Here is a 140936-nt window from a genome sequence, read left to right as displayed (position 1 = left end):
GGCACGGCGCAGCATGGTTCGGCTCGCTTCGCTTTTCCACTGCGTGGTACGACTCAGCTCGGCGCAGCACGGCTCGGTTCACTTTAGCTCGGTTGCTTTTCCACTGCAGTTAGTACCGCTTCAAAGTGGGTGGGATTATGACTGATCGTTATAGTTTATCCGCTCCTCGGCAACCAACAAGAGGAACGTCTGCACTTCTCGTCCACTGACCACGATTCAGCCATTTCTTTTTTGGAAGTTTTTCTTCAAGCAAGTCAAGCAAGTAGTTTTAAAACAGGTGCTACAGCGGTGGCTGTAAGTGAGCCGTACCGAGCCGAGCCGTACTGTACCATTCAGTGGAAAAGTGCCACAAGTGAGCCGTACTGAGCCGAGCCGTACTGTACCATGCAGTGGAAAAGCGTCACGAGTGAGCCGCACCGAGCCGAGCCGTACTGTACCATGCAGTGGAAAAGCGTCACAAGTGAGCCGCACCGAGCCGAGCCGTACTGTACCATGCAGTGGAAAAGCGTCACAAGTGAGCCGCACCGAGCCGAGCCGTACTGTACCATGCAGTGGAAAAGCGCCACCAGTGAACCGCACCGAGCCGAGCCGTACTGTACCATGCAGTGGAAAAGCGCCACCAGTGAGCTGCACCGAGCCGAGCCGTACTGTACCATGCAGTGGAAAAGCGTCACAAGTGAGCCGTTGCGAGCCGAGCCGTACTGTACCATGCAGTGGAAAAGCGCCACCAGTGAGCCGCACCGAGCCGAGCCGTACTGTACCATGCAGTGGAAAAGCGTCACAAGTGAGCCGCACCGAGCCGAGCCGAACTGTACCATGCAGTGGAAAAGCGTCACAAGTGAGCCGCACCGAGCCGAGCCGTACTGTACCATGCAGTGGAAAAGCGCCACCAGTGAGCCGCACCGAGCCGAGCCGAACTGTACCATGCAGTGGAAAAGCGTCACAAGTGAGCCGCACCGAGCCGAGCCGTACTGTACCATGCAGTGGAAAAGCGTCACAAGTGAGCTGCACCGAGCCGAGCCGTACTGTACCATGCAGTGGAAAAGCGTCACAAGTGAGCCGTACCGAGCCGAGCCGTACTGTACCATGCAGTGGAAAAGCGCCTATATAGTGGAAACATGCACCTATGACAATATAAAAAACATGCACTTGCATGATTAGACATTTGAATCAAAACGACCTATGAATCCTAAAATATAGCCCTTCCCAATGTGATAACAGCCCCAGTCTCTGGTGGTGCATAGCGCTAGCAACGGCAAGGTCATTGGTTTATCATATGATTAATCACAATTATTTCACCCTGTGCAACTAATTGAAGCCCAACTTGCTCGGCTGTCTAACTAATACTCAGACATCATATTCGGTTTTGAAGACACATTAGCTTAAATGGACCTTTTTTTATGGGTAATTGCTTTCAGGCTAGCTCTGCGGGCCGATCCACTAAACACCCGCACACTTTCATCTATCACACATCACAGTCAAGATCCCAGTTTATTATTCCCCCTTTTTTCATTTTCCTTACACCTGAGGGGTTAATCTTCTTCTGTAGTACTAATGGAATCCTAACAATTACACAGTCTGCCCCCTACCAACAGCCACCTCTGTGTTTAACACTTCATGGCTTCAAGGTGACTGTTGATTATTTTCTGTATTTTCCCCCCCTTCCAGGCTTTTCTTTTATGTGTGCGTCAGGGCGAGGAGAGAAAAGTGTCTATCATATGAAATCAGTTTTCCTCCTCCCAGTTTGCGGGTCAGCAGTCCCACAGGAGTGGGCATATTACATAAATTAAGTTTAGGCTCAATTTTCTTTGCCCTACAAAGAATAGGTCACCTTGAACAAATTCAGCTCAAACTAGCATGCAAGCTAATAATCGGCGTGTCTAACCAAGACAAATGGAACGCCAGTAAACTCGACTTTATCCATTTCACCGCCAGTCATAATTCCTCTGCCAGGATTTACCACCCGAGGTCCTGTCTGACATTATCTTCCTTTTATGATGACTGAGTGTTCAGGTTGTGAGCTACACCGACGGAGGAAGGATGAGATTTCCAGATGTGTCATATATTTGTGCTGTTTTCTCATGGGTCTTGGAAACCTGAGACCTTCTCATTAATTTTGAAAATACCAAATAAATCAGCTGGGTAGTCCGGAAGTTGCAGTATAGTGGACAGAGAGATCCGACTGACCTTTATAGTCACTGTGCTTCACTGCAGTGAATGACTTGTGACATTAATCTGCCGAAAGTCTGCAAGAGAAAAATTGGATGAGGTAAATCATTAAAAGCTTACGGTGATGGATTTCTGAAGGGGCTTAACTCTGATTCGTCACACTAGTAGAGCATCCTTGCCTTGGTAAACACGTTAAAAAGAGAGTGAGAGAGAAAGAGAGATGGACAACAGGAAGAGATGACAGCTTGTGTATGCATCTCTCTCTCTTTTACTCAAACAGTCATCATAGTTCTAGAACTCAATATTACATTATATATATATATATATATATATATATATATATATATATATATATATATTATATTTATATTATATAAAACATATATTATATATACTGTATACTACCATTATTGTATTGTACTGTATTTTTTCAGCAAGATGTATTAAATTGATCCAAAGGGATTGTAAAGATATATATATATATATGTTACAAATAATTTATATTTAAAATAAATGCAACATAATTTCTTTTGAAATGTCTATTTGTATGGGAAAAATAGAAAGCCCCTTGGCCTCTGTCCATCATGGCCTCCTAATCATCCCCATATATACTGATTGGCTTCATCACTGTCTCCTCTCCACCAGTAAGCTGGTGTGTGGTGGGCGTTCTGGCGCAATATGGCTGCCGTCGCATCATCCAGGTGGATGCTGCACATTGGTGGTGGTTGAGGAGATACATATACAGATATACTTATACATATATACATACAGTATATATATGGCAAAGTTGTATATATGATGGCAAAGCTGAATTTTCAGCATCATATATGTAAAGTGTGTACACTTTTGCAGGTCAAATACTTCATGCTGCACAGGACGTAAGATTACTCTCTTACTCGTTCAATAAAGTGAACATCCCTACTTTATTACATCCACGTTATGTAATTGTTTTTAAAGATAACTTTAACTGCAGAACAGGTACAATAAAACTGATATGGGCACAAACAAATCCAAGACAATAATATCACAAAGTAGATTAAATTCCCTCTGCTGTTCAGAAGGCTCAGACAATGACATTTCAGAAGTACGGTCAGTGGATTTAGAAGAACAGATATTGCATTTCACAGCGGTTACAAGAGGACAGGTCTGTTTATGATTTCCATAAATATATCTCAAAGGGGTTACTGTCATATTGAATGAGGCAAAATATTCCTCTCGTGCCTTAGAATGCAAGACTGCCTCTGGCCAGCACATGTAACTTCACTACAAGTTTCGATCAACAAGTACAGTCACAGCCAATCAGAACTTATTTGATTAATTAATTTGGGCCACTGAGATTTCACTGTGGGCAGGGAAAACCTAGCAAAAGGTAACAAACAGAACTTTGTTGTGTTCTTGTGTGACCTCCATACTCAAGGGGGTGATAGAGTAACCTTAAAATGTTTGAGCAATTACACTGAATGAGTTCCTATATGTTGAGCTCAAATGATATCCTAGCCAGCTATAAATAAATTGTTAACCAACTTTAATTTAACAGGAGTTTTCACTTCAAACATTTGCTGTAGCATAACAGTTGTTGACGTGCAAGAAAAAACTGACTGTAGAAAAAAGCAATTAGAGCTAATTCTCGCTGATGCGACCCATTCGAACAAAAAAGCTAGCCTTTCTCTCTCCCTTTATTAATAGGGTTTTTGTTTGCAAACAAATCAGTATATTTTAATGAATCTGAAGTTAATTAATTATTTTAGTTCACGCACTGAGACATATTATTCTTTCACTGAACCAAACCTTTCATTTATCAAAAACCTGGGAAATATTGTGTCTCATTCATAATTCATAATTGCATGGATTATTCCGTATTTGAACACTGTGGTAGATTTTTCCCTAAACCTGACTTATGTTGCCTATCGAACACTATCACTAGGTAGTAAGGTCTCTAGTGTTTCGCTAAATAGTTGCCTCTGAACGCGCAGGTTGACAACAATCTAACCCCGCCTAAGAGTCGAACGACGTCTCGTCCCCAATCGATCACTATCACTTGGTGGTAAGGTCTCTAGTGTTTCACTAAATAACTTGCTCCCTATCTAACTTGGTTCCTTATCTAACTTGCTTCCTGCGCAGGAATAATCGAAAAACAGACTTCAGCAAATGTCCTTTAAATGCTTTAATCAGGGCCGGGAGAGTACTCGCAGTTCTCAGAGCATCTCTCCAAAGAAGGATCTCAGACAAATTCCATTGAGAATCCCACCCTAAAACATGAATACAACAGTTTTTATAGAAGGTTATGGCAAAATTACATGATACATTACATAATTTCCCCACAATTTTATTGGTTCTTCATATGCAAACTCTCCTGTTACTAGGTAGGAGCAAAATCTGTTTTTGTTGATTACTAATAACAAGGTTTCAAGTTTAGACATCTGTCTAGGTTCATTTCCCATATTTGTTATTTATACACAAACACACACACACACACACACACACACACACACACACACACACACACACACACACACACACACACACACACACACACACACACACACACACACACACACACACACACACACACACACACACTCTCTCTAAGTCACAAGTTTTCTCTTGGTTTCGAACAGTACATTCTGTTCAAATGTTAGATGTTAAATAAGGTTAGATGTTAGAATCATTGGTTAGTTTAATATATAGTTTAAAATTTCACCCCGCAACACGCAGGAGATTTTCCTACATTTTTTATAAAATTTAGTAGGACTGTACACAGTATGCATGCTTAGTAAAAACAGCCATTGAGTGTGAATGAAAGGGATGAACTGCTTTATCTCGTTTATAAATGAATCAAATGAATCAGGCATCTAGTTTATGGATGAACATCTACATAAAACTTATTTCCTCAGCCTCAGTGCATTCACACAGAAAAAAAACAGCAGTTCTAGTGCACTGAAAAGCCATGTACCATCTGTATCGACCTGTGAGAACTGCAATTTGACAGACAGGTAAAGATGTACACAGGCTTGATATTTGCTCATGATTCATTCTTCAATGCCAATACGAACAGCTTGTGATTTTTAGCAAGCCACCAGTCGCCTTGGACACGATCGTTGCCTTGCACATATACGGCCCCAGATCATGAAAGCGTCAAGCCATGTCATATAGGAAGCAAAGGCAGCCACACAGAAGCAGCCGCATGCCTCAGTGGCGTATGAGAAGGGTGTTTAAAATGCAAACTTTTAAAAGGGCAGCACAGTAAATATCCTCTGCGGAGCGCTGATAAGGTCAACTGTCAGTCTTCAGGCACCATGAGGCAGAGAATGTGAAAATGGGACAATTCATATCCCCTCTTTAAACTGTCATAGCAGGGCTTGTCATGCATGCCATTACATGGGGCCGGACTGTAACAAGCTCCCTGGGATGTAAAAAGATATGCACATAATAAAAGCGCCCTCGCCAGTCTGCCAGTGATTGACTGTGAGTGCAGCCGTGGGCGACACAGGGCTGTGCCCACCTATGGCTTGTGAATAGTTTTCTATTTATAAAGATATGGAACCTGCTGTTTTATAGCTGTGTAGAGATGAGATTTGGGGCAGGATAGCACACAAACACTCTCAAGAACGTCTTGCAGGAGCCGTGAGAGAGATTTTGATTCACAATGGAAGAAGGGGCAAGCTCTCACTTGAAAACTTTCACTTCGTTTGCCCTTTTAAACACACACTCTAACTGCGTGCTGTAGACGTGCATGGTTAGAGCGTGTTCGAGCTTTGAAAAGTGAAGATGATGAAGATGATTCAGGCCATGCCTGCTGAAACTAATTTTTTTCTTAACTAAACTTAATTTCATTATTTTTGAAACTTACTGGCAAAATCTGAGTGAAAATTCAAATGTGTCAGAAATCATACTGGTTAAAAATGTGTTTAGGAAGATATGAAGCCAGCCAATAACAGAGTTTGAGAAAGTGCTTGGCTACATCCGAATATGCATACTTCTCCACTATATAGTAGGAAAACAGAATGTGAAAAAAGTAGTATGTCCGAATTCATAAAACTAGAGGCGAAAATATGATCTGCAATTTGACGAGGTTCTGAGGTTTGTGTATAGAACATACTATTTAATGGTCGTGAAGTAAGTACTTTTTCAAAAGAATCATGCAATTTCGGATGGAGCTCTTGATAGTTTTCAATGCAGGAACCATCAGCGAATGGACTTTGGGGTCAAAGGGATCAAATTTAGCTGGTTAGATATGGCCTTGTTAGCGCACCACGGTAAAAGTTGGAACTATATAATTTGGTTCTAACAAAGCATTTTTGTCCATTGAAAACCATTTAAAATTAGCCATTCAAATTTACATTTGGCAGACTTTTTAATCCAGTGACTTCCAAGTATATTTTCTTCAAACCATGTGAAAAACTGTTTGTATTCTCACTAAATAATTGCATTGCTATTGCTAACAATTCATTATATTATAATAGATGTTTTACCAGTACCTGATTCTATTTTACGGCTTTTAAACACGAGAAATTAAGCCATCCAGCATTTTCATGACATTGTAGCTAGTTTTTACATCTTGATGGTTATGAAAATAGCATATGTTGAATATGCTTTATTGTTAAGAATAGCATGCACCAAGGAACTGTGCACAACAAGATAAAGGACATATGTTAAAGTAAATAGGGTCAATGATTTCTATAACTCAGTGGTTATGCAGAGGCACAATCTGTTAATTCCTCTGTAATGTGAAAACCGCTCCTGTTGTGGCATCAGACCCCATATATTTCATTAAACTGTCATCAGGCTGAAACACAAGCCTGAATCACAAGGCGCCAGTCTAATTCTGCCCCCCCTCCTGTCTCCACTGTCTACACTCACTGTCACTGATATTAAACAAATATTTTCGCTCTGGTGGAGGGAGATCTAGCAGCAGGCCGAATTCAATGTGGCTTTGTGTTGAAAGAATGAAAGCCAAAAGAAGGGAAATTAGTTTGTAGGTGTAAAAACAAGACGGAGTGAATTGGCTTCCAAGGATCACCATTTTAGTTTGTGCAACGGTATTTATATTGCATTTTTATCATTGCATATGTTTCCCAACAGACCTTGGATTGGTAGTAACAAAAATGAGCTTGCTCTCATTTTATTAGAGCTGCCAATCAATATAAATTTAATTTAATGACAATATATACCAAATTAAATACATATATTAATTGCCACTCAATAAAGATTATTCAAATTACTGTGGCAGACAAAAGCATTGAATGGACATTTTTGAATGAATATATATATATATATATATATATATATATATATATATATATATATATATATATATATATATATATCTGCATCTTTATTGACGCGTAACTTAATCCATCTTGAGGAGCCCTCCAGCAGTCTTCCTGCACGCTGTGCATTACAAGCAGACGATTGTGGCCCTATCTTTATTTATTTAAGCCTCATAATGAATTCTCGGATGGAAGAGACACAAATGATGATAAATTCCTGCCTCTGACTTTGTGGTAATGCCGTATTTACCAGAAGTCAATCAATTTGCCATAGCAGTGCGTCGGGCAGGGAATGCATTGTGGGAGAAGGAGCAAAAATGGAGATTGATTCTTAAAGGGTGATGCTCTCTCAATCACCCAGCTGTTGCAGATACCGACTAAAGGATGATGGATGACACTGCGTCGTTGGCTGGCCGGTGTGTCCAGTTATGGCTAAAGAAGCACACCTGTTCTAGTTTCAATCCTCCCTGTCCAAGGAAATAGAGTGTGAGGTTTTCTGTTTATCCACGAGCACAAATGAGACAGACCTTAAAATGGTGGTGAGCCTCCATTCTCAGTATGTCAAACTAGGATTTGTGACCTTTATTGTCATTTAAAGAAACTAAATGTTCACATTTATATGGCAGGTTTACAGTTAATAGGGAATATCATTTTTAAATAAAAAAATTCAATCCTTTACTGTTTCTGAAAAAAACGTTTGATAAGCAGAATTGTTTTATATCATGCAATGTACATTAGTGGCCAAAAGTGATGTCCGGAGGGGATATTTGTTTTCAATTACCCTACAAGTTTGTTAAAACCACCAAAAAACATAGGAGGAAAAACATATTTAAAAATGATCTGAAAAAAATTATTTGGCAAAACAGGCAAACTACTGCTACAGGGTTTATTTTGTTATGCAAAAACAAAACAAAAAGCCCACATGAAAAGGCATACATTGAATACAACATAGTTAGCCATTAATTAATAGTCATTAATTCATTGGTTCGCTCTTGTTTTTGCATGCGTTCATAATTTCTTTGTATGACAGCCTGGCCAAAAATTATATCCACAGAATTTGGCATGTGTCATTGGTTTTTCACAAATAAAACAATTGACTCCAAGTGCAACTATACACAATATGCTTACAAAATTGTTGACACATTTTTAATTATATTTGAATGAAGGGTGAGGATGTCAAATTTCTAAGGCTGGATATCACTTTTGGCCTCTAACTTTGGCTTATTGGTTTTATTTGCTAAATAAAATGCAATGGTTAAAATAAAATTTATAAATAAAACAAACAAAAAATAAAATAAACAAAATTCACTGAGGCCACCATGATGACATAAATCAAAGTTGTAGATTTCTGATTCTGAGTCGAATGGAACATAATATTTGGAGCCTTATTTTAGCATGACCATTAATCGGTTATTAAAGTTTGTTCCACAGAAGAACGTTGGTAACACTTGGTCCTTCAACTAACTACAGTATAAATAACTTTGCAACTACTTGTCAACTTATTCTACTAACTCGAACCCTAACCTAAAGTCTACTATGCAGTTGCAATGTTACTGTTGGGGGAGCATCAAAATAAAGTGTTAGCAGACATTAAAGGGTTAGTTCACCCAAAAATGAAAATGATGTCATTAATGACTCACCCTCATGTCGCTCCAAGCACGTAAGACCTCCGTTCATCTTCGGAACACAGTTTAAGATATTTTAGATTTAGTCCGAGAGCTTTTTGTCCCTCCATTGAAAATCTATGTATGGTATACTGTCCTTGTCCAGAAAGGCAATAAAGACATCATCAAAGTAGTCCACGTGTCCGCAGGGGGTTAGTTAGAATTTTTTGAAGCATCGAAAATACATTTTGTGCCAAAAATAACAAAAACAACGACTTTATTCAGCATTGTATTCTCTTCCGGTTCTGTTGTCAATCCGCGTTCACGAGTCCGCTGACGTAAGACGAGCTGACGTGTATCTGGTGCGCCCGAGCTTCGTTTACAGTCTGAGGGAGACGCACGCTGGAAACAAAACAATCTTTACAAACCTGTCTAAGGATTTCGACACAGGGGAAAACTTGCATTTTTTTTTAACCAGACATATTTATTTGAACCCGAATACACGGACGCACCAGATAACACGTCAGCAGCGTGACTGGCCTCGTGAACGCGGATAGTATACCGTACATAGATTTTCAATGGAGGGACAGAAAACTCTCGGACTAAATCTAAAATATCTTAAACTGTGTTCCGAAGATGAACGGAGGTCTTACGGGCTTGGAACGACATGAGGGTGAGTCATTAATGACATAATTTTCATTTTTGGGTGAACTAACCCTTTAAGCAGATAAACTACTAATACTCTATTGAGAGTTAGTTGCAAAGTTACTTATTTAGTAGAATGTCTAAAGTGGACCATCGAAATAAAGTGTTTCCAGAAATTCCTACGGTTTTGGAAGGACATGAGGGTGAGTGAAATATATAAGAACTATCCCTTTATGCCAAAATGAGCAGAAAATATCCCATGGCAGAGCAAGGCAGACTCTAATGAGGGAAAACATGATCAATATTTCCGACCTCTTGGACTCGCGCCAATTCTGAAAGGTCAGAGATCAAGTAGGCTTGAGTTCTCCCGTTAAGACGTCATTAGCACTTTAAGTGGAGCATCATTGTCTTCTGTCTCTCCATTTCTTTAAGGTTAATTGAGTGAGGGCATGTCCTGTCACTGAGCTCAACATTAATATATTCTTTTCTTAACACCGCAAATCTCTTGAGGAAGAGAGCAGGCCCTCCAGCACACATTTTAATTATATTAGAATAAATATGATTGATGCTTTTTTTTCAATTGAGACCCACGCCGAGACTTAATGTCAACATTCATTAAGCAGCCTTGCATTTCAATAAGCAAATATTTAACCTGGGATACGTTTTCATTATTAAATAATTCTAATGAAACATAACTTATTCCTCCTTTTCTTTTTCCTTTCTCCTCTGTAAATTTTTTTATGTTTTCAGGACACTGAAGCATCTACCGCTCCAAGTTCTTCAGTTGTACAGTCTGGATTTGTGGTCTAGTCTTGCCTTTAATGGCAGCACAACAGAGGCAGCCTAAGGCATCACAGATGTGTTATAAGCGGCTCCAGAGAGTCAGACCACTGTCAGAGCCCACCCAGCCCGCAGGTGCACATCCACATCCACAGACACACAGCTGCCAGAGAGAGCTGTCATTATCAGAAACAAGAGAAAGCAAGAGAGAGACAGATGGAGAGAGAGAGGAAAAAGGCCTATGTTCATAATGAAATAGAATACTGTTCACAACGTTATGGTTAAAAAACACACTAATAAAACTATTCTAACTTATTTACATACACGTACCTTGAAAAGAGACATGAACATTTAGAAATAAATGAAAAAAGTGAAATAGTTTCATACTAAAATGTTCAGTTATTCTAATATATTTAAAAGGCGTTAATATATTACATCTCATACACGTACTGTATGTACCGTGCAAAGACACATGAAAAGTTAAATATTACTGAGATTTTCAGTTATTCTAATATAATTAAAATGTATCAATAATAACTTAATAGAACTATAATATATTTGTGTGTTTGTACAATATACACACACATTACATATATACTGTATATATACTTCTATATTTGTGCATAACGTATGCTTATTTTTATATGCATATATGTAAGCATCACTGTATAACCCCCTTTGTACATTATATAGCAGAAAAAAAGACGTGCACTACTGAATACAATACACCCATAGAATGTAATAAACATAATACCGATGGTGTGAGGACCCTTTCTGAATGGATCCATTTATTCACATTTTAAATTGACATTTGTGTAAAAAATGCCTAAACCTTTGGCATTTTAATCAAATCAAAACTTTTGGCAATTGAATCCAATGCAATCACATTGCAGTATTAGGAGCAGTGTGTTCTGTTGTATACAGTATATAGTATTGTATGCATACAAAAAATGCATAGGCTACTCTGCACACTATACTATATAGGCCTACTGGAGATATGTTTCTAGTTTGCTATTTCGAGCATAGCCAACTTAGAAGGTTTAGTATTGTATGAACAGACTTTGTTCAGTCTAGTTCTAAATTAGACATAGGAAATTGTGTTGTCTTACAGACTAGACAAATGAAATGCACATCGTTACCAGATATGTCAGTCTGATGCAATTTTATGCAATGTGTGTATGTGTGCACTCAGCAGTCAAGAAGAGCTTTTTGTGTCACCTGTGAGGACAAAGAGTGGACTGCTTAGCACACGCTTCGAAGAAAAATGATATTGGTTTTAATCCCGATGACTTGACGGACACTGCGAGATGAAAGCAACTCTCACATATACAAGAACACCACTGGATACAAAACACACTACCATAAATCACAAAGTCGTTTTGCTTTTTTCAACTAATCCTAGCCTATTCTCATATTTGTATTCCCTTGCAGTCACACAAACTGAATTTATTCGATTGGTTCTTTCCATACATGGAGTTGCTACGGATTGAAAAATGAGAGCTTGGGTGTCTATGTTGTAACCATGGCAACATGTCCATGTCCATGCTGTTAACATGTAGACACTCTTCTTGTGCTTGTTATAGTTCAGACAACCATGTCTTCTTTTCAAAGCAACTCTCTCTTAAATTTGCGGATTTTACCCTGTACAAAAGGTTATAATATTCGTATCATGACTGCGACTTCAATTGAAATGCCTGAATACAAAAACGTTTAACCCAAAATCACACGTTTTCAGTCTCAATTTACATTTATTGGCCTCAAAGTATGCATCAAGTACATATCCACACAACTGTATAAAATACATATTAAGTATTTGTATAGGCCACAACATGATAAATAGTACTCACCGTTCTAAACTAGGCTGACTAGGCATACTTTTAAGGCATCATAGGTACACTTCTAATGCAAAGGCTGCTCGAAGAACCTATTTTGAATTGGATGTCAACACCACATGTATCCTTTGTGGGTAAAGCAATCCCAGAATGCACTGCAACATGCACAGTAAAAAAAAAAGCATTCAAAGTTAATTCAGTAAAGCAAAGTATGAGTAACATATCTGTATCTAATCACAAAGTGGTCCATTTCATTCATTATGTGTACTTTGTATTTTTTGTGCTAGAGTGTATTGTTGTTATTAGCTTAGCAACATGCTAACATTAGCCACTTGTCACAGTCTTCGTCTGCACCCCTCTAACTTCGTCTGCACTACACTTCCCAGAATCCCTTGTGTATTCACACCTGAACTCACTCCCTCATTTACCCACCTGTTCATCGTCATCCGTGTCACCTCTGCTCACCTCGTTATTGTTGATTTGTATGTATTTAGTTTCCTTCTGTTCAGTTAGTCCTTGTGATTTAACGTTACTTTGTGTGTGTACCCTCTGCCCGTTTGCCTGCCTGTACCTGTTTGTTTATTTTGTTAATAGTAAAAGTTTTAATTGGAGCCTTTCGACTCGGCGTCTTCTTCAGCCTGTACCACCACTGCAACTGTTCTGTTTTTATTCCTACAACCAGGAATACAATTAGCATTTCCAAGCCTGGATTCTCTGGGTTTTCAGTTTTTTTCCAATTTATAGCGGCTAATGCTAGCATGCTACACACCTCAACCATGAATTCTGAAGCTGCTGTATTAAAAAAAAGCTAACAAGTTGCTATATAAAGGACTACAATTACCACAACATATGTTCACATGCTGGGTGAATGAATCAGACCAGGGACCTGTTTCAATAAGGAGGTTCAACTAACTCTGAGTTAAAACTTGAACCTTTACCCTGAGATGGGAAACTTCGGTTTCAGAACAGCTGAAATGAGTAAGTTCATTCAACTCTAAGCTGATTGACTCGGAGTTAAGCGCGTGCACCACAACTATAAAAAGCCATTATCAATGGAGCGCAGATATTATGAGTCACCATGGTACAGCGCCAGACAAAAAGAGGTCTGCATATTTCTCACCAGCAGTACGCAAACATTTTTTTTTAAGCAACAGGGCAGCAGCGGCGATCGAGAGAGTTAGTTTGGGAGAAAATAATTGCTCGAGTCAATGTGTATGTTTACATTTTAATTACTGTTATACAGTGTTGGGTGTAAATTACCAAGTAATCTAAAAACTGTAATTTAATTAAAGGGATTACTCTTAATTCTTCTGTAATATAAAGTAAAATATGATGTCATTGCATTAAATACTGCATAGACTATAGAACAATTCTGTATAAAACAATAGTGGATTTAACATAACATTTTTAAAAGGTATATTTTTAATGTAACCTCTTTCTACACACTTTGGTCAATTCAAGTATAATTCATGCAATTGTATATTGTTAATTTGAAAGCATTAAAAGTGCAGTTTATTGTCTCTTTTTGTATTGTTCAAGTGGTTGAGATTGATATGGGATTTAGGAAGTAATTAGTAATAAGTAGACCAATACTTTCTAGAGATAGTAATTATTACATTAATCTAATTACACTGTTGAAGATGTCATTTGTAGTTAGTACTTAATAACTATTTTAGAGCAACTTACCCAACTGTTATAATATCAGAGGAGAAACTGGAAGAACAGTATGTTATTCAACAGAATTTAAATGTTCATGTAGGTGCAATCCTGCAGGCATTAAAAGAACATGGCAGCAGCTGAAAATGAAATATAAAAACATAATTCAATCAGGTAAGGCTTGAGCATATTATGTAATGGATGTAGGCTACATGACTTTACAAACATTTGACATATTAAATAACTAAATAGCATCCAGTGTCTTGCAGTGCAGCAGCATTTTTGACAGGTCTAATTAACACAATTAAATGTTCATTCTCATTTGACTTCTATTCAGCCAACAGAAAGAAGGAAGAGGCTCGCAAAGATGGAGATGGAGATGAAGATGGAGAAGCAGAGGAGATGAAGATGGAGATGCAGAGGAGATGGAGATGCAGAGGAGATGGAGATGCAGAGGAGATGGAGATGAAGATGGAGAGGAGATGGAGATGAAGATGCAGAGGAGATGGAGATGCAGAGGAGATGAAGATGGAGAGGAGATGAAGATGGAGAGGAGATGGAGATGAAGATGCAGAGGAGATGGAGATGAAGATGCAGAGGAGATGGAGATGGAGAGGAGATGAAGATGGAGAGGAGATGGAGATGAAGATGCAGAGGAGATGGAGATGCAGAGGAGATGGAGATGGAGAGGAGATGGAGATGAAGAGGAGATGGAGATGAAGATGCAGATGAGATGGAAATGCAGAGGAGATGGAAATGGAGATGGAGAGGAGATGGAGATGGAGATGAAGAGGAGATGGAGATGAAGATGCAGATGCAGATGAGATGGAGATGGAGATGGAGATGGAGATGGAGATGCAGATGCAGATGAGATGGAGATGGAGAGGAGATGGAGATGAAGAGGAGATGGAGATTAAGATGCAGATTAGATGGAGATGGAGATGCAGAGCAGATGAGATGGAGATGGAGAGGAGATGGAGATGCAGAGCAGATGGAGATGGAGATGGAGAGGAGATGCAGATGAAGATGCAGAGGAGATGAAGATGCAGAGGAGATGGAGATGAAGAGGAGATGGAGATGAAGATGCAGAGGAGATGAAGATGCAGAGGAGATGGAGATGAAGATGCAGAGGAGATGGAGATGAAGATGCAGAGGAGATGGAGATGAAGATGCAGGGGAGATGCAGAGGAGATGGAGATGAAGATGCAGAGGAGATGAAGATGCAGAGGAGATTGAGATGAAGACGCAGAGGAGATGGAGATGAAGATGCAGAGGAGATGGAGGTGAAGAGGAGATGGAGATGAAGATGCAGAGGAGATGGAGATGAAGATGCAGAGGAGATGGCGATGAAGAGGAGATGGAGATGAAGATGCAGAGGAGATGGAGATGCAGAGGAGATGGAGATGAAGAGGAGATGGAGATGAAGATGCAGAGGAGATGAAGATGCAGAGGAGATGGAGATGGAGATGCAGAAGAGATGGAGATGAGGATGCAGAGGAGATGGAGATGAAGATGCAGAGGAGATGGAGATGAAGATGCAGAGGAGATGGAGATGAAGATGCAGAAGAGATGGAGATGCAGAGGAGATGGAGATGGAGAGGAGATTGAGATGAAGATGCAGAGGAGATGGAGATGAAGATGCAGAGGAGATGGAGATGAAGATGCAGAGGAGATGGAGATGAAGATGCAGAGGAGATGGAGATGAAGATGCAGAGGAGATGGAGATGAAGATGCAGAGGAGATTGAGATGAAGATGCAGATGAGATGGAGATGAAGATGCAGAGGAGATGGAGATGAAGATGCAGAGGAGATTGAGATGAAGATGCAGATGAGATGGAGATGAAGATGCAGAGGAGATGGAGATGAAGATGCAGAGGAGATGGAGATGAAGATGCAGAGGAGATGGAGATGAAGATGCAGAGGAGATGGAGATGAAGATGCAGAGGAGATGGAGATGAAGATGCAGAGGAGATTGAGATGAAGATGCAGAGGAGATGGAGATGAAGATGCAGAGGATATGGAGATGAAGATGCAGAGGAGATGGAGATGAAGATGCAGAGGAGATGGAGATGAAGAGGAGATGGAGATGAAGATGCAGAGGAGATGGAGATGAAGATGCAGAGGAGATGGAGATGCAGAGGAGATGGAGGTGAAGATGCAGAGGAGATGGAGATGGAGATGCAGAGGAGATGGAGATGAAGATGCAGATGAGATGGAGATGGAGATGGAGATGAAGATGCAGAGGAGATGAAGAGGCAAAGGAGATGGAGATGAAGATGCAGATGAGATGGAGATGCAGAGGAGATGGAGATGCAGATGCAGAGGAGATGGAGATGAAGATGCAATGGAGATGAAGATGCAGAGGAGATGGAGATGCAGAGGAGATGGAGATGAAGATGCAGAGGAGATGGAGATGGAGAGGAGATGGAGATGAAGATGCAGAGGAGATGGAGACGCAGAGGAGATGGAAACGAAGATGCAGAGGAGATGGAGATGAAGATGAAGATGCAGAGGAGATGGAGATGAAGATGCAGAGGAGATGGAGATGAAGATGCAGAGGAGATGCAGAGGAGATGGATATGAAGATGCAGAGGAGATGGAGATGAAGATGCAGGGGAGATGGAGATGAAGATGCGGAGGAGATGGAGATGAAGATGCAGATGAGATGGAGATGAAGATGCAGATGAGATGAAGATGCAGAGGAGATGGAGATGCAGAGGAGTTGAAGATGGAGATGCAGAGGAGTTGAAGATGGAGATGGAGATGCAGAGGAGATGGAGATGCAGAGGAGATGAAGATGAAGATGCAGAGGAGATGGAGATGAAGATGCAGAGGAGATGGAGATGAAGATGCAGAGGAGATGGAGATGAAGATGCAGAGGAGATGGAGATGCAGAGGAGATGGAGATGAAGATGCAGAGGAGATGGAGATGAAGATGCAGAGGAGATGGAGATGAAGATGCAGAGGAGATGGAGATGAAGATGCAGAGGAGATGAAGTTGAAGAGGAGATGGAGATGGAGAGGAGATGGAGATGCAGAGGAGATGGAGATGCAGAGGAGATGGAGATGCAGAGGAGATGAAGATGAAGATGCAGAGGAGATGAAGATGCAGAGGAGATGGAGATCGAAGATGCAGAGGAGATGGAGATGAAGATGCAGAGGAGATGGAGATGAAGATGCAGAGGAGATGGAGATGAAGATGCAGAGGAGATGGAGATGAAGATGCAGAGGAGATGAAGATGAAGAGGAGATGGAGAGGAGATGGAGATGGCCCTGAGCCTGAATGCTGGAAGGCCAATGGCTGAGGGAATTCCTGGAGGGACTTTATCAGAGCCAGTCACTCCAGAAGATTTAAATGCCTTCATAAAATGTAAGAGGTGTAATATACGTGTTATTTTTATATAGGCTGTTTTTGATAATTCCATATATTTTACTTTGGGTTGGATTTTTTGTTGCTCCCAACAGATTCTGATGGTAATATCTGTCTTTTGGAGCCTCCTGTCCCAACAGAACCCCAGACAGTTGGAAGTAGCCTACTCAATACACCAGAAATTATGACAAATAGTATTATAAAATGTGCTCAACCAAAAGTTCATCTTCACAGGACGATGGGGATGAAGAAACAGTTTCTGCTGCCACAGAGAGGCCTACAGAGGAAATGTTAATATTATGTGTCAACACATCAAACAATCTACACATACACATTTCTTTACATTATTTATGTGGAGTAGCCTATAGAATCTAAGTTTATATCTAAGTATAAACGGATATTCCTATCTCTCCCCCGTCCCCAGAGTGTGGAAGAACAGCAGGGGGAAGGTCCATCAACTTCTGGTGCACAGATGAACACAGTTCAGTGATTTTCAGTGAACGCCACAGTTTAATTCTGTAGAATTTGTTTAGAACTACATGATGTAACTCTAATCTGCTGTATTTTCAGTTGCCAGTTAAGAATAGACTTATCTTATTAAAAAACTTGGGGGAAAAAAACAGCAATGAATAAATGTACCGAAAGAATGAATGAGGTGTTTAAACACCGCTTCCTCTTTAAAAAAGGGGAGGAGATCGAAATAAACTCTGGGTTTACGGAAGTAAACCTGCTCCCGACCAGGTTAGGTTCACAGAGTAAGTTACCATGGTAACTGACTCTGAGTATAATTTACCTCTCTTTCAGAAACGGGCTTGACTTACCCTGCTTTCTCAGGTTTGACTTACCTCACATTCTGAAACAGAAAACCCAGAGTTTCCCTCATTTCAGGGTTAACATACTCAGAGTTTTCACTTAACCTCCTTTCTGAAACAGGCCCAAGCATTGTAGTCAGTGTTTATAGCAGCAACCTACGCATCCAATTCATAAGTGATTAGGTTTCTGAATGTGTACTAGGTTTTGGAACAGAGATATTGACTCTAGCTGCTGGTTTTATTCTGCAGCATTAATTAAACTATGTGCTGTAATCAAATAAAAGGTGGTAATCATTGGCTGCAGTACAGTATGACACTGTTGGCTTGCCTCCATGACTGTCTGCCCTTGAAACATTCATATATGAATCCATTCATACATAAAACAAAACCTGAATCAATCTTTGCTTGAGTTTAATTATCAAGAACCAAGCCAGGAATGAATAGCTGAATATAGAGAACAAGCTCTAACGAAACAGCTGTGGAGGAGCTTAAACCGGGAGAAGTATTTAAGGAGGCGAAACCCTCACTGCCATTCATCGAAGCCCCTCCAGATGGTGGCCCACTGTTTGAGCAGAGCATGGTGGGAATAGCAAAGACCTCTGCTGTGTTTGCTTTCCGTTAGCATGGATCTCACGAGCATGTACTGGAAGAGGTAGAAGGGAAGGCAGAGAGACAAGCGTCTGACAGTCTGTTTACCTGTGTGTTGATTCACTATCGCTCTGGGGAGTCTAGGTTCAGGAACCATTTTCTGGTGACAGATGTTCAATGTTTTCTTTGGATATGACCTTTCATTCCTGATTTTTCTGCATTGGTGATGCTTTAAATGAAACAAAGTATTATAATTGCATAGAATATACACTGTAAAAAGTGATCAGTTGACTTAACTTAAAAAAGTGAGGAAACCTGTTGACTTGAAATTATTAAGTAAATAAATTTACTGTGTAATTGACAAAAAAACGTTATGTGGAATTGTCAAATTTACTTCATAATTTCAAGTCAACAGGTTTCCTCACTTTTTTTAAGGTAAGTCAACTGATCACTTTTTACAGCGTGTATATATATATATATATATATATATATATATATATATATATATATATATATATAAAAAAATTTCTTTGTGAAGATACTAACGTGCCCAAGACTTTTGCACAGTACTGTGTATGTATGTATGTATATATATATATATATATATATATATATATATATATATACATACATACATACACAGTACTGTGCAAAAGTCTTGGGCACGTTAGTATCTTCACAAAGAAATTTTTTTTATTTATACACACACACACACACACACACACACACACACACACACACACACACACACACACACACACACACACACACACACACACAAAGAAACACACAAACACGCATACTAGTACATATGTAAATTCACATTAATTACATTATAGACACAAACGAGAACAAAAGGCTAAAAATATTAACATATTTATTGGACAATGCAAAATGCATACAATTCAACAAGAGCTTTATGAAATAATAACCAAACCGGTACACAAATCATCACAAATGTTGAAAATTCTAAACAAAAGATACACAGAAAATTAGAAGTAACATCTTCAGGTATTGACTGAGGAGCTGGTTTGCTAAAGTCGATGACTCAGTGACCCTTCATCGAGTTATCTGATCGTGTATCCATTACTGACCTTGTACAAGCCAGAGAAGCTTTTTACACTCAGGGCTGAAGTACTCCAGTTTAGAAGTGGGTGGCAAAGTGCATCACATGTGTACACCTCAGTGTAAGTATACCAGATATGATTCAATTATGTAATGCACGGTGCGGTTACTCGTACAACAAAGCAACAGTCCTGACTGGCTGAGTTATAGAGGTCGACTGAAAAACCATCCAACGATTTCGTAATACTGATACTTTCGGACAAAAGAGAGTGGCCTCTTACGGTTTAATTGACGACTTCCAGACACATCATTCATATCTTTCAAAGAGCGCTGCACGTCTCGACCGCTGAGTGACATATATTTATTATTCTCTGTGCTAATCCTGCCTGATATTCAAACCTGGCAATCAAAGTTTAAGAAGTTGGGTGTTCACTATCAGTGATCTGTCTTGGCTAAAAATGTCTAACCAAGGTCCTGATGCAATGTGCAGGTATAACTCGGTAACAGGTAGTGTGGACTTTGTAAACTGCCAGACCAAAGTTTGCATGATAATAACAGTACTTCAAAAAATGGAACGCAAACAACTGCATTTATTATTTCGAAAAAATCAAAAGGAATGTCAAAAATGCTTCAAGACAATGTTTACTGCATCGAACTGCAAAAGTTTGTGTGCATGTTTGTGTTGTGTAAATAGTATATAAACTAAAACTATAGTATATAAACTAAAAACATGAAAAATGAGAACTCTGAAATCATTCCAAGAAACCCAGGATTCAAAGTGTATCGTTTTGGGTTGGAAGAGGCTTTTTTCAATGCTTCATTAAATTATTCGCTGTTATTGTTGCCGCATGGGAAATTACAAATCTGAATAGGCACATATGTTTCAGTAATCTGACAATAAGGAATAGCTCCTAATTAAGAATTACTAAAAGCATACAGCAGATGTGCCCATTATTACAATTATAACCTTGACTTGCATCAATAAATATTCGGAAGAAATAAACATTCTTCGTTATCCTTTAAATTAAATTGAACTCAATGAGTTGAAGGAACATTTTCCCAGAGAGGTCACAGAATAAGAGAATAACACTGTTTTTGTTGCCTCTGCATCGTTTAGAACGTGTCTGCCAACATTATAATTACTGTATATGAAATAAATATTATTTAGCATTTTACTTACCAGAATGCTCAAGATTGGCTTATTAAATCATTACCGTTTTATCTAAATACTGTGCAATTGCACTGCAAAAAAAAAAAAAAAAAAAAAAAAAATTTCAGTATTGTCTTGTTTTCCAATAAATTGGTTGATTTTATAAACATCCTAAAACCAGATATATTAATACATATAAAATACGGTACACTACCATTGAAAAGTTTGGGGTCGGTAACATATTTTTATCTTTTTTAAAGAATTCTCTTATACTCAACCAGGGCTGCATTTATTTGATCAACATTACAGTAAAAACAGTAACATTGGAAAATGAATACAATTTAAAAATCTGTTTTCTGTTTTAACACGTTAAAATGCAGTTTTGATCAATTAAACACAACCTCGCTGAATGATAAGTATTCATTTCTTTAAAAAAATCTTACTGACCAGTAGCGAGGTGTACAGTAGTGGAGATTGTAGAAAATAATGTGTTCCAGGCGATATACCATGAACGAAACATTTTTTACCCACTGACAAACTTTAAGCATAGACTCCACTAATGTTTCTTAGAATCATGCAAGAAAAAAAAAATGGAGAATGAGTCTTATGTTTAGATATTTAAATACGTTTAGTTTTTTTTTTTTACTGGAAAACCAGACAAAATGTAAAAATACCAAAAGTAAATGAAGGACTTATGATGACAAAACATACATATGAATACTGAAACTGAAAGGCAAACAGGAAGTAAATCAGTAGATGACAGAACCGAGTAGGCAGTTATGTCTAATCTGCTGCCATTTTGAATTGTGTATCAGTGACAAAAAAAAAAAAAAATCCTGAGAATGCTTAGCTTTACCCAACACCATAAAGCTAAATTATCCATTACATTCTACAGCCTCACAATCCTTGTCTGTTCAAAGCTAGAGTTGAAGGTTAAAATAAGAGTAACCACCTTGCCTTAATTTACAACTGACAAAAACCTTCAAAACACTAAGTCATTACTGTACAAATACAATAACCAACACTGTACAATGTCTCGATTTCTACTGCAATACAATCTTTTCTTCTTCAATCACACCATTTCCAAATGCAAAACAAAGCACTGCCAAGAAACATGGGGCGAGAAACCAGAAGATGGAGGATGAACCTATTTTTAAAGCACCAGCATCTGTTGCGGACAACTTTTTACACGGGATTGTGAACATGGTGCACGAAATAACGTGGAAATTGTATGCTAAAATGTTTAAGCTCCACCATTTTATTATCAAATCAAATGGAAATGTAATCTGAAGGTACCAAGCATTCGGTAACCATCAGAGCGCTACGCTAAAAGGGGTCCAACACAAATACAGGTTCAATAGTCCACCGAGTGCAGCTCCATCAACACCAGGAAGATTTAGGGATAAAGTCTCCCTCGTTAAATGCTCAACACATCCTGTCTCCTTCCAACAAAGATGTCCATGACGGCTCACGTTCATGATGAAATGCATTTAATGAGGCGAAATACTTTAAATATGAAAAGATATTTGAAGAAAAGCCACATCAAATGGAATGGCTCCACAAAAACGTGTTGAAAACGTCCGAAAGCTGCTGCCAGTGTGAAGGAAGGACGATATCTGCCCTCTCCATGACATCGTCACACTGTCCTGTCTCTGGAGCCACAATTACTTTGCATTCCTTAAACGTCTCTCGTTTCTCTGTTGCTATGCATCGGATGTCAGAACTTGTCAAAAGTGACAAGCGCGGGCTCTCGAAACTCTGGGTTCTCCGCGGTGGAATTGATATATTCCAAAGACGCTGCCGAGGGCTTGACGGGAGCAGGCCGGGGTGGCATTCGGGGTCAAGGAGCGGCCCTTCTAAGTACCGTTTAAATGTGTATGTACGCGTGAAAGAGAGATCAGTGCTTAATTGCTTTCTAAAGGCCAGCTGTCTTTGCTGAATGTTTCTAAACTATATCCACATACACAAGTCTTCAAGGACATCACGCTGAAGGTTTCCTCATCCTCGCGGTTCACATTAAGTGTCTTATTGAAGAAAATCGTATTGGTATCACTTGCAAAAAAAGATTTACAAGACACAATCTGTATTTCTTCTCAAGGTCTTTCTTCTGTACAATGAGGAGTGGGGTGTGATGTTCACAGTGCTGTGATGTCACATGTAGTTGATTCTTGTCCTTACTTCACTTGGATCAATTAGTATCCACTTTTAAAGTCCACAGTCTTTGAACACCCAGAGCGATCTACAGCCTTGGACGATTTCTAGATGCTGATCACAAAAGGGAAGTTACCCGCCCATTCTCCTGTAGGGCTGAGGATCTTCAGTGCTGGTATAGAGATAAGACAGAGTCATTTTGCAGCGAGACGCTTCCATGTGACAAGAACGCTCCCAATCTCCTCTTCGGTGGAAGCGAATCAAGTCGAGGGCGTTGAGGTGAAGTGCTATACCTGAACTTGAGTCCCATGCTGTGCCTGAAGACACTGGATACTAGATAGGATCTTTTTCTGATGGCCTGCCAGTGCTATGCCCATCTTATCCAGTTCACTGTGAGAGACACAACGAGACAGAAGAAAATGTTTTAGCTAAGTGTGGCTATGTTTGTAATAGCATGCTAGCATACTACTCAAACTATTTGTATAGTATGCGGTTTGTTAAATGTGTACAGATGACATGATTACGTCATTGCAAATGATGTAGAATACACAATGACATTACTCAAATTGATTTCTTGCACTCTTCAAAATAAAGGTTCTTTATTGGCATCTATGGTTCCATGAAGAACCTTTATCATCTAAGGAAACTTTCCATTACACAAAAGGTTATTTACAGTGGAAAAAGGTTCTTTAGATTTTTAAAAATGTGCTTTACACTAAGAAAAAATGGTTCTTTTAAGAACTGTTCTCTGAAAGGTTCTTTGGGGAACCAAACATGTTTCTTCTATGGTGTTGCTACCAAAACGCAATTTTGGAACTTCTATTTTTGAGAGTGTACACGGAAGCAGAGCATGCATATTGTACTGAACAATATCAATGCATACCACTCAACCTTCCATTTCAGTGTGATTAAACAGAACTACATCAATTTTAAACATTTATTGTTGGATTCAATATTTGAATAAAATGCAAAACATTTTTTTTTTACATACAATTGAATTAAAATGTATAACAACTTCCAAGTTCCTAGTCAATAACTCATAATGAGGTCATGTGACAATGTGGTATACTACTGCTGCATACTTATTTTTGATCATACTGCCAAAATGTAAACAATTATACTTATTTCTGAGATAACTGGTTGCCTCTTTAAGATTTAATATTTAATGAATTAAACATGCAACGCCAGGGCCATGCAACTTATAAGGCCATATCACAACATTATAGCAAATTATTGTTTGGATCATTTAACATTAAATATAGCATACTCTTTTGCATAATTCTTAGAAAACAGTAGGCAGTATATGGTGTATAATAATTAGCAGTAAGTAGTTATCTAGTACACAATTTCAAATATAGCTGGTATTTTCGTAATGCCATACTACTGAACTATTTTTGCATTATGTATACTGTGCACAGTTTGATTCTCAGTATGCAGTAAGCTGATATACCATTGTGAACAGTCTCTTGAAATGCAAGCAAACATCTCATACTAACGTAAATGTGAGGTCTATGTGTAGCTGTTGTTTACCTGGAACTGACATACAGAACCGAGTCCAGGGTGACGTAGCCAGCACTACAGAATTGTTCCTTATATTGACCCATTTTAATCAAGTCCAGCCAGTCTTCCACTGTGTTGACCACTGTGTCAGGAGTCACTGGGTCCTCCCTGTGGATGGAGGAGGAAGTGCAGTTAGAATAACAGTCTCTCTTTAAAATGACCAGTCACCAAGGCTGCATTCATTTGATCAAAAATACAGTAAAAACAGTAATATTGTGAAACATTTTTACAAAAACATTTTTCCATTTAAATATACTTTAAAATATAATTTATTCCTGTGATTGCAAAGCTGAATTTTCAGCATCATTACTCCAGTCTTCAGTGTCACATGATCCTTCAGAAATCATTCTAATATGCTGATTGGTGAGCATTTCAAAAACGTTGACCAAACTTTTGACCAGTGGTGCATGTATCCATTTTTTGCAGTGCTTTTTGGTAAAATTTCATTTAGATTTCTTCAAAATCCATGCTGTTTTATCAGCTAATATTTTTAACATAATTGTTGCCATGATGTGAGCATTTGTAAAATCGCTCACAAACACAAATGACAGTTTCAAGAGTAAGAAACCATCTTATTTAATATGTTCGACAGTTCGAGTGTGTGTACTTATCAAGCTTATCAGAAGCTTATCATTGCCTGGACATGTAATGTTTTCCAGATCCAGAAGGGAGGCAGATTGCACCAAACCATGTCACTCTCTCCCTCTCTCCTGCATAGCGTCCAATATAGCACACACAATCTTGAGTAATTTAGATCTAAACCCATTTTATTTAATGGCAGGGACATGGGGCAAGGGCTTCCCAGTGGTTGTGGGAAAATTCAGTTTGCACATTCGGCTTTAATTGTGGCAAGCACAGTCGAAACAATCCAGCACCCATCTGCCCCCTATTTGGCAGCCATCAAAAGGCAGCAGAAGGACAGACAAGCAATCAGACATCAGCCAATATCACCTCAAACCTTCCTCTTGACTCAGAGAAACATGCACTGGAAGTAAGTTTGTACAGATGTACATCTGGCTTCAATCTAGATTAGCCGGATATCGGTTTCATTTATTTTGAGTTTATTGGATTACTGCAAAAAACACCTCTGATTTTATCACACACCTGAGAAAGATCATAACACTCTTCATCATGAGCTATACCGTTTGTGACGAACAAACTGCTGCACACATCCCAACGGATCACCTCTATTGAATTTAGATTCAATTCGCGGAGGGCAATTGGCTCACCAGACTGCAGAGTTGGCCAGCTGTTTCAGGCTGCTTGGGTTCCGGATCAGCCTATCCAGGGTGTTGACAATCTGCCCGAATTTGGGCCGATCGCTGCGGTTCTTTTCCCAGCAGTCTAGCATGAGCTGATGAAGCACCACCGGACAATCCATAGGAGCCGGTAGCCTGTAGCCTTCATCTATTGCTTTTATAACCTGGAGGGAAGAAGATTCCACATTAAAACTCATACATTTATTAGCAGCGTATACGCTTCATGAATACTGAGCTGATTTATTCATTCGTTTAATGCATTTAGCTTTTGTGTGGGGTTAGATTAATTCATTTTTTTACCCATCTGTGACTTGAAGTGAGAATGAGATTTTGAGTGAGACAGTCTTTGTTTGCGCAAAGGAGAGCTGTTTAATTTAGTCTCTTTTATGAAATGATACCGCCGTAAGGGAAAGAATAAACTAGCCTGATGCAAACATTCGTATTTATCTTAACTCTTGCATGGAAGACTGTAACCGTTGAAACGCACCATTGCCTGTTACCATGGCAAAGGAAGGAAGACAGATGGATTTTGTGGTTTACGCCATGAATGGAACTTTCGAAATGCCCTTCCCTCGACACAATAGCAGTGCATCCACTAATAAGCAAGCAAATGTTTTCACTCTCCAGTTTAACATGACGAGTATACTGTCTCGAATCATTCCCAAACGTCTCAATCTCTCTCCCATGCAGCTTCTTTCCAAATCACAATCAAATCTCTTCCCAAGGTGAAGATAAATAAATGAAAATGGTTTCTGGTGTGGAATATCTGCCAAGAACCCACTGACACGGATTCAAATTCCCTCTTTTAAAGCGGCCTGTGAATTGAAATCTGGAAATGTTCACCCTCCAGATGCATTTAATCTTTTTACCTTTGTAAGTCTGGGAGTTTTTTTTTTTTTATTCTAGTCCCACTGAAGTTCTCTGGCAAAGGTCTTTTATTACAAATCGATGAGGATTGTCACATTTAAAAAAAAAAATAAAGCTGCCCAATGGCAATGTTTACCAGTGTTGTTATTGTTAACTAAAGTAAAGACTCTTTTTCTTAATTGAAAGAGAACTTAAATAAAACATGAATATGAAAACTTAAGCTTAAATAAAAAAATACCTAATAAAAATGCAACAAAATAAAAAGAACGTGGCAAGATTCCTAAAATTAAAATTGAAAACAAATATACAAATAAAATCTTATTCAAAAAATAATAAATATTATAAAGGTATATAAATAAAACAACACTGAGTGTTTAGTGTTACTAAAATAACACTGTTGGCTATTGCTGACTATTTACTCTAAGACCAACTGTGGTAACATTTAAATTCAGAATTTACTCACGTCCTGATTGGACATTTCCCAGTACGGTCGTTCCCCATAGGATAACACCTCCCACATGACAATGCCGTAACTCCACACGTCGCTGGCTGATGTGAATTTCCTGTAGGTGATGGCCTCACTGGCTGTCCATCGAATGGGAATCTTGCCTCCCTTAAAAAACACACACACAAAATCAGAGGTTAGCAGTTGTAGGAATTAGCATTTCTACAAATTGCAAAACTATTAAGGGATCACCAGTGATCAACTAGCATTGCTAGCATTAAAATCATGCAGCTTTACAGTCGTGAAGCTATTTTATTTATTAAGTTGTAGAACAGCTTAAATATAAGCAGTTTTTCTTTTATGTAAATATGCAATATGGCTGCTGTGGTAAAGGAAGTCCTGTCTTTCAATTAAGGGGTCTTTTTCATGCTCAAACAGCAACATTACACACTAAAGAAGTTACAAATTTTAAAAAACACATTGAGGCTTTTACATTTTTAATTTTCTTCAGTGTGTAATGTTGCTGTTTGAACATGAAAAAGTTCTGTAAAGTTACAAAGCACAAAGCCACTCCAAAGGTCACTGTAAGCACTATTTCTGAACTCCCTGAAACGCATAGACTGTAATCTTGAGTTTCCTTCCCAAAGGTACATGTCACAATATTCCTTATTTAAATAATAGGTATACGCAAAAAAGGGGGATGAGACCTGGTTGAGTTGCGATAGTAGGGTGATGAAACTATTGGTTATGGTAATGGGAGAGATATTTCTGAAACACGCTCAAAACGGTTGACCAATCACAACACACTGGTCCTGCCGACCAATATGAAAACATTGTGCTTTTCGAAAGGAGGGGCTTCATGGAGACCAGAACTAGACAGGGGTGTGTTTCCCGTACAACGACTTAACTCGCTGCTTATCTACCATAGTACGATGAAGCGTTGAAGAAATCAACTAGCTAGTCACGACTGTTTCCCGAAACAATATTGTCGCAAATTGGTCGTACAACCACGTTGGTTAATGATGTCACGCACCTGTTGGAGTAATAACTTTAATTAATCGGTTTGAGATCGAATAAATACTAGACCATTTGCTGTAAGTTAAGGATATGGCATCTGCGGACTATTTCTCATTTTTCTCAGTTATTTTGCTTTATTTCCAGATTCAATCATAGGCTCGTTCTTACGTAGTAGAGCACATTTGCACATGCGCATATGCGCAAAAACGACCCTTTCAATATCTTGACAAACTGAAAGACGTAAATGACATTTGTATGTATTCTAAATAAAAGATACAGATTGTACTGAATGTCAGCTTGCTTATTTGTCTCGAGATAAGGATTTATTAAGTCCACATGTCATGCAAACAAAAAAACTATGCTTCTAACCACAGGTCGAGAGCTGTCGTTTGCGATTCTGTTTGCAAATGTTCGTTAGAACTATGTTTTCGGGAAACACAGACTCATTGAACTATTCTGATAAAAACGGAACTTGCGACCATAGTCGGGGAACGATGCTTTTGGGAAACGCACCCCAAAGTGTTAAATGTGTGAAAAATAAAATGTTTTTTGAACATTCAAGCATGAATACCTATTCTAGTAGACTCAAAAACAAATCAAAACTTTGAAAAAAGGGCATAATAAGTTCCCTTTAAAAGATACATTTATTGGTAATTTTGATCTAGAACGCTGGTCAAACTTTATTTTCATTTTATACTTATCTTCCAGCAAAACAAGTACAAATGCATTCATAAGCAGTGAGTCACACACACACACACACACACACACACACACACACACACACACACACACACACACACACACACACACACACACACACACACACACACAACACACACACACACACACACACACACACACACACACACACACACACACACACACACACACACAATGTTTAGCCATCCATCAGTCTGGATAGCTGCTTTGACAGTCCTGCGTGACCTCAATTCCAGACTTCAGGTCAGCAAGAATATATCTCGCCGAGTCTGTTTTTTTGTTTACACAATCAAATTATATTTCTTTAAAATAATAATAATAATAATAATAATAATAATAAACCAGTTAACATATCACAACAAAAACATTGCAAAGTAATTCCAGTTAAAATGAGACCAGGACCCAGAAGAGCAAACATCCAGAGGAGAAGCATGATCTCTCACCCGTGTAGTATACGCCGCCTCTGGATCGTCCTCCAGCACACGTGACAGCCCGAAGTCAGACACTTTACACACCAGGTTTCCGTTCACCAGAATGTTCCGTGCCGCCAAATCCCGGTGCACATAGTTCATCTCTGAGAGGTACTGCATCCCTGCGGCTATCCCACGCATCATTCCCACCAGCTGGATCACCGCGAACTGCCCGTCATGTTTCTGAACAAAATTAAGAGTTCTCATGTCAAAAACTCATCCCTGTGGCCTTATTTTCTGCCGTGTTCAACCTCTGTGGATCCTGGCACAGTCGGTCAGGTTTGAATTTGTCTCGTGAGTAATTCATAATTCATTGGCTCCCTAATTAAAAGTGTTCCTCACATGTAGCAGGGCATGAGCGATTAACTGCAATGACTGTATAATCAGTCAGGCTTTTTATGCGAGCAATGGCAAGTAAGTAACCAACAAACCAAATTATGTTTCATTAAACCCTCTGGCAAGAAAACAAAATGTTTTTAATGTTAACTACTGTTGTATGTTAATATTGGGGCAATAACAGGATGCTGGTGGGTTTTCAAACAGAAATTGAGAAAAAAAAAGGTAAAAGAGAGAGAGAGAATATTTTTAAAGTAATACTTTTTTGTAAATTTGTCAATTGACAGAACATTGTGTATCCAATTTGACATTATGGCTTCATTCTGCTTTTTAAAGATGGGTATTTAATTTAAACCTAACATTAGTAGTGGGTGGAAGAAAATATACACTTTCAACCTAATACAAAGTAAATACTTTCAAAATAATATTTCACTAAATTGCTTTGACTTTAGTATAATGATAAAATAAAGCCAATTATTTAATTTCAGAAATAATGTTGACTTTAAAATATCATTGTTAACATTTTTCTCACATAGTTTAAAAGACTTCATATACATCGAAAATATATATGTGCCTTAATATTATAGGACGGGATATTTTCATAAACTATTTGGCATCAAAAAGTTTAAAAACCCCTCTGGCTATAGTGCCTCCATCAAGCTTCTAAGCTAGCTTGACCAGCTTTATCAGAAAAGCCATGTGGGTCGACTATCTCCACCAGATAAGATTTGCTCATGAACATCATGGTGCACCAGCAACACAAACACCAAATCAGCATAAATCATGGTGGTTTAAGCTGGGAAAGAGAAGACAAGCTGAGGGACACAAAGAAAAAAACAGGCATCGAGAGGTGTGAACACTCGAGTTGTCAAGCCTGATCTGGAAGAGCCAGACGATTGCTTTGTGTTCCTGTGATATTTCACAGCATTTCCTTTGGTGCAAATTGGCCTTCATCATTCGCAGCAAAATAGACCATGCTCACCTTCAAAAAAGTGTCCAGAGATCCATTTTCCATGTACTCTGTCACTATCATCACAGGCTTACCTAAGGGACAGAAAACAAGGAGACAAAACGGGAAGTGTGAAATATTGCTGAAAATAGAGAGATAGTCGAAGCGAGAGAAAGAAGTTTAATTTTTTTCACAGGCATAAAAGAAAAGAGACAACGGAGAGGCAGGAAGAGGCTGGCGCTTTGTGTCCTATATTGAATTCATTTCCAAGTTGACAGAGAAAAACATGCAGATAAAGAGAGCGGACACCTCCCCCACTTCCCGAGACTTCACAGACCCTTGTCCCAGCTTTCCTATGCCTCTACCTGCTGCCTGTTACTCATAGTGACAGCCCCTAATCAAAGCTCTCAATAACAGTCAGGCAGATAATTAGAGCGAGCTGTCCACTGAGAATATCTTTGTCCAGAAATACCTAAAATGGTAATGAGTTCCTTTCGGAGGAAGGATGATGAAGGGGGTGTGGTGGGGGTTCTTGGGAGTGCTGTGATTAATTGCCCTGGGGGTGGTGGTGAAGGGGGGGGGGGGGGGGGTGAAAAATAAGAAGGGGTGTAAAGATCTGCTAATGGGAAAAGTGTTCACCTCTCCGCTATGTTGCAGACACAGCTGCAAGAGGCACATATGGGGATCTCGCACCTGCGATGCTCAAAGTGATTCCAAATTCTCCCCTGATTCCACCCAAATAACAGACTGTCAATCAGAGAGACCCCCTGCTCGCCTCGCATGCTAAAGAGTGCATGCTAATCCATCCAGAGATGCTTGATGGATGTTACATACGGCAGAAACGTTCACCTCGGGGCACCAGACACATATCAACGTGCAAGGACGTTTAACCCTAGAGATGCTCACCATTTATTTGAGGAGCCCTTTATGTTGTGCCTAGCCTAGCGGCTAACAATCTGGACTGGTAACCAAAAGGTTATACAGTAGGTGATCCTTGAGGTATAATCATTATGATATTGATGGAACAATGTAGCCGTAATTTGCTCCATGGGGATTGTTTCTGTAAATTAGTGTACATTTTTATTTAATTATATTTATTTTGGATTTTTTTAATATATTAATCATAAAATAAAATAAAATAAATGTAGGTTAACAAATTAATAGCAATGCATGCATTTTCTAAATAAAACCAACTTAAAAACAAACAAATAAGTAAGTAGATAATTTAAATATAAAATAAACAATTTTTCCATTTTACTATTTTTTTTTATTGTGGTCAAAAAGTGTCGTTTCTTCTTATTTATGGCATATATGTAATATATTATTATATGTTATATTGTTTCTGTAAATTTACAGGGTATTTTTTATTTAAATTTTTTTAAGCTTAAAATAATATAAATTAAATGGAATGATTAAATAACAGAAAATAAAATCATGATGGTCCAGTTAATATGCATGCATTTTCTTATTAAATAAATACATTCTTTATCAAAATATTATAATAAAAATATATTAGCAGCAGTGCTTTAATTATTACGTTATGCTTTAACTATTAGACAGAATATGTTTAATGGAAATGACTTGGAAACGTTGCATCAGCTGTTACTGCCATTGCGCTGTGACGTTTGCCCATTTCTAGCTGCAATACACAAATAAAAAGAAAATGTGAGTAGAAGACCTTGAGGACAAAGTTAATAAGACATCCACCCTGTCAATTTCAAAACACAATTTAAACCTGCAGACTATAGATTTGCGGGTGAGGCTACAAGCAAAGAGCCAATGGCTACATTATGGCTTTGTAATCTCTACTTCAGTAAAGCACAAAGCAATTGAATCCAATAAAACCCCATTCAGCCCAACAAGATATTTATAGCACATAAGATGTTACTGTTTGTGGTTTCAAGCGAATGGGGCTTGCACTGTATGTCCTCGCTGCCACTGTAAGTTAATCACAAATGTATTGGTCACACCCTTTAGAAATGATGTCACAGGATAAGCGTGGTGAAGGATATCCGAACAGATCGCACATTAGCTTATCAACGTGGGGCAAATTACATTGACAGTGAGCTAGTTGGATAACGTGTCTTCCTTGCCTCAACCTACAAACCTTTGGCCAGAAATGAAATGCAGACCGCATTCAAACATAAACCACAACATCTCTCTGACATTGCCGATGTTCGCACTATCAGATCAAACTGACGTGTATTTCCGTACTCTAGCCGTTCTTAAGAAATGGCTGACGGTTCTACTGATACGCTTGTCATTAAATTACCTAGCTACTTATCCATGTGCTCACATTTAAGGGTGATTGATGTTGCAGCAGTTTTAGGAGCGCTCCAATTAGACAACATTCACACACACACACACACACACGCACACGCACACGCACACGCACACGCACACGCACATGCACACAGACACACACACACACACACACACACACACACACACACACACACACACACACACACAAACACACACAAACACAAACACACACACACACACACACACGGCAATGATTAAAACAAGGCAATGAGCATATTACATCCTGCGGTGGGCCGATCTACTCTAAGCGCCTAACTGCTGTTGAAAGGTTGTAATTATGGTCATTATCACAGGAGCAAGGAATGCATTCATGTATTTAAAGCAATCTGGAAAAGGTGATTTAAATTTAAAACCTCCAACTTCAGTATGTAGTCTGTACTTTATCTGCAATCACATGCTGTGGGGGCTTTTGATGAGATGACAGCAATTTGTCATAAAATATCTGAGGATAAAGGAATGTTCTGGTTCAAAACAAGTTAAGCTTAAAAGCACACATTACTCCGAACAAAGCAATACATTCAATGATTTTGAAATGACATTCTCTGGTCTATTGTTACCCCTGTTGACGGCACAAAAACTTTTCTTGAGAACTCAGCTGGAATGAACCTGAAAATACAGCCGTGGATAGCGAACGTTATCAGATAGTAGACTGGAGTCCGCTAATCGGATGGTTAGATCTACAATGGGTTTATAATAGAGACGATGACAGCTCTGTGTTTTTGTAAAGATGGGGGATAAAGAACTGAATGGGGCATTAAGGTCTATTCTGATTCCATTCTCTGAGCCGCTGACACATTTGCATCACAAAAAACTCAATCACGGTCTAATTTTTTCCGTCTGAGGTGGTAATGATAGAGCGCCTCTCCGAAAGCAGTGTTACATGACAGATGCTTTTCATATTACAGCGCAAACTCTTTGTCTATCTCGCCGTCGCTCCATCAGGCAGCATAAACACTCTTCAGCCTCTTTAATGCATCTCCGCTCGGCTCCATCAGCACCGTGATTAGACTGAGCGTACGATGAGGGGGCTGGATTGACAGCTGCTTCTGTAATGCGGTGCGAGGGGTCGCTGACCTCTCCTATCCCCATCCCCTACTCCATCAGGCTGATCTGTGACCTGTGAAATTACTCCGGCTATCAAATCTCACCTAATCAGTGGTGGAAGAAGACACGTTCGCAAACTGACACAAGCACACACGTGTGTTATATTACTTCAGTGGCAGAAAGAGCAAGATGGAAGATATGTAATCTGATAGTTTCATTGAGCCTCATTCGCTAATAATTAAATACTTAAGTGTGTTTTTACATGCGCAGGAAAGGTTCTCATGTAACTCTCCATGGGTAGACTCATAATTATGTTTTAATTGTTATTTGATTGTTTTTGAACCAGGATTGTTCTAAATGAGGGAGTGCATGGCTTACAGTATGTGCATTCCTTACATATATTAGCATAATACATGCCGTTTCAAACATCTTTACCTGTTCAGCCATTTGTACCCAACTAGATATAATAATAATATAAATTTATTATATAATAATAAATAGTAATGTATTTGGTCTTGGTGGAACAGATCTGCTATGCTGCTGCTGCTGCTAATTGCTTCTGCTGTTGATTATTGCTGCTGCTGCTACAGAGCAAGTACAGGAACTCATACAGTACAGGAAGTACATGCATACATACGCTGATACGCTGCTGTGAGTATGTAAGATATACTGCTACTGCACAAATATCATATATAATAAATAACCACTAGCAGATTTATGCAGGTGGAGCTGGGGAAGGTGGAGGATTTCGGAGGAACTCGGCAGAGCTTGCTGCAAAGTGCAAACTGCTATAGTAATAATCAGCCATTTAAATGTTGAGCAGCAAGCTTATTGGCTGCAGATGAGACATAAACCAATCAGCTTGTGCCAAGTAGTTAACACTGTGAATATCATTAGTTTGCGTTAAGGACCCATCAGCCTGTGCCATTTAGAGTTTCATGACAGAACGTTGCACATACATTTTTTTGTTTGTTTCTAATTGCCTACTCCAGCTTCAACCACCCCCCCCCCCCCCCACCACATACAGAAGTAAAACATTATGATAATAAACACTTTTTATGAATTAAAAACTCACTGTGCACATTCCAAGCCTACAGTAATAAAAAGTCTTATACTGACATATTTGTTGAATGAAGACTTTGATACCCTCATAATTTTGCTCTAACAGCACATAATTAAAAATGACTGTATTTTTACTTAATAAGATGGGAAAAACTGCTTTCTACTGCCAACATTAATATTAACTATTTGAACTGAATCAAACTAAAGGCCACCATTAGCATTTTGCGCAAGTAAGAGGAACCGGGAGGAAATGTCGAGAGAATTAATGTTAATATTTGTGACATTGAATATTCATGATCCCTCCCAAAACTCACGTCCAATTACATGTTTGTATTATCGATATTCATGCAGCTGGCATGAATATGGATGGTCCTTTTGTTACAGCGCCTGCCAGTCTAATCCACAGAGGCTTTAAAGAGGAAAGAGATCTGTAGAGGAAATTACCACTCAATAGTGACCCAAACACCTGTTGCAAGACACTGCTTTTTTAAACACAGACAACAGGAGTCCTGAAACACACAATAGCGACAGCATTCTCAATAAGTTGGCAAATTATAATTAGCATCCTCCTTATTATCCGGGAGCAGCGAGCATCAATGTTAGATTCTCAGTAGTGGCGATAAAAGCATTCAGAGGTAATACAGACCTAAAATCTTCATGAAACAGACACAAGAGTGAGAATGAATGGTTTCTTCCATTTATTTTTCTCGCCATGACGATGTCTTATCTATGACTTTTTTGAAGCTTTTTTGACGACATTATCTCACCAGCTAGTGTGATAATTCATTGCGATGAAAGCAAATTCAAAAGAATATTGTCATAGCACATTTGTATTCTGAAGAAGTAGGGCAGGAAAGCACAGATATGAACATTGTCATACATATTTATTCAAATGAATATTCATGATCCATGTTATTTTGTTTTTGTTGAAGATAAGATTATAAGGTCAACTATCTCTGTGTGGAAAACACAGGGGGTACAAACTATTTCCAGCAATAGATGTTGCATGTGTCAGTGTGTTTCGCATGTAAATGCTTACATCTGGTGACGACTCCCTCCAGTCGAATGATGTTGGGATGGTCGAACTGGCCCATGATGCTGGCCTCACTCAGAAAGTCACGTCTCTGCTGCTCCGAGTATCCGGCTTTCAGACTCTTGATGGCCACATGGATCTCCCTTTTACTCGGCAGCCTCAGACGCCCACTGCAAACCTCTCCAAACTCACCTAGGAGTCAAACAAAAGCCTGTCAACTAATTGAATTTACACTAAATCCCTTATATCATTTCAATACATTTCCATGGTGAGCTGTCCAGGTGGTTTACACAAGTCAGTCATGTTCTTGTCTCATTCATTTGACTTACCAGCCCCAATAACTCTCTCAATCCGGATGTTGGAAACTTCGATTTCTTTGGCGAAGTCTCGCACCGCCTGGTTTGGGTCCTCGTACGTGTGTGGGTGAATGTACGTGCGGGTTTCGGGAAGTTTGACTGCAATGCAAAATGGTATGAGTGAGGATAACGGTTGGGTTGTTTTACAGTCACTTTAGTTACCTAGACTGAACCATCCATTTTCCTAAAAGGAGAGGAGTGCCACATTTTCAACCTCATTAAACATTGTCTTTGGCAGGAAGGGAAAGTGTCATTAGAGAAAACACACATTAGGCAACTAAGCGATCAGAGACATCATTTATCAGCAGATGCATTAGAGACTCTGTTCACTAACCAACAATTTCCAGGAAAAACATGCACTTTCTTTATCCATCCATCCAACCAGAATGAATTATTTTCGCGTCTGACTGGCCAAAAAGACATACAACACCTATTTCAAGGGTTCTCATCTCTGGCCCTCCAGGTCCAATTTCCTGCAGTTTAACTGGTGTGTTTGATTAGGGTTGGAGCAAAACTCTGCAGGAACGTAGACCTTGATGGCCAGAGTTTAGAACCCCTGCCCTATTTGATGAGATTTCTTGAACTATTTTTTTTCTAATGAAATACATTAGACATCTTAAAAAAAGTTCAGGTTTTCAAATTTTGCCAGATATTTTGCTGATTACTGTTTAAAAAATTGGAGCTCTTTTCCAAGACCAAAAAACCTGCATGCATTACCTCGTCCATGCTGAAACTGCATTTTCTCTTCCTCAGGGTCTTGCTTTGCTTTAATATATCCACAGCGCCTGGAACAATAGGATAGCAGTAGGATAAGCACAATTAAAACAGGCGACACAATAGAATACATGCTTTCTCTCACATTTATTCAACCAACCAATTCCCCAAGATAAAGAAAATGTTCAGCGGCCTGATACAGTCACATATATCATATTTTAACACTGTAGTTCAACAATAATGTGTCTTTAGAGTCCGGCTTTCCCACCTAGTAAAGATTTCACTGCAGTAATCCACTCTTTAGCACTGGGAAAATGCAATCCTGTCACCTCTGACTTTATCATTAACTACATCATTCCTCTCACAGTGGGATCATGAATAAGGAAATGCCCCAGATAATGAATATTCCAATACACTGGGGAGGAAAGGTGGCCAACGTAGGACTGATAATTATGTTCATTATTCATTTGATCCTCTTAGTGACACACGCTCACACATTCTCTTTTCCCGTCATGTCTTTAACAAGAACGTATTGCCAAAAAAGTAATGTCAAAGGCTGTCTAGCCATAGTAATTATACGTTATGTTGAAATCTGGAGAATGGCTGCAGAATGTCTAAAGACTGGAACATCTGATGGGGACCAGGTGGAAAAAGCTTTCCTAATGGGTTTCTAGGGGACACTGGCTCAATAATATAGGTGAATATCCACTTATGAATAGAAATATGTGACCCTGGACCACAAAACCACACGTAAGTCGCACAGGTATATTTTTAGCAATAGCCAACAATACATTGTATGGGTCAAAATTATCGATTTTTCTTTTATGCCAAAATCATTTGTATATTCAAAAGATCATGTTCCATTAAGATATTTTGTAAATTTCCTACCGTAAATATATATAAAAAATATTTTTGTGAATGGATGCAGCAAAATCGTGCAAAAAAAAGGTCAGAAAACACGCATACAAACTTCGCTCGCTGCTGCCCGCTCTTTGGGAATTACCCACTCAAGTTTGGTATCTATGTCAAGCTTAGATTTCCCCCTTTCGGGTTCATAACTCTCCACAAAGTCATTAGACCAGTATGCCAATAGAGAGCGTTAAAACAAACCCTTCTTGTGTAAAAAAAAACTATTTTCTTCTTAGCAACGGTCTGCTACAGCGCCTCTCATTGCCTGGTGACTTCTTCGCGTGCACAGTGTACACAATCCGCAATGGTAACGGTGCAAGACATGGATTCTGAGATAGCGCGTTTGCTCAATTTAAACTTTAATTACAGCAATAATTTAACGAACATAGTAAATTATTTTTTCGCAAATGATTGAGAAGATTATACAGAATGTCCAGAGACTGGCTTGGCAAAGGAGGATGACCTGAAAGACGACGAATATGATCAATGTGTGGAACAGTTTTGTAACCACACACACACACAGACAAACACATACGGGCATGTACGCATATTCATACACACTAACAGACATGCACATGCACGCACGCACACACACACACTTGAATTTAGTGGTGGGGAACTCACAATGGTGTAAATATCATTTATTTCCTTTCATTAGTAATGCGTAGCTAAGGACTTAATTTGGAGAACTTTAAAGGCGATTTTCTCAATATTTAGATTTTTTGCCCCATCAGATTCCAGATTTTCAAAAGGTTGTATCTCGGCCAAATATTGTCATATCCTAACAAACCATAGATCAATGGAAAGCTTATCTATTCAGCTTTCATGTGATGTATAAATCTCAATTTAAAGAAAATGACCCATAAGACTGGTTTTGTGGTCCAGGGTCACATATATGCTGGAGTCTCTATTGTACTATAGCTGATAAAAAAATGCAAGGCATTTCTTCTAACTGCAGAAAAAGAAAGCTAAGATGCCAGCATGAATTATCACATCAACACTATAATCCAGCTAGAGTTGAAAGCCTTTAAGTGAATACACAGAGGATTCTTTCTTGCATCCAAAACCAACTAGAGTGCAACAGAACTGAACAGATTGCAGGGGTCTTGAGGTGCATTTTTAAAAGTTAATGTTTTAAAAGTTAGACACAGTTTAACATGACACAGCTTTTTAAACAACACAATAATCAAAGAGGTATGACACAGTGCTCGTCTGATGTTTGTGTACATAACCAGAAGAAAATCTGTGTGATTGCCCCTTTATAAAGCCTATCATTCAGGGTTGAACACCATTCAGAACTGAATTGAGGATGCTTTCTAAATTCCAATTCAATAGCTGAATTTGCATTAAACCACCAAACAGAAAGCAGAATGATAATTTAATTTTTGATTTAAAGAAATAGACTCAAAAGCTAGACAGACCAACAAATAAATCGGACGGACGGACGGATGGATGGATGGACGGAAGGATGGAATCTTAGAATGATAGATAGACAGATAGAATGATTGATAAACAGAATGATAAACAGGTAAACAGACAGACAGACAGATAGATAGAACAATAAATAGATCGAACCATAGAATGATAGAAAGACAGATAGAATGATTGATAAACCGAATGATAGAACTATAACATGACAGACAGACAGACAGATAGATTTCTCTTCCTATCATTACAGATTAACTTCCTATGGGATGTGGCCAGTTCAATTCAAACTCACACTCAAAAATGTTCCACTGCAATCAGACCCCAATGACAAATCATCATAACTCTGCAATCAAACCGCTAAGCTAGTAATACTCCCGTAGCAGCTGTTGGGAAACGATCATGCGATCAGTATTTTGGTTCTGGAATTGATTTTATCCTGAGTTAACAATTCTAATCAATACAGGAGTCCCCTCTTCCAAGAGACAGAGCGTGCTCAGCTGCCCAAGAGCGGTCAAAGCATCGGGGCCTGAGGCCAGGTTTGGGGCAAAAGCAGACCTGGGGGTCTATTACATAATGAGAAGACCGCTGGGTTCATTCATGCCTCCTCTAATCCGGAATGTTGCATCTCCCTGTGGAGCTGCAGGGGGTAAATCTTTCCCTTTCAGCTGTTGTACATCCCCGTCTGGTGGGGGGTTCAGAGGTACATGTGTGTTGTTTCCTCTCTGCTGCTTTTAATGAGAATGGGGGTCTCAAGAGAGACCCCACCTGTTCATCAGTCACACATACACACCCCCCAAAATAAATGCTCGGGGCCTAGTGTGCATCTGTACACAGGTACAACCCCCTCAACCCCTTCGATCTTTATCCGTCCCATGTGCAAAACACAGTCTATTAAACGAAACATGTTTGCAGGGCTGGAGGGGTTCGCGGAGGTGGGCCGCCCGACCGAAGCATGTGGTAATCAGGGAGTAAATCGACTCTCCCGAAACCGACCCTACTTGCTCTCTAACCTGCCCCGCCATCCCTCGAGGTCCCGCAGACAGATGCCTCCCCCTTGCACCTGCTGCAGCGCATGCTGATGAAACACTTCCAGTGCCGCAGCGGGACATCCAGGAGCTTCTAAAGTGTGATCCCACCCTTCAACCTTCTTGTCGCTCATTTAAATGTAATATGCACTATTTACATATTCTGTTATAACGGTGTATAAAAAGGGGGAAAAGTGACAGACTGGTGTCTAGGACTCTGCAATTAACGCATTTTTCAAGTCTGAAGCATTCCTCAAATCCCTTTTGTGCGGTGATAAAGACGTTTCGCAGCCCTACACCGCTGGAAGCCCTTTTGTCTATGACCCAGTTTCTTTTTCCTTTCTTTTCCTCTTTTTTGTCTTTCTCCCGCTCTCACAGTGTGAAGCTTGTATCTGCAGGTGACAGTGCAGCGGTGCAGCTTTGTATATGCTGACAGGGCTCCATCCTTCTCTGTGCCTTAAAGAGAGGGGACATTGAGACCATGTGGAGAATGGTGCAAAATTAGAGGTATTCTTAAACTATCTGGCCTGCTTGAGGGAACTAGCAGTGAGACCTGACTCAGATAGTCTGTCATAAGCATTAAGAGAAAGATGTAATGGAGAGAAAGAGGAAATAGACAAATTTGGTGCTTGTCAAAACAATATTATTGCTCATAGTAATTCAAACCCTAAAGGGGTTATCGGATGCAGAATTCATTTTTATATGGTGTTTACATATAAATGTGTCTTTGCAGTGTGGACACAACCACTATACAATGAAAATCTGTTCACTCTTTTTTTTTAATCATCAAAAAGTCTAAACACTCTCAATTATGATGTCATATTGCTCATGCTCTGCCCACGACCATTCACGGACTGTCCCGTATTAGCATATTTCAGCCCTCAGCCATTCGACACCCCCATGGAAGAGAGGGCTGAGGTGAACAGTTGCTCACTATAATTTAAAGAGACATGCACCAAAACAGGTCACTGTGAACAAAGCTGTTTTTGAGGAGGTAAAAATTGTGTTGTTTTACACAACCATTGAGGAATTTTAAACAAAGTAGGGAACAAGCTTTACATGAACACGCTAAAAAAATCAGACCAACTTGTGGAAAATGGGCATCCGATGACCCCTTTATGTATTAAACGTTGGCATGCAACTCGCGTTTATGCTACATAAATGAATGATACCTCAAATCTACCTCCTTGAGAATATAAGGAAATAAAAAGAAAAAACAGCATAACATTTCACTATAAAGATAAGGTTATACTACTTAATAAATATATTTTAGAATATTTTGTTTTCTGTCGATTAAAAAAATATCTTAATTTGTGTACTGAAGATGAACAAAAGTCATGAGGGAGAGCAATTAATGACAAATTTCATTTTGGGGTGAACTAACCCTTCATGGGCATGATAACACTGTGACAACTGACCATGTCTATCCACATTTCCCTGTTGTAATATTGTTCTAGTTTGATTTTATACAGGCATCTGATGTTGATGAGGTCTGGGCACAAGTATCTGTTGGGATGCTGACTGTCATAGATGAAGATGTATTCTCTCACCAAATCTTCTCTAACTTGACCCAGTATCTCCTGCCATCGTTGTTGAAGGAAGAATTGTAATGGACAATCTTCGGAACCTACCTCAAGCAATTTACCTTTTGTTTGGGCTGTCATATGCTATATTTGGATTGCCAAACATTTGGATTACCCTAAAGCCATGAAAAACATTCAAAGAGTGATGCTTGACTTAAAACAGAACAAAAAACTAGAATGCTTGAGTAAGGTTAACTAATCGGAATTTACAGTGTACAAGCATAAAACAAGGTTGTTTTAATGTGGTAACACTCTACTCTGACCCTCAAACTAGTTCATTACATAATGATACTCCAGTTAATTGAGCTAATGAGGTAAAGCAGCTTCCAGCTGGGTCGAGAGGTCTGTTCAGCATGCAGTGGAAGGCAGGCAAGCTCCAGCTTTCAACTGCCACAAGGACATGCCAATCCACTGGCATGGTCAATATATCCCAGCAGGGTGGCATGCAAAACAGAACAAAATTCAACTGATGTCCTTGCATGTTGCCATGTGCCTGTTCTCCCAAAGGAAAGTTCTAATTTGGCATGGTTCACTGAAGCATGCATTTTATCTAGAAACACTATAGACAAAGTTAAAGCATACGTGAGCCCTGACGTTTGCCGTCAAAATCATAGAATATCAATGATTTCTCTCCAGAAGTACAAATTTTCCCAAGCCTTTTCAGAGAAGCACAAGGACACGTTGACACATATGATGAATACAAACTGAACAGACTAATACAAATGTGACACTACAAATAAACAGTTTAATTAAATCTGCTATTAATAAATAAAACCATCCCGATAGGGGATGAAAGACATTGTATAATCTTATTATTTAACCTATAAAAAAATACTATAGAATTTAGAACTAATGACAAACCAAGTGGATATACTACTGGAATTCCTCCTAAATATGCTGCAAACAGAAGTGATAAAGCTGGCGATTTAACATGGAGGGGCATGGCGGTCTCCATTCAAACTACTTGAGGAAAATTGTCATGAAAAAAATTATAATCCTGACGTAAATCTTAAGGTAATAAAAAAGTAATTGTTCACTGTTAAATGTTACATTAAATGTTAAATGCTAAATGTGATAATTTATGATGCAATGTGTATCAGAAAATAAAGAAAGCAATTTAAAATAATCTTTAATATTTTCCTTTGTCCCACTTCATCAGAGGCATATTGGCAAAATGAGACTGGGTGATACTGGTAAAGAGGTCCAGCATATAAAGTGATCTAAAGAGGAATCATGAGTTTATTATTAACTTATACAGCAACAAGAATGATTACGAACGGAATTTGTTTACAAATGTTGTAAACTAATGTTTAAAATAATGTCACAAAAAATGACAATGTGGTCCATAGAGACATCTCTGTAAACCTTTATCCTACCTGAGAAAAAAAAAAAAAGATTTACAATCAAGCTAATGATAAAAAGAGGAAATGATTGTGTGTTTGGAGGAAATGGACAGTCATAAATTCTTAGCTCCTCCGACAAGCGTTTTAAAAACACTGACTCCATCAGTTGATAAGGGTTCATTACGCTAATTGAAATCCAGAAGAAAATCGAGCTGATTGATGGTACATCCTGGTCTCATCTCCATCCATTGCACATGCATCCAACATATCATCCACCTCTATATTCCGGAATGTTCCGCTAATGCGTCCAGGCACATCTACAGCTGGCCTACCATCAAACGAATGGAAATGAAATACTAAGTGAAGCTGCATGCTGAGAGTGAGCGAGTCACGATGTGCTCAGGGGCTACAGGGACAGCGATTTCTGCTCGGAAAGGCATTGGAATAGCCAGATGGAACTGTTTGAGAAAAAAAAAAAGCTCTAACACGCTCATGCAACCATTTCGGAATGGCACAGTAATTCCATTTTGTGTTTGTACTTGGATGTGTTGCTATATTTCTCTTAACCCACATGCAAATGGACTGACTAAACAGTCACGGTACGGTATCAAACCCAAGGGCGAGGTACAGGTAATGTCTGCACTAAATCAACCGAACAAGACCCATTAAGCCCTCGGCTGTGCTTTGAAAGCACGATCTACACTACTCAAACAGCCTACAGTACATTCACTCACGTTGGTACATTGATGACATTCACGGGAAGTAAATTTCATTCACAATTACACCACACTGTGGGTTTCACTACACAGAGAGAAATGTGGCCCTGAAACCTCTCAGTGTGAAACCTCTTTCTGAGTGTTTTTCTGTTTTCAGCTGCTTTAATGGATGCAAAAGGATTTCATACACCAAAATATTTTTTCTCATTGATGGTTTGAGACCCTTTCAAAACTAGCCAAATCCAGCTCAGTGAAACGGCCCACCTGTGCGCCATTTTTTTACTTGTAATGATGTTTTCAGCCTGAATTGGATTATTTTGTGGATGTAATTTGATAGAATTGAATAATTTACTCTGCCACTACATTTTATAAGAGTCCCATAGAATATTCAACCACCAAATAGCAGGTGTTAAATGGTGTGGTGTGTATTTATTTTGTTATGAAATATATAATTTGCTTAATGTTATGTAATAAATAATAAGCAATTGCATGATTTAGCACACTACAAATCTGCCTAATCTTAATGTGATTTGAGTAAGAGAGACAAAGAGAAAACACATAACCACTTTAAATGAAATAAAGCCAATAATAACCAATGAATTCATAATTCCAGCAGAAAACAGGTGTGTGGCTTTTGATTTCATCATTAAGCTGCAATAATTTCATGCAACATAAGCATTAGCGAATTGCTTGGTGGCAGTCCAACAGGAAGTCAAGGGAACTGCTTTAATATCAGAAGCCTGAAGTTTTCAGCTTATTCTCATGGCTGGCATTCAATGCTCCCCAGGCTTGCAAATGTGCACGCATTTGGCTAGTAGGCACCTGCTAGATATACGGCATCTGTCATTGTGCTGAAATGTTCCACAGACACAATCATGAGGATCTTTAAAGTCTTTAAAGTGTGTCCACCATTTTTAATTGTAGAAGCAGAAAATAGAGGGGGAATGAAAGACAAAGGAAGACCATCTGCCAGCATCATCACCAGCCAATCAGAGCTGTTTTTTCCTTCAAGAACTAGAACACCGTCCAACTTCAAATCACTGCCAGCCAAATTCGGTGCAAAAACAAAGTTGAACACACTAAACATGCCTGAACTCTTCATATTTCTCTGACCAACCTAAACTTTTGTGTGCAAACACAAGGGCCAGAGTTCCCATAGCTTCTAAAAAAAAGCATTTCTACGAGTTTAAGTTTTTTTTATAATTACAAGATACAGATGATTCATTTTAAATCATTAACACAAAAAGTTAAAAAAGCTGCATGAACAAATAACAAATTCTAGAGAATGTTTAAAAAAAGGCTTGACTAGAACTAGACATGCTGAATAGAAATTTCTTTCACTTTTCTTCAATAATTTCCACATTTCTAAGCCTGGAAATCACAAATGTAAATTGTGATTCTGCTAAATCTAGGCATTTGAAACCATAACATCTTGCTTACGATTCCCACTAGAGGCAAATATGTTTTGTTTTCAGCTCAGCAAAAGAATCAGAAATCAATGTATAATAGTAAGATCTGTCAATAATAGAAAGGCCTCCCTCTCTCAAAGCTCAGCTGAGGTTCTGAAAGCAGTTAAAAGAACCGATGACACTGTGAAACGAATACCTTGTTAAGTCCAATATATATAGAACAGTATAATCCAATGCCAAGGGACTGAATGCAATTAGAGTTTAGCTTCACTCACAATTACGATTCATTGGCCACCACACCACACTAGAAGCACGTCATTCAAGATCAGCATCAAAACTGTTTTTATTGCTTCCATGAGGGTCTTCCCACAAGCAGTCACACATGCATTGAGATGGGGTTTTGGAAATCATGAATAAGAGGTGGCAGCACCAAGGTTTTGGCTTGCAGGCATAAACTTGGCCGACATAACACATCCTACGGGACCGTTCTGTCACAGTGCATTATGGGTTACAAATTGCAAAGCAGACGGAAATCTCATTCTGTGTTACAACATACTGGATCATATATCATCCATCAAATAATCCCTACTAAATCAGCCTTTGAAATAGGAATGTGAGTACCGGTCAATAATAATAATAATAATAATAATAATAATAATAAAAAGCTGAAATGATGCAAGTCTTCCTGTAGTATTGGTAGTACAAAATAAATTTGGTACAGTGTATCATTACATGTTTTACAAACAGACAGGAAAACTAATTTATGTTGGTAAACAATATTCCTCTTTTTGATTTTTAAATGACTAATATTCCTATATATAAAATAAAAGTGTATATATAAACAATACAAATTGTAACACTTTACTTAAAGCCTTTACATATATCATGCATTATAAACGTATCCTAAATGCATTAATTATCCCATGTAATGCACCTTGCAATGCATTTTATGGTCTCATGAATAATAGTAAGATCAGTCATAATACATATAATACTTAATGAACACACCTTTAGGAAATATAATGCATTAAAACACATGACAAACAACCAATGTCAGATGTAACAAGGACTCACAAATATTACTCAAGGATACAAATATTATAAGATTTTAACTTTGGTTACAATTCTTTATGAAAAGATATAATGCATTACAACAACGTACATTATGAATACCTTTATAATGCATTATACATAAAGGTTTTAAGTAAAGTGTTACCATAAAAATTAAAAATTAAAAAAAATTATAAAAAAAACTAATTATAATCTTCTTAAATAATTATAAATATTTATATTATATATAATTAATATAATAGCATTTTCGTTTTGCTGTTGTATGGAAACAACCTACAGGAAAACCAAAAGGGCAAACATCTACACAAAGATCAGCTCATGACTCATTCTGACCATTTCAAGTCATAAAGAGCGGTTTATTTTCTGCTTTCTGTTCCTCGTCTCCTCTGATCCACCCATTCCTTTCATTTCCATTTCATTAGCTCCCTCACTCTCAGCCGTGCAGCGCTTCTACTCTTGCTTTTCTCCCTCATGTCTGTCTCTTCAATTGTTCTCTCAAGTGTTTGCTTTCATCTCTACAGATCACACTACGCAATCAGAGGGCTAAACAATTTTGTGTCCTTTTGATTTTGTGTAAATGCACACATGCACAGATACAAAGGCATACACACAGAGACAGACACACAACAACATCTCATTTGTTCGATTCTGTCTTTCTATATTTACAGTTCCTCTCTGATTAAATGAAATATGGTTTCTTCATCCTTCGTATGGATTTGTTGACAGTTAAAGAACCCAGATAAGCACTGATTTATGCAAGTCTACCAATGTAGAAGTCACCAATTAACTGCTTTTTCGTCATACAGAAGATTCTGGATATTTATAAAGAATATGGTGCAGTCTAAATCTATAAGATGAGAACGATTGTAGAAAAATAGTAAATTGCTCTTACCGTCCGCTCACAACAAAACAGGCCACCAGCAAGACCAGAAGCACTGCACCTCCAGCAGCCACCGAGATGGCCAGTATGGTTTGCTGGTTGGGATCTCCAACTGCCAGCATATCTAAGAGGAAGAGAGAGAAGCCCACATTAAAGCAGATATTATCTTCAGTTGTTCAATTTAGCACAGTTCTGGCATAATATCTATAGTTATTTTCACAGTTGTTCAATCAATGTATCTGTGTTTAACAAGATTTTAGGTTAAAATGAATATAAATATATAAAGGAAAGTGTATATTTTAGGTGCTGGTGGTCACCATTTCTTTTAACAATTTACACAATTTTTTAAATTCTTTTAATTAATTTTTTGCTTTACTTTTTTTTTTAGAACTATTGCAAATATAGTACAAATAGAACAGATATGCCATGCAGTTTTAAAATGAATTAATAAATCATATTTCCATCTACCAGTCTGTGTCCAATTGTAGTACATGGTGAACACATTTAGAAATGGTTAAAGCTTCTTTATTGACACCATGGCAAATTTCATAAAAATTTTCAACTATTCTGACATCATTAACATTTTTCCCGCCATTGACGGAATTTTCCGGCTTTCGCTGTTTTCACTGTTATCCGTTAGGGGGGCGCTATAACGCATCTTCTGAAAAAGTAGACAATCCCTGGGTCAAAACAAAGGCAAAAAAAGAGCAGAAACAAAAGATAAAAGCATTGCTTATGCAAAATTATTCTTTGAAAAAAAGAAAAAAATTGTTTAAAATTTTGATTTTTTTATTAAACTTACCCACAGTGTTGATAAAAAAGAATGCATTAAGCTAGAATAAAACTTTTTTTTAGAGGCTTATGATTTTTTTGTGAAAATGATCAAAAATGCTGGTGGTGGTTGGCAACTTTTCTTTTTTTCTTTTTTGGCTGGTGGGAAAAGAGTTAACGTGTGTTATCACAAAGAAGAATATATTGAAACATATTTTAGTGGAGAAACAAAAGGAACTGATGTTAAATAAGCTCAATTTCAGCAGAAAATGTTAAAATAAAAAGATTTAAGAAAGCGTCACCCTCTAATTATGTGCACTGAATGGTGGCGGGTACCATATGGTACACAAACTATGAGACAAACACAGCGGGGCATCTGCCTACTTTGAGCTAAAGCTGCTCACACTTCAGAGGAACACTGACAGAAAATCTACATGCTCAGACTTCAAACACCGCATCGAGAGAGCAAACTGCAGCACGTGAGGAGCCTCGTCGAACCTCAGGGGACTAATTGAACGTGTTCACATGTATGAATATTTCACAGCCTCTTTCTACGCGTGCGGCGGATCAGAAATTCAATCAGCGGCATGTGATGGAGAGATACACGAGTGTGACACAGGTAACGGTTTGGCCAAAGCAAAGTCCTTTTCCAGAATGTCCTTGAAAAATTGAAAATATTCTGCTTTGAATGAGAAATAAAGGATTTGATGGCACTTGCACAGTCAGAAACAGAATAGAGGGATCTAAAATCAAGGACATTGTGAATGGGACTTAATAAAGCAATAAGCCACAAAAGAAATCATAAAACTAATCCATACGAATTATGAACTTTTTGAAGCATCAAAGTGTCAGTTGCATAGCTGAATGAAGGGACAGAAATATATTAATTTGTTGTTGTTTAGAACGACATGAGGGTAAATAATTTTTGAGTGAATTAACCATTTCAGCAATATCCTTTCGCTACTGGATATTTTCTGCGACATGTAAATAATTTCAGCTATACAGTGATATGGAGAACAACCGCTTTGTTGAATAAAATTATATTGTTCAATTTGGCATGGATGGTATCGACCAATCAGCATACAGGATCAGAAATGTCCATTTCATAATGAGAATTTTAGGGTCAGATTTTACAGTTAGTTCTATGAGACTAGAGGAGAATATTGTGGCTAATGACCAGCATCTTCCAAAGGGATTCAAATCACTTTTGGATAAAAGAGATCTTAAAAAAGTTAAACATTTCTGGTTGGTTTATGAAATGTTTTCCTCACCTTCATGGCTTGTCTCCAACTCAATCTCTCCCCTGTAGTTCCCATAGCCACCATCCGTACGGGCTCGAACCCGGAAGATGTATGTGGTTCCCGGCTTGAGTCCGTCCACCGTCATGCTGTTGGATTTGGTCTTCAGGACAGTGTAGTTCTGATCCTGCTGGTTCTATAGTGGGAAAGAATGGAATGATAAATGAACAACGCAGCATTCTATGAAGACGGATGTCTCGATCCATCACACTGATACCTGAATCCCTTACTGTCCTGCAAACCCAAGGAGGCTGCGTGAACTTTGTCGACTCACATTCACAGAAACAAACGAAAAACAAGAGAACAAAGCATGCAGATTGGATTCAAATCAGTCAATTGCCAATTAGCGATTAGCTCAGATGGAATTTAGTGCTCATTCAAGCACCTCCTGCCAACAGCTAACACAATGCTTTTCACATAGACGGATTGAACCGAAAAGAAACTGCAGATTTCTGCGTTTTTTTTAAAGGCCTAACAGCTTTTCGGTTTCCAGTAACTGGAACTTATCCAGACAAATGATATCAATCCTACTGACGCCTCATTGTCCAATTCTCATTGTCCAATCCTAAGGAGAATTCCATGCAGTGTGCTCATGTTAATATTTCACAGCTTATCGATATCCATTCATCTTCCTTCATGTAAGCCTTTCACTAAAGTGGCACATGGCGTCTCGCTTAGGGAAATCTAACGTTCCAGACAGGAACGCCACACCCTGCGAGAGAGGGACTGCCATATTTCCTGTGGTGCTATTAAATCTAAGATGGGCCAAACAGGCGGCATCAAACGGATCGCGGACACAGCGGCAGGCAAGCCTGTCCATCTGTGTGCTCCATCTAAAAGCCGCATAGCCCATAATCACCTGAATAAATCATAATAATTACCCATCACCCTGTCTTCATGCCACACGGCCAAATACGGTACAGGAGGGTGTCACCGAGGGATCTAAACAACTAACTGTGCCAAATCACTTACCCTGTGTATAGAAATGTTACTGTAGTTCACACGGGAGATACACGACAATCTGTAACATACCAGCTATTGGCCGATAATAGAGATATTTTGTGTATGCTCATTTCTGCTATATTTAAAAAGAGTAAAAAATGTAATCTTTAGCAAATCTCAAAATGAATATGTAATTTTGATATGGTACATTATAATATTGTGGTTCCTAAATGTACCTTTTGGCATTCAAAATAATTGATTCATGATTTTAGATTGATTTCTGAATTTAATTATACACAATAATATAAAATAGTGTTTTAATAAAAATTTATATTTAAATTAAATATAGATAGATTTTATTTGTCCTCGAGAGGAAATTTGTTTCCATCATAGATGCGTACATAACACTAACACGCATAAAATGTTAAATTATCATCAAATAATACAATCAAAAATAATCACTGACATTATAAAAAAACAAAAAACAAAGAAAGCATAGGTGACGTATCAATGGCCGATTTCCTCTGTATTTAGAGCTCATATAGATATAGGAATAAAACTCTTACTATACCTGCCCTTGGCCTTTCTACACATCGGTAACCTACGGCCAGAAGGCAGGGGGATAAAATATTTATAGAGTGGGTGGCCTGGATCGCTTAAGATTTTTGTGCATTTCGTAACGTGAATGTAGAGACACTATCCAATAAATTAGGGGTAGGGATACCAATAATTTTACTTGCTAAATAAGGTATATTTAAGAATTTGATCTTGTTAGTACAGTAACTGTTAGCATATGAAAGAAAAATCAAATGGCACCATAAATGGCTCAATAATACTGCGATACAAAAGAAGAAGAGGCTGAACAGACAAGTGTCTAAGTTTACGAATAGCTGTCAGTCTTTGTTGACAGCACTTGTAAACCCCTAGAGTTGGTTGATCAAAAGTAATGCCGAGATATTTGAAATACTCCAACCTTTCAACTATCTCTCCGTTAATGGTAATGCTAGAAGCATGGATCTGTGTTTTGGGGGAGCTAAAGACCAGTTCCTTAGTCTTTGAAATACTGAGGTGCAGAAAGTTATCCTCACACCATGTATTAAAATGTGCTATAGAACGTTGATAGTCCAAAAAAAGAGTCATCGTCCTTATTAAGCAGAGCAAGAATGGCTGTATCATCTGCATATTTAAAGTAATGACCTATTAAAAATATTTAATTTATATAAATAGATTATTATATATAAAAATGATCTATATACAGTATATATTCTTAGATATATATTTGCTTATGATCTAATGTCTGCTTATATTTAAATATATAAATTATTTGTTTATTTGTTATAGACCATTAAATTATTAGCTGCCAGAGGAGAAAAAAAAGCCACATACGATATTATACACTTTATGAAATTACATAATACTCACAAATCAAATGACAAAAATAAATTGAAATCAGATTTCACCATTCAGAATGAGACTTTAAAAGGATTTCAACCCACATATGGATGTTTTAATTCGCTTTCAAACGTGATCACATGGATTTGTAAATAAATGAGATTTCATCTGCTTCTTTGCTGCATAGACTACAAAATATAATCAGATTTGAATTGGATGCTGTAAAGAAAATAAAAAACGGATTTTGGCTGCCTGTCTGAACAAAGCCTGGGTGATTTGTTAAGGACAATAATGTCGTCAACTCTAAAATGTGACAACCTTGAAGGTTTTTGGCAGGCGGGACATCTATGAATGTTAATTGGGACCGAATGAAGCATGTCTGTGTTAACATTACAGCTTCTCCCCAGGGTACGATAAAAGTGAGCAGCCATATGTCCAATCACTGTAAGGAGAACTCACATAGGGTCAAAAGGTCATGGAGATTTGAGTGTGTTGAAGAAAGACCAAAGCCTCTAACCTTTTCATAATAGGTGACTTCATATTCCACCACGGCCCCGTCGGCAGGCTCTGGACCCTGCCATGCCAGCGTTACACTGTCAGTGCCCTTCCTTTCCTTTAAGATGACGCTCACTGAAAAAGAAAGAGAGAGAGATGAATTGAGATTGATTTCATGTAAAAGAGGAGGATTAACTACACTTCTAATTAAAGAGTATGAGAGGGCTGGCGGAGCGCTTCTTGTCTTTTTCGGGAGTGATAAATTATTCTGCTTGTGTAGTGAGTCATTTTCACCCGTACTACATGGCTGGCACGCAGCCAGAGCACCTCAGCCCGTCTATTCACACAACAGCAGCGTTCCAGAGCCGCCCTGAGCGGAGAGAGACAGAGGTGCTAATGATGGTGTCAGATCGGGAGTACAAACGAGGGCCTCCCGTTTCGGGCCCCGGCAGCCAGTGATGAATGAAGGAGCTGACGTTTCGATCTTTAATGAGCTGTGTGAGTCTTAACTCTGCGTACACTATTCTGATCTGCCACGCAACGCTGACACAGTGACACCGCTAACTGGCGTACACACACAAACACTATTAAGCTGATAAACAAACAGCTACGCTCATATCTCAGCATGTGTTTGGTTCACAGATAAAGAACAGACGCGCTTCAGTTCAGAGTAAGTGAAAAGAAAGGTGTCTCAAAGTATCACAGGAGAATATGTCGCGGGCGAGTTAAAAACAGGACCAAAAAAACATTTGTATATAATAGATAATATGATCTGACCATCATGTAAACACATCAATCTGAAAGAAATGAACTGATTTATATTAATTTGAATGAAAGAGGTGGCACAGATCTTAAATAGTCTTTTAAAAAACATAGCACTCATACATGGTATGAAAATCTAGAAGGTGATCAAGAAATATTTCTTATTATTATCAATGTGGCAAAGAGTTGTGCTGCTTAATATTCTTTATGAAACATTTTCAGGGTTATTTGATGAATACAAAGTTAAAAAGAACAGCATTTATTTAAAATAGATTTTTTTGGTAACATTATAAATGTCTTTATTGTTGACCAATTTAATGCATCGTTGCTGAATAAAAGTATTCATTAAAAAACGTACTGACTCCAAACTTTTGAATGGTAGAGTAAACAGTGCAAATTTCACATTTTATTAAGAAAATAATAGGGTCAATTGCAGAGGTGTCAAGTAACGAAGTACAAATACTTCATTGCCTTACTTAAGTAGAAATTTTGGATATCTATACTTTACTGGAGTAATTATTTTTCAGCCGAGCTTTTTACTTCTACTCCTTACATTTTCACGCAATAACATTTTAAAAATAGCCTCGTCACTCCTATTTCATTTCAGCTTGTTTTCATTCTGGCTTGTCATCGTTCAAAAAAACAAACAAAACAAAACCTATCCAGATAAATCGCGTCATCCGGATATAATGAATTTGATTGTGGTTGGATGAGAAGTATAAATATATACCATTCGACACCCTATTGGTTTGTACGGGATCCATCGCACCTGCAATGTGACATTGTTGCCATTAGCTATAGAATTGAGCATAGTAAATATCAGGAAGGTATTAATCAGGATTATGAGTTATTTTTTATTTTTATTTTTTGATGAATCACTTGGAATTATCATTCATTTTGACAACACTAATGTTTATTGTATATAGACAACCATACAAGGCTAATTGTTTCTAAGCCTGCCCTGGGTACACCAATTTTTTGTCCGTTGCCCTCACAGATTCCTGCAGCTAAGCTTGGATGTACATTTACATTCCAATAAAGGTTATTGATAACATGCCTCTGAAGTTTGACTTTTTGCACCATTACAATACATATAGGCAACTAGTCATCATATCTTCCGCTCCATGAAACACATTAATGCTCAGTAGTACACATATACGGTTCTTTAATGTATTTGTATTGTACTAAATGTGTTCATTTTCAATAGGCATATATGTGCCTGAAACAGGTAGCCTAGTGCATCCTAAATTTTTCAACATTGGCATTTTAATATAACATTATAGTCATTATGGCCTTTAGAAAAAAAATTTTTTTGAGGAGGTGGGGGTAGTGCACTAACTTTTGTCCTTAATGCCATTTTTTTCCATACATTACTTTTATACTTTAAGTAGTTCTGAAACCAGTACTTTTACTTGAGTAAAAAGCTTGAGTTTGAAGCTTCAACTTCTACAAAAGTCTTTTTAAACCCTAGTATCTATACTTTTACCCGAGTAATGAATGTGAATACTTATGACACCTCTGGTCAATTGTCAATAGAGGAGATTAACATAACTACTTATTGCATCAACTAACTTGCATTATACATTCATATGTGTAGCTTAACAACACTTTGCATTCAGTTCGTATGAAGTCATGAATGTCACCTTTGTTTGATGTTATCGTCATTTTATGTTTCCTTACAATTTACATTTATAAATATTCTGTATGCCATCACTCGCACACCTGCCGATGAAAGATGTGCCCTGAAACATCAGTCGATATCCGCATCATGCAAAACATGCAAATACAGGCACTACATCATCCCAGAAGCCTCCTCTCGACGCACGGCGGATTGTCTCTTGAATATTTCAAGAGGTGTGGACCAGAGGGCAAGTACTCGAAATATAAACCAATCACAGTTACTATACCTCAATCACTCCCCTCCCACAGTGGCGTCTCCACGGTTACAGGCATGTCAGCTTTCATAAGAGCGAAGGGCTGTTGATCTGGGCATCCAGGGTGACTCTCCTCTCAGGCTTCTCATTACGCTGCCTCTCGCTCCTGTCTATCTCTCTCTCGCTCTTGTTCTCTACGGGGCTGAATCATACTTAACCACAGGATCAGGAGAGCTCGTCCCTCCTCTCGACCAATGACAGGCTTCGAGCAGCACACAGAGTGCAGGTTTAAAGGTCAGGTGAGATATAAGAGGACCCATTGAAACACAGCATACCAGTGTGAAATTCTAAGCCAGGAAGCAAGAGACAAATTTTGTCTAAAGCTGCAGAGATTTAAGAGCGCAGGCAGAAAGTGTAACTGTGGACGTTTAAAGCTGTTGTAGGACCACATATCCATGACTCTTCTGACAGACAGTTATTAAATAAATCTACATCAAAAATTAAAAGGCCAAAAAAACAAAACCAAAAAAAAAACTGTATGTTCATTACATTTACAACAACGATTTCCAATTTTGCACAAAAACAAAATAACCATTTCCTTGCAAGGAATCCCTTCATTAAACACAAAGATAGCTTTATACTTTCATGTATTAAGGACTCTGTATTGTATTAAGAAATTGTATACCAACCATTATATTATATTATATTATATTATATTATATTCAATCAATGTTTTATATTGCATTATATTATTTATATTATATCAATAATATATATATATATATATATATATATATATATATATATATATGTGTGTGTGTGTGTGTGTGTGTGTGTGTGTGTGTGTGTTATATATATATATATATGTGTGTGTGTGTGTGTGTGTGTGTGTGTGTGTGTGTTATATATATATATATATATATACAAAAACTTTTAAAAAGATTAATTGATTTGACAGCACTAAATCTAATATAAAATAAGATATACAAAACTGTATAAAAATGTGTTTTCTTCCTATGTCGTAATGTTAAAACACAATAGTCAACAGAATAAAGTAATTGGAATTAATCTTATTTCTAAAAAAATAAATTAAAAAAAGGACACCAGTTTTGAAAACCCCTCATTCAGAGGCTTCTAAGGAGTCTTATCCTATATCCTATAACTAACAAAAACACATCAAAAACCCTTTCTAAACAAAAAAACTGAATGTGACATCTCACCTGTCTGACTGGTGGTGACGTTGACGGACACTAGTTGACGTGGACTGGGACTGAGATCTGAGACTCCGTTCAGGGCTTCTATGCTGAAGGTGAAATTGGTGTGAGGCTGCAGTTCTGTGACCAGAACCCTGGGGTGCATCAAGCCAAACTGCCTGGGGTTGAAATGTGGACCATTTCCGCAGGGAACACACTTCTCAATGTCCCCTGCAGCCCCTGTTTCTCCCGAACACTTCCTGCAGTGGACACTATAGGTAACATCTCCACGGCCACCACTGTCACGAGGAGGACTCCATTCTAGCGTGACTGCAGTCTCGTTCACCATTGAAATAGGGTTGCCGGGTGCCGAGGGGGGTCCTGATAAACATTCATACAAGTAAAAAACATTAACTGTACGCTACAGTTATCTAAATAACAACAAACTGGATGTTTGATTGATTCAATTTAGTTAACACTTAGAAAGACCCTCAGCTTACTTGAGCACGCCATGGAGCGAGGGTCAGATTCCGCCCTGTAGAAGCCTCTCTCACACACACACTCGGAGGCTTTGTCCTGGTGGGAGTAGCTGTGTGGAGGACACTTCACGCAGTACGCATCCATGGCAGAGGCCTTGTAAAAGCCTGACCGACATGCTATCGAAGAAGAAAAAAGATTTTAAAAATTATTTTATTTATTTTCAGAAAGATTAATAATATTAAATAATAAATTACTTGAACTATAAGATAAATGATGATATAAGTTCTCATTATACAGTATATAGTTAAACCAAAACAAGGAAACAAATCAGTTCAACGTGGCCACAATTTAGTAAGACTAGAGAGAATCAGTCTATCTATCTATCTATCTATCTATCTATCTATCTATCTATCTATCTATCTATCTATCTATCTATTCTGAAGTTTATCAATTAAAACATATCTATATTTACATAAAAAATTCTTAAAGGTACAGTAGCAAAAACAGACAAGGGTGAAAAATTTTAAATTACATGATGACATTTTAGAGCATGACACCCTTTAATTGAGTGCATTTGAAGAAGCAATGTGAAGAGAGGAGTTTTGTGAGGTTATGAGGGAGATTTCCCCTCAGCTGTCGTCGCCTTCTTCAGTGAGGCATAATTAACATCCCACTGCAGCATTAGCCTGACTGGAGGCACGTGGCGGCCGTGTGTGTGCGTGTGTGTGGGGGGTGGAGGATGGGTTAAGTTGGAGCTGAGTGAGTGAGTGAATCAGTGGCGTGTGTGTGTGTGTGTGTGTGTGTGTGTGTGTGTGTGTGTGTGTGTGTGTGTGTGTGTGTGTGTGTGTGTGTGTGTGTGTGTGTGTGTGTGTGTGTGTGTGTGTGTGTGTGTGTGTGTGTGTGTGTGTGTGTGTGTGTGTCAGAGCACCTCCCCTCAGGGGCGCTGTGCCAGACTCCCATGTTGCCCCTAGAACTAAAAGCAAACCCTATATTTCTGTAAACACATCCCAAACATGTCAGTTCTTATCAGCCACAGCACAATGCCTCCAACATATTTCTCTTTTCAGAGTGACTAATACTGAACTTTGGACTGTGCTAATGGAGTGTAGAGTGATGGCTGCTTTGAAAAGCAGTTAAAGGTGGATGTAGTTTTGAGAGTGTTGCTTGTAAATTTAACCACGCTAAGTGACTCAACCTGTGCTGTAATTAATAACTCAAACACTGAGAATGTCTTGGGCTCCAAGGAAATGTCATTACAGAAGTCATGCTGAAATTCCTATATGCACCATCCCAGAAAAAGAAAAAAATATAATTTCTTTTTCTCTATTTTTTAATAAAATATTCAAATAGGATTTACACCTGTATCAGAGCCGGTAAATGTGGTAAATGTGGTAAATGTGGTAAATGTTTGATTCTAACATGCAACATTTCCTGCTTCCAAGATATCCATAATATCAATAAAAGTGGCATAAAAGTATTATATTGTGTTCTATTTTATATCTATTGCGATGAAGCAGTATTATATTGTCAATTACAGATAATATTTTCCCAGTCATCTTATTTCTAAAAAGTGTTCCACTTTACCTGAATTCACCCTAATAATATTTAATTACAAAATAATGTGTGTAGGGCTAAGTATTACAATGCACAGGCCAAAAGAATCACATTAATAATCATTATGAGTAGAATATGCATTACATTGCACACTATATAATTTACACTCAAGCACATCAACCTCCTCAATCCATTAACAGACGCTCTGATTTACCACCACATTAAAATATAGTTAATAGCCGGAGATGTATCATGATCAATAAGACAGCTGTCCCTCTTAATTAATGAATCAACATCTTTCAGTTCCCCACCAACCAATCAACTGTGGTTTATTGCACTGTTATGAAGCTTAAAAGGTCAAATGGCTCAAAACAGTAGCAGAATAGTCATTTGATGTGATATAAAACCATGCAAAATGCTGTTTTCTTTCTGTATGGTTTCTTCTTGCTATTTAATATTGTGTGACCAATATTTATGTGTTTGGTCTAAAATGAAAACTACAAAACATTATGTACCACAGGTAGGCTTTCTACAATGACAAAGAAGACAAAGACAAACATTTCTCCATTGCTCGATCTAACACCATTGACAGCACCACACACACATACGGCTACACACACACACACACACACACACACACTGTGTAATGCTTCAGTACAGATAAAACCCTCTCAGCGTGAGATTTTTCAGAGAGATTAAAGGAACAAGAATTTGCTCTAAATGCGTTTACTTCAATCTGCCGAGAGACAGTCGAGACCAGCAGAATTAATACTGCTCTTAACAGGTAAACGGCGCTTTTTTTTTCATTCTTCCATAGTGTGAAATTACTAAATCCTTCCTTAATCAGTATCACACTGACTGTTTTTTGTTATCTAACCGTTCTCCTTTTATTTACAGAGATGTCATAATCCACGTGACCACAGATACATTAAAAGCCATCATTGTTTTTTAATGCCAGAGCTCAGAGCGTTGCATAGTTCCTGTTGTTCTGCTGTACATAATACAAAAGGAGAAGACACACACAAAAATCCATTTTCCCAAATGGTTACACTGCTGTACTAACTAAAGCTTTATGCTAACAGGCTTACTGAATTCTGGCACAAATCCGGGAGTTTTCACTGACCTAAATAATTCTGAGCTAAAATGTATACAGTTTTCTGGGTTATTAGGTGAAGTTCTGCTGCATGGGGTGTAAAAACACCCCATGATTCCAGTGTATTTAGCTAAGACCTACAGAAGGAGCAATTGTTGAACGTGTAACCTCTGGTGGTCAGTGTGAGGTAAGAGGTGTAACGTCCCTGTGGAGGTTTGGAACGAGGCCTGAAATTAAACCGCATGTGGTTTTGCAACCTCTCGGTGCCCAATGCCAAACCAGAAAGCCGTTGGAAAGCCCGACCTTTTGTGGAACCCAACTGGTCTAGTGTCTCATTGCCAGCGCATTGGCAACAAGGCAGATTTCAACTACGCCTGCTAACCACAAAAAAAGAAAAGTACGATAGATTATATGGAAATGCTGTGAAGGAGAGATCGAGGAGATGCAATTTGCCCCTGAGTGGAGAGCTAAAACTTTCCAGGTTTAATTGGTCTATCTGAGATCATGAAAGCCTGAAAAAAATCCTCCAGCAAGGTGTCTACCATAATGAAATCTTAACATAAGTGAACTCATGATGGTTAATGCTGGTTTGGTGCTGGTATAGCCATGCTATTCATTTTTTTAAATTCACAAATACATTAAAGATGAAATGCTCACATATAATGATTAATGTACATGCTTTTAATTTCTGAATTAAAAATTAATATATATATATATATATATATATATATAGTATATTAGTGCTGTCAAATCGATTAATCGCAGATAATCGCATCTAACATAAAAGTTTGTGTTATATACACAGTGTATTTATTAGTATTTGATAGTGTTTTGTCCACGAAATCAAAGTCGTGAAAGCAAACTTACAGAAAACAACATAAAAAACAGGAAATGACATAAGACAAAAAAATGTTAACACAAAATATTGATGGGCGAAGAAAATAATCAATGTAAAGCAAAACATATTAAGAATACCTTTGCTCATGAGCAGAAGACAGAGAAAAGTGGAACATCTCAGAGATCTAAAATGGCTCCCTAATCAAATATTTACATTGGTGTGATTGGTGTCCCCTTGGCTCTAGATAATCAATAGCTTTTATATATGATACCTTCAAACAGAAAGACAGAAAGAGCAGCACCATCATGGGAATAAAGAGAGAGAGAAAGCAAGCGAGAGAAAAATGAACAGCGGAGAGCTTGGATTTTTTTTCCTTCCTGCGAGGCGGAGGATGAGAGACATGTTTGGAGAGTGTGTTTAATGCCCTGGTCCATGGGGATGAATGGTTGCTATTAGTGTATTTCTCATTCTGTCTGCAGTCTCTGGTTCATATTGAATGAGGCAGATCAATAGACATCAACCCACCACCTCAACAGAGACCATCACATCAGGGATCAGGGACAGCACCTAACTATATTGAGAAAGTTAAAATGAAAACTAAATTATATATTTTTTTTAAACTGAAGAAAAAAAACTGGATAAACTGTCTGAAACTAAACTATAGTTCAAGGCTATCTAAAATAAAATAAAATTGGCAAGCCCTAGAATACAAAAAATGTAAACCAGATATCAAACTAGAAAACTCTTTTACAAAACTAAAACTAACAATAAAAGTGGAAAGTTTGAAACTTTTGAAACCTAAACCAAACTATTATATATTATATATTTGAAAAGAGAGTATATTCGTGAGTGACATCCCTTCTTCCAGTGCTTCAGGTGCCCTTTTCAATTTAACAGCATTGCGGACCCACTCAGAAAAGAAGAAAGGTAGGGTAAGGTCAGTCATACAGTCCCTAAACCCACAGAAACCGGGCCTTCTATTACCTAGGGAGAGAGGCTTATGTAGTAGTTTCCATGGCAATGTAATTCCAAAATGCTCCCTTCATTGATTGTGAATCAAGACTTAAATAGTAGAACTCCTAGGAGAATATAAGAGTGAAGTTTGATCCACACACAGCAAAAGGTTCATACTAACTAAAGCAAAGAGAAGTGCTTGAAAATACAAGAACACATCTCAATCTCTTTCAACAAACTTTTAACTATAGCCAACCTTCAGAGGCATGTTTCATGTGCTTGGCCTTCAAATGGACAAATATGGGCTAGCTATGGGCCAAAATATGGACTTGCTTACATTTGAGGTATAATCATAGACATTCTCTTAAAGCATTTACAACATGAAAATTGATGACAAAAATGGCGCTAAAAAAACGTTGGCGTTAGTGATCATTGAAGCTCAGTTTCTTACAGTTAGACTTTGATCTTTGCTCACCTTAAAGTGGATGCTCGACTTACTGATGCTAAACAGCCAAAATACATCAATGTCAAACCATCATTTTCCCTATGACATGCTATCCTAGGCTAACAGTTAACCTCTAAGGTATTTCAACACATTTGTCTTTGGATATCCACATTCGCATTTCTGTTTGTAAGCAAATGACCTGGCTGAGCCCTTCGACATACAAGAATAAACAAGGTTCTTCACATTAGCAGAACTCAATCTCACCTACAGGAATGGAAGTGTTCTAGAGATTATAGCGCTCTATTGATTTAGCATCCAATTGCACAGCAGAGACTTTTTAAAGTCTTTTCAGGCATTTTTACCCTGGCCATTAGGCATTGTAGCATTGATTTTTTTGGAGAAGGAAAAAAAAATCCAACCAATCCCGGCTGATGACGGAGCTGACTGGAGAACAGTAGAGCCAGACTTTCCTGCCAGAGTTCTAAAAGGTTGTTTGCAATATTCACACAGAATCAGCCTGTTTTGGGCCTAAAGCACTTCTTTAACTCCTTCAAAAGGAGTGAGTTGATCCCAGAAACAATTGAGGAAATCAGACTGCTTTTCAGAGGTCGAACCCTTTACCTTTTCCAATAACCATGGAAAAATGGTTGCACAAATGGCACTCATGTAACACACTCACATAAAACAGTCTCTACCTGGCCTTCAACATCCGAAATACCTGTCCAATTACCTCAGAGGTGTCAGGAGAGGGTTTAAACATCTCTACTGCTTTATTTCTCCTTTGTCTCAATCTTCTCTCAATCTCCCTGGAGTGCCCTTTCTTTCCAAAGGCTATTTCCTGCTTTCCATCCATCATGCATAGCGTGACAGAGCCAATCTCCCAGGCTTTGCTGGTAGGCCTAGTTGGAACATCCTATCAACCTAGTGGCATATAATGTCCACTTGAGCCAGAGACTACTTAATGCCATGAAACAACTGAAAGAAACAAGGTGGACAACCTTAGCACGACCCAAAAGCGGAGCTCTACAATTTTCCTCAACCATCAATTTTATCTACAGCAGATTTTCCAACTTTCGAGAAGAATCACATAAAACAGAAGCACTTGTGAATGATATGACTGCACAGCCTATGAAAAAAAAACACTTACAGAATAACTGGTAAGGAATAACTGAGTACTACTTGTCCATACAAAATTTCCCAGGTGGCTGCTTACTGGCATTTGGTCCTTAGATATGGTTGCTTCATGTAAGTCTATTCGAATTTTCACTTGCTTTATAGTCCAACAGTAAAAATTAATAAATAAAAAATAAATAAATAATAAAAATAAAAATAAATGTACTAAATAAAATACAGTACAAAATAAAAGAAAATATAACGGAAAAGAAAAGAAAATATAACATAATACAACAGTAATTGTAGTGCTTCTAAGGATCTAACACACAACATTTTTTAACGACATATTTGGATGTGGTTTGCATCCAGACTGTTCTACTCAAACTTACAGTACACTCAATACTTCAGTTTTCCTGCAGACTTTGTAATCAGTGGAGCTGAAATGAAAAGCAGGTGTGTTTGGAGACCGGCGGTCTTGCTGTTATTTCAGTGGGGTGAGATACAGAGGGAACAGGGGGAGTCTCTGACCGCAGCTCTTGGGTGGAGAGCTATAAAAAAGAGATTATCCATACACGCGAGAAAAGTAGCAATAAAAACGAATTCTTCTCCGCTTACTCGTGCCTTTTTTTCTTGCTGTCTGTTCTAGCATACAAACGTCTCTCACTACATCAATTTAAAATCATAAGAAACCTAAAACTTCAAACTGAGTCTCCAAAGCAATATACATTATTTCTGAACATAGAGTGGCCATTAAAATAGCTGCTGAAGTCTCCCTCTTACTACTGTTTTCCTGAATAAAACAGATTTATTCATTTTCATCTATGTAAAGATCCTCCAAATGCCTTGTGGATTTTTGAGAGAAGCTGTTGATCTCTCTAATCATTCAGGTTGATACCAAAAATCCAGATTTGCAGGGGAAATGTGAGGTTGTGCAGGTCTGCAATCATGAACTGTAGATCAGGTCTGTAAACCAGCCAGCGCCAGACTTAGAGACAGCACTGGAAACTGGCTCCTCTTAAAAGACAGTCTCTCATTTTATTGGCTCCATTTCATTACACATGTGTAAATGCTATTGGGTATCTCATTCCTGCCTCTCCTGTTGTTCCGCCTATTTTTTAAATGTGGGAATAACTTTTAAATGTCTGACATGAAGGGGTTCTAACAGAGAGGGTTTTGTCCCTTAAAATCACATGTGAAAAAAAAAATTTGCTCTAAAAACTGGTGTATTTCCCCCGAGAAATAGGTAATAAAAAAAAGTAGCATGGGATTTTATTTTATCCATTGGGAATTTACTGGATCATAAAAAGTGAGCTTTCCATACTAGAATGAATCCAGACCTGAATTAGATTTTGATAAAACCAGTTTTTCAATAGTTTGTGCTGCTTAAGGAAGGAAACGGGTGAAAAAAGAAGAAAAAAAATGTTTATACGAATATATATAACATATTTAATATTTTACTAAAGATTACTCAGGAACACTTTGGAGTAATGAACTCATTTACAATAAGACCAGGAAAAAGCATTCAAGTAAATAGGGTCCATTCTGATTCATGCTGATTTCAAGTATGAGCCAGCCAGCAGACTGTTTCTCCTAGTCGCAAGGTCTTCTTGTCATCTGCAGCCAGCCTGACTGATGAATTATTAAAAGAGTTTGGAAAAAAATAAAATAAAGCAAGATGACTGCTGGATGCACGTGTCGTTGCCTCCGCATGCCTTCTTCCTCTTCAAAACACATACGTCTGAGTGCGATTAAGAGACAAAACAGTTGTAGAAACAAATCCGATTACAACGTCACTGTGAGGCAACATTAGCAAAGGACATTCAACATAAGGTAAACACTGTAGTGAGAAGTGTAGACTTCCCATACTGAACAGAAACAGTTTAAGATGTTTCTTTCCCCATTTTAAGTGTTATTTTTTCCACACTTTGTGAAAAATCGCACCACTATTAGTCGTCATAATGCGAGTTGTGAACATCTCTATAAAAATAATGATGTTAATATTTCAAACAGGAATGATAGGCCTATCGTGACTTTTAAACTGCGGGTGAAAGAAAGAAAATATGAAGAAGTGTCTAGTTTCCTTAACATTTTTCCTTTTCAATAAAGAAAAACTGTGAAGCCAGCCTGTCAGTTTTACAGACCGAGAAATACAACTTCTACTAAACGCATGCAAAAACATTCATAAATTCATCCTGTAGACAGAAAAGGAACATTCAACGATGTGCTAAACTCCCTGGATGAAATTTTAGAGTTCTGTAAGCTGTCAATGTCCCTGTATAATTGATGGCGCGCCGAGTCTTTGATGCTTTGGCTGTGGAGACTCTATTCCAGCTCATGTCTTTCCGACAGGGGTCCACACCCAAGACCTAGGAGCAGGAGAAAAAAAAAAATACCGGCTACATCTGGTAGCCATCCTGATGTTCTCCAGCAGAGCTCACAACGGTCTTGTTTTAACTGCTTTCTGAGAAAGAAATGCACAAATCTCGAATATCCCCAGCCAGCACCTATGAAGACTAAGACTACCTACGCACCATGTAGGCTTTATTGTCATTAGTGATACCACCACAGTGTTTGATTTGGGTGTCATTTCTATTTTACTTTGCTCAGATCTCAGCATGCCAGCAATCTGAAACTCGAACATGTGATACAGTTTCCTAAGAGACAACTGCATGGCAAAGAAAACAAGTATCGTGAATCGTCTGTGTAATGACAGTTGGACCGTAAACTTAAATTGCAGATTGGCACTTTGCCATCCACTGACAGGTTATTCCATGTTGTTTACTATCGGCTACTAAAATGTTATTGATCCAAACAGCAGCTGGAGGTAAAGAAATGGGCAGATGACATGTGGTAGACAGTATGATGGAGGGCTGAGATGGAGAGACGTTTTAGTCGGCAGCTGACTAACTATATGCCACTAATAAAAGCAGCATCATTTTGTATTATTATTTTTTACACATTTTAAAGTAATTGTTAAAACGAAACGAATCACTAAATAATTATATATATATATATATATATATATATATATATATATATATATATATATATATATACACACAGGTCTTTCTCAAAAAATTAGCATATTGTGATAAAGTTCATTATTTTCCATAATGTAATGATAAAAATTAAACTTTCATATATTTTAGATTCATTGCACACCAAATGAAATATTTCAGGTCTTTTATTGTTTTAATACTGATGATTTTGGCATACAGCTCATGAAAACCCAAAATTCCTATCGCAAAAAATTAGCATATCATGAAAAGGGTCTCCAAACAAGCTATTAACCTAATCATCTGAATCAACTAATTAACTCTAAACACCTGCAAAAGATTCCTGAGGCTTTTAAAAACTCCCAGCCTGTTTCATTACTCAAAACCGCAATCATGGGTAAGACTGCCGACCTGACTGCTGTCCAGAAGGCCATCATTGACACCCTCAAGCAAGAGGGTAAGACACAGAAAGAAATTTCTGAACAAATAGGCTGTTCCCAGAGTGCTGTATCAAGGCACCTCAGTGGGAAGTCTGTGGGAAGGAAAAAGTGTGGCAAAAAACGCTGCACAACGAGAAGAGGTGACCGGACACTGAGGAAGATTGTGGAGAAGGACCGATTCCAGACCTTGGGGGACCTGCGGAAGCAGTGGACTGAGTCTGGAGTAGAAACATCCAGAGCCACCGTGCACAGGCGTGTGCAGGAAATGGGCTACAGGTGCCGCATTCCCCAGGTCAAGCCACTTTTGAACCAGAAACAGCGGCAGAAGCGCCTGACCTGGGCTACAGAGAAGCAGCAATGGACTGTTGCTCAGTGGTCCAAAGTACTTTTTTCGGATGAAAGCAAATTTTGCATGTCATTCGGAAATCAAGGTGCCAGAGTCTGGAGGAAGACTGGGGAGAAGGAAATGCCAAAATGCCTGAAGTCCAGTGTCAAGTACCCACAGTCAGTGATGGTCTGGGGTGCCATGTCAGCTGCTGGTGTTGGTCCACTGTGTTTTTTCAAGGGCAGGGTCAATGCAGCTAGCCATCAGGAGATTTTGGAGCACTTCATGCTTCCATCTGCTGAAAATCTTTACGGAGATGATTTCATTTTTTAGGACGACCTGGCACCTGCTCACAGTGCCAAAACCACTGGTAAATGGTTTACTGACCATGGTATTACTGTGCTCAATTGGCCTGCCAACTCTCCTGACCTGAACCCCATAGAGAATCTGTGGGATATTGTGAAGAGAAAGTTGAGAGACGCAAGACCCAACACTCTGGATGAGCTTAAGGCCTATCGAAGCATCCTGGGCCTCCATAACACCTCAGCAGTGCCACAGGCTGATTGCCTCCATGCCACGCCGCATTGAAGCAGTCATTTCTGCAAAAGGATTCCCGACCAAGTATTGAGTGCATAACTGAACATAATTATTTGAAGGTTGACTTTGTTTTTTTGTATTAAAAACACTTATTTTATTAGTCGGATGAAATATGCTAATTTTTTGAGATATGAATTTTGGGTTTTCATGAGCTGTATGCCAAAATCATCAGTATTAAAACAATAAAAGACCTGAAATATTTCAGTTGGAGTGCAATGAATCTAAAATATATGAAAGTTTAATTTTTATCATTACATTATGGAAAATAATGAACTTTATCACAATATGCTAATTTTTTGAGAAGGACCTGTATATATATATGGTAATTATGTAGTAACCAAAAGATATCTTTGAACTCTGCAAGCTCATTGATTGATTTATTTTTTTATAAATACATTTTTGTAAAGAGTTTTGTAAAGAATTAAAAAAAAAAAAAAACCCATTTCAAACATTTAAGCATATGGTTTTAAAGAAACAATGCCAGTGTCCGGCTGGTAGGGTAGCTACATATGAGCAAGCATCTTTTTCTCCTTTAAAATTTTATTCCAGAAATAATGTTATTATCAAGGGTAAGTGAAATGGCTATTGCAGATGTCTTGCACTGTCTTCGCCTATAAAAGCATCTCGGTTGGAAGAAAAAACTTGCACTTGATGCAACACACACACAAACACACACACACACAAACACAAACACACAGAGAGAGAGAGAGAGAGAGAGAGAGAGAGAGAGAGAGAGAGAGAGAGAGAGAGAGAGAGAGAGAGAGAGAGAGAGAGAGAGAGAGAGAGAGAGAGAGAGACTGGCGATGAGTAGCTAGCGGAGAGCTAGTAATATGCTATGGAGAGGGCTCAAAAGCATATGAAAAAAAATAAAAATGCTCAGTTACTGGGTTAGGCTAAATGTTGAACAGGCAGCTTTATGCTTCACTAAGCTGTAGGGGCTATCAGCGGGTACCAGTGACGCTTAAATGATTCAGTATATGTATGTCCACAGCGCAGAAACGGTATATCACGCTTCATGTGTTATGGGACCTAAATATCGACAGGCATGTTTTGTGGTTGGATTCCCTGGAAATACCAACTAAGCGGTTTCTTTTCACCAAATGTTGTTCAAACGTGATGTATAAATGTAAATGTCTCAAGGGTCCCTCCTTCAGTATATAATATAATATCATATAACATAGTATGTAACACACACACACAGATACACACATACACACTTATAGTGTGACCATGTATATGTTCACACTTTAGATTAGGCTCCAATACGGGTTATGCGCAACATTCTTCCGGGTTCTACAAAACAGATTTAACTACTTCCGGATAATTTCCGGCCGTCAATTTTCTCGCAGGCCAGATCCGGAGCTGAAGGTTCTGGTCTGCTATCATAGTCATGACACCTCAAAGACACGCTGGCATTGATCAGCCTATTCAGCTCCTCATCTTCATCCTCCCCTTGCCGCTGTGTCCTCTGCCACACGCTTGGCCGAGCGACTGGCAGGCTGAAGTTGTACCAGGTGAAAAACACTGGAATCGCCCCGGGTTTCAAACGGCGTCGGCCTTCAATAATATCTTCAGGCTTAAAATGCCGACTGCAGACAGTGGTGTGTCTCCTTATAACTGAATTATCAGGCCTAATGTTTCGGACCCATATCGCCCTGACTGACTCATCCTTTGGGAACTGGTGGGAACTTACCCCAGAGTTAATTTTCCCCGACACAGAGCAGATTGAAGCACACAGAGCACACAATTAAAACTGCTGTTCGGATGTTCCCGTTTCTGATATTTCAATAATTAAAACAAACAAATACACTAAAGTTTATCAGAAATAAGAATTTTATTATAATAAGCGAAAATTACCTCAAAGATCACCTACCGCTGCGGTAGTTTACATTTACATTTACATTTATTCATTTAGGTGACGCTTTTATCCAAAGCGACTTACAATTGCTATATTGTCAGAGGTCGCACGCCTCTGGAGCGATTAGGGGTTGAGTGTCTTGCTCAGGGACACATTGGTGTCCACACCAAAGGCATGTGTCTTATCCACTGCGCCATCACCACCCCCTAGTTGTAGCGGAAGTGACGTGAAAAGCGGAAATGATTAGACCTGTTTTCCGGTTGTAAGCTGGGCGCTCCGCATAACCCCTATTCTCACTATTAACTAACTATTAACTAGGAATTTTGCCTAAATAAACTCCTAATTACTGCTTATTAATAGTTAGTAAGGTAGTTAAGTCAAGGTATTAGGTAGGATAAAAGGCACGTTTACACAACACGGTTTTCAACTGAAAGCAGAAAAATGTATGCGTTTCGCCCGTTCATTTACACGACAGTGGCGTTTTGGGGGCTTGTAAATGAAAATTTTTGAAAAAATGGGTTTCAAAGTGCAAGGTTTTGAAAACGATGCCTTTACTGTCTCCTTGTAAACAACGGTGACGTCATGTGCATGTGTATTACATGTTCAAGCATTCCTTTTATGTGTTTATGGGGTGTTTCTTGACAAAGTGACAACGTCAACTACTGGACTGAAATGCAAAATACAGCCTTTTTAGTAATTTTTACAGATCCATGTGAACGGAGATCGTTTCGACAACATTGTCGTCTGTTTTTAGTACATCGTTGTCGTGTAAACATACACTAAGGGATGTAGAATATGGTCATGCAGAATAAGCCATTAATATGTGCTTTATTAGTATTAATAAACAGCCAATATCCTAGTAATATGCAATAGTTTATAGTGACAATTGGACCCTAAACTAAAGTGTTACCACATAAATATATATATATATATATATATATATAAGAAAAGTCATAGGGCTTTCGAATATTGTTGTGGACAATGGCGGGGATTGGAGTCAAAAAGGTAGAGAACCACTGCTCTAAACTGTTCTGCCCATAAAAGAAAAAAATGACTCAGATTTCCCAATTTATAATGCCCATTTACCATTTATGTGGATGACCTGAATGGTGACTGCGTCTGTGGTACCTTTAACAAAATCACCGACCGAAGATAAACTCTTGCAATTCCAGAGTCATGCGGTCACCCAGCAGGCGAGCATTACGTGGTGGGGATTACAGATGTGGAAATCAAACTAAACGTCTAAGTATGTGATTACTAGAGCCCCTATAAAGACGAACAGCCGCAATGTGTGGAAAGCTCAGGTCTCTTAACAGTGTTAACCTCTCCAATCTACACTCCAAAGTTCCGTTTTGGAGCACACACACAAGCTCATCCCTTCAAGCTGCCTCTACTGTGAATCTCCGTTGGGGTGCTGACAATCCCATGACCCAGTTTCTCAGCTCAAATCCTATGGAGGAAGACACTCCAGAGCTCCTCACAGCGAGATTACCGTCACAAAGAGCTCATTTCTACCATTACAGCCCGAATGAAAAGCACTTCATTCAGCCACACTGTGTGAGCTTAGCACTGTAGAAAATACGCCTCAGGAAACAGAAGAGAGTGCCCATCTTCAGCTGGCATGCTAACAGTCGAGGGGCCATCGGGTCAGACCTTATGCCAGAACCAAACTCAGAGTATGGTGTGCACCACCAAGCCACTTGAAAACCATTTACATCAAACAAAAGGGCAGTGATTGTAAGCCGAAGTGCTCTATGTTGAGAGATACGGATATGAATGAACAGCCATGGTAAAAAGACTTGATACAAGAGGGTTTATTATCAAGTTTACAACACACATTCACAGTATAAAAGGTTAAGAGAGGATATAGAAACAGAAAAAAGGATGAATCTACGGATGGCAAGACAAAGTGTTGAACAAGAAGAGATGGGGGGGGGGGGCGATTCTGTTGGCGATCGTTCGATAGCTGCCACAATAAGACGAAAGGAAAAGAATAGAAGAGATAAATATAAGAGGCAGTTCACTGAGCCGAGGTTGTGGGAGAAGACGTCCGTCTCTTTCTATTTTTTACCCTCTTCTATCACGGCGTTGTGTGCCGACGGTAAATGGTGAGTGGGATAAACTGAGGCGCTGTTGGCAGATTTAGAGAGAATCCAAGAGACAAAATACGACAGGACAGAGAAAAAAGGAGAAAGTAAAGGAGGGGGATTACAAAAAAATGACAGAATAGAATAATAAAAAGGAAGAAAAGACAAGAAAGAAAAAGACAAGAAAAGAAAAGGAAAGAAAGATAATAAACAGAGTAATTTCAAGAGGGTCCTCGCGCCATTGGTGCTTCGGCCCTACAAGGGGGGGCTAAAATTTAGCTGTAAGACTTCTGTCCTTCTACTAATGCTGTTTTTCAGCGAATATAAAAGCCTCCGCAGCATGAAAAGTGGAGAAAGCCAGCGTCAGCAAGCACTTCCAGAACCCACAGCGAGACCGCAAGGTGAAAACAGACCACGAGCTGTTTCACTTTGTGTCATTTCGCATGGCAATGCCCTGTTTCTCATGGAGCTGTAGGAGCCAGAGAGCTATGAATGTTTTGTCAGCTGACCGGGCTCGTATGAATTAACCATTCTCTTATTGCAGTTGGAGTAAATCTTTTATTTTGAGGTTATTTTTGAGTTACAGCCCAGTCTCCATCACTCAGTAATGAATAGCCATTAAAATGTTAACCTTTTTCCAGTGCTGCTGAATGTTTCTAGCGGCTCTGAGTTGAGCCACAAGAAATTGTATTTTTCCTGAGTGAATTTAAAATGGAGTAATCTGAATTGAAGTAATGAGATAAACTGAGTACTATGACATAATATTAAGACAATTAATAGCCCTTTACACCACCCTGATTCTGACTAGCAATAGCAATTAGTAAATAAACAAATTCCAAGAGGGTCCTCGCGCCATCTGTACCCGGGCCCTAATTAACAGATCCAATAATTGAAATGAGCTGTAGGACTCTATTAGCTGTGGTCCAAACCAAAGAGCACTGAATCGGTTGTGATGGATTTCCCACCCCCATCTCTCTAGCCTACTTTCTTCCTTGTAACCCTCTCCAGACCCCCTCCTTCCTGATCTACACTTTCACCCACAATAAAACAGTCCAGAATGGCTAAATGAATATTTAAAAGCTGCAGCCTTCTCAGTCCTGTGGTGGTGTACAGGCAAGTTCCTCTAACGTGGGCTGAGGAGTGACAGGGCTTTGAATAACCAAAGGCGAAGAGAGAAACAAAAGCAAAAAATAAACAATTACAGTGTAGCCCTCGTCTTGGCTAGAAAGCAAGCTACATTAATAAAGCCATTAGTGCCTTCTGAGATTAAACGAGCAGTGTAAAGAACTGAGTCTAACCCTGTTTCCATGAACATGTGTTAATAAAGAGTGCGGTCTACTTCAGTTTCAAGTGGGATAACTTAATTTGTCAGGTTTTATTTAGCATTTTCTCTTTATAATGGATCTTTTGTTTAGAACTATGAAAGAGACCAAAGCGCAAAACACTACCAGAAGGATTGCTAGTTTTTGAATGAGGTATGTGATTTACACACAAAAAAATATTTTTCTTTCTATACATCTACCATCTATCTGTCATCTATCTATCTGCATTCCTACACCTATAGCTCAACTATATCTACCTTCTTATCTATCCACCATATCTATACTTCCTATCTATATCTATCCATCTACCCATCCGTATCTATAGCTCAACTAAAGGATCTTGCCCACGCTGTCATCTCCCAATATTAATCTAACAATAATCCTTCTTAAATCTCATCCATCCAAACATCAGATTGCTCTTAGGAGTAAGACATAACCTTCAAACCCATCTGCTACAGTTTCTAACTGTGTATCCTCAAGTTTCTGTTTCACAACCAATAGCTAACACAGCAGGACAGCTGAGAGAACATATAAAGAACCTCTGAGCCTCTGGACATGCTTGCCATTTAAAGCCATTATTGTGGTCGCAATATTTGTTTCAAAGAGAATTGTTTCCGATCAAGAGCATGTTTACCCAGTAAGCCAGAAAAATTTGATATATTCTAAGGCCATCATTTGAGACAGTAGAAGTAATAATACTTACGTTGACAGTGTCCATCCACCTCCTCGAAGCCTGGCCGGCACACACAACGGCCGATGGGCACCAGCCAACCTCCGTCAGCACTGCAAAACATCCGTGGTCCCTCCAGCTCTTCCGCATCCTCCACACAAGTTCCACGCACTTCCACCAGCGCTGAATCTCCGCCCGTCACCGTGTCCGGGAACCGGGCAAGATTAAGCACCGCCAGAGGACATCGCTTATAAAAGACTCTCACCGACACCAAAGCAATGCAAGCACCCAGGTCCTGAAACGCAAGGTACAAGCCTCTCTTACTGAGACCACTGATGTCTCGCACTTCCGTATTCAGCTTCATGACACGATCCCCGACGTCCGTCTGCGTGAAGCTCTCGTCAGCCGCTATAGTATCGATCTTCACATACTGGCTCTCGCGAATGTGGCGCAAAGGCGATGCGACTGCATTGTTGGATTCATGGTAGTACACGTTAAACGTCTCCTTACAGGTGCCAGGGACGCCCGGCAGGCTGTTGCAGTCACGCAGAGTGAATTTGATCTCCACATAGACACGTTGAGCGCCCTCTCGCTGGATCAGTCCTGTGCGCAACCAGTTGTTCTGATTGGCTTCCATTACGTTGCACACCTGGTACGTCCTCATTGGTATGTTCCTCTCATCCATAACACTGATCTCCTCCCACTAACAAACAGACCAAAAGTTGATCAATTCAAAAAGACAGACATCCTTCAATACTTTGGTAATTGTCCTGTGTACTTTGGCTCTGAACTCTCTAAGCTCTTACAGTGGGTTCTGAAAGATTTTGACAGATGCATGAAGGGCACATTACGAGAAAATGTTTCATCAAGAGATAAGTGCATCTGACAGGCAATCAGCTCAAAGTTACAAACTGAATAGTCTCAGTTGTTTTGTTCATGCATAATTCAACTCATTGCTGATGCAGAGAAAATAATATAATTGTGCCTTGGAAACTTCCATTTTTAATACTTAAAAATCAACAAAGGCTAATGAAAACCATGAAAAATAACATGGTTTGTTGGTTTGGCATTGACGTCAGTAAGTTTGTGGGTTAAAAATAATAGCACGAAAAGCAGCAACGTTCAAACTGTCTTAATGTTTTTCACGCAACACAAATCTTTCATTTCAGAATTATTGTATGCATATTACTGGAAATGCCAAACCTGGAACTCTTCCCCTGCTTTATCAGGAGCACACAAAAACATATTTCTCTTTACATGCACTCGTCAATCTGAGCGTGACTACTTGTGCCAAGGCCACTATTGCAATTCATCTTCATCTTGTGAAAATGGATTTGAATGAATGACGCGAAAGCGTGGGATGAGAACCAACTCCCACAGATGAGATCGTTACTTAGCGGGTTGGCAAGGTTGTTCAAAACGAGATACTACGACCCCCCACAGGAAACTCTAAAGACTCACAGGCTGTATGTTCATAGAGGGGAGCAGTGGACCATTCAGGGTCAAGAAGATCAAGCACTACACTTAAAATCAGGGGTGTAACAGCACTAGTTAGATGAAGTAGCAATTGAAGATCTGGGCTGGTAATTGAACAGTTTTAGGTTCAAAGTACCGCACAAGGGAAAATCAGTAGATGTTACAAAGATTGTGTGCCATTTTTTTTTTTTTTAAGATTAATTTGAGAATGCTTTTTAAAATCCAAATCAATTCCTTAATTTGAAATGAGGTAGCGACTTGAATTTTAATGCACAAAAAAATAAAATTAAAAGGAGTTACGCAGACTTTCACAGGTACTCACCCCCTCTGATGGATACGCTTCCCAACCCAGGTCACCTGGGGCAGACATAGAGTCGAGCAGAGTAACTGTAAAATAATGAAAAGAACAGAGATATAGAGTTATTTAAAGCCACTAGTATACTTGGCACAGAACAACATTTTTATAATTTGTTCAGATTTTTCACAAACAACAATCAGGTTTTTACACAGCATGATGCCATGTAAAGCATGAATCATTCAAGGCTGCAGTCTTTCTGAATAACATAGAGCACTAGAAATGTCAGAACCACTTGTAACAGCCTAATCAACACTTTGCATTTGAGGTTATTCATTCTAGTTTTAGGCCAAGGCATAGCCTAGTGGATTTATTTTATTGACCTAAACAGTAGTCCCAATAATCCAGTCAGGTGGAGTCACATCAGTTGTGACCAATACGAAACATGTGATTCGCAGCTCCTTACACAGTCTTTTTGAAATCTGTTCTCACATCAATATTTTCAGAGGTTGATGGTGCTATTTATAACAGTCTTTCAATGTCCCAATGGTCGGAGCCCTGAACTTCCCACTTTGAGCTCCGTTCCAAACCAATTACATCCCTGGCAACCGGGGTGATTAATTCTTAATCACATCCAAACCTCAGATGTTCCTCCTCTTTCACGCTGAATATCAACCTCTCCCGCTCCTGGCACATGTGTGTGTGCCCTTTTGTGACGATTTAAAAAAAAAAAAAGGAAGAAGGAAAATAGGAAAATCAAAGACCATCTGGATCCAAATTCTAATTAAAACTGACTGCCAATGGGTTTGTGTGACATGCAAACAGTGTGCATTTTTAAATCGTGCTTTGATGGTTGGTTGATGTGGAAACAGGGATTATGTCTGGTTTTATGGGTCGTATATAGAGCAATTGGGCAAATTTGATGACTTGACACTCGAAGAGAAAACCATATGCAGAGTCAAAGCAGGATATTACTTCTTAACTGAATACAGATTATGATGCCATTAACCGCTAGTGCTCGTGTAGCTGTTTTCTGATGAAGGGGTAAAACCAGACAGGCCAATATATCAGTCTAAACGATCTGGAAATCATTCTGCTCTGCCTTTTAAAGACACATTTAATAAAACAAACAAATGAATACAGCCACAGGCCTTGCACAGCAGAATAATACAAGCAGCAGGCAACATTTAACTCACAGCAAGGCAACATTTATTCCACCTGAGACATCAGTTCTGGCTCAGAGATCATTCTTTAAACAACTGCCGCACAGGCCTTGATTAAAAGACTAGCGTGTAGTGTTTTGGACACCAGGCTGCTTAAAATCACAAACAACTGATCTGCTCAAACTTCTAAATCAGCAAGATGGTGCAAGTTGACTCTTGAACAACCAAGGACTTTGTTTCACAAGCTTAACCACCAAGACTACTTGGTCAACCAGTTGCACTTGAAAGATCAGGTTCAAATAACTTAACTGACAAGGTTTTGCAGGTAAACATATAACTGTTATGTTCGCCTTTCAGCAAGATAAGTACCAAAAACAGGCCCTTACTAGAATAAACCAGCATGAAAATTAATCCTTTACAGATCTAGTCTGGGCTCAACAGTTGGGAAGGTAGCCCAGATTTTAACTGTCACAAAAAATTAAACTATAATTTATTAATTTAAATCTATAAACCATGACTAAATATAATTGCCATAATTGTCAATAATCCATTTTTACTGATGCTACCAAGATTACCACAAGCTATTTTAGCAAATATAACATTCAATATAAATTTTACCTGACTGACAAGTTTAGCTAACCTTACCAAGTTGACATACAGAGTACGTAACCAAATATCACAGAAATCGAAATGTTTAAAGGTGCTCAAAGTGATGTCACACGTTTTTTAGGCCAAAACATTTTTTGTCACATACAACAAACATCTCCTCACTATCCGCTAGCTGCCTGTCCCCTGAGCACACTGTAAAAAAACACGGTCTCTGCAGACACCCCAGGCTCCACAAACGGCAACAAAAACTAACTGGGCTTACCCGCACCACGAAACATAAACTTTCCAGCCAATAACCGATAAGAAGGGTTTGGGGGTGGGGTTTGTGCGCGGATGAGGAGGAGGGAGGGTCTAGCTAGCCTTCGTTTTGTTTGAAAAATACTTTCAACGTCAACAAGTAGTGATGTCACCTAGATCAGAGATTCTTTGTCATTCAAAAGGTGAAAGATCCCTTTAATCTATCTCTCAAAGAAAAAGAGAAGGGAGTGCTTCACGAAGTTGGTGTTCCTGCTACCCTAAGGAAGGATACAATCAGGCTTACTAAAAGACAAGACACTACCACATTAAAAAAAAAATACAAGATTTTACAACAAAAACGTTTTTAAGTACAAAAGCAGTCTACATTATGGCAAAAGAGATTACTATTAAATTTACTTTTCAATCACTATTACAGGACCAGTGTTGTAACCACCAGAGACACTGAGGGAGAAGCGTCCCCTCAAATATTCAGATTAGTGGTTGAATGATACGTTTCCTTTTCATTGGCCTACTATATTTAGACCCCAATATCCTGAAAATGGTAACAGTCTTGAACAGGTCCAGGCAAATACATGTGATGTTTACTATAACAGCTGCTTAGATAGAGAATAGGTATTTTCTTCATCATTAGCTCTCAGCTGGCAACTCTGGATGTGGCCAACGCTTGAATCCCCTCGGGGTGGCCACGAGATCTCAGCACCTCAGGGCAATAGATGAGATTAACCATTAGGCCAAACTCTTAAAAAAGTGCAATGGTCAGCAATCATGTTCCAATGTAAACAGGCAAGGGAAGCAAAAACTGAAAAATGGAAAAAGGATAAGGGTAGGTCAAGAGAGAGGGAAAGGATAGATAAGCTGATGGATAGATTCCCTCAGGGAATTGAAAAGGACAATGGGGTCACTCTCACTCATGCATAGCCACTGCCAGGTACTTATCATGTAACCTACTTAATAGGTAAATCAATCTATGAGGATGCTATTCTTAACTCCTTAATATTCTTAATAAAATTTGATAAGACAGAGTTATTGGGCATTTAAAAAGTTTAAAATCTGCTACAAAAACTTACAATATTTTACATCTCTTAGATGTATATTTTCCTAGTTTTTTTTTATCTACTTCAATTGAAAAACAAAATTGAAAAAATCATGATATTTTACAAGTACTGGTTTCCTTCCACTGGTCCGTTAGCGAAGGGAACAAGCAATGGTCACTTCAAAGAAGTAATTTAATCATTTAAGGTCATGTTCTGCCCTTTGGAGTGAGTAGGGCAAAGGGATGCTCACTTCCGATTGGAATTTGCCCTTTTGCTGTCAGGTTGATCAGGATTCTCAAACAAACAAAGCAACATTTTGACAACGCTAGAGTGCACCTACTAAATAATTTGTGAAAAATGTACATGAAAATAGTAGTTTGTCTGAATTCTCAGTATTCATAAAACAGCAGGCAAAAAAAAAAAAAAAAATACTACTAGTACTACTACAATTTCCATCAAGATTTCAAAGTGTGCATCAGATGGACATTACTACTCCATGAGGCCACGGGATAGGAATTGTGAATGGCAGTGAAAGTATGCAACTGAGGCAGTAAGTCACTTGACAATGACAACATTGTGTATGTAGTACGTCTGGTATACATTCTTACTATACAAACTCATATTATATAAAACATACTTATTTAACCTTTACAACAAATGTACTTCAATATCTAATGCAGCAATAGTGTTAACAGTTTTCACTGAAATCAACCATAGGGAAGTTTTCCCTAAATTTTAGGATGGAAAAGTTTTTTAAAATCAACAAAATTGCACACTTAACCTTTAAGTCTCATAAGCCTTCCACATTTGTCATGTGGTTCACTCTGAGGTGACTGAAGCACAAAACACAGGGCTTGCAAAGACCGATATCTCGGTTTCCACAGCATCCACTCCAAGCACGGAAAGCATATCTATTGTAAGAGATTGGTATCGTACAGCTGTCTTGACAGAAGTGGTGGAGTGTATTTGAAATGCAGTCAGCGGTTCCTGTCAGTCACTGCTCATGTGGAGTCAGAGGTCTGCTCCACAGGGAGGTAGTGAAAGAGCCTCCATTCGGCCTCAACTGACTGATGAGACCTGCCACAGAGATCCAGCCTGTCCGGCACAACCATCACACTCATCTGACTCAATGCCCAAAAGAACAGCCATCCAGTTACAGCCTGACACCCATGAGACATCTCATAATATCGACTGACAAACCTGTTTAACACGTGTAAATGAAGATGTTTTGGTATTTTCTAAGCAGGCATAGCCTATTTATGTGCATCAAAGCTGAGGTTATGTGGATGGATTCAAACAAGTGGATGGAGTTTTTTTGTTTGTATGCTGCCTTCACATGCTATCAGAAATGATCAGAAATACAAGTTTCATAGTTGAGATTTGGACATGAATTGTCTCTCAAGTCGTATTTATGACTGGTAACTCTTGGCGGAGAGAACTATTGCTGTAAGTGACTGTTAATTATTTTTATTTGTTTTCCCACATCAATAATGACTTTTCTATCAATTACAGTCATGTATATTTACATATTTAAATTTGATGCATATTGCATGTATTTTAGACTGTAAAAAAAGTATTTATTTTTGCCTATCAAGCTGACAATCTAGAAAACATTGTTAGACAGGAGGCACATAAGACTGGGAATTACAATGGACACAAGGGCCATTTCCCAGTCTAATAACGTGTGTAATGTGTGTCAGGCACGACTGACTGGCCATGCCAAGGTCTGTTTAATGATGAGAGGTGTAAACAGTCTGCTGCCAAGACATGGCATGAAATGGTGACCCGTGTGTGTTAGTTAGTGGAAGACAGCAGGGAAGACACTCTTGGGATGCCTCATTAGAAGCACAGACACGGCCCGGACCACACCTGCCGCATCGGTGAGAGTGGATGTGTGTGCGCGGAGTTGCACAAAAGCATTAAACTGCACCCATGTTGGACATCAAATCCCAAGAGGGCATGAAACAGGTTACAACAACACAACAGCACAAGTCATAATTAGAGAGAATAGACAGAGCCGCACCCAAAGAGGATGACATCACGTTTGAGATTGTGGTTCATAACAAACCTTTATAATTAAGACTGATTAAAGAGATTATAGTTTCTCAGAACACCACTGATGAGTAAGATGCTCACTGGAGCTAAAACCTACAGTTTGTCAACCAAAAAAAGACATTAAATATTAAAATACAATTCACAATTTTACAGAGGTTTTTGCCCACTGCTAGGTTGGTTGCTGAAGCATGCTATACAGTCGCATTTTAGATGCTTGCTACATGATTTCTAAGCCCAACCATAAAGTGAAAGTTCACTAATAATTACAATTAATTTTATTCACCCATGTTATTCTAAACTTGACTTCTTTCTTCTGCAGAACACAAAAGAAGTCATTTAGAAAAGGTGTCTTAGTTTATTTTTGTCCTTGTATTGAAAGTAAATCAGGTCCAATTTTTTTGTATCCTGTTAAAAAGCTGTTTTGTTGTGTAGATAGACACTAGGGGTTGCCCAGACAAGTAGACTAGTCCACTTTAATGCTCTGCCATGACGTTTTAAGTTTGACGTCATATAGATGTACGTTAATCGCCGATCTAAACTAATGAACTGCTGCATTGTATCACACACACATACAGAGAGAAGCTCGCACATCACGTGCAGATCGCGTGCGCACAGAAACATTCAGTAGTGCAGAAATGTATAGTCAATACTGTTCTGTGATTTATCAATTAAATAGCTTAGAAACTGAAAAGTTCTAGCATATATTTCTAAGTAACTAACACCCACAGCTTCACTATTAATAAAGAGACAGCCATATAGAAATAATTCACATGCAATAGCTCTCTCACTAATGTATTCATTCATATAAAAGTAATCTTTACTGTGCTGGTTTATCTGTATCTGATTTAGAACGAGCAGAAATCTGTCAGAAATATAATGACCCAAAGACAAGAGAACTGATAAAAATAAGCTGTTATGTAGGAGTAATAGCCTTGTGGGCTGCGCTGTGTCATATGCCATAGCTGTGCACAAGGCAACCCGAGTCTCAGCTTGAGGTTCAGGCTTATTTGTTCATTAATGACGTCATCAGCGACTAGTCGACGTCGACTTGACTTTAATCACATAAATGTCGACTTAAAAATAATCTAAAGTTATTCAGGCCCTATTAGACACACAGTTTTAGGCATCATTCATGTCCATAGCATAAATAGTTCAAGTTAGGCATCAAAGTTTAATACTAAGGGTTAGGGTTTTGGTTAAATCCCAAATTTCATAAAACAAAATGTAATTTGTTTTAACATACTTATTTAACTTCAATCAAAGGAAAAAAGCTTGTCGTAATATGCATGCAATAGCCGTTTTCAAATTCGGAATGAGTCTCTGAGCAATTAAGCCTTGCATTAACGAAATGCAGGGGTCCAATCTAATAAAACCTCCCAGGAATCATAGCACACAAGCTTCAAACCCCCAGGAGAGCAGACCATCAGTGATAAGCGTAGTGCTGTTAATGAGATACGCACAACAGAATTTACACCATCTCAGACATTAAAAAACATTAAGGCCGGGTCCTGTGAACAGAGAGTGGAGAGCATGTTAATGAAAGTGATGGAGTGGGCCACACAGTAAGGACAGATCAAAGCTGTTGTCGGCTAAAAGGGTCTCGTGCATATGAACACACAAGGGATCTGTCTTAATCAAGTCTCATTGCAGATGATAAAACACAATGACCTTTGACCCCAGAAGGAAATGTGGGATGTAAGTTGATGTTCTGCCTCTGGTTGACAAGGGAAAGGTTTTATATTAGATTGAAATGGAACAATTATATACTAGAGATTTTGTTAAATGTCTCAGTGTTTGTTTGTCCATACATTGAAAGTCAATGAGCTCTAATGTTGTTTTGGACTCCTTTGACTTTCAGTGCAAAGACAAAATCAGTGGCGCCACCAGGGGGTGGCCAGGGGTGGCCGTGGCCACCCCTGGCCGACTCCTGGCCACCCCACTGGCCACCCCAATGGCCAGTATAAATTTTAGTAGCATCAGTTATGCATTTCATAAATAAGTCAAAAATATTCTTTAGTAAAAGAAGACGGGAAATTATGTGTCGTGACGTGCTTTTTAAGTGCCAAATGGTTACAGTATACTGTTACAGCAGCTTTTTGATGTGTCTTTCCCAAGTTTTGACAAGCAGGGATGCAAACAGCGCGCTTTTCGGCGCCTCCCGCTTTTTTCACGTCAGTTTGGGTGACAAAGTCATCTGAAGTCATCCAATAGCTTAATGTGAGGGACAGAAGTCTATTTACATCATTAAAGTGTACGGAAACTCGTTTTCCCTCCTCTGTGGCTGTCAATCATTCTCCATTCATATTCAAACAGCGCGCGCGCCTCTTGGATGCACGGTAAAACTCTCTCCAATATGATATATTCACATTATAATGCATGATCTGTAGATAAAAGGCTGTAGATTTGCATAAAATTACTTTATTTTGTTGGAGTTTGTTGCTGTTTTGAAACGACTCACTACCGTGTGCTTGCTAGATCACACACATCACATTCACAAGGACTATGAATCGGCATCAAACGCACAATAACTGGAATTTAAAACTGTGAAACAAAGGAACAAATCGCACTAGGATTTGTGCGCTCGACATTTCTTCGCTTTGTGACGTGAACTTTTAAATGCGCACTTATGTAGCGCAGCGCTGCACACTGTGACTCTTTGAGCACATCATTCTGCGCCCGCGATGCGCATACGCGCTGTGTGCGCTCTGTTTTTCATGTTATCATGGGTTTGCGCACTTAAATATTAATGAAGCCAATATATTTTGTTATACCTAGCCTGCTCAATACATTTAAAATAAGCATAATTTAATTGTATATTATTTCTTTGTAGTGTAGGCTATATATGCACTTCTGAATTCTTGACATTAATATATAAATATAAAATTGTGAAATGTATGATTGCCTGATTGAATTTTATAAGAGAACTAATAGTAATTTGTTTTTATTAACATATTTAGATTTTATAAAATTACTGTGCAGATTTTTTCAAGAATTACTTTTTGCTGCTGATTTATACACTCATTAAGTTTATTAAAAATTCATAATACATTTATGTAATATTTAAAGGTGTTAACTTTAATCTTATATTGCAAAATAATAACTTAAAAAGGATTAAATTCATTATGTAAGTATCTGGAAATTTGCCGCGGGCGAGGGCCCATATATAGCCTACATCATATCTATATAATCTATATCGTTATATATAATATAATATATATTAGTAGGGCCCTACTAATATCATTAGGAACATTAAATATAACACAATAAACCAAAGTATATCAGTAGGAGTTTCCTTAAGTCTTTCTGATAGTTTTCTACAGGCCGGTTTACTACAACAGTAGAATAAAATTCTGAAATTATGGTTTATAGTTTTGGTGTGCCACCCCAAGATTTTAAGTTGCCCCATCTGGCCACCCCTATGAAAAATTTCTGGAGGCGCCACTGGACAAAATAAAGGTTAAAAGATATAAGAGTGAATAAATAATGACAGATTTTTCTATAGAACTACACCTTCGACAATAGAATAAATTAGGATTACATTTCACCAGCTCTGCGATAAAACAGATGCAATATGAGATGCAATGACACTGATACGCTCAAGTCGAGGTAAATAGAGCAATAATGAATTGTGTCATTGAGGAGATTCACATGGCATGTTACCCAACAGAAAGCACCCAGCTCTCCAGCCCGATTCAAAGCATTCACGTGCCTCCATCCTGAAATGCCACAGGCCTCGAGACTCATTCTACCGCATGAGCCGTCTGGTCTGCAGGAGTTTGGATGTAGCCGGGGGTGGTAAGGTCTAAGGTGTGCCATTCAGAGCAACAGGAGACAGAAATAGTAATAGCTCTCATGTTAATGGTTTTGACTCATAGTTTCAGATAAAAAAAAAAAGCTCTGGGAATTTAAGTTGATTGGCTCATTTTTACAAACCTGTAAAACTATACCTATATACATATAATTCACTGCAGTTTCCATCTGAAATGAATACTTGGGGAGTAAAATAGAAACAATTTTCATTCCTTTTCAAACAAATCAGGATTACATGGGCCGATTATCGATTAATAAATACTTATTTTTTGCCGTTCCCAAAACAATACTATGCTATATGACCTCAAAACACTTTTACCATAGTGTATAATTTGTAAACTAATACATTTTATGATTGCATAACATAACCAGCTCTAATTTTATGGATTTCTGATATAGTCAACTTGCTTAGTACCTCACCTGGTACAGTGCTGGGGTACGAATCCTGTGAAACAATTCACAATAAAAACAAGCTTGAAGACACATTGCTTCAGCAAATGCATTTGATCTCACGTTTGCTTTTGTTAAAACTATCAGTTAGGTTTAGGGTAGGGTAGAGTTTTGTGCAGTTGGTACGTCATTTTTAAATACAGAGAGCATTAACCTTTTAGCACCACTTACCAGACATTTAATTTACATACAAAAAACAAATGTGATCAAATGTTGCCAGATTCACATTCATCACTTTCAGATAAAACTTAACACACTTTTAGGACGACTCACTGGACATTTGACATGAAACGTGCAAGAAGCAACGTAATATCTTTATGCAGAAATTGTGCCACATGCACATATTTCCAATGAGCCTGGGTTGGAATCAATACAGCTTGTTTCTGAGATTTATATTAGCAAAAAGAGCTTTTAGACATCAGACCGGACCATAAAAAGTCATGACCATGCAAAATTTGTTTTTGTAATACTAACTCTTAGTTTCCAATCCAATATCTTAAACCGAGATGTCCTATAATTTAAACAGCATGGCAGTTACAGAATGACAGCACTGTTGCAACAAATTAAGATCTTAAGTAAAGTAAAGGCCTACCAGTCGACCACTTGAAGTATCCATGTGTAAACCCTTCTTTTTACCAACTAGAGGAAAAATAACCAATATCCTTGGAAAACAAAAAGAAGGCCACAGGTTATACTAATCAACAGACTTCCTCAGACAACACTCAAACAAAGAGAGATGCAAATTCAAGCTTCTCTCTAGTAGCTAAGAGAGGGTGAGAGGGAGAGTGAAAGAACGAGAGAAAAACAGAGCCTCTGAGCACAGCTGAATTGAACATAAAAAGTGTGTTTTCTCATGCTAATTTCCCTGCCGGAGTGCCAGGGAGGGAAACAAAAGCAGACGAGAAACCGTCACTAAATGCTGTATGAGCGTGCACAAAGGACGAGCTAATGAGGGGGACCTTAGCGCTAACTAGAAAAACAAGGGGGCAGCAGAAGGCACTTATTAAAAATAAAAAGATCCTTATACAGTGTAAAAGGTTGTCACTGGTTCCTTCCTGTGCCATAAATTTACAATACTTAAACAACCCTAGATCAGTGGTTCTCAACTCATTTGGATCCAGCATCCAGATTTTACAATTATACATCAACATTGCACCAATACTGTTTGCCATACAGAAGTAAATGTATTAATATTACCATAAATTGCTTATGCCCAACAATATGCAAAATTTATAAACATGTTTGGTTTCCGAATGTCTGTATTTTGGTGGATTGTGCTCTTACCAATAATTCAGATGTTATGCATCTGCCTAATTTGGCTAGCATCTACCAATAGCCAATTTATTTATCTTTCTTATAATAACTATACTACACTAACTATACTTAGTATCAATAATTAGTTCATTAGATTATGGAATATAATTAGTACATTTTTGTATTTTTGTTCAGTTGTTTCTGTTTCAGAACAGAACTGCGGACCATTTGGTCTACGACCAGCCAGTTAAGGAACACAGTTATCGATAAACAGTTTTAGGCCTACTACATGTGGTGCAAGATTTAGCTTGTGTGAATGGACCTTAGTTTTTTTAGTGATTTTAAAAATGTTTCTGCAACATGGTCTTTAATATCTCCAGAGGAGTGTAAATATCCAAGCGCTGCAGTAATGTCTACCAAAAACTGAAAATGTGCTGAGGAAGTCAGTCATTTGGACCCTGAATAAAAAACCCATGTAGTCATTAACATTAAATATGTGCTGATGTGTTTTAGTTTAGCCAGAAGACAGATATTAAGCATATGTTAGTATGGGAAATGTCTACCATCCTTAATGTAGAAAATGCTTACAAGACACAAAAACTGCAGAACAAGAAGTTAATGAACAGTTCATCAACACTCGAACACAGATGTAGATCTGCTCACAGGTCGCAACACACACATTCACAGAACCCTGTTGTAAAATCACCTCAGGGATACCACCAGCTGGCGGTTAGAGGAAGAGCACACCTCTATAACATTACTCCAATAAACACCACCACAAATGACAACCCAACATGAAGCTGAAAGATTTATTTAAACCTAACGATTATTGAGATGTGCTAATGAACAAACGAATGTAGCAACAAAAGAAATCTTCGCACAACCTTATATAGATTTGACTCCCACTGTCAAATTCTAATTTCCCAAAAGCCTCCAGTCAGCCAAAGACATGTCTAAATGCTCTGCACAAAATCCTATCTGATAGATTCTGCCTAAATGTGTATTAAACCCACCATTGAACCTTCCTACTGACAACATCACAATGGGTGGCTGTGGCTTAATCCTAATCTCATAACAATGAAGAGTAAACCCGTTTTAATCCAGTGAGGTTAATTTATTGTCTGATTTTTGAAGGCTCAGAGGGAAATAAGTCGGACTGTGTTGTAAACGGACATCCTGCATCCTTAGTCTAAAAAAACACGCCTAATAGACTATCTGTCATTTAAGATGCTACACGGCATTTTAAATCACAAATGTTTCTGGGTCACTTGAAAAGGGAAAAGAAAAAGAAAAAAACTATTTCTTGCTGAGTAACTTTGGCTGATGGCAGTTTCAAAGTGAGATCTCTCTCAAGGGTCAAATTTGATGTATGGGTCTGGAGAGGTTAGAATAATAAAGTGTCTGTGGGAGCCACTCTCTGATCTCTCCTAATTAATTGTTTAATTAAGCAAATAAGTGTCTCACGTCCATTTGTCATTGCTCACGGCATTGCTTGTCCAACCCATCCCTGCAATGCTAAATGCACATCAATCCACAACACATACAGTTTGATTTAGCCTGAATTATCAGTTTCTTTGAATTTTATTCAACGTTATGTGTTTCTGTAGCCTATATCACAACCGCTTAGGATGATTCTTTTTTTAAACAAACTACCAAAAACAAAGTCCTAAAAATAAGGTTTGGGCCGAATTAGATCATATTTTGGTTCAAAACACATCCTTGTTTTTATTCCTTCCAACTCAGCAATGAAAAGTCAAATTAACGTATCACTCGTCAAATGTTGCTACGATAACATTTGTGTTGCTCTAAAGCAGATAGAATTGATCATCATTAATTTATTAATGTTTTCTCACTCTAAGGCATATTCTGTCTAATGCGATTGCCCCGGGAGCGAAACAATTGTAGCCTACATTCATTTGCCTTGATTCATTTGTGATTCAAAGTCCAACGGAATCCATGAACATCCAAAGCGCACGAATATGACAGCGACTGTATGGCTTACCTTCATTATCCGGATAATTCCTCAAGGCTTGACACAACACTAATATGTGAAAAAAAGCAAGGAAAGAGTAAATCCTAAAGTGAGCCATTTTCAGGCGGCTCCACGCGCCCGCATCCCTGTGCGTAAACTTGGGCTGGTGAGCCTGTGGCTGCGCTGGAGAACTGAGCTGAGCTGAACCGGGAAAACAGCACGCTAGTTTGAAGGAGGATCCGACTCTGTCGTGAGATGCTCTCTCTGACCACAACGAGCTGGATGAAGGAGGCGTCACGCGTGTGTGCTCGTGGCGTCAAAAGTAGGCGTGAGTGTGTGTGAGAGCGTGTGTGTGTGTGTTTGTGTGTGTATTAGAATTAGAAAGGAGGTCATTTTTGGTCTTGTGTAAAAAGTTATAGTTGCTAGATAGATAGATAGATAGATAGATAGATAGATAGATAGATAGATAGATAGATAGATAGATAGATAGATAGTCCACTCAGGTGGACACTATGCATGATCACATGACTCTTTTTCAATGGTGCAATGGAGGATGAAGGCTCAAACCAATGTTTTTCTGACCTTTAAAGATGGTTTGCGGAAAGCAAAAGTTTGTATTATCATTTCATCCGTGTTAATTTCCGGCCTAAGCTTTTCCCGGTCAGTAAATCTACAGTAACTTGGGTTGTTTCTCTTTTAAAAGAAGATGTAAGCTGGTCTTCAAAAAAATGTAGTCAATAAATCGGAATTGGGCAACAAGAACTGCAGTGTAAATGCAGCCATAGATAGATACCTACCGGTTATAGCCTCGACTTACAGTACATCACCCATTGTCAATTACTTATGGACATCTAGATCAGTGAGTTTGGTTTGGGTCAAAGTCACTTTACTGCCCTGATGTTCACATGACAAGTCATATCACAGACATGGGGACGCACACCCAACACAAACGAGACCATTAGATCAAAACCTCAATGTTTGGTATTTAAAGATGAAGGTCAAATCAATAGTCTAACTGCTCTTGGAAAAAGGCCACCATTTTCCTCCCTCTGCCAGCTGGTTCCTCCCACGCAGGAGCCCTCATAAGCTCCATCACCTATCAAAAACATGACATCACATTTCATGAGGCTGAATGTGATGGCAGGGAGCGTAAATGAGATGTCTCTACTGTGTAAACCCTCTCCAACAATGGCTGACAGACAATCAGGCACACTGCCCGGGGTGTGTGGTGGAGTGCCGGGGGTGTTTATGATGGCTCAGACAAGCCTGTACACACTAGAGCTGAAAAATAAATGCAGTGAGGTTTCTTAGTGCCACTGTCTTTTTATCTGCATTTCTCTATCTTTCTCTTGCTGTCTATCACAGTATTGTGACAGGCAGAACAGTCTGGAGAGAACATGTGCATGCAGAAACCAATATAAGAAGCTAAATTGTAATCCATTTGTGTCCTTTCCACAAAAATAAACCTTCCTTGCATGCTTTTTATTTTTATTTTGCATGTAACTTAAATGAATAGTTCATTTATTCACTCTCATGTCATTTCAAACACTTAGTACTCTCTTTCTTCTGTAGAACACACACAAAAAACTAAAATATGAAACATTTGTCATTTGTTTCTATGTGATTACAATGAATAGGGACTGAAGCTTTCAAGCATCATAAAGCAATTAAAACCACTGTGAAAGTCTTATAAATGTGCTCATACAATATAGACATCAAGTATTTTGATGCCATACAGTAGTGTCCAGTGAGAAACTTATTATTCAATCATAATTTCCTTTTCTATGTATTTGAAAACCACCATACAAGTCAATACGTTCGAAACAATTTGTTTTTATGCAATGGTTTTGCATAATTTTTAAGCTTGAAAGCTCCAAAACAACATAAAGATGAATACATTATGAAATAATTGTTATTTTTGACTGAATTGTCTCTTTAAATGTTGTATCTCCTAACTCTAAAATAACTAAGGACCTGCTGAATTTATAAAATTACCCCCCTGCATGCATCATTGACCTGTCAAATGAACCTTCCTGTGTGGAGAAGATGCGGTCACGACGTGTCTTCCACAATGTCTCACAATGCACCACATCCCCAACATAAACCCGTTTCATTATTTAGGTGAGCAGTGACAATCTGTACCCATCCGAGATCTCCAATGCCCGCTCTTATTAATGAAGTGGGAGGGACTTTGACGGGTGTAACAGGGCTGACAAATACATATCAACCTTCAACCTAAGCCCTCCTATTGGTTAGTGCAGATAACTCGAGTCTAATGAGGCTTGCTGGCAAGCTCCAGAGGCCAGACAGAGCACGAATGATCGTGTCAGCTGCAGCCGAGAGCCACATGCTTTCATATTTGTCTATCATGGATGTGTAACCATGGTTGAGGAGGCATAGGAAGGGGGGTTCACGGTGGAGCTCTTGAACTTTGAGCTGGGGCCCCTCCGGATCTCCAGAACCCCGCTCCTGCTGCATATGGGAAGAGCATTTAATATGGAGAAAAATACCTATGAATGGTTTTCAGTTGCCTAACTGTGATGAATGCATTCTTAGAAAAAGCTGTTATCCTTCTGTAGGCACCCATACTTGGACTATGAGTTCAATGCACTGACGTTTTTAATGTTAGTGAGATAGTTGAGGTTAAAAAAAAAAGATTGTTAAACAGTTTTAATATTGTTAAACAGTGATTTAAGTGTGCAGTTAATTAAAGAGGGTTTTTATATACATATATTTAGATGTAAATACAATAGTATATAGAACCCCAAATCAGAAAAAGTTGGGACATTTTGTAAAATGCAATAAAATCAAGAATCTGTTATTTGTTCATTATTTTTAACTTTTTTTAACTGACAAAAGTACAAAGAAAGGTTTTCCAATGTTTTCACTGACCAACATAATTGCATTTTGTAAATATGAACAAATTTTGATTTTGATGGCTGCAACACACCCCAAAAAAGCTGGGACAGAGACATGTTTACCACTTTGTCACATCACCTTTCCTTTTAATTACACTTTTTAATCATTTGGGAGTTGAGGATACTAAGTGTTGGAGTTTTGCTAGTGGAATATTTGCCCAATCTTGTCTGATACAAGACAGACGCTCAACAGTCTGTGGTCATCATTGCCTGATTCTCCTTTTCATGATGGGTCATACATTTTCCATAAGAGACATCTGGATTGCAGTAAACAGGCAGGCACATCCCTTCTATGGTGCAGAGTGTCTAGAAACCACTCAGTTTTAGCATGTGTAGAATGAAGCCTGGCATTGTCTTGCTTCCCAGGAAAGATGTCATCTTGATGGCAGTTTATGTCTCTGTACAATCCAAATATATGCCTCCATGTCAATTCTACCTTCATAATAATGCAAGTTACCCATACCGTTTGCAATGATGCACCTCAATACCAGGACAGATGTTTGCTTTTGCACCTGTCACTGGTGAAAGTCTGGTTGGTCCCTTTCGTCTTTGGGACTAAGAACTCGATGTCCATTTTCTCCCAAAAACAAGCTGAAACATGGAATCATCTGACCACAGCACACATTCCCACTGTCTTCTAGACCATCTGAGATGAGCTCAGGCCCAGAGAACTCGCCGGCATCTCCACATAGAACTGATGTAAAGCTTTATCCTTGCGTAACAGAGATTCAAGTGGCATTTCTTGATGCAGCGTCAGACTGTGTTCAGTGAAAATGGTTTTCCAAATTACTCCTGAGCACATGTTTCTGTATTTAACAGAGTAGCAGATGGTATCTTGTGCAATGCCATCTGAGGGCTCAGAGGACACGCACATTCAACAGAGGTCTACTGCCTTACCTAACACAGACTGAGATTTCTCTGGATTCCCTGAATCCTGTGACAATATTTTGTATGGAAGATGATGAAAGGCATTCATTCTTTGCAATATTGCATTGAGAAATGTGATTTTGTAATTGTTTGACAATTCTCTCAAGATATTTGGCACAAAGTGATGAGCCATGACCCATCTTTGCTTATAAAGACAGAGAAGCACATCTTTTCACTTTTATTTGGTCTGTGTCCCAACTTTTTTGGGGTGTGTTGCAGCCATCAAAATCAAAATTTGTTTATATTTATAAAATACAATTATGTTGGTCAGTGAACACATTGAAAAACTTTTATTTATACTTTTGTCAGCTAATAAAAGGTTAAATAGAATGAACAAATCACAGATTCTTGATTTTATTGGATTTTACAAAATGTCCCAACTTTTTCTGATTTGGGGTTGTATGATTTATATATAAATATATATATATATATATATATATATATATATATATATATTTATGTTAATACTTTATATAACAAGTATACTGTATGAAGAATGAGGAAATAGTTTTTTAAATAATAAAATCCATGGAAATCCACACACACGCAGCAACAACAAAAACAACAACAACAACCCACAACGATTAAGCATTGTGGTGATGCACAAGCAAGTTAATTTCCTTTAAAAATGTATAAAAAGTTCAAATTAAGTAGTTTAGCTTTCAACATTGGCTCTGTTTCAGAATATTATTTGAAACAACAGAAATGAACACTCTTTATCATCATTAGATTGTACTTTCATTTCCTGTTTCTTTTTTCATCAGACTCTCATATTGTAACTGAGAGTAAGTCACTCATTCATATAGCTATACAACATCTACCCTTCAGGTAGTGCAAATGAGTTAAATAAACACAGAGGACTGAACTTTACTCAGCTCAGCCATGCATGTGGCCTTACATTGCTTGCTTTTACTGAACTCTCACTGTGTTTGGCCTTTCAGACTGGGGGGCGTTTACACGACACTGTGTGTTTAAAAAACTGAAACCTTTTTATGTTTTTTGGACATTCGTTTATACGATAGCAGTATTTAGGCCTGAAAAGACAAACTTTTGGAAATCGGTTTCACAGTGCAAGATTTTGGAAACGATACCGTCATCATCTCCGTGCTACAGAAACGTGAATTTGTGAGAACGGTAATGTCACGTGCATGCATATTAAGAGTTCAGTCTAGGGACATGGTGTTTCTTTACAAATTGACATCACCAACAACTACTGGCCTGCTATAATACACTGTTTTTAATCATTTTGGAGGATCTGTGTGAATGGGGATCGTTTTGACAACGTTGTCGTCTGTACGCGAAAAGCGTAAAAGATATAAAGATGAAAGACGCTCTATGTATTTACCTAGAAGTAGTTTAGCCTTAGTGCATGTTCAATGCAACTTTAAAACATAAGAAAAACCTTCAAGTAGCAACTTCCAGAAACCTGCAGCAGACATGCAAGCACCCCTTTCTCCTTCTCCGTACCAGACACTTTTGTAGAGCTGTACTAAACCAAACAGAAACAAAAAAGCTCTTTTGTGCTGGCTTGCGATGCGTCAGGGACCGCATGCTGGCTGATTGACAGGGGTCCAAGCTCCACCCACCAGAGGTGAGCAGGAGTGTGGGAAGAGGCAAGTGCACAATGCTTGGTCTCCTGAGGGGCGGGAGGGACCTAAGACCCGTCCCCCGCTCCATGGCAGACAGGGCATGGCTTTCTTTCAGTAGACTGAGCCCTAGGGTCAGTATATGGGGCCCTGTAGAAGCAGATCTCTGTGGAGCGGCACGGCCCTCGTTTAACCTGTCCCAGATGGCTGTGCTCTGTAGGCACCACACAAGACTCACAGGGAAGTTTAGTGTAGGACTTAGTGAGCTGCCAAGTTCAAAGGATAAGTTCATAAAACGAATGTGGAAGTGGACTTATATACAGTATATTTGGGAAGTGAGAAATATATATGTTGGTGTTTCCAAACTTTTGGAGGGCGTATAATATGTATATAGAGAACACACACATATTACATATTAAACATATATATCCTCCAAATATATACACAACTGTTCAAAAGTATTTTGTTGACTGTTTTGTATCATTACAAATGTATTTACTGTCATTTATTATTTATCTTGCAGAATATAAGTCAATTTATTTAGAAACGATCTTATTGACAACAAACTTTTGAATGATTTTGAGTATATATATTTAAATACATATTATTTATATTTATGTTGGTCCTCTGCTTGCTGCCAAAACCGTTTTGCATTATCTGGCACCAAGACGTTGGCAGCAGATTTTTCAAGTCCTGTAGGTTGCGAGGTGGAGCCACTGTTGATCATACTTGTTCATACATGATGCTCAATTGGATTGCGATCTGTGGAATTTGGAGGCAGGGGAACACCTTGAACTCTTCATCATGTTTCTCAAATCATTCCTGAACAATGTGTGGCAGGGTGATATTCTGCAGAAAGAGGTCACTTCCACCAGGGAACACCCTTGTCATGAAGTGTCACGTGTCAAATTTACATCCACACGAATGGCCGGACCCAGGGTTCCCCAGCAGAACATTGCCCAGAGCATCACACTCCCTCCACTGACTTTTCATTTTCCCACTGTGATTCTTGGTGCCATCACTTCCCCAGGTAAACGACACACACATACATCCATGTGATCCACCAGGCAGCCTTTTTCCACTGCTTCATGGTCTAGTTCCAATGCTAACATGCCCATTTTTGCCGCATTCGGCGATGGGGTCATCATAGGCACTCTGATTGGTCTGTGGTTATGCAGCCCCATACGCAGCAGAGTGCGATGCACTGTGTGTTGTGACCATAGACTGTAAAAAAAGATGGACGACGCCCCTTCGCTCTCTTCCATTGGCAAAAAGTGAAGCCGCCAGTGATCCCGATATGGCGCTGACATCTTGGGACTTGAGTCTGCGCAGTTGCGATTTCGGGACCAGACCTGCGCAGTAGTGAGCAGGAAGTAAAGCCGCGAAATCAACGCCCCGCCCTCACTCTCGCTGAATCAATCTCAAGCACACGCCCCTGCACTTTTTTAAAGTGGCCTGTCTGTCAAGTCAAGTCAAGTCAAGTCATCCTCATTTATTTAGCGCTTTTAACAATGTAGATTGTTTCAAAGCAGCTTTACAGAGATAAACATATAATTTAAGGTAACAGAGATTGGTTTGGTTTTATAGTGGCTCTTGAAAAATGTTTTTTCCAGCTAAAGTTAGTTTTGATTGATTCACTTCCGTCTAAATGATCATTTGTTATTAAATTAGGGGCCGCTAAGACGACACCGTTCTCTCTAAACAGACTTTAAACGTGAACCTGTGATAGACGCTGATGGCGTTCACATGCGCATTAAGAATTGATTCTATAGTTATGTGCGTTTGAATATATGTGCGCAGGTTTGTAATTCCTTACAAACCATGCCTAAACAAACTACTTGTCTATAAATTTTGATGCAGAATTTTTATTTTGTTTTATTTTTATTTTAGTCTGCTCCGTTCTGCTCCAATTTTGATGTCTGCTGATTGCAGTACCTCGTTAAAATAAGGTAAATACAACTACTAACCACATAGTCATATTTAAAAAGTAACACATTAATATATCCTATAGTATAGGATATATTAATGTGTTAATATAGGACCTATATTGTAAAATACGAGTAGCCTACTTCTATTACTACAGTTAAACAACTATCACAATTTGGTGGACAGCGAAATCAACTTCATATTTAGCTCATGTAGTCTGTTTCAGCTAGGTTAGCATCCTATAGTTTATTCATTTATTTTGCATGCGCAAAAAACTCAAAGATTGATCAGACATGCCAGATCGATTAGCACATTCTACTGCAGAACAACCCAATATGTCGGTGTGAAATAATTCATTATTGAAATTTTAAATTTAAAGCTCCAATCTCCTCAGTCCTCCAAAGATCCCGAAAAAAAGTCTGTTGGTGCTTCAGTGACTACTTCGCTCAGGGAACCTGTCAATCACAGCTGTCAATCATGACGCCACAGCGCCGTTTTTATAGCATCAAATAACTAACTAAAAACAAACACTTGAAATTACATCAGCGTGATAAAAAATACAGTAAAGGACAGAAACTATCTTTCGAAAAAAGATATGTGAAGTGTAATTTAATTGTTTAGTTGGTCTCACGTCCCGTTGAATAACATGGGGAGGCGGGGTTTACGACCTATACTAGGACCGGTCACCGGGGGGCGATCGAGACATTTCGGCTTCAGTTTTCAGGGCTTGTGCGGCACGCTTGGTTGTGACATTCATCCCATAACCATCAGTAAAATTGTGTGTGACTTGTGCCACAGTAGACCTTCTGTTGGCTCGGACCAGACGGGATAGCCTTCGTTGTCCTCGTCCATGAATAACCCTTGGGAGCTAAACTTCATGTCGCCTGTTTGTGGTTTGTCCCTCCTCGGATAACTGTTGGTAACCCACAAGCCTTGCAGTTTCAGAGATATTCTGACCCAGTCACCATGCCATAACAATCTGGTTGTTGTCAAAGTTGCTCAGATCTTTATTCCTTCATCCAACACGTTGATTACGAAAACTGATTGTATACTTACCATCTAATCTCCCCAAACCTTAATATGTGGCCTTGTTAGGAGATGATCAATGATATTCGCTGATCATAGTTTTTTGGTTCATTATTGTGTATACAATATATATATATATATATAAACCTCTTAACTCTTTTCACTTCCTCAGACACTTACACAACACAACACATCCCTGGAAGAACAAAACATTGACAGAGTTGTTTATTTTGTTTCGGAATATGTCTTCTTTTGCAACACTTTAGAGGGCACTGGATGTCTCTTTTAGATCACAGAGGAGAGAAAAAGGCTCCTATCCCTCTGGCATGGTTATATAATAACCAAGAGAGAATGTTTTTCCAGCGCCAGCTCTGTGATGTTGCATATCACTCGGGTTTGTTGGGTTTCTGCTTCCATCGTCCCTGTCAAAGAGGGACCGACAAAGAATCCCGCTTCTCTCCATTTCAAGGCACAGAAACGGATCAATCCGTAATGCTTCGGTGCGGATTAGTCTTTGTAATTATTTGAGATCTCATTATCAAACAGCTGCTCTGCCTAATTTAATCAATATTTAGTGATAAGGCTTCCCGCATGCATTCAACTGCAGAGCGGGGCGACATTAAACGGGCTACAGCCGATTCTTACCGTCTCTTTAAGTAGGTCAAGATGCAGGGTTTTCCTTTAGAGTTATGCAACTTCAGGCTTCTGGACTACAGTGAATCAAAATACTCAAGAGAACGAGGGATATTTTTAAGAATACATATGCCTGGATTGTGAACATCACATTTGTATTGTTGCGGCAATAGGATTAGATAAATTGCCTTGCATAGCAGATATTTCTTTTGCATCCACACAGCTTTTATTGTATCTGGAATAAATTAACTCTTATCTTTAACACACATTATTTGACTTCTCTTTCCTTCCCTCTCTTGTGATGACAGTGTTTTTGGCCGTATGTTGTCTTTATTAACACCATCTCTTCCTAAACACACGGAGTCCCTTGACAGAAGCGCAAATCCTCAACATATAGACTGTTTCCTAATCAGAAGCACACAGCTGGGCTTTCTGCCCCAAAATGTCATTGGTCTGCCATGACCCCAGTTAACCTTTCTATTTAAAACACAGAAAATCCCTTAAGCAAACTCCAGTCTCCTATCTCTTCGGTGCAGCCTCTAAACACAGTTTTGCGAAAAGGAAAAAAAGAAAGAAAGAAAGAAAGAAAGAAAGAAAGAAAGAAAGAAAGAAAGAAAGACACCAGTAACAAATCTAACCCTGAAGGTGCATTACATTTAGGAGTCGTTTGTACAGCAATCACACCAAAACGTTTTAGTTAATAATACTGAAGCTATGCTGCCGATTTGGATCAGATCCTGACATCAGATCTGGGATGTACAGTGTTTTATTAAAGATGTCTGATGAAGGCCAATGTTCACTCCAGGACGTTTGTGAAACATGGATGAACAGAGCGCAGACGCCTCTAAGTCTCAGAGTTGAGTGACCAGAGAGAAAATGATGGAGCGGCCTCATTTGTGCTGTATTATAACTGTGGTCTATGTGAAAGGTCTCTGTATCGATCTACAGTGCACAGTCGATATTCATAACTGGCAATGATAATACTGTCTCTCCAGAGCCCGAGATGTCAGAAGGGATAAGGTCAGCCTGTGTCCGTCTGGTGTAATGCAATGCAAAAAGATAATAATTTTAGTCAGTATATGAATTAGTACAAAAGGCATAAAAATTTGATTTGACAGATGGTAGGGTTCAGAATTTGTGTAAACACCAATGGTTCAGGCTGGTGGTGGTTTAATGGTGTGAGGGTATTTTCTTGGCACACTTTGTGTGTACCATTTGTACCACTTAGTACCATTTGAGCATCATTTAAACGCCACAGCCTACCTGAGTATCGTTGCTGACCATGCATCTCTTTATGACCACAGTTTACCATCTTCTGATGGCTACTAGCAGGATAACACGCCATGTCACAAATCGTGTCAACGTGGTTTCTTGAACATGACAATGAGTTGACTAAACTCAAATGACCTCCACAGTCTCCAGATCTCAATCCAGTAGAGCAGCTTTGGGATGTGGTGGAATGGGAGATTCGCATCATGTGCAGCCGAAAAAATCTGCAGAAAATGCATGATCATATCATGACATTATGGACCAAAACCTCTGAGGAATGTTTCCAGCACCTTGTTGAATCTATGCCATGAAGAATTAAAGCAGTTCTGAAGGCGAAAGGGGGCCCAACCTGGTACTAGCAAGGTGCACCTAAAAAGTGGCCAGTGAGTGTATTTATATATAAACTGGAAATGGTGGCATGTGGTGAATATCATGGTACTGTAAAACTACCATATTCATACCAGGTACTCTTGGTATTTCAAATAAGTTTTGCAATCATAGTTGGATGATGTAAAGCCATGCATTAATCTCTTCATTTCATTTGAGCATTGTCTTATTACAAGACTTTCTGTTACGTCTTACCTTCTGGTGTTGGAAATAAATCTTTTGACCATGTATACATTTTGTTCTTGTGGTAAAGTGTCTATGACCAATCTTCCGAGTGCGGCGGCCTTTTCGCCCCTGTTCCGGGGAGCAGGTGTGTTTTCCACCGCATTACACACACTCTGATGAGAGCACCGCGAAGCAGCAGGTGTCTAATTTCACCCTGTCTTCCTCCTACATTCACTCACATCCATACATCCTTCAAACACTACACACACTACTTCCAACACAATCCCACAATTTCACACAGCTAAAGGACATATAAAGACGGAGAGATGGAGAGAAAAATAGAAGATAAGGAAAAAGTGGTATAGAGTTGAGTGTAAAACTGAGAAGTGCTCACATGTCATAAAGAAACTCACCACAAACCAAAAGCAGAAACCATGAGGTGCTTCAAGTTCCTGTCCAGAAAGACATCTTCTCAGAAGAGGATGTTACATAAAAGCATTTATTTTTTGCACTTAAAACTGTATAAGATTAATATGAGCTGTGTCGTTGTATCAATTAAGTTTTATAGCATGCATATGCTTTATTTTCTTTGATTTTATAAATAGACATTTCTCACAGAAGTGAAACTTCAAATCAGGCATACAAAAACTAAGCACAAACTATTGTAATATGTGAGCTGTAAGAGACAATTGACATTACTTTGACTTGCTGTCAGCATAAGAGAATGTTCTTTTATAAAAATGTAAAAGATTCCACCTATGTTTTTTTTTTTTTTTGGTGTCTCTCCTGTCATATATCCCCACCTAGTGGTCAATGTGAAAACAACGTAAAGGTATGTCCAAAGTCCAAGTTAAACTAAATGCCTGAACGAACACTGTATTCTGTGTGTTTGTGTTTAAAGATGCAATACTTCTGTCTGCTGCTGCTGCTATTTTTGAATCTCTCTTCAGAAGATTAAATTCCTGCTTGTTGAAAAGAGTGCCAGGTGTTCTTGAAACAGACCTGAAACTGCTTTGTGGTCAAAGCATTCATTCTTTGATATTATATTACATATGTTATTTGAAATATCACAATATCATAAATATACATGAAAGTATTTTTTTATTTAGTTAGTTATAGTTTAATTTTTTCCCCTACTGAAAACAGTGTGCAATAAAGAAATCAAATTCCCAGTTTTTATATTTTTTCTTGATTTATTCAATAATTCCAAAAATAAAAATATATTCATATGCACAATATATTCATTTTATGACACTGTGGGTTTTTCTTACTATAAAATATTGAATACAAAAAAATACATTCTTGATGAGAATAAAATAAAATAAAAATCTTTTCAAAAAAGATTCAACATTCTGCATAAAACAGTCATACATTTTACTTATCTATATCATACATTTAGGTGTACCGGTATATCAGTTGGCACACATTGAACATAAAATAAACATAAAAAAAAATTTTTATATTGTTTTCTTCTGTTTGCGTCCATTTCCCTTTTTTCTTCTTCCATTTTGGCTTGGTGGTGAGGCTTTTGGATCAGAGTTTTGTTTTGACATTTTTTTCTGGTCCACCATTCTCATAATTTCTTTGATCCACTCCGAATCTGGATCACAACATTTTGCTTTGCTTTTTTTAGTCCACAAGCTAGAGAGAACAAAAAACGTGAGATGTAATTGGGGTTGAAATGTTTAATTCAATATGACTTGAGTGCTAGATAAAGTTTTAAAGCACAGTAAGATTCAGAAGTTGTGAACTTTGGATTTAAAACTTGTAACTGAAAGTAAAAAACTGCTACTTAAGGTCATGTAGAGTGAAAATCTGTTCACTTACACAATGGCATTGATAGGGCAAACTCCTGCTTTCTGGACACTATAATCCACGACTCTGTCTTTAGATATTCTGTTGTTGCCAGTCTTCAAACAGCAATTTAAAGAACGCTGACTTGTTTCTGCAAGACAAAGAAATTGCAGATATTATTTAAACATTAAACGGTCTTAAAAGATAATTAAAAGATTTTACTAAATGTTTACAGTGACTTTTCCCAGCATCATGACTGGCTAACAAAATCGGTAAAGTTAAAACTCACCTGCAGTACGACAGAGCAGAAACAGCACCAGGCAGAAAGGAAGACAGACAAGCGACCTCATCATAGCTGTGCAGTAGACAATGACTGAAACTACTCTTTACACAACCTTTATATTTCACACTTTCATTTCCTCTGCTCTTTTGTGCACACACTCACAAACCTCAACCCCCTACAAAGGGGAAAGTGTATGAGTGAGGCGTGTTAGAGAGAGGCGAACCTCCATCCGATGAGTGGAAAAAGACACTAGTGATGATATCTCGGTTTGGTCTTTCACCCACATAGCTCGCCACAGTGTAGGTGCATGCAGGCCTACTGTAGATGAATGGAGTTCCATTGCAAGAATAGGCCTACATGCCCAACAGAATTGCTCAGTCTTATGACACCTGAGAATGCATACAACTTTAGACTTGCTTTATTTACAGATGCAATGCTTCACATAAAAATATCCTGTCTTATGAAGCTATCCCACCAAAAGGCAATATAAAATACCCCAAAATAAAGTTTTTTTTAAAATATTGCCTAGTCCCTATGGGGTCCCTATGAAAAGTGCCATTGAACTGTGTTACAATTGTTGGAGACTCAGAGGCTGGTAAGCTGCTGCGTTCTGCTACCCAATGTCGTATACCCAGAGCCCCAAGTAAGCCCGAGGGGTAGTACTCCATACCATAAGGGATGGAAGGGACAGGACTTACACTGGGGATGGTCATATACTGTTCCTGTATCATGACATTTCAAGGGGAAGAGTGCTTCAGATCTCAATTCTCATAGTTTTTCAGCCATGACCAGTGTTGCTAACACTGGTGAAGCATGCCTAATCCAATGAAGAGCCAGAGAGTGCACGCAGTGCCCAGTAGGAAGCAACACCCCGAGTGGAGAGAGCCCTCACTCTGAGGCGGCATGGCTCGCCTTGAAACTGATATGCGAAGGCGATGGTGTCCAACTATCCAGTGGGCCAACCTCTGTTTGGAGACAGTCTTTCCCTTCTGCTGACCTGCAAAGCAGACAAAGAGCTTCTAGACCCTCGGCATGCGGTCCACTTAAACACGTAATGCATGAACCAGACACAGCAACACGAAGGCCGGGTCTGCTGCATCCGGGGGCAGCGCTTGCAAGTTCACCACCTGGTCCTTGAAGGGAGGGGTGGGAACTTTGTGCACGTATCCGGGCCAGGGACTCAGGATAACATGAGACAGGGCCGGCCCAAACTCAAGGCACGACTCACTGACCGAAAATGTCTGTAGGTCATCAACCCTCTTGAAGGAAGCGAGCGCTGTCAGGAGCACTGTCTTTAAATACAGGATTTTAAGCTCAACTGACTCTAGCAGCTCGAAGGGAGCTCTCTGTAGCGAAAGATTCACAGAGGTCCCAGGAGGGGATGACGCACGGCCTGGGAGGATTAAACTGGTGACTAGGCCGCACTTTCCCAGTGACCTGCCATCAACAGGAACATAGACCTTCAAGCCACTGCTCCAAGCCTACGAGGATTAGACAGCACAGAGCCGATCAGACATTTTCCAAGGGTCTTCTCTTTGGGAAACACCATTCAGCGAACAGACTTAACTTCAAAGCGCAAATGCGCCTGGTAGGCCACTTAAGTCCTCTCGCGGGTGCTATATGTTCGAATGTGACCGACTGAATGGGAACGTACAATTTTCAAAATAATGTAATAATGAGCCACCCCTAACCCCGCCTCTAAACCTACCCGTCACTGAGGTTTAAACAGTTATATAAATTAAGGCATGTTTACGTATGAAAACGTACGAATGAGATTGTAAAAATTCATACAAATTAGCCACCAATTCAGCAAAACGTAAAACGTTACGAATTGCCATGAGATTGCGTTCATTCATTTCATTTTCATTTTCATTTTCAACCCTGCTGCAGCACACCTGCGTTTCAGTCATGTGTCAGCTCGTGGTACCGTTTTTTCTTTGCGCTTCACTTTTCTGTGCGTTTGACTTAATTGCAATGATGAGGGGGTGGAGTCAAGGAACAGGGGCGTGTACAGCGGGCCTGGCCACACCCTCCCTCAAGGTTACGTCATCTGCTTGAGACGGATCACAACAGATCAAGGCACCATGACTGAGCAGATGCATGTGGGTGGATCATTTCCTTTTAGCCTACTCATTAACATTAAAAAAATGCATGGTTTTAATGCATTATACATTCTAAAGGTGTATTATAGTGTATTATGACTGTGGTTACAATTATCCATGAGACCATACAATGCATTAAGTAAGGGATAATGTACATCCAGCCGGTTGTTCTCTGAGAATAATCCCCGACAGGGTGATGAGGAATCAACCTGAAGGGGGTTATTCTGAGAACAACCGGCTGGATGTACATTCTCTCGCTTATTACACAGCTACTTGCCACGTAAGTAAATAATTAGACAAGAAAAATTGGTCAAGTCAAGTCAAGTTTTATTTATAGAGCACAAGTTTAACACAACCGTTAAACTTTTGCCATAATAAGTCTTTATTTTGAAATTATCTCGTTATTTCGACATAATAACTCATTATTTCGACATAAGGGGACATTCTAATCTGCATCAAGCCACATTAAGCGATCTTATAATGGTTTTCTATGGGAGGAAAATGGTTAACGTGTAATTAAACAAGTTGCGTTCATATTCTGGGCTCATCTGATTGTTTGTATAGTATAGCCTAACTTATGATGATTTTTGTGTAATAATGATTAATAAATTCAAGCACCATGAACTTGATAAACGTTGCAGATATGTTTTACTATGCACAAAATGCCTTTCTACTTAGGTGTGCTAACTTCAGAATTAAATTAATGTGCAGCAATTTGTCCAAATAGTCAGTCTGTAGGCCTACTATTTCTTATTTTTTTATTTAACCTTTATTTAACCAGGTTGTCTAATTGAGATATAAAATCTATTTTTCAAGAGAGACCTGGCCAAGATAGCAGAACAAATTAGATCACACAATCACAAAACAAACACAAAAGAGGCAAAGACAACTCAAGTACATTTCAATTTAAATAAAAGTGCCATTAATTAAAACATTGCACGTGTGGGTGGACTCATGTTCTATAGTTTTAACATAACCTTTAAAATCATTTAAGGAAATTAGACATTGTAGTTTAAGTGTTTTCTGTAGGTCATTCCAAATAGAAGGTGCAACAAAAATTAAAGCCTTTTTGAACAACTCTGTCCGGGCATGAGGTACATTAAATGAAATAGTTTTCTGGGACCGTAAACGATAGGTACTCTGTGTAAAAGAAAGAAATTCAGATATATAACATGGTCTACATCTATACTGATCAGTCTCTGAACTAGTATGCTATGGTCAACAGTGTCAAATGCTTTGGACAGATCAATGAACAGAGACACAGTGTTTCTTGTCATCAAGTGCTTTGACTATATCATTAATTACTTTTATAGCAGCAGTGGTAGTGCTGTGTTTTTTCCTGAAACCAGATTGATGCTTAGATAAAATTGACTGAGCATTTAAATACTCTTTCACTTGTTCACTAACCAAAGATTCCAACACTTTGGCCAATGCTGAAAGTTAGGAAATGGGTCTGTAATTATTAGGCAAGGTAAGGTCACCTCCTTTCAAAAGTGGTAAAACATAAGCAGACTTCCATACCTTGGGAATTTTGTTTGTGACCAGTGAAAGATTGAAAAGATGAGTCAGAGGTTCAGCTAGGATATTTGCAGCTAATTTCAAAAAGAAAGGTTCTAAGTGATCGGGGCCCGCAGGTTTTCGAGGATTCAATTGCTTCAGGGCTTTATGAACATCAGCAACAGAGAAGGAGCTAAAATTGAAAGTTTTGTCGGCAGTAATAAAGGTGTCATTTACAGGCTCCGACACTATAAGGGCAACAGAATCAAACAAGAACCCAGATGATATGAAATGCTCATTAAAACAATTTAACATTTCTACTTTGTCAGATATAGACACACCATTTTTAACTAGAAAAACAACGGAAAACCTGTTGGTTTAGTCGATGCAGAAAATGACTTAATAGTTTCCCAGATTTTTTGGGGGTCATTTAGATTCTCAGTGGTTTCACATAAGTAAAATTCAGCTTTAGCTTTTTTGAAAAGTGAAGTGAATCTGTTTCGCAACCGTCTGAAAACAAACCAGTCAGCATCAGTATCTGATCTCCTTGCTTTTGCCCAGGCTACATTTCTCACATGGAGCAAATTAGAAATCTCAGAAGTAAACCAGGGATTGTCCCCTAATTCTAAATTTACGAATAGGTGCATGTCTGTTAAGAATATCAAGAAAACTGTTTTGAAAGAAAGTCAGGCCTAATTCCACATCATCAATCAAGGCATTTCTACTCCAGTCAAAATAAAATAAACTGCTAAACAAACATTTTCATATTTCGCCTTTCAACAATACGAGGTGCAGACTTGGGCACCTTAGTATCTCTAACAGCAGCATCCAAACAGTGATCACTCACATCATTAGCAAAAACAACTATTACAGAGTACTTAAAAGGGGCATTGGTCAGGATTAAATCAATGAGTGATGATTTCTCCGGACATTTAGGATTTGGCCGAGTATGAGTGCTAATTATTAGAGTTAAATTTAAATTGTCACACTGCTCTTTAAAAGCATTTGATCAGTCTTAGCCAGTCCCAGTTCAGGTCACCAACAACAATAGTGTCATTACAAATAACTTGACTTAACAAATTTGATAGTGTAGATGAAGAGTCATTTGCAGACGGAGTTCTATAACAACGAAGCACCTTATATAGTGGTCTTTAGAGACTTCAAGGTTTAAGGCCAAAAACTCAAATTGTTTACACACCGATTTTGAGAGCACTAAACTAGAGTTGAATTTGCATTTGATATAAATAGCAACACCTCCCCCTCTTTTTGGGCAATCTGAACAATACACATTATAAACCTCGATGCCAATATCTTTATCAAGGACAGATTTAGTCAGCCAGGTTTCAGATAACACAACAATGTCAGCATCAGTTGACCTGACCCATAAATTAACCATATCCAGTTTGGACATTAGACTCCGAACATTGAGGTGAATAATACCCAGGCCAGACCTTGATTTAAAATCTTCAGGTGTATCACATAGCTTAATGCTATCAGTGCCCGGATTAGGCTGAACATTTCCAGAGATTAGTAATAAAATAATAACAAGAAGTCTGGACTTAGCTGATTTGCAGCAGAAAGTGCCAGATCTAGAATTTAATGATATAAAAAAGCAGGAAGTGAGTCTGCAGAGACAAACCAATCCTTCAAAATGGAGAGGCAGTAAAGGTGGAGTAGATTTGTAGCCTTGTAAACAAACAGAAATGAGTGACTTGGCAAATGAGCAAATGAGCACACAGTGCTTGAAGATCTTCTTCCGCGGGGGATTATCGGAACCTCTCGGGTCTCAGATGCCCGAACCTGATCCGCACGGGTCTTTAGAGTGGTATATCGACTTGGCCCTGTTGTGGAGCGGCTCTTCGTTTACCGTGGGCGTGGAGGACAAGCTGCGAGAGCCAGCGCTTCACGTCAGCCCGGTCTCGCCCGCGCCCGCACTTCACTTCAGCTCTGCCGAGACCACGCTCCACAAGCCCGCGCTTCACATCTGCTCAGCCTAACCCACGTTTCACTTCAGCTCTGCCGAGACCACGCTCCACAAGCCCGCGCTTCACGTTTGCTCAGCCGAACCCACGTTTCACTCCAGCCCTGCCGAGACCGCGCTCCACAAGCCCGCGCTTCACGTCTGCTCAGCCGAACCCGCGTTTCACTCCAGCCCTGCCGAGACCGCGCTCAACAAGCCCGGGCTTCACGAGTCAAGTGAGTCAAGTGAGTCAAGTGCCGAGTCAAGTGAATCAAGTGCCGAGTCAAGTGAATCAAGTGCCGAGTCAAGTGAGTCAAGTGCCGAATCAAGTGCGTCAAGTGCCGAGTCAAGTGAGTCAAGTGCCGAGTCAAGTGAGTCAAGTGCCGAGTCAAGTGAGTCAAGTGCCGAGTCAAGTGAGTCAAGTGCCGAATCAAGTGAGTCAAGTGAGTCAAGTGAATCAAGTGCCGAGTCAAGTGAGTCAAGTTAGACAAGTGCCGAGTCAAGTGAGTCAAGTGCTGAGTCAAGTGCCGAATCAAGTGAGTCAAGTGAGTCAAGTGCTGAGTCAAGTGAATCAAGTGCCGAGTCAAGTGAATCAAGTGCCGAGTCAAGTGCCGAGTCAAGTGAGTCAAGTGCCGAGTCAAGTGAGTCAAGTGGCGAGTCAAGTGAGACAAGTGGCGAGTCAAGTGAGTCAAGGTCCGAATCAAGTGAGTTAAGTGCCGAGTCAAGTGAATCAAGTGAATCAAGTGCTGAATCAAGTGAAACAAGTGCGTCCAGTGCTGAATCAAACCAAGTTAGTGAATCTAGCCAAGTGAGGGTATCTAGCCCAGTGACTTGCCGTCGCAGGAAGAGGAGAAGGAGGACTCGTTCGGCTCGCCAGGCTCCGGTGAGCATAACCAGACGTCTCGCCCTGCCGGCCCCGCCTCTGCGCCTCGTCTTACCTGTGTCCTTCAAGCTCTGGGAGGTCACTCTTGAACCCAGTTACAGCCCGGAGGTTCCTCCCGTGGATTTCCCCAAGTATTTTTTGGGGGGGGGGGCAGTAGGTACCCTGAGAGGGCCATGGAGGCAGCGCTGACATTGACCTTGTCGGTGCTATCTTCACCAGAGCCTCCTATGCCCTCGTCCGCTGCCAAGTGTGCTCCGCCCTGGTCCCCTGCCGAGTGTGCTCCGTCCTGGTCCCCTGCCAAGTGTGCTCTGCCCTGGTCTCCTGCCAAGTGTGCTCCGCCCTGGTCCCCTGCCAAGAAGGCTCCGCCCTGGCCGACATCTCGCCCTGCTCCGCCCTGGCCGCCGTCACGTCCTGCTTCGCCCTGGCCGCCGGCATGCCCTGCTCCGCCCTGGTCACCCATGCTCCAAAGCCCAGGCTCGCCTTGCCCGTGTCCTGGTCCCGGTTCCCAGTGCGGGCCTGGCCCCCCGTCCCTCCCCCAGGACCGTCCTCCTGAACTTTTTTGCTTGTTTTGATGGGCGTCGGGAGCCGCCCATAGGGAGGGGGCTATGTTACGATGTGGTTTTGTGCCCTGTCTTGTTTTATGGTTCCCTGTCTTGTCTATTAGTTATCCCAGGTGTTTCTGATTTCCCACGTCCCCTTGTTTAGCTCGTTTGTCCCTGATTATTTAAGCCCTGTGTTTCAGTCTTGTCTTTGTGTCTATTGTTTAACGAGATGTTGGTTGTTCCTGTTCCCGAGCCCTGTATCCAGTCTTGCTTGTTGTAAAGTTTGTAGTTTGTTAATTAAAGCGTGTGCTGCAGTTGGATCCTGCCTCATCTTTACTTCAACCGCACCGCGTTACACTCTCACTCACACTGCCCGACTAAATCACATGCCAAATAAGAAAACGCACACTCTCAATCTGCTTATAGAATTAGACTTGTTTGGTCTAATACAGTAACTGAACTGATCTAAAGTAAAAATAAAATAAGATAAAATAAAAACTCTTCTCGCACTTCGTAATCACAACAGACCAAAGCTAAAAGAAACGTCAACAATGAGAGACACATGTTTGTACCAAGGTTTGTCCCGTATTTAAGACATCCAAGTCAAAGCCACTTGAAGGCACGTTTCAGACGTTGTCATGTAGCAACCAAGCGGCAACATTCTAATCTGATAAATGAAGCCTACCCGGAAGTGCGAAAATCTGCAATACATTGAAAATCCGCTAGGGGCAGGTCCCAAAAGGGAGCAAATGTCCATAGACCCCATGTTAAAATGTCTGTTTTCAAAGCATAAATTCATGTTTTTACAGGTTGGTCCCATGGACTTTTATTGTATTTTTCGATAGGTTCCGAGTGCCTGACAACTGTGAGGGGGGTGAATTTTTTTCTAACTCGTTAGTTTAGATCGTATTTAGATATAAAATGTATGATAAAAAGGGTGTGGTTAACTTTGATTGACAGCTTGATTGACAGCTAAACGAGCATAGGCTTCGCCAAGGAGAATGACAAGCGCCATTTTTTAATATACAATTGAAATAATACTACTGTTTTTGTATCATGAAATGTAGTTTTAAGAGTTTTTCAGGCGAGAATGTAGTTGTTTAAAGCTCAAATCTGTGGTTTATTTATAAGGATTTATGAAAATTTTATCCAGGTTTTGAGATCCAGTCGATCACTGGGCGCTCGGCGCACATGTACCCCGCCTCGAACAGCCTTTCCTCGGCTTGTCGTTCTGACGTTTGCCGCTGACTTTTGCCGCTGACTCTGACGTTTGCTGGCGTCTCTGTAGTGGTTAAACAGGAGATATAATTCGTCTTTCTTGTGTATATCTAACGGGCGATCTTTGGTCTCGTGAATCTATAATTTGTTCCCTGGCCTAACTGAGAGCTAAGTGAAGTTTCATAACTTTATATTTAGGCTTATACCGTTGTATGGTTAGACTAGAGCGCTGTCTTTGTATTTTTGACTGAATTGTTTGCTTTATTTGTATAGCTTCTTGTACCTTTTACTTATACTTGTATAATGGCTAATATTGATAAAACTGAAATTTAACAAAAAGAGACTTGGTTGAGTTTTGTCATTTTAAATTTTAATACAACAAAGATGATCTGTAATGTTGTTTACTGCAACATCTGTTATTTAGTACAAATTCACAATATCGCCTGGACCATATTAAAAGTTAATATTTTATATTATATTGAAACAAAAAGAGGCAGGGTTGTGTTTTATATTTCGTTTTGTTATAAATAGGCTAACGTTATGCAGTGAATATAATCAGTACGCGTTGCCTGAACCACATTTGTGCGGCTATAATGTTTAAGATTTCTTTAAATGAAAACGAAAAGAGGCAGTGTGGTGTTTTATAACATATTTCGTTTTATTGTTGCCTAAAATATACATACAGAGATAACCGGAGTAGCAGAAGCGAGCTGAGTGACGCGCGCTCTCGCTGTTCCAACCGGACTCACGTCCTCGGGAGTCATTCTCCTGAGTCGGACTTGGGAATTAAAGCTCCAGTAGGTAGCTTTTGTAAACAAATATTTGTTAAAACTGTCATTATGTCCTGAAAGTAGAATATGAGACAGATAATCTGTGAAAAAAATCAAGCTCCTCTGGCTCCTCCCTGTGTTCCTACTGCCATTTGCAGAAATACACCGCTCCCGTTCAGAAACAACCAATCAGAGCCAGGAGGAATGTCTTGGCAGTGTCAATCACGCTCGCGCTGATCACCCCTCTCTTGCACAGCGTGAGCGTACCGTCGTTCGTGACTCTCCTGTTCGAACTCGTTCATCCAAATGAACGGATCTTTTTTTGAGTCATTTCGTTCATTCAACGAACGAAATGACTCGAAAAAAGATTTGTTCATTTTGAACGAGTCTTTTTCGGAGTCATTTCGTTCATTCAACGAACGAAATGACTAGAAAAAAGATTCGTTCATTTGGATGAACGAGTTCGAACAGGATCACGAACGTGCATCACAGAACAGAGCAAGGCGAGCATCTGTGCTTATAAAACTTAAAGTTTTTTATTTATTTTTGAAATGACCGATCGTTTCGCTAGATAAGACCCTTATTCATCGTCTGGTATCGTTTAAAACCCTTTGAACCTGCGCTGAAACTGTCATTTGGTCCTTGAAACGTTTGTGTCCTATTGAAGTCCATTATATGGAGAAAAAGCCTGGAATGTTTTCATCAAAAACCTTAATTTCTTTTCGACTGAAGAAAGAAAGACATGGACATCTTGGATGACATGCGGGTGAGTAAATTAACAGCAAACGTTTTTTTTAAAAGTGAAGTAATCCTTTAACGTTCTCTTAGTAGCTATAACTAGCTAGAAAGAGTGCAACCTTATAAAGTTACATGTATTGCAAAATACATAATGATTTGAGGACCAAGTTTGTAGTCAAAGTATGGGCAGGCCATAGTCAATGTAAAGCATATTGTTGATGTTTCGTCCCTATTAGTGAATGTTCCATAACTGTTTATAATCCGCCGTCATCGGTGGTCCTGCTTACTAGCCTGCGCGTTCACGGCAGGCTCCGCTGTGGGGGAGGAGCTGTGGAGGGAGGGCTGTAGTGCAGCAGAGAGCAAGGGGGTTGGACCTGTAAGTTGTGCTTCTTCAAATTTTCAGGCTAAGTCAACATTTTCTCAAAACTTCCTACTGCAACTTTAAGTCCGAACTTTGCGTACTTGCTATCGAGAAACGCCTAAAGTCGGCGCTTGGCTTCTTGTGACAAACACGCCGAAAAGCAAGAACCATATCTGCTGTATGTCATCCATTGTTGTTTAAGTTGCTTTCTTCGCGTGAAAATGACATTGTTCCAGTCTCACACAAAGCCCGCCCTTTTACCAATATATGGATTGTCCAGAAGATGGGCGGGGTTAGGATTTCTCAAGATTTTCCAAGATGGCGCCGCCCATACCCCCCATAAACGGCTTCAAAACCGTTCTTCAGAAAGTCTATGGGTGACGTCACAGACGCTTTGTCCATATTTTTTACAGTCTATGGTAGCAACAGAAAAACTTTTCATTCAACACTCTACCAGGCTATACTATTTCAATAGCAATAAAATAGGGTCTTTACTTTTAGTAGTTTTATTTGGATAAATTTGACAATATAAGGTTAAGATTACATAAAAAAACTTTTTACTCTTATATAAACACAGATTTGTTAGCATTAGCTGAACTGGGGATGTCAGATTAAACAAAACATACAATCGTTGTAATTGAGTGTGACGAGCAGAGTTGGGTATAACCAACCAATATATTACTGTATTCTAATTACTTTTCATGGTAACGCAGTAATGTAAAACATTACGTTTTAAATTTATGTAATTTGATTACAGCTACTGATGTCAATAAAATTAAGTTACTTGCGTTACAAATGTATTGTTAAGAAAAAAATATTTAGTAAAATGCCTTTCTAATCACTTTCTTGCGTCCTTGGTAGTTCAGACTTGCCAAGTTCGACTCAGGAGAACGAACTCCCGAGGACGAGAGGACGCGAGTCCGGTTATTCTGCAAACGGAACCGCGGCGTTCTTGATCGCGTCACTCAGCACGCTCTGGCTACTCCGGTTATCTCTTTATGTAGCTATATTTCAGGCAACAATTAAACGAAATATGGTATAAAGTACAACTCTGCCTCTTTTCGTCAACAATAAAACAAAATATGTTATAAAACACAACTCTGCCTCTTTTCATTTAAAAAAATCGTATACAAATTAGGCTAATGGCCACACAAATGTGCGCATACATTGATTATCTTCACTGCATATATTTATAACAACACGATATTTAAAACACAACCCTGCTTCTTTTTGTTTTCATTTTAAAAATATGAAACATTATTGATCATTAAAACTGACATTTAACAGAGACAGACTTGTCATTTTATTTTATTATACATTTACATACAGTGAAGAGAATGTATAGTAAAATAAATATAAAAAATATTCTATAAATTTTAAAATATATAAAATAAAATTACACAACCCTGTCTCTTTTTGTTAAATGTCAGTTTTAATGCTTAATAATATCCAGTATAAAAGTATAAGTAGCCTAAAAGGTATTAGAATCTGTACAATTAGAAATAAAGCAAACAGTTCAGTCAAACATATGTCAGCTCTCTAATAGGCTACAAAGTTAAAGTCACCTCTCGATGCATCCTGGGTAAAAGGCGGATCAGGAACACATCAGTGGTCTTGAACTGGACTTGGCTAGATGTGAACTCTGAATTGGAACAGTACTTGGGCAGTGACTGATGACGTTTCACAACAGCCCACTCTTCTGTCTCGCATGCGCGCTCTTTCTCGCTCGCTCTAGATTCCGGGAGATTTGAACTAATTTGCGGGCATCAGGGAGCCGCTATCAACATGCGGGAGACTCCCGGAACTTCCAGGAGACTTGGGATGTCTGTATTCTGCAATATTAAATTACGGAAAGAACTAAGTTTAACTTTGTAGTGTATTCTTGTAGTTTTAATAGGTTTTCAAAGTAACTTGAAAGTAAAGTAATTAGTAATCTGATTACTTTTTACATGCAGTAATCAGTAATGTAATCAAATTAAAATTTTAAAGTAGTAATTAGTAATTTGTAGTGGATTACTTTTTTTGAGTAACTTACCCAACACTGGTGACGAGCAGGAAGAGGCAGAGGGCCGTGAGAGAATAGCTTGAGGCCGGTGGAGTGATTGCTGATAACGACAACTGCGCGGCGCACAGGTCTTGTATCTCTCACGGAGGAGCGGAAGCATAAAAGGAGGAGTGACGACAGTGAAGGACAAGAGAGGACCAGGCCTGGACATTTGATGTTATGTTTTGTTTATGTGGTGGCAGTTGTCTGTTAGGGGCTGTGTTTGTTTTATTTTATGATTATTTTATGATTCCCGCCTTCTTCCCACAACATCCAAAACTCTGAAAACTCTGAATTAAACCTTGCTCAACTCTAATAAGCATGACTTTGTATGTAAAACACATTTTCCACCAACTTATTTGCATCCCTGTAATGACAATGCAGTGCATATACACAGTGACTAAACATTTCACATGTGCTTGTATCATTAGAAAATTACACTGGAAAGGATACAGAAATAATTTTTTATATAAAATAATTTATTCTGTTTCATCAGGTTGTTGCCAGTAAATGCATTAGTGAAACAAAATTTAAGTTCAAATCTAACTCTAATACACATCTAATCACAAAACAACATATTAATCACATTGGGGTGGGGGGCTCTAAACACGCTGAACTGGAAAAAAGAAAAAACAGTTATACCATATACTGACATATGACATATGTTTATACCATATACAGACATATGTTTTCAAATTTACTTAGCTCAGGTAAAGTAGTCTTTTCATCCTGTCCATTCCAGTGTGTTGTGGTTTTCAGCATTGATTCTGTTTCAAATGTTGATGTGGAGTTTATGGGATTTGCTGTCATTTCAGTTGCCGCCTTTAATTTTGACGTCTTGAGACAATGGCAGGTTGAACGGCCAGACTCTACAAAAACACAAGGGAAACAAAACAAAAATAATTAACAACTGCTAGTCAAGACAATCTAACTGCAATAACTAACTCTAAACTAACCAGGTCCAAAAAAAAGTACAGACTTTTGTTAAACTCAATAAGCTCAGGTGATGTTCTTGGTTCATCCTGTCCATTCCAGTGTGTTGTGGTTTTCAGCATTGATTCTGTTTTAAATGTTGATGAGGAGTTTATGGGATGTGCTGTCATTTCAGTTGCCGCCTTTTTGTCCAGAAATTGCATAACTCTTTTCACCCAAAGATGTTGTGGATTGGCACAAAAAGTTGATCCATTGACAGTTTTAAATCTTTAAGTACATAAAAGTAACAATTTAGCATGATAATACAACAAAATATACAAATCTATATGCGTTTCAGTTTTAAAATGTTTTGGATAAAAATGGTCAATGTACTAAAATAAGGCCTGGCCAAAAGAACTATTCTGACAAATAAGTTCAGATTTATCATGAAACATAGTGATGAATATAAGTCTGAAGTCTATCACAGTGTATCAACTTTCACAAGAAAAAAAAAAAAGAGAACTCACACAATGGCATCAATATGGCAGACACCTGCTGTATCAATCTTGTAACTCTTGATATTTTCTTTGCGGAGAACAGTTTCTGACGTCTCGAGACAAGGACAATATGAAAATCCACTTACTACAAACACCCAAAGGAAAAAATAAACTAACATTTTTCTAGTCAAGACAATTTAACTGAAAATACTAATTCTAAACCAACCAAGTACAAGTTTAAAAAAAGAAAAAATTACAGACCTTCGTTAATAAATTCAAATAACTCAGTTGAAGTAGTTGATGTAGAGTTCATGGAACGTGATGCCATATTAATTGCCGCATTCTCGTCCAAAAAATGCATGGCTTTTTTTACCCACTGCATTTGTGGTTCGGAGCAAAAAGTATGACCTCTGAATGTTTTAAATCTGTAAAAGTAACAATTTAGCATACTAAAATCAACTAAATATACGGATATTAATTTCATTAAAACTGTAAATAAGTACTATAAAAGTATGTGTTTTGGTATGAATATGCTATAGGTAAAATATGTTTCTTAAGGCCCGTCCAAAAGAACTAGTATTCTGACATATACTGTAAGCTCAGATTTATCATGAAATATAGTGTTGAATAGGTGTCACAAGAAAGAAGAGAACTCACACAATGGCATCAATATAGCAGACACCTGCTCTTTGTATCATGTAACTTCTGATATTTTCTCTGCGGAGAACAATTTTTGATGTTTTGAGACAATGGCAGGTTGAACGGCCAGACTCTACAAAAACACAAAGGAAACAAAAAACATTTTTAACAACTCCAAGTCAAGACAATTTAACTGCAATAACTAACTCTAAACTAACCAGGTCCAAAAAAAAGTACAGACTTTTGTTCAATTCAAGCTCAGGTGATGTTCTTGGTTCATCCTGTCCATTCCAGTGTGTTGTGGTTTTCAGCATTGAATCTGTTTTAAATGTTGATGTGAAGTTTATGGGATGTGCTGTCATTTCAGTTTCTGCCTTCTTGTCCAGAAATTGCATAACTCTTTTCACCCAACCATTTTGTGGATTGGCACAAAATGTTAATCCATTGACAGTTTTAAATCTGTAATTTCATAAAAGTTACAATTTAGCATGATAATACAACAAAATATACAAATCTATATGCGTTTTAGTTTTAAAATGTTTTGGATAAAAATGGTCAATGCACTAAAATAAGGCCTCGCCAAAAGAACTATTCTGACAAATAAGCTCAGATTTATCGTATAGTGTTTTATCAAATATAGTGTTGAATAGGTGTCTGAAGTCTATCACAGTGTATCGACTTTAACAAGAAAAAAAAGAGAACTCACACAATGGCATCAAAATGGCAGACACCTGCTGTATCATTCTTGCAACTTTTGATATGTTCTTTGCGGAGAACAGTTTCTGACGCCTCGAGACAAGGACAATATGAAAATCCACTTACTACAAACACCCAAAGGAAACAGGGGGAAAAAAATAACTAACATATTTGTAGTCAAGACAATTTAACTGAAAGTACTACAGACTTTTGTTAAATTCAATAAGCTCAGGTGAAGTTCTTGGTTCATCCTGTCCATTCCAGTGTGATGATGTTTTCGGCATTAATGCAGTTTCATTTAATTGCATGAAAGTGAAGCATTAATATGGAGGAAATGAAAGTAAAATTTTTGCAAAAAGGTAAAGTTTCTTACGTTGGCAGGTGACTAGAGCAAGGAGCACTGTAGCCAGGAACAGCAGAGGAGTTATCAACACACACCTCATCTTCTCTCATGAGTCTGATTCGTATTAGCTCACCACAACATGCACCTTTATAAATCCTTACAAGCAGGAAAATGAAGAAAAGAGCGCCGCCCCCGCCATCACACCAGACACACGCCAGGGTCAGAAATTATGACTTTTAACAGGAAATTCTCAGAAGGATTTATTAACATGTAATTGAATGTACCAAAGGGCTCTAATCAGGGGTGCGGAGAAAACAATTTATTCATGTATGAATCGCGATTCTATCTTCTACCGATATGCATCGATTCACAAATTTCAAAAATCGATTTCTTTAACCTTCGCAGTACTACAAAAAGTTACTTACAGTTATTGATGTTAATCACAATAAACCGCGAACACGGTCTCAATGCGGTGCTCGCACTGACGGACACATATCCGAAGCACAGATGCACACCTCTCACATGGATGCGATATTGAATTGTTATCTTTAACAGCTACACATACACTTATGTCAAAATGCACAACGTGTGGTCTATATTTAAACAGAATCTGTTTACGAACGAAAACAGATGGGAGAAAATCGGATGTGTAACAATATCCTTGCATTCATTCTTAAAGGGACAGCAGCCTCATAAACTGTTGTCATCCATAAAATAAAATAAATTCACTGCTTTTAATAATCACTTTTTTATCTTTAATGTGAATCAATTTATATTAATTCATACAGTGAAGACTATACAGTGTTTTATTTTAACATTTGATCTACATGTTAAATAAACCTATGCTACCTACAAACTATTTAATTTGCATATATTTTTCTATTGTATTTGTCCTATTGTTTGTAATTTGCTTCTTTGTTCCCATTTTTAATGTAAAAAAATAGCCTGGCTTGCTTTAATACAGAAGACTATGTAATGATTGTGTAATGACTTAAAGGGCATTTGTTGTATAATATTGGATTGACTGAAATGGGAAGAAAAACTAAATAAATTTAAAGGTTCAAATTTAATTCAGTAGGTTTTTTTTTTCTTCTAGACCTATTAAACTCTACCGCAGTCAAATAAGAAAAGTAAGAAAACTGTAAACAACAATCAAATCTACACACATATCGTGAGGTACTCAACCCTACTAATCAACCCTAGGTAAACGTTCCCACTAGTCACTGCGCATCACCTCAGGACTGCAGTTCTAAAAATAAACCCTGTGAAAATGTGCTGAGGTTCCGCCGTTTTTACCCTGGTGTGGTTTGTATGCAATTGCTAGTGGGTTAGTGTGTGAGAAGCGACAGTTACATTGAAACTCATGATTATGGGCTGAATAAAAATACATGTCTAATTAATAGCCAAATTATGTTCATTCACATATTAAACATCACAACAGACATTTATCACTTAGTTTAGGGCTTTCAAATGTGGTTTATTAATTATTCTTAAATATTTTATATACCTCAACCTATGATTTGTGTGACTCATCTGTGATGGATGTCGTTGCAAGGTGTTCCAAATGAACTAATTTTGTCAAGTGAAGTGAACAGATATCCCCTGCTCAGTGAGCACTAGGGAGCAGTAAACACGACTTTCATACCACATCGCAGACTTGCTTTCATTTCACACAAACAACTTGTGCCATCTTGTGTTTCAGTTATCCGTTGTAGCCTACTTAATGACCTCAGATTGTTGCAGTGTTCATCTTTTTGCTAGGTCGATTACATTGTAGTCTACATTTGTTACAGAACAGAGACTCAAGACAGAGATCAAATCAACAACGGTTTCTTAAATGACACAGATGAAGATAAATGCAGGTGACTCTTTGCAGACAGATATGCCAGTTTTTTGATGAAGTAATGGAAAGATACGGACAGTCTTTGTGTTTCCGGTGAACTGGAGATCATAGATGGATACACAAAGGTGAGGGAACAGGAAAGGATCAGATTTGCAGGAAACCAGAACAGGAGATAACAAAGAACTGGAAGACGATGGCAAAAGGTACTTGGGAACTTGGAAATAGCAGGTAAGAGAGTCCTATTCTTCAAATGAGACCAAACCATGTGAGTGTTCGAGGGAGCCCGATCTCATGAAAGTGCGTATCTATACAAGGAATGTTATTTCTCGTGGCATTTATACGCAAAAAAGAGTTTTTGCGTGCATATGCTACGCAGTTTTCACGTGCATCTGATACGCACCTTATGGCGTGTAATACGGACGCACTCCCCACCCTAATCTTACCCAAGGGGTTTTTAGTGCGTAGCATACACACACTAAAACCATTTTTGGCGAATAATTAGCACGAGAAATAACATTCGTGGTATAGATACACACTTTCATGAGATTGTGTTGGTTGGAGGTGTGTGTTTATGCAGATGTGATTAGTGAAGAATGTGTTGCAGGTGTGGGTGATCAGGATTCTGGTGATTGAGAGCGTTGTGATTGGCTGACAGTGGAGCCTGGCTCATCAGTGACAACATTGTAATGGACTCATTTTCTTAGTAGAAGCTTCAAGATAATATGCGTGTAAAATTATGAAATAATTTCAACCCAAATTAATATCTCATATCCACATATGGTCATTTATTAATTTGGTATTAAAATTGATTCTTCATTTTTGGGTGAACTCAATTTAGCGATCAAAATATTTGTTTAAAAAAAATAGATTTTTAAATAAGCAAAAGCAGTTTAGAAAAGATTATTGTGATACGGCCTGTCTGAATGGTGTCATCGTGCTGTTGCGTATATGATATGCAACCATAATCCCAGACCACAAAAACCTGACCTAGCTTTCATTTACCTCACTGACATTTGCTCATATTTGTTTTAAATTAGAGATGATGACAAGGCCCTCACTTTATCTTTCAGACATTTCAGAACATCTCTCTAGCCATAATTTAAATGCATTGGTCAGCCAAGACTCAAACCATGTGAAATGTAACTATTTGCATAACCACACCAGAGAGGCATGAGATTGTATGGAAAGCACATTGCCCACCAACCTATTCTTTAAGCACCCACATTTTCTCACAAAAACCCACCCTGTGATCTACTCCACCTCCACTCAACCCGAGTTGTGTGCATGGAATTTTTGTGCATGCATCATGCAATGAGTCGGGGGCTTCGATGTGCACAACTGCAGTTTTTCACATGCCCACACGCACCATCCAAACATTTTTTGTATGTTAATCCAATACTGGAAAAACATTTATTTTAAAATGTAAGATACTGTACTTAAAGAGATTGAAACCAGATTGAGTTTGTGTAAAGTATTTGTACAGTGAAAGGGGAAATCCCACAGAACAGTGTGGATTTGAGTGTCTAAACCCACACAAGGGTTAACAGTATGTGTGAACAATTCACTATAGTTTACCCACTGAGACACACACACACACACACACACACACACACACACACACACACACACACACACACACACACACACACTCATTCTTGTATATCTATCTTTGTGAGGACATTCATTGACACAATGCAAGCTCCTTGCCATAACCCTACCCATCCCAACTAGTGCCAAACCTGCACCCTAAACCTAATTATAACCTTATCCCTAAAACCAAGTCTTGCCCCTTAAATAGGCCTTTAAAAGAAGTCTCAGAAAGTGAGGACATATTGTATGCTGTACATTTTAATGAATTAAGATAAAATCCAGCACAAACATTTCAGACATATTTTAACTTATTCGCATAGTCCATGGTGAAGTAGTTTTTAAGTAGTTTGAAGTAGTTTTATCCTGTTGTATTCCAGAGTGATGTTGTATTCAGCGTTGATTCTGTTTTAAATGTTGATGTGGAGAATATGGGACGTGATGTCGTTCCAATTGCCGCCGCCTTCTCGTCCACAAATTGCATGGCTTTTATCACCCAAGGCAGTTGTGGATCGGAGCAAAAAGTACGACCTCTGAATGTTTTAAATCTGTAAATACATAAAAGTAATAATTTAGTACGATAATACAACAAAATATAGAAATGTACATATGTTGATTCAATTTAAACTGTATACAAGTACAATAAAAGTGCTTGTTTTGCCATCTAAATGTTATGGGTCAATACCTTAAAAATAAGGCCTGGGCAAAGTAACTATTCTGACATATAAGCTCGGATTTATCATGAAATATAGTATTGAATAGGAGTCTGAAGTCTATCACAGTGAATACACTAAGAACTCACACAATGGCATCAATATGGCAGACACCTGCTCTTTGTATCATGTAACTTATGATATTTTCCTTGCGGAGAACAATTTTTGAAGTTTTGAGACAACGGCAGGTTGAATGGCCAGACTCTACAAAAACACAAGGGAAACAAACATTTTAAACACAGACATTTAGTCAACACAATTTAATTCAAAATTGAAAGTGAAGTGTTAACATTATATATATATATATATATATATATATATATATATATATATATATATATATATATACTGTATATATATAGAGAGCTTTTTACAAAAAGAAAAAGGTTCTTACGTTGGCAGGTGACTTGAGCAAGCAGCACAGTAGCCAGGAACAGCAGAGGAGTTATCGACACACACCTCATCTTCTTGTGTATGAGTCTGATGCCTATTGTCTCAGCTCACTACAATGTGCACTTTTATAAACAGTCACAAGGGGGAAAATGAACATCAGAATTTCCTCCCTCAGAGATGTCACCTGTCTGCATGGAAACAAGAAGCCCCCATACCACTTTTCGGTCGACCACTATATACATACAGGAACATTCACAGCTCTCTAAAATGAGATGCATCACTTTATTTAGTGGTCTACGTGACCATGAGAGTGCGGTCACTGTTAATGTAGGTGTGTCATACAGTGGAAAGTACCAAGATGTACACATAGTGAAGGATAAAATCAATAACGAATGAGCTTTGAAAATTATATATTTGCCAACTATTACATACAGTGTCATGTAATTTCTGAGTTTCAATGAACAGGCATATATAATAAACAAGGCGCTTAAAAAAAAAAAAAAATATATATATATATATATATATAAAATGATAATATGACAAATTTTTTACAAAAAATATCCAAAATAAAAGTGAAGATGTAAACATTGTGAATTTGCTCTTCATTAGTTCTTTCTAACTGGGTAATATTGAGAGTGATGTGCGTGTTGGTTTCCTGCAGTCAGGTGTGGTTAGTGTTTTGAAGGGGCTGCTGTGACAGAGTTTCTGTGGTCATACAACCGAACTCGGGGGGAAATACACATTAAACATACAGCCTTTTTCCAAGTACAGAGAACACAATTTCTATTAATCCAACCACTTTCACCGTAGGTGCTTTATCTGGAAATTATTAATGTGATGATGAATGGTCATAATATTTATTTATTTTTAAATTTGGTTTAAGTTTTTATATAATTTATTTATATTGAACAAAATAATCTATTCCAGTGAACAAATAATTGTGGTTGGCGTGTTTTAAGGCCTTCACTATGCCAAGAGACCTTTATTTCAGATTAAATATTCTCTAAAACAACATTTCAGCTCACTTGCAGAAAGCAAAGTTGGTGAGAATAATAAAAGGGAATGTTTCCAAATGTGCATCTACCGATGTGACTGACTAGGGAAAGTAATTGTCGTGTACTGCAACTGCAACATCATATGACCTTTAACATGTGTAAAGATACGAGGCTTGGCAGGGAGTGCAAGTGGCCCACAAAACCTTTATTTGTCTCCAAGACACATACATCTCTATAGACACTGAAGTAAACAAAGTAAACAGCATCTTGCAAAATTTTCAAACAAAGAGTGGCATGCTATCGCTGAACGCAAGCACATGTCATGTGATTTCCGGGGGGCCTAGATTTAGATTGATTAATAGATGTCTCTGATACCTGACAGGAAATGTCTGTGCAGCAACATCAAGCAGAGCAGACAATGTGCAATACAATACACTCTAATAGAGCAATACAAAAGATACAATATACAATACAGATTGTGTGGAAACATTTGATTTGAGGGTACATGAAGCCATGAAAGAAATTATTGGATTCTACAATGGAAGACATTTCATTGTACATAAATGGAAACAAGCAGACATGAAACTTTTTAAAACCTAATCTTGATGCCTGAGCTTTAAATGGCTTTTAACAAATCACTATGGAGGACAATTCACAGGAAAATTACCACACTGGTTGATGGAGCCACAAAAACGCATAATAATAAAAAATTTTTAAAAAAATGTTTACCTGTGAATGGCAAAGCATACTTGTGACTTGAATAATGGGTAGTTATGACATCCACTAGCAGGGGCTTATTAATGGAACTGGTACTGTTGGTCTGGACCATAATTTTCAGCTGAAAAACGATACTGAGAAATTTTAATACCTAATGAATTGAACATACAACGATGAGTGTTAAAAGAGTAGAATTATTTCAACCTCTTTATTGTACCTGACCAATTAGAAACAATGTCCAGGCCACTTGTTCTCAAATCAGACAGGTGGGGTGAAATCAAAAGATATCCTGGCCTTTTTGTTTTTCTTGTCAAGAAGAAATAATCTCTGTGAAAAAAGCAGTGGTGCAAAAACGGGGTAGGCTGTGCAGTGTAGTGCATAAGGGCGCCATTGTGGCAAAATAATTATTTGAAAATCTCCTTTAATAAAACTTTATAAATAATCAAAAATGTTTTTTAAAAATTATGAAAGGAAACATTTTTATTTAACTTTTGTTTAGCATTTTGACTGATTATTTTATTATATCAATATCAACCTCTCAACTTCCGACCATGACCTCTGTCATGGATCCTCTGTCCCATGACCAAAAATGGATAGATATGCATGGAAGCGTTCTGGGGTGCAGGAAAAGGTAAAATGATGAGCTTAAATATTATTTATTTATTATTTATTTATCTGTCAATGTACATAATTACAACGTCTTTTAAATTGATCACATTTAACAACAGTTAACTTTGGTTCAACTTTGGATTTCATGGCTGGACACTTGTTTGCTTCACCGGGATAAGTGTTCCCTTACGAAGGGAACTCAACGATGCGTCCATCGACGCCATGGGAACGCCCCCAGCGTGACTGCGTCTGAAGCATCTATGTCAACTAGTCCAATGGAAAGAATGAGCGTCACGGGCGGTTGACGTCATGACCAGGATATGATAAAAGCACATCCGGTGCAAACCGGCATTAGCTTCTGTTGCCTCAGCAAGCGATCTGTGTTATACTGTCTCTGTGTATTTATTGTTGTCTGTTGCAATTTATTCGGAAACGTTATGGCGAAACAAGTGTACAAGCAGTGTGTTCCTCCCTGCCCGCATTATTTAACGGGTGGGGACAACACAAGCTTTGTGTCATTTGTTTGGGAGTGGAGCATCCCTTCGAGGAGGCTGAGTGTCAACACTGTGAAATGCTACAGCTCCGCATGCTCCGCTCTCGCCTGTCACTCTTTGATGAAAAGAGTGGGCAGGCTCGCGATCCTCAGGGATTAGGACCCGCGTCTGCTGAGGCGGCGCGGAGAATGCATTCCTGGGGATCGCAAAAGGATCTTTCGGAGGGGTTGGAGACGGGTCCGCGGGCCTTTTCTCCTTCCTTACCCGGAAGATCCAGCGCTCTCCACCCGGTGTCGGAAGCACGCGCTGTGGTTTCTTCCGCCCGGGGAGAGAGCCCTCCATTACTTCAATGCTCTTCCTCCGAGGAGGTCGATGTTATGAGTATGGAGAGTGAAAGCACACACATGGGGGAAAGGGATTCACAAGTTATTTCCCCAGCATATGATGAGCTGGTGGATGTTATGTCACGGGCTGTAGAGAAATTAAATATTGAATGGCCATCTGAGAATAAAGGCGCTCGTCCTAAAAGTAAATTAGATGAGCGCTTTTTATCTTCCACTACTTTATCTCCACCACGAGGGCTTCCCTTTTTTCCTGATCTTCATAATGAAATATCGAAATCGTGGAATAAACCTTACTCTTCACGACTTTTTAGCCCTCAAGTTAACACTTATTCGAGAATAAGAGGGCTTAAAGAGTATGGTTATGAGGCAATGCCCCAGGCGGAACAGAATTTAGCCAGCTATCTTTCGCCTGGTCCCGCATCGTCCCTGAAAGCCTCGGCTTTTCCCACTAGACCGCTTAAAGCCACCTCGGTTTTAGTGGGCAAAGCTTATACGGCAGCAGGTCAAGCTGGAGCATGTCTGCATACAATGGCAGTGCTTCAGGCTTATCAAGCTGACCTGCTGGGGGATCTGGATAGTAGTGAGGGAATTTCTCATGACGATATTCGAGAACTTCGTCGGGCTACCGATCTTTCTCTCAGGGCTACTAAGGAGACCGCCAGAGCAATTGGGCGGTCTATGGCAGCCTTGGTAGCTACTGAGAGACATTTATGGTTAAATCTGTCAGAGATTAAAGAAAAAGATCGAGCTTTTTTATTAGATGCTCCGCTTGAACCTTCTGGTCTCTTCGGCGACGCAGTCCACGCAGTCGTCGAGAGATTTCAGGAGTCTAAAAAGCGAGCTGACGCTTTTAAAAAGTTTATCCCTCGCCGTGTCCAGCCCCCGAGTTCATCATATCAAGTGCAACAAAAAGAGAGTGTTGCGTCTCGTGCACCTCCACTTAGACACTGGAGACAGACGCAACCCTCTCAACCGAAGTCTTCTAAGTCGAAGCCGGATCTGAGGACTGTTCTTCAGGCGAAGAGGACTTCGGCTCAAAAAAAAAAGAAAAGGTCCTGATGTTCATGCGTCAGGCCTGTGAGGACAGCTCCGACCGAAGTAGAGCGGTGTACACCTCATTATACGGTGCCCGTTCCATTTCGGGGTCCTCACGAGACCGTTCTGCCAACCCTGCCACCCTTGGTGCTTCAGGGCGCAGCGGTCTCCAGCGAGTCGCTGATGCTATGCTGCGGCACAGCATCGGTTTCGCGCCCTCTGAGGGGGGCTTTAGAGCAGCCAGTTCAGGTAGTTCCTGCCATGATGTTCCAGGCTCCATAATTAGCTGTCTCAGTATCACCAGATACCAGCCTCGAGAGGCTGGTTCCCTTAGTAAATTTTCTGGCAGCGTGGAAGCTTCTGCCGAATATTTCTCGTTGGGTCCTGCAGATTGTAGAGAAAGGATACAGAATCCAGTTTGGTTCTCCTCCTCCTCGTTACAACGGGGTGTTGCCCACAGTGGTGCATCCCGAGCAGGCTCTGGTAATGGAGCAAGAGGTAAAGGCCCTGTTAGCGAAAGAAGCTATAGAACAGGTGTACTCACCCGACCGAGAGTCGGGTTTTTTCAGCCGTTATTTCATTGTTCCAAAAAAGGATGGAGGGTTGGGTCCTATTTTAGATCTTCGTCTGTTAAATCGGTCAGTTCAGAAACTAAAGTTCAAGATGCTGAAACTCAAACAGATCATGACTCAAATCAGATCCGAGGACTGGTTTGTCACGATAGATCTGAAGGACGCCTACTTCCATATCTCCATCCTCCCTCAGCACAGGAAGTTCCTAAGGTTTTCTTTCGGGTGCAAAGAATACCAATATCGGGTTCTTCCTTTCGGTCTAGCTTTATCACCCCGCACGTTCACGAAATGCGTGGATGCAGCTTTAGCCCCTCTCAGGCTTCAGGGCATACGTATTCTGAACTACATCGACAACTGGCTGATTCTAGCGGAATCAGAGCAGTTGGCGGTTCGGCACCGAGGTGTCGTTCTCGCTCATATGCAGATGTTGGGGTTGAGACTCAATGCCAAGAAGAGTGTGCTTTCTCCAGTACAGAGAACCACTTTCCTTGGTGTGGTATGGGATTCAGTGACGATGCGGGCCACCCTATCGCCCGTTCGGGTAGCTGCTATCCTGTCAGCCACAAAAGAGCTGAAGCTAGGCCAGTCACGCACTGTAAAACAGTTCGAGAAACTGTTGGGTCTTTTGGCAGCAGCGTCCAACGTGATACCTTTTGGCCTGCTGTACATCAGGCCTTTACAGTGTTGGCTCAGGACCAGAGGGTTCTCCCCGAGGGGAAACCCACTTCGTATGATCAAGGTCACGCGGCGTTGCCTTCGTGCCTTAGTTATATGGAGGAAGCAGTGGTTCTTAACCCAGGGTCCGGTGTTGGGAGCTCTTTGCCGTCGAGTTACTATCTCGACAGATGCTTCCCTCACCGGCTGGGGAGCGGTAATGGAAGGCCGCTCGGTTCAGGGTCTGTGGAAGATTCATCATCTCTCGTGGCACATAAATTGCCTGGAGATGATGGCTGTCTTCAATGCGTTGAGGCAGTTCCTCCCAGACCTGAGGGGCCATCATGTGCTCGTACGAACAGACAACACATCAGTGGTCTCTTATCTGAACCGTCAGGGGGGCCTGCGTTCGCGTCCGCTTTGCAAACTGGCGCACCAGATCCTCCTGTGGTCTCTGGGGAAGGTACTCTCTCTGAGGGCAGTGTATATTCCTGGGGTCCAGAATATAGGAGCAGACATCCTGTCTAGGCAGGAGCTGAGGCCAGGGGACTGGAGACTCCACCCCAAGGTGGTGGAGAAAATCTGGGAGTTTTACGGCCAAGCAGAAGTGGATCTGTTTGCGTCTCAAAATACGAAGCGCTGTCCTCTGTGGTTCTCCCTTACTCACCCAGCGCCCTGGGGTTATCCTGGGTCTTATCCTGGGGCTGGATGCTATGGTGCAGACGTGGCCGAGGCTACGTCTGTACGCCTTTTCCCCTGTTGCTCTGCTCCCAGGAGTTCTGGAGCGAGTCCACCGGTATGGAATAAGCCTACTGCTAGTAGCACCACGCTGGCCAAGTCGGATCTGGTTTTCGGACCTGATCCATCTCCTAGACGGTCCTCCCTTCGAGATCCCGATCAGGAGAGACCTTCTGTCTCAGGCCGGGGGCACAATATTTCACCCTCGACCAGAGATTTGGAACCTGTGGGTTTGGCCTCTGAGGGGGCCCAACTCATAGAGAGTGGTCTTTCAGCCGAGGCTGCTGAGACCATTCTAAGCTCCAGAGCCCCAGCTACTAGGAAACTATATGCGCTTAAATGGAGAGTTTTCTCTTTATGGTGTCACCGACATCAGTGGGATCCAGTTAACTGTTCTGTGAACACAGTACTCGAGTTCCTGCAGGAGCGCTTTACGTCAGGCCTATGTCCTTCCACGTTCAAAGTCTACGTGGCGGCCATTGCGGCCTACCACTCCCTGGTGTGGGGTACATCGTTGGGTCGAGACCCCCTGGTTACACGTTTCCTTCGTGGCACTTTGAGGCTGAGGTCTGCAACTTGCACTAGGGTGCCAGCTTGGGATCTTGCTATAGTACTAGAAGGCCTGTCTAGGGCTCAATTTGACTCCATAAACTCCATAAGTTTCTTACCTTTAAGACTATCTTTCTGCTAGCTATTTCATCTCATTAAGAGAGTTGGAGACCTTCAGGCCCTTTCGGTTTCTCTCCCCTTTTCTTGAGTTTGCACCGGGGATGGTCAAGGCATTCTTATATCCAAAACAGGGATACGTCCCTAAGGTGCCGACCGCGACTCTGAGGCCTATTTTGCTGCAGGCTTTCTGTCCTCCTCCTTTTTCATCTGCGGACCAGGAAAGACTGAACCTCTTGTGTCCAGTGCGAGCATGTGCATCGCACATCTTCATTTAGGAAGTCCGACCAATTACTGATTTGCTTTGGATCACCTAAGAAGGGTCTTCCTGCTTCTAAACAGACGGTCAGTAGGTGGATAGTTGAGGATATTTCACTTGCATACGAGTACTCGGACCAGCCGTGTCATTTGGTGGTCCGAGCTCTGTCTACTAGGAGTATGGCGGCTTCTAAAGCCTTACTATATGGGGTTTTTCTTCGGGACGTCTGTGATGTGGCGGGCTGGTCCTCTCCGCTCACATTCGTTAGATTTTACATGTTTAGACCTGGATGCTGCCCCAGGTTCTCAGGTGCTTAGTGCTTGGTTACAACAGACTGACACTCAGGTACTTGGAATTCTGGCGCTTTGGGTATTCTCGTTCCCATGGCGTCGATGGACGCATCGTTGAGTTCCCTTCGTAAGGGAACGTCTCAGGTTACTATTGTAACCATAGTTCCCTGAGAACAGGGAACGAGACGATGCGTCACCCTGCCATACTTCCTGCATCCCTGTGATCGGCTTGCTTCGGCAATTTTCGAAGCTAATGCCGGTTTGCACCAGATGTGCTTTTATCATATCCTGGTCATGACGTCACCCGCCCGTGACGCTCATTCTTTCCATTGGACTAGTTTACATAGATGCTTCAGACGCAGTCACGCTGGGGGCGTTTCCATGGCGTCGATGGACCCATCGTTGAGTTCCCTGTTCTCAGGGAACTATGGTTACAATAGTAGCCTGAGACGTTTTCTGGTTTGTTTGTTTTTTTAAAGGGCAAGTGAAAGAGAATTTCCTTGCCCGGCCGCACAAATAGCTTAAAAATAACTAGGGAAGCATCGTAACGCGAGAATGATTCTGGTTGTATTAGCTACATTCAGTGTAAAGAGCGATTGAGGTAAGGAGCTATTTCTGGTAACAACATTCTTTCGTGGAGAAATCGAAACAAAATGCGCAAAAGCACACAATAATCTCACAGAAGAAACATACTGAGCTAAAAATTAAAAATTATTTAAAAAAAGTTAAAACAAAAATTAAAATTTTTTTAAAAGTTTAAAAAAAAAAAAAATAAGCCTTGGCTAGTTACATAACACGAACAAGGGAGCTGTTTTGCTCACGAAGTAGCCAATACAATTATAATAAATGTTAATTATAATAAACGTTGTAAAGGTCACTTTGTGCTTTTATGGTCATTTGAAAGCACCTGAAAAAAAGGCTACCTTCCGTCAACATAACCAACGTGTCAACCTGCTTGCGCAGGGACCGTTCCTTGTAGCATGGAGACATTTGTGACAGATGATTCAGAGGACATATACTTAGGTTCAGATCCCGAACCGTATCTATTTGAACCGGAATACACTGAAGATGAACTTATTTTCAGGTGCTGCGTCATATCATTACGCCAGCTGCACTCATGGTACGGCAGTAAAGTTTCTTGATTATTACGCAGGAATGAGAGTATAGTTCCCAGCCATATCAGCCTAGAAAATCGCAACTTTACATTTTCCGTCGGTCTTAGTGCACGATGTAACTACAGAAGAGTCAAGTTTAAATAGGAAAAATATCGAAACTCTTTGGTCATTTTTTTTTGAGAAATGCTAATGGTCTTGTCCACTTCAATGATGTATGCTAAGCTATGCTAAAAGTGGTACCGCCAGAACTGGAGATCGGCTGAATGGATTCAAAAACGGTAAAACTCCACACTTTAACTCTGGGGGAGTTGTAAAATGAGCCTATTTACAAAAAAAGTGGAGTATCCCTTTAAAGTGCATGGAGCCTGCATCTATGCGGGCTTCGCGGAAGACCGCTTTAAGGGTACAAAGGGGGTGCTGCTGAGCACACTTCAGAGCGTTAAAATCAGTGGTGTAGTCTACGTGATACGCAGGTATACGCCGTATACCCACTAGAAAATGTCAAGGATTTCCGTATGCCCACTAGGAAATGTCAAAGATCTCCGTATACCCACTTTAAAAAGCGTGAGGATTCGTAAACGTAACAACATCGTTTTGTGAAAGAACTTTCATTCATAAATTCACCCCGCCGTGACGTCTGTGTTTGCGCAGCGACACGGATCGAATCGCGGAATCCAGCATCAAATGTAACTTAGCCTACTGTAAAGCGGAACATCACGCAATTTGGCCATTTTTGAATGAATAAATCAAAAGTAATGATACAATGAATCAAATCTCGATATGTACTAAGTGTCCATGAATATTAAAGCTGAAAAAGACTGCTATTGAAATAAACTCTGAATGTCCTGCTTGTTTCTGTGAATGAGCGCTCAATGTGTCCTCTACTACACACTGACGCGCGCGTGACACTCGTGGTGTTTTCAGCGTATATGAGGAGGACAGGGGTGCAACTACCCAGTGTTAGAGGGGTATGCAGCAACAATTTTGGCGCCCTCCCAATACACACACGCACATATATATATATATATATATATATATATATATATATATATATATATATTAGTCAGCTTTATTGTCGATTCTTCACATGCTCTAGACATACAAGCAATCGAAATTACGTTTCCCTCCATCCCATGGTGAAGACAGAGAAAAAGAAAGAAATATATATATATATATATATATATATATATATATATATATATGCACAATGTTTAACAAATAATAAAAGTTACAGAATAAACAGTTACAAACATACACATATACACATACATACACACACATATATATATATATATATATATATATATATATATATATATATATATATATATATATATATATAAAATAATAATAATCATATTGTGTGTAGCTGTCATTTGTATCAAAATGATCATCCATCAAATCTTCCTTATCCCAGAAAATGTTCTTTTTTTCTTTGCAAATCCCTGTACTTGTGACAATGACAACAATGATGACATAAATTATGTCAGTGAACAAAACAAAAAAAACAGAAACAGATTTTGTCCAAGTGGTCAACAAAAGCCTTGTTGCTGTTTGCCACTTGATCATACATATTATATAGTACAGATCTTTAAAGAGAGAGAGAAATGTGACCCTAAATACAGCTTCCATGTCACCCAGTAGATGTAACTATAGTTTGTATGTCTGATAGCACAGCTAACATGAACATACATGAATGGTAAAACAAAATCTATTTGTTTCCATGATAAACCAGCCTTATTGCATAAGTCATGTTTTCCAGCTTCTAGTCATTTATTGTGCATGCTACCTTATATTTTCCAGTTGTTATTTTACTTTAATAAAATTGAGATATGTCATGCATGGGATTGGTACCATAAGGTTTAACCAAAATCTAAATGTAGATATCAGCAATATTATTTTGCATTAAGTTAGCAAACACTTGCTGTTAACATTAATATTTGCAAGCCTCCAAGCTTGGTAGCAAATCTACGCATGATTCCATGGTAAACCAGAGATATTGCATTAGTTGTTTTCCAGATTCTTGTCATTTATTGTACATGCTACCTTATATTTTTTAGTTTTCAGCTCAGCAACCTCGGTTTTGCATATTCTAAACTAGCTAGCTCTGGCTGCTACATTCCCAGAGTTAGCAAACGTTAGTCTGTTAACATGAATATTTGCAAGCCTTCTCCAAGCACAAACATCACATACCTGTTGCATTTCACCATCCACTTATTTAGCTGCTGCGCATCCCTTGACATGCCATCTCCTTTAACCTCCTTCTTTTTCTATTTTTAGCCCCCGACCGCTTTTTTGCTTCATTCATCTGTTTCGAGTTTCAACGATAACGCACTCCTGTGCTGCTGACTCAGCGCTCACGGGCGCGCCCCCGCCCGCTCGCGATACCCTTCTATCTCAAAATAAATTATGGAATATTATGAGGGCGCCGGCGCCTACTCTAGCCTGTTAGTCCTCTAAAATGTATATAACTTTTTTATATTTAACTTGTATAACTTTTATATAAATGTATATGGCTTATAAAAAAATAGATTTTTTTAACCATCGCTTTGGCGCCCCCATGATGCGGCGCCCCTATGCGCCGCATATAGCGCATACCCACTTTTTGCGCCACTGGAGGAGGACATGCACACATTTGAACTTCATTGCAGAGCTTTTATGAGAGTCACTTCACAAGAATTTTTCCATTTCATTTGATAAAACTATCGTCATTCATTCGTATCATATACACACTCACAAACTTTAAAGTCTTCATTACAACCTGTCAAAATCAAAGTTTTGTATAACTTGAAGAAAATATAAAAGAAATATATTACTATTGCACAGTAGAGTATACTTCAAGTAGGCCTAATAATAATAATAATAGTTTATTAAAACACACAGAAGCTCAAATGTCTTTACTTTACAACCCACCAAAATAAATGTTTGTAGAGATAAATAAAGTAGGCTAACTCGAGGGAATTATGAAAGAAATTGCAAAGTAAGATGTACTTTTTAAAATAATAATAATCAAATCTATTAAAACATAATTTTAAAGGAATATTTTAAAAGTTTTTAAAAAGTAAATTTTTATTTGTGCTTATAATGTTTAAGTCTTTTAATTGTCAGCTGATAAAACCTGTGCTTCAGGGACCATATTCATATAACATCTAAGGCTAAATGTAGCTCTTTACTGGCTGAGTTAGATGGCGATTAACACTAAACAGTAGAAAATGGGTGGTGTTGGTGGCGGTGGGGGGGTGGGGGGTGGAGGGGGATGGAGAGGGGGCGAGGGGGTACAGGGGGCTTGGGCTGGTATATCACAGTATACTCACTCAAGGGCGTAGGTTTAGGGGGGGACGCTGGGTAATAGTCCCAATCAATATTTTGAGATGACAAATTTGTCCCCACCAATATTTAGCAAGCTCCTTTGAACTGCTAGTTTGATATTTGCGGTGCATTTGGATCTTTGCGCTGCTATTTGGATCGATTCCAACGGCCAGGACGACGACAGTACAAGATACGCCGTAATTTGATTGGCGGCGGGTTATCTGACAGGCAGGCTACACGCGCGGGCCGGGACTACTTTTTGTGCTTGCACTCACTGGCAGCGAGCGGGTGGTGTATGCGTGTGTGCGCGCGTGACGACGCCGATGGTAAGTTACCAGGGCTGTCTCTCTGCCTGCCATATACAAAGGCCAGAGTAAAACATTTTAATATTCCGTTTTTTGCCCCTTTTTGTACTTTGTAGATCAGCTATGTCACCCAAGAAGAAGAAAGGGGACATACGAAGCTTTTTCATAAAGCAGAGTGTAAGTAGGCAAAAATAACTAGCCACACAAATAACTAGCAGTAGCAGTGACTGACCAGGCTTTCAAATGCAGATTCTACTGTGGAAAATAGTATTAACTGGTGATCCTGGTTACCCAGGATATTGTTACAGTTAAACCTAGCTTCTGCAATCTTTCAAGATTAGGAGCATTAATTAGGGGTGTGCAGCACGGATAGACTCATAGAAGTTGCGCTATCATGATAGAATGCTACGAAGTCACTGAATGTTAATTAGCCTACCTTAACTTAGAATCTTGCAGTCATAAACAATGGATCATCTGAGACATTTTTTGTTTCTACATTCTGTTTATGTAATGTATTTGTGAGTGTAGCCTACTTGCTAGACACATGTGCTGGAAAAACATGTTGGCAATGTTAAAAAGGCGAAAGTTAACACTGTTGGTTATTCAAATATAATGAATCATTACTTGATTGATAATATCCAAATAACAATATCTGGTAGGAGGGTTAAACTTGCTAGCCATAGGATAGACTACAAAATTAATTAACCATTTTGTATGCAGGAAAGACCGCATCAAACCACAACAGATTTACATTTATTCATTTAGCAGACACTTTTTTATCCAAAGCGACTTACAATTGAGAACAATAGAAGCAGTAAACCTAGGATAACAATATGCAAGTTTTATGACCCTTCCCAGTTTAATCTAATGGACTTTTTTTTAAGAATAGAATGGGGGGGAAGGGGGGGGGGGGATGGATGTCCCCACCAAAGCTGAGACCAAACCTACGCCCATGTACTCACTACAAAAAACTAGACTACACCACTGGTTAAAATGCTAAATGGGACGGCCTACGGACTCGTAGACTCGGCGAGCACGCGCAATTTAAGTCCACGAGACCGAAAGTCCGCATGAAGTGCCCCATTTGGGACAGGGCCCAATTCAATATATATATATATATATATATATATATATATATATATATATATATATATATATATATATATATATAGTTTTACTATAGGCCTACATTCTCTTCACTGTATGTAACGTTACATGTGTAATAAAATAAAATGACACAACCTCTGTTTGTTATATGTCAGTTTAATGATCAAAAATGTTTCATATTTTTAAAATGAAAACAAAAAGAAACAGGGTTGTGTTTTATATTTCGTGTTGTTATAAATATATTTAGTTAAGATAATGTGCGTTGCCTGATCCACATTTGTGTGGCCATTAATATGTTTAAGATTTTTTAAATGAAAAGAGGCAGAGTGCTGTTTTATTACATATTTCATTTTATTGTTGATGAAAAGAGGCAGAGTTGTATTTTATACCATATTTCATTTTATTGTTGCCTAAAATATACATAAAGAGATAACCGGAGTAGCCAGAGCGTGTTCGAATGACGCGATAGAGAACGCATGCTGTTCCATTTGCAGAATAACCGGACTTGCGTCCTCTGGTCCTCGGGAGTTCGTTCTCCTGAGTCGAACTTGGCAAGTCTGAACTACCAAGGACGCAAGTCCGAAGTTTGCGTACTTGGTATTGAGAACCGGCCTTAATGTGTAGCTGACTAATTGAATAAGGTGTGCCATTTCAGGGTTAAAACAAAAACATGTCCTGTCAGGGGGTCCCTGCAGTAGAGGATCTGGACTCCCCCTGGATCTGGATCCAACTCCTCCCCCTGGATTTCGTGTTCTGCAGTGAGGACCATCTCACTTTTTCTCACTCAATCCCCATGTATGCGGAAGAGTGTGACACTTGAGTCATTTTATTAACCCTTGTGCATTAATTAAAAAAAGTTACACATAGGTACAGTACATAGAGGACAAAAATGTGCATGTCAAAAAACTGTCATAAAAATTTGAAGCTTGGGAGCACAGACTTAAGTTTGGTATAATTCTAAAGAAGACCCTTGGCAGATTATTGCTGAAGTAAAAAACAATTAATAAGTAAATCCCCCAAAAAATTATATAGGTTTAAGTTTATGAACATTATTTATGAACATTATTTTATATAAAATATATATTTTATGAAACAAGTTGAACTCTAAAATGGCTAGAAAATCAAAGCCATAAATCTAAATAAGTTGTGTTCCAAATTTGAGGTTGATATCTCAAAAAATGAGCTTTCAGTAAGATTTTGTTTGGGTGAAGTAACAGATTGTCCCCATTGGGTGCCAGCAAAACTCCACTGGTGCAAACAGGGATTGGATTTGTTATTTGCAGTTCTCAATATTACAAACACACACATACACATTTTTTTTATAACACTAACCACTACTACTAACCACACTCAGACATCCATACCAACACACCCACACAAATATCATTGAATAATTTATCCAATTGGCTCTATATGCCGAAGCAGAAAACAGGAATAAAGCGAGTGTTTGCTTTATAGGCCAAACCTGAAAAAAGGGCACCATCTGATTAAAAATAGTAAAAAATTAAATTTTGAAGCCTTGCCAACAGAATGAAAGCCTCTTAACAAAGATTGCATTATTTATAGTTAAATGGCCCAGAGATTAAAAATTGCAGTTTTAATGGGTTTCGAAGGGGACATTTTTGTCCAAAAGGCGCTGAGAGGGAGTATTTTGTGTACCTAGTGCAAAATAGATTTTTTTAAAGGAAATGGCAGTGAAATAGTAAAATTCCAATAAAAATACACACCTGTGCCAGGTGTTGCATGCAGTTAGTATTAACACAGGCAAAGTGATAAAAAAAAAAAAATTCTGGAAAGGACAAAAATGCCCATAAGGATGCACCGCCATCTCTCGTCTCTCGTGCATCTTTCCCTCCGACACCACATTTTGAGGTTTTTCTCTCTTTGGGCAACAACATCTCAACTTTGCGTTAAAACAAGTAGTCTATGGGCCCTATTTTAACGATCAAATGCAAACCGCAAGTAACTTTGTGGGAAACGCTTAATAGCAAACGCTGTTGCTATTATACCGGCGGGATAATTGACTCTTGCGCCCGACGCAAATCTAAAATGGGTTGGTCTGAAGTAGCTACATTACTCATAGGTGTGGTTTGGCCGTAACATGAAATAAACCAATCAGAGCATCATCTCACATTCTCTTTAAAAGCAGGCGCGCTTGTTCCATGGCGGATTGCTATTATAATGGCGGATTTGCCAAGCGCACGCCAGGAGCAGTTCACAGCCGAGGAGACGGACGTTCTCGTCAGGGCCGTAAAAGACAGAGAAGTGATATTGTATGGTGATGGGAGAAACCCACCCAAATTAGCTTCGGTTAAACAGACGTATAATAATTTGGGTAAATAAGCTAGATTTATGCCTATTTTTTCACATCTTCATGGACACCACAATGAGTTCCCTCGTGTGGTAATATTTTCCTTGTAATTACTGTATGTATGGTTTGCAAAAATGGGAAATGCTGTATCTGTGTAAATGAGGGAAGCAAAGTGTATGCGCATTGTGCACACGCTACATTATGGCCAAGCATGCGCCCTTAAAATAGCATCTGAATAACGCGCCACTGACTTTAGACTAGATTTTTCCTAGTCTGTGGTGGGATTGTTTTCTGAATAGCACCAGGGAACGTTTAGAACGGAAAACGCATCCTCTTTTTGCTGAACAGCCCCCTGGAGCGCAAGTTCATTCCCCAATTTACCACGTGCGTCTGTGGAGGGAAAAGTTCGCTGTGTCGGGTGCAAAATAGGAATGGTCATGCGTCGGTGTACAAGGTGTACAAGGTCAATTGCGCTGGGTACAAGATAAGGCCCCATATATATTAAGTTAATTACATTTTAGACACATTACTGTCTGTTTTAGTTATATTTCACCGAAGAAAATAGTTCCAAAGGAAAACAACAATCAGCGCGGCGTTTTGTTACTGAATGATTATGATTCAACGTTTTGAACGAATGACTTAAAGGGTCATTCCACCGGTGGAGACATGAATATGTATTGAAAGTGGGTCATATATGTAGTAGAATAGTATCATAAATTTCTAATTTGGGACCTTCTTGGCCGATAAAAGGCAGAAAATGACTTTTTAGTGCTTGTGGATTCTAGACAACAATCCCCATAGTGCAATGCAATGCTCAGCTCCGCAGACCACTCCCACTACAGTAGCTAGCTTAACTGCAAGATATTTGTGCAATGAACCTGCCACGTTAGCGTGTTAACAAAATTAAAATAAACTTACTTTACAGAAAGACGACCATTTGACCCTGTAGGCTTTGGCTGACGTTGCCAGTTGAACTTAGGTATTCTAAAGTAGGTGTCCAGGACGCCGCTATCCATATGGGGTGCGAAACTCGGGTGAGCAACAACACACACGTCCGTGTCATCCTCCGATTCCGTAGCACCGCTGGAATTCTCGGCAGCAGACAGACTCTTGTTCTGTGTCCATTGGCGCACAGTGAGAGCACAGGCACCACCAATCTGCCGCAGCTCGAGCCATTGCGGGCTCCTCGTCCGCGGCAGGCAGATCGTCTGCATCGGCTGTGGTGGCAGCAGCTTCAGCCGCCTCCGGTTCCTCCATAGCCCTCAGCTGCTCGTCGCTATATGTGGCTCATAAAGGTAGCCACGAACATCCGTTTCTACTATAACTTCGTCAAAATCCAGATCCTCCATAATGCATCCGCCTGTGTATTCAGTACCTTCGTCCATATTTTCAAAAAGTTTCTCCCGGTGAAATCAAACGCACTGGCACTGATCTGTGATAGGTCTGTTAGCGCATTAGGTCCAACCCCCTATGGGCGGGTTTGAAAGGGTGGGAACTAGTGCTTGTAGTCTTCACAGAAATCCCCCCCTTTTTACACTTCCTCCTTCAATGACGTAAAATGATGATTTTTGCGTCATTATAGGAGGAAGTGAAAAACGTAAATAGAGGATTTCTCTCGTCTCAGGGCAAAATGAAAGAGTGTTGCACGACCATTCAATAGTATGACTGGATTTCTAACAATGGAAATCTTAATGCAAATGGGTGGAGTGACCCTTTAAGACGGTTTAGTTTCATGTTTTGTTGAATTTTTTTCCTGTATATTTAAACATTTATTTAAAACACTAATCTCATAACATTAGGCTATTTATTGCAGTTGCAATTTTACAGTGTATAGGCTAAATTATTCAATTTGATTGGTAACAGCCCTGTTTCATTATTATAACTAAATTTTTTGATCGAATGTAAGAATTTGACATGAAAGACGATGCATACATTTAATAAAGTAAAAGTAAAAATAAAAATAAAAATTAGCGCCTTTATAAAGGTAAATAATGCCCTGGGATTCATATAACAAATATGCAGATTTAAGTATGTAAAAGCTGATAGAACACTGATGAGAATGTTGCTTCAGAATACATTATATTTATACCCAAAAAGAAACACTGATCTTGCATACCCCTCAGAAAATGTGCAGTTGTGCCCCTGGAAACAAGCTGATTTAAGTCATTATCACACCTATAGGTGCTAGTATGCAAACAGCCACAGGTCCAGGCACTGTGCAGTCAGAGTTGTTGCATTTCAAAGGCTTGAATAATGTGCAACATGAAGACAGTGTGAAAATGCATGCAATTATAACAGGTTTTTACCTAAGAACTAATCAAAAATTAGTTTAAAACTGTGCTTTCAACATTCATTCAGCCACGAGCACTCAGTAGATGGCGACGTGCACCAAAAAGTGAGAGAGCGAATGAAAGAATGAGAGAAAGAAGCTAAATTCATCACTAGAGGGGGCTAATGACATCAGAAATGTTTATCTAATTACACAAATTATAAGTCATGGACTTTAAAATGAAGACCTATTTAATTGAACATACACAGATGAGAGTTAAAAGGGAACAATCATTTACACCTCATACTTGACCAGTGTGAATCAATGTTTAGGCCACTTTTTCTCAAATCAGACAGACAGCGGAAAATCAAAGAACATCCTGTCATTTAAATTCCCATACCACTTCTTGTAAAAGAGAAGGTGCACAAAAATGTCCTGGCCAAATACCCTCTTTAAAGGCGTGAATAATGCAATTTAAAAACATATATATTTACAATCAAAACTGAGTTAGACATTTGCTTTCATCATTCCTCCATGATGCACTCAGTAGATGGCAGTGTGTACCAAATAAAATTATAATATCAATGAAATAAAGAAAGAAGCTAAGTTTGACAATAGAGGGCATCACAAATGTGTATCTAATTACACAAATTATAAGACAGACTTCAAAATGTACTTTGACAACATATTATGTGTGAAATGATGTGTTAATCACACTTCTGCGTTTATACAATTCGATGGAAAATAAATGTTCACATCTTAGTTTTTTTAACCCTAAAATGCATGAACCAAAAAAACTTGCACAAATGCATTAAATATTTTCGTCAAAATAAAATTGCTGTCCTATTAATTAAATAAGTAAAATAATTGATGATACATAAATGTTTAATATATGAAACATTTCTCACAGAACATTTCTCAAAAGATTTGCACCTTTCTAAAACATAACGTTTGGGTAGTGTTTGCACCTCTTTCTTTGTTTTGGCCTTCTGCTGTCTTTTCCTGAAGCCTTTCCCTCGTCATCTACTGCATCTGAAATCACATACTGTCTGAGTAGATTCTACATTTGAGAACTTCTTGACTGTTATGAATAAAGTATTATCAAGCATGCATGTGTATAATGTCAATGCAATCTGAATGTAATACATCCGCCACCATGTTGGCATTGTCATGTGAGTTAAAGAGAGAGTTATGTTGTTTCCCTGCCATTCAAGTCTCCTCTCCCATGGATAGTAAAGTAATAAGTCATCCAGATACTTTTTTGCCTGCTGTTTTATGAATACTGTGAATTCATACATATTAATAATTTCACGTACTGTTTTTTCTCCTAGTAGGGAAATCTGTATTCATCAGGGTTGATGTCTGAGGCAAATTCTTTGCTCAGAGCAAAAGAGTCAAAACAGATTTTTAAGCAATTCATCAAGTTTCAAGAAAATAAATATTATCATTGGAAAATACTAGTGCAAAAATCTGTTTTTGTGTGTTTTTAGTAATTGTTGGTTTGGTATGTTTGAGTTGCTGAATAGCCTAGGCTACTATTACACAGGAGCCTAAACTCTGAGAAAACGATAACGTTAAGCCCACCAGAATAAAATATAATATTCAGGATCAAACAGTTTAGCTGACTTACAGATTCAGTTTCAAGGGAGGTTCAGACCTTGGCTGGAGCAGCTACACAGTGAACTCAGAGAAAACGCTACGCCTTTGCAAACAGTTTGTAAATAGGCTACTACAAATGATGGCAGTGAATAAAATGTAAAATTCAGATACTTTTAAACCACAACCGTCTAATGTCAGAAAGAATGTTTATTTTGGGGAGTGGCCACTCAGTGTGCAGTGTGAGAGGGGGAGTGGCCAATCAGTGTGCAGTGTGAGAGGGGGAGTGGCCATTCAGTGTGCAGTGTGAGCCAGATTGGCCACTCAGTGTGCAGTGTGAGAGGGGGAGTGGCCACTCTGTGTGCATTGTGAGAGGGGGAGTGGCCACTCTGTGTGCATTGTGAGAGGGGGAGTGGCCACTCTGTGTGCATTGTGAGAGGGGGAGTGGCCACTCAGTGTGCATTGTGAGAGGGGGAGTGGCCACTCAGTGTGCAGTGTGAGAGGGGGAGTGGCCACTCTGTTTGCAGTGTGAGAGGGGGAGTGGCCACTCAGTGTGCAGTGTGAGAGGGGGAGTGGCCACTCTGTTTGCAGTGTGAGAGGGGGAGTGGCCACTCTGTTTGCAGTGTGAGAGGGGGAGTGGCCACTCAGTGTGCAGTGTGAGAGGGGGACTGGCCACTCTGTTTGCAGTGTGAGAGGGGGAGTGGCCACTCAGTGTGCAGTGTGAGAGGGGGACTGGCCACTCAGTGTGCAGTCTGAGAGGGGGAGTGGCCACTCGGTGTGCATTGTGAGAGGGGGAGTGGCCACTCTGTGTGCATTGTGAGAGGGGGAGTGGCCACTCTGTGTGCATTGTGAGAGGGGGAGTGGCCACTCAGTGTGCATTGTGAGAGGGGGAGTGGCCACTCAGTGTGCAGTGTGAGAGGGGGAGTGGCCACTCTGTTTGCAGTGTGAGAGGGGGAGTGGCCACTCAGTGTGCAGTGTGAGAGGGGGAGTGGCCACTCTGTTTGCAGTGTGAGAGGGGGAGTGGCCACTCTGTTTGCAGTGTGAGAGGGGGAGTGGCCACTCAGTGTGCAGTGTGAGAGGGGGAGTGGCCACTCTGTTTGCAGTGTGAGAGGGGGAGTGGCCCCTCAGTGTGCAGTGTGAGAGGGGGAGTGGCCACTCAGTGTGCAGTGTGAGAGGGGGACTGGCCACTCTGTTTGCAGTGTGAGAGGGGGAGTGGCCACTCAGTGTGCAGTGTGAGCCAGAGTGGCCAGCGGCAAGAGCGACAAAAGCCAATGTGTGCTTCTGTTACCGATATATATTTACCGATATATTTGCATTTCTAATCCAAACAACGTCAAGCTTGGCACTGCACTTACTCGTGCCCGTAGCAAGACACCTGTCAAGTTTGAAATCCATCGGACTAACGGTTCGA

General features: G+C 39.2%; 2 protein-coding genes across 2 annotated transcripts; both read right to left on the bottom strand.

The window, feature by feature from the left end:
- Positions 1–19586: 19586 nt before the first annotated feature.
- Positions 19587–87761, bottom strand: ek1 (eph-like kinase 1). Its single transcript, XM_077244993.1, has 17 exons — positions 87519–87761; positions 74911–74975; positions 73146–73815; positions 56841–56996; positions 56368–56721; positions 52534–52646; positions 49656–49818; positions 47626–47737; positions 37253–37320; positions 36509–36634; positions 36186–36371; positions 30749–30810; positions 29404–29613; positions 27242–27391; positions 25882–26075; positions 24623–24760; positions 19587–23482 (listed from the first exon to the last, which is right to left on the bottom strand). Exons 1-17 carry the CDS (start codon positions 87604–87606, stop codon positions 23380–23382), a joined length of 2958 nt encoding a protein of 985 aa, XP_077101108.1. The 5' UTR covers positions 87607–87761; the 3' UTR covers positions 19587–23379.
- An 11737-nt stretch (positions 87762–99498) lies between these two features.
- Positions 99499–100540, bottom strand: ccl32b.3 (chemokine (C-C motif) ligand 32b, duplicate 3). Its single transcript, XM_077244074.1, has 3 exons — positions 100409–100540; positions 100153–100270; positions 99499–99966 (listed from the first exon to the last, which is right to left on the bottom strand). The coding sequence occupies exons 1-3, from the start codon at positions 100470–100472 to the stop codon at positions 99783–99785; spliced, it is 366 nt and encodes a 121-aa protein (XP_077100189.1). The 5' UTR covers positions 100473–100540; the 3' UTR covers positions 99499–99782.
- Positions 100541–140936: the final 40396 nt, after the last annotated feature.

Source organism: Siphateles boraxobius, unplaced genomic scaffold, assembly GCF_051911475.1.
Source record: "Siphateles boraxobius isolate OS27281-9 unplaced genomic scaffold, OSU_SipBor_1 26, whole genome shotgun sequence".
Taxonomy (NCBI): domain Eukaryota; kingdom Metazoa; phylum Chordata; class Actinopteri; order Cypriniformes; family Leuciscidae; genus Siphateles; species Siphateles boraxobius.
The sequence above is the reverse complement of the archived record's forward strand: the minus strand, read 5'-3'. Positions and strand labels throughout refer to the sequence as shown.

Excerpts from the sequence above, each read along its gene's own strand:
- ccl32b.3 (XM_077244074.1), bottom strand. The coding sequence starts at position 100,472 with ATGATGAGGTCGCTTGTCTGTCTTCCTTTCTGCCTGGTGCTGTTTCTG. Across the intron at positions 100,271-100,408 it reads TCTGCTCTGTCGTACTGCAG|AAACAAGTCAGCGTTCTTTA; the intron begins GTGAGTTTTAAC and ends TTTGTCTTGCAG. Across the intron at positions 99,967-100,152 it reads TGCCCTATCAATGCCATTGT|CTTGTGGACTAAAAAAAGCA; the intron begins GTAAGTGAACAG and ends TGTTCTCTCTAG.
- ek1 (XM_077244993.1), bottom strand. The coding sequence starts at position 87,606 with ATGGCTCACTTTAGGATTTACTCTTTCCTTGCTTTTTTTCACATATTA. Across the intron at positions 29,614-30,748 it reads CTCTGGACACTTTTTTGAAG|AAACATGACGGGCAGTTCGC; the intron begins GTGAGCATGGTC and ends AATTTTGTTCAG. Across the intron at positions 26,076-27,241 it reads GGGAAATGTCCAATCAGGAC|GTTATAAAAGCAATAGATGA; the intron begins GTGAGTAAATTC and ends TCTTCCCTCCAG.